General features: G+C 37.7%; 3 protein-coding genes across 3 annotated transcripts; 1 reads left to right on the forward strand and 2 right to left on the reverse strand.

Moving 5' to 3' along the window:
- The first annotated feature begins 243 nt into the window (after nucleotides 1-243).
- Nucleotides 244-55,178, forward strand: KMO (kynurenine 3-monooxygenase). Its single transcript, XM_067729469.1, is given in 16 exon segments — nucleotides 244-552; nucleotides 20,401-20,470; nucleotides 22,014-22,111; nucleotides 23,319-23,408; nucleotides 29,713-29,761; nucleotides 33,477-33,564; nucleotides 34,960-35,125; nucleotides 37,955-38,026; nucleotides 38,950-39,071; nucleotides 40,631-40,778; nucleotides 48,583-48,640; nucleotides 50,843-50,925; nucleotides 52,147-52,248; nucleotides 52,339-52,398; nucleotides 53,903-54,040; nucleotides 54,043-55,178. Coding segments are annotated over 16 exon segments (1,482 nt in total). The 5' UTR covers nucleotides 244-477; the 3' UTR covers nucleotides 54,106-55,178.
- An 878-nt stretch (nucleotides 55,179-56,056) lies between these two features.
- Nucleotides 56,057-114,074, reverse strand: OPN3 (opsin 3). Its single transcript, XM_067711175.1, is given in 5 exon segments — nucleotides 56,057-56,317; nucleotides 57,280-57,534; nucleotides 72,269-72,588; nucleotides 113,427-113,800; nucleotides 113,845-114,074. Coding segments are annotated over 5 exon segments (1,440 nt in total).
- CHML (CHM like Rab escort protein) lies at nucleotides 102,441-109,434 on the reverse strand. Its single transcript, XM_067729454.1, has one exon. It carries the CDS (start codon nucleotides 109,137-109,139, stop codon nucleotides 107,184-107,186), a length of 1,956 nt encoding a protein of 651 aa, XP_067585555.1. The 5' UTR covers nucleotides 109,140-109,434; the 3' UTR covers nucleotides 102,441-107,183.
- Nucleotides 114,075-116,778: the final 2,704 nt, after the last annotated feature.

Consider the following 116,778-nt stretch of genomic DNA (forward strand, 5'->3'; position numbering starts at 1 on the left):
GACCATTTAGCTGAAATTCCTGACCAGTCTTAATAACAAGAATAATCCACAGATCAATTATGAAACCATGCCATCTTCCTAAGAAAAGTGTAAGATGCTCTGGGACATGAGACCAGGGAAGTATCATTCATGGTTAGTCATGGATGAAAATGAAAGTAAGAATACACAGTTTAGAAAAGGAAGAAGAAAAGCTGTAAAACTGTGCTTTAAAAATTCTGTTTTACACATAAGATAGTGAGTAGCTTCACTTGTCTGGATTTTTCAAATTTTGATTACTGCAATGAATTCCCTTTTTTCCTAAAGTTGAGCTGATTGTCCTTTGGGCAACTAACGGGTTAAATGCTACCTTCTAAGTTCAAGGAAAATTAGCCTTGCTCAAATAATGCTGCTGGCTCACAATTGCAGGGCTTTGGGCAAAGACCGGAGGAAATCAGTGTGTAGGAGACAGTCTTCTCCGTGACAAGACCAGCAAAAATTATGGAAACCACTTTGGCAGTGATGGATTCTTCTGATATTCAAAGGAAAAACATAGCTGTCATTGGTGGTGGCTTGGTAAGAATCTCTTTGGATATATTATTCCTGTTAGCAGTATTATATTAATTATCATTACTCTTTTTTATTTGTTTATCAGAGATTAACTTCTTTAATTTTTTTCTTCCAGTTTTATTGAGGTATAATTGACATACAACACTGTATAAGTTTAAAGTGTACAGCATAATGATTTGACTTATATACATCATGAGATGATTGCTGCAATAAGTTTAGTGAACATTATCCCTCATCTCATACAGATACAAAATAAAAGAAAAAGATCTTCTGTGATGAGAACTCTTAGGATTTACTTTCTTAACTTTCATATATAATATATAGCAGTATTAATTACATGTTGTACATTACACCCTTAGTGCTTATTTACATTATAACTGTAAGTTTGTACTTTTTGACCACGTGTTTGTTGTCATACAGAGATACTATATAATTATTGACTATATTCCTCACGATGTACAGTTCATTTATCTTGTAAGTGGAAGTTTGTACCTCTAATCTTCCTTACCTATTTCACGTATTTTAATGATTATTACTAATCATTTGTAAGGATTGTTCACTTTCTTTTGAAACTTTTCTGATATTTAAATACACCTTTTTAAAATGTGGTATTAGTTTAGTTTGCTCTTTTCTAGAAAAGCGATTTTATTTCCATTAAATACAAAAGTGTCTGTTTTCCCCTGCTTTTTCAGTACAGCATTTTTAAAATAGAAAATAAAGCAAATCGAATTTGATTAATCCCCAAATTGGCTACTCTTTAAAAACAGATTATTAGTGTAAATAGTCATTTTAATCAAAACATTTGCCCCACTTTGGTTAATAACTCAGTTTATACTGTCTAATAAGAATAAAAGGGTCAAGAAACATGAAGTTAACGCAAAACTATCATGTTGAATGTTCACTAGTTATCTGAGTACTTGGGAGTAAAACCTGTTTAGTCACCTTATTTGGCTGGCGCAATGGAGCTGGTCCTAGGGTGGTGAAGTTAGGCCTCCTCTCTCACAGAGCCGGTGAGATGAAGGGGCTGAGATGGCCCACATTTAGCAAGATGTAGGAGGGGGCTCTCCTCTGCTCTGTCGTTATTATATGAAAGCTAGCTCTGCTTAATGTGGGGCTGCATCAGCTAAACTGTATTTCCCCTCCCTTAGCAGAACTCCTATTTTGGAGTAAAAATATCCCCATTAGTTAAAGTTTAATCATTTTGGTTTTGCTTTTGGTCTAATGATTTGCAGGCCTTTAGCTCATTCATTCCTTTACTCAACAAAAATTTATTAAGGGCCTAATATGTGCCAGACACTGTTCTGGGTTGTATATAGATCAGTATATTTTATATCGCACATAGAGTTATACAGTTTGTACTAATTCTGACTTTTGTTTTGCCTTCTTTCTTGTGTTTTCCCCAAAGTACGATGATAGTTCTAACTTTTCTGGTTCTAAATTTCAAAATGCTAAGGAAGGCTACCACATGTCTTGTTGGCCAATGCATGTGACATGTGTCATCATTTCTTATTACTTCATACCAGGCTTCAGTCCAGTTTTTTCCTTTCTAAATTTTACATAAAAGGAGAATTCATGTATTCAACAAAATCTTATTGGGTGCCAGCTATGTGCTAACATTGCTTTAGGTACTAGGGATACAGTGGTGAACATTCAGGGAGGAGAAAGACAATGGAGAAGAAAACGAATAAATAAATTCGGTGAGACCTAAGCACTATGAAAGAAATGCAAGCAGGGTAATGCGGTAGTGTCTTAACGGGTGTCCATTTAGAGTGTGCTCAGGGGCAGCCTTTCTGAGGGGGAGGCATATGACCTGAATGATGAGAAGGAAGGAACCATGCGAAGGGCTACAGAAAGAGCATCTTGGGTAGATGAACGACTGTCCGAAGAGAAACACTGAGGCGATAGATAATGGGCTGGGCACTTTCTTGGAGCAGACAGAAAGGCAGAAAGAATGAGAGTGGAGAAGAGTAGCTGCTGAGGCTGGGGAGAATGAAATAGCCAGAGATCCTAGGATCTTAGAGGGCAAGGCAGACAGATTTTATCCTAGACACAATGGAAAACCATTGGAAGATCTTAGGTAGGAAAGCAAGCTGCGATTTTAAGATTCCTTAGGCTGTTATGTAGAGAAGAGTTGGGAAAATTGTAAGAAGACCAGATACACCAGTTAAGAGGCTGTTGTGTTTGTCCAAGACTTGGACTAGGGTGGCAGCAGTGATATATCTTAAAATGTCTTAGAAGTCCAAGGGGAGATAACAAATATGTGATTGGATATACGATTTTGGAAGGCATAAAAATGGGTATCATCCACAGATTTCTCCCCGAATAACACTTGAACTCTTCATCATGTAAACACGTCATTATCTGTGCATGCATACATACATGTGCTAGAAAATAGAAGACATGAATTAATACACGTGTATTAACAAGCAACTAAAATTCCTCTGCAAAGGAATTCTATTTACCTTATTGCTCAGGTCCATGCCTAGGAATCATGTTCTTTTTTTCATTTTATGCAAACCCCATTCCTCTTTCACTCTACCAGTAAGCCTTGGTGGCTCTATATCCAAGATATATTTCAATTCTGGCCATGGCTAACATCCTAGTCCAGGCCATCAACACCCTTCATCCATAGTCCTGATTTCCTCCTAAGTGGTCTCCCAGCTTCTACTCTTATCCACAGGCAGTTACACAGCAGCCACTTTTAAATCATTAGTGTGATAATTATCACTGTTTGCTTAAAACCTTCCAGTGGTTTCCCATTACAAAAAAAATAAAATCCAAACTCCTTACCAAAGGCCCTACAGGAACTGAGCCTGTCTACCTGCCTGGCCTCATCTTTTCCCTGTTTTTTGTTTTTTTGTATTATTTATCAGTATCTGAACTTATACACTTTATTTGTTTTTGGTAAATAAAGGTAAACTCTTTATTAAATATCTACTCCAACTAGGATATAGACTCTTATGGCTGGAACCATACCTAACATTGCTTAATGTCATTATTTAGTTAGTATTTGATGGATGAATGAATGAGAGGAATGAAAAACTCTTCTTAATGATATGAAGGTAAAAGAAATTTCATATTGGATGGAAGTCTGAATATTGAGGAAATTACAAAAAAAAACATTGATTAAATAGAGCAATTCAAGAAGGTTAAATTCAATACATAAAGGACAAAATTATTTTCTTACCCATCTACTTCCTTGCATCTTCACTGTTGTGGCCTCTCCCGTTGCGGAGCACAGGCTCCGGACGCGCAGGCTCAGTGGCCATGGCTCACGGGTCTAGGCGCTCCGCGGCATGTGGGATCTTCCCGGACCAGGGAACGAACCTGTGTCCCCTGCATCGGCAGGCGGACTCTCAACCACTGCTCCACCAGGGAAGCCCCCTTGCATTTTTTCCCCCACCTTTCCCATACTCTTCCTCCCCATGGACTGATCCTAATCCTTTATACTGTCTACTACATTAAAGACTCTCTCTGGGCCCCAGGGGAAAAAATGAAATGGAGCTGAGAACCTTTACTCGAAGTCCAAAGAATATAGTGAACGTATTTTTTTCCCAATGGTGCCTTGTCTAGTGAAAGATTACCCTTAGAATTTGTCTTTGCTCTAGTATAGTGATCATCTGATTCTGTGATTAACCAGTTGATTTCTGTTCTTTGAAGACATGTCAAGTCCAAAAGGTCAGAAGGAGCCAATAGATCAATGAAAGAATCTTACTCAGCAACTAAAGGTGAAAGAAACTGTAAACCATGGTCATAAATTGGTGAAAGTTGAGCTATTGAAGAGTGGAAAAAGATGTTAAAACAGTTTTTCAAGAACGTTAATCTGGATATTTAGCAAAATGACTGTATTGGCTTAGTTATCTTCCTTCTCGTGGGAAACACTGCTCCCAACCCCTTCCCCTGCAATGGTGATTACCTCCCCTTCCCCTGCAACGCACACAGAGCTTTGCTTGCCTTTCTCACAGACTGCATTCTGTGAAAGTTATAGATATGCAGAGTGTATTCCCCATAGAAGGTTTTTAACTTCATGAGTCTAAAGATTTTCTTATCTTTGGGTCCTGCTCCCTTTCCTTTTATGAAGGTTATCCCAGTGCCTTATACTGTCAAACACACTAAAATATTTTGTGTGCATGAGTTTGCTTTCAGAACAAAATGGGGGATCATGCTGTTAGAAGTTATGGGCAATTAAAAGAAAGACAATATTTTTCATCAGAATGGAATCATAAGGAATGCGGTCCTTTGAAGGACTAATTTGAAAAACAATCTCTACTTTTCAGGCTGGAAGGAGTTTTACAGTTTTCCAATTCTAACAAGTTGACCTAGCGGAGAAAACTGCCACACAAGCTGCCTTACTTTGTGTTAGAGTGAGGTGTGTTTTCTTCCCAAAGCGACAAGCCAGAGAAGTCAAAAGAAAGGCCATCTATCCTGCACATGTGTCCTTAAGATATGTAGGTATTCAGATCCTTGGTATTCAGAAATGCTGCTTCTGAGGTGACTATTTTCAATGTTTACAGGTATGATGAAAATGACCAGAGATTTCAGTGACAACTACAGCTACTGAGCCCTCACTTTTTGGCTGAAGTTTAAGAGTTTTAGCTGAAAGGACTCTTAAGCATTCCAGCCTTAGCTGCAGCCTTCTGTTGAAGTATGTGTGCATTGTTCCGGCACACACTTTGAAGATGTATTTTAGGGCAATATTGAAGCATTTCTTTTGTCTCCCCTGCTGACAAGCAACCCCACTCCATTCTCCCTATGTTTGACCCAGCAAAATTCTCCATTAAGAGCTATTTAGAGGGTAAAGTCATTCAAAACATCAGGGTAAGGAGAGTTGTGCATTTTATGACTTACTGTCGTTAATTGTGCCCTCTCCCCTAGTATTCAAGTCATTGCCTTTGAAACTGCTTGACCTTGATTCTATGAGAGGTTGTGTCTCACTTCTATAGATGATAATTCTGTCACAGATTTATAGGCTCAATATAGTCCTGATACCAAATTGGCCCTAGATGGTGCTTTCTGCCCTTTCTCCCTAGGATCTTTCCCCTCAGAGCTCACTCTTCACTCAGCTCAGTTGGACAGAAAGAGCAGAAGACAGTGAAGAGGAGGAGGAGAGGCTGCAACCAGCTGGAAGCCCAAGAAATCTTACCCTCTCTGCATCTCGTTTGCTTCATCATGGGCAAAAACTAGGTCCCTAGATATTTTTTTCTTTTTCTACTTGTTTTATTTTTATTATTTATTTATTTATTAACATCTTTTTTTGGAGTATAATTGCTTTACAATGTTGTGTTAGTTTCTGCCGTATAACAAAGAGAATCAGCTATATGTATACATATATCCCCATATCCCCTCCCTCTTGCATCTCCCTCCCACTCTCCCTATCCCACCCCTCTAGGAGGTCACAAAGCCCCGAGCTGATCCCCCTGTGCTATGCAGCTGCTTCCCACTAGCTATCTATTTTACATTTGGTAGTGTATATAAGTCCATGCCTCTCTCTCACTTCTCTCCAGCTTATACTTACTGCTCCCCGTGTCCTCAAGTCCATTCTCTACGTCTGCGTCTTTATTCCTGTCCTGCCCCTAGGTTCTTCAGGACCAACTTTTTTTTTTTTTAGATTCCATATATATGTGTTAGCATACGGTATTTGTTTTTCTCTTTCTGACTTACTTCACTCTGTATGACAGTCTCTAGATCCATCCACCTCACTACAAATAACTCAGTTTCGTTTCTTTCATGGCTGAGAAATATTCCATTGTATATATGTGCCGGTCCCTAGGTCTTTTAATTCTACCATTATGCTGCTTCTTTTTCATGCTTCCTCACTCACAGATCGCTAGCTTTGTTCTCAATGTAGTCTTCGTAAAAACAGAAATCAAATGTCACCCAGAATTTTTACTTTCTATAAAATAAATATTCTAGACACATATAAACCATCAAATGTTTCATAATCTTTGGTCAAGGTCTATATATAATTCCATATATAGGTCTATATATAGTTGGTTCAAGTGTCTACTTTTTATTTTATGCAAATATTGATGAGACAAACCATGTAAATAACTTAATTACCGTTATTATTATTGTTGTTCTACTAATATTAAAATAAACAAAACTCTATTCACTCCACTCTTATTTTCTGCTCTTCAGGCACTAAAATCTGTGTATGAAAAACCTTTATTACTGCCCTGATATCTAGCAACTTCTACAAACAGAAGTAGAGTGGATTTATTTTGTGACCACAGACATCATCCTGCGGTTGCTCAATGGCTAGGGACAAGTTTTCATTTCACTCTACCAGCTTTCCTCAATCTCTTTTGTAATTTTGCTGTGCTTCATTTCCTCCCACCAAACAAGTTTTCTTTCAGCTATCTTGCTCAAGTATCTATATTTCTCTAACACACCAGACTAACATTTTGAGATTTTTTTTTTGTTTTGCTATCCTGATGGACTTCTAAGTTGCCTCATAAATCCTGTTCTCACCTACATAAAACAGAATTCCTTGCTCAGAGTTTATTTCATTTGCTACCTGATGAGCAGTACCTGGAATGGAACCAGTAACTCTAGACAGATCAAAGTATTATTAACTCCCTGCAAGGAACGTGTTTTGCTTTCCTTTTCATTGGTTCCGAAATACTCTGTTTGTCCATCTGGCCATAAACATCTATCCATCCACCTATTCATCTATCTGTCCACTCAAAGAGAAAAAAGCACTCCTCCACTGTTGATGATAATCTAAATTGGTACTTTTTTCTGGAAGACAATTTGAAAAAATAGATGCTGATTGTCTTAAAAATAGGGGGGAATTGTGGAAAGCAGCATCAGCTCTCTCTCTCGAAGTCAGCCTCAGCAAGGCACTGCATTTAGAGGAACGATCGTCCTTCAACCTGAGGGGAATTAAAAGCATTAGAATCTTTAACGTGGTCCCCCCAAAACACCAAATCTGGAATATGTTCAAACCTGTAACAAAACCTTCTAAAAATCTCACTCACTCTCAATCTCTTTCATGTACTTTGCAGCTATTCCAAAAACAAAACCAAAGAAAATACAGCAAACTCCTCCCACACTCCAGGCAATCAAAATCATCTCCTCCACTTATCTCAGATTTTCTTCTCCCTCCTTTCTTGTTACCCTGTTATATTTATTCCATTCCCCCCTGGTACTAAGGCCTAAGAACCAATGGGGCAGACAGAAAGAGGGTGTAGATCTCAGAAGTTTCTGAGAGTTTGGTCCCTGCCACTAAGACTTGTGCTTTGATGGACCATTTCATTACTGTGATTTTATCAAAAGAACTCAGTGGGCGCCATGCAATCATTTATAATCCTAAAAAATTAAAATAACTCAAATGTACAAATATAAGGGCATTGCATACAATGAAATGTAATGCAACTATCAAGTATTATGATTTAAAATATTTTATGACTTGGAAATATATTCACAGTATACAATTCATTTTTTAAAGGAAATTATGAAATAAAATATATATCCTGCTACCATTTTAAAAAGAAATATCGTTTGCTTTACATACATAGAAAATCTTAACACCGGTTCTCCCTGATGGTAAGATTGTAGGAGATTACATTTTTCTTCATGTTTATCTGTATTTTCTAATGTTTTATTAAAAAATGTTAAGGTTTTTACTAAGTATCAGGTCTGTACCAGAAATAGAAAGATTGATAAAGTACAAGCCATACACCACATATCATTATTCCCTGGGCACTCACAGCCTGGTGGGTAAGTCAGACAGGAATGTAAATAAATAATTTAGTTAATTATGAGAGACGTTAAAACACACATACACACACACACACACACACACACATATATACATCCATGGAATTAAAGAAGAAAAGACAAGTCTTTTGGAGTAGGAGAGATACTGAGAGAAATTGCACAGAGGACATGAGTCTTGAATGAAGGCTAAAGCAGAAAAAAATAGTCCAGGCAAAGGGAACATTAGATTCAAAGGCACATAAGTATAAAAGTGCATGGCATATTCAGGAAATATACAGTGACTTTGGTATACCTCTTACAGATAGTACAAGGGAATAGCAAAAAATGAGCTGGAGAGAGAGGCTGGGTTCCCATGTAAAAGTCTTTTATGCCATGTTGAAAATTTGGGACTTTTTCCTAAGGAGCCATTAAAGGATTTTAAGAAAGAAAATGCATCATTTGATTTCTGTTTTAGAAGATAACTAGCTCTGGTGGAAGTATGGCTTAAATAGGTAGAGACTGGGGGGGAGGGAGAGTTATTAGAAAACTTGTAGTAGTCCCAGTGAAGGGTAATGGCGTTACATACACAATTCTAGCAGATGGAATTGTTACAAAGTATGAAGACCTTTTTTAAAAATATATTTATTCATTATTTATTTATTTAGGCTGTGCCGGGTCTTAGCTGTGGCATGAGAGATCTTCGTTGTGGCACATGGGATGTTTTGTTGCGGCATGTGGGATCTTTAGTTGCGGCACGTGGGATCTTTATTTGCGGCATGTGGGATCTTTTTTAGTTGCAGCATGTGGACTTCTTAGTTGTGGCATGCAAACTCTTAGTTGTGGCATGCATGTGGGATCTAGTTCCCCAACCAGGGATCGAACACAGGTCCCCTGCTTTGGGAGCTCAGAGTCTTACCCACTGGACCACCAGGGAAGTCCCTGAAGACACTTTTATTTGCTTATTTCAGAGTAAGTACAGTTAACAGTCTTGTTCTTCTCATTACATTGCTATGTTCAAAGATCAAATTCTTCAGAGATCAAGCTATAGTTTCATGAGTAGGAGGTAGTAACAGACTTTACTAAAGTCTGTTTGGTGACAGACTCATAAACAAACAAACTCTGTGACTCTTAGGGAGAGTTTTATATGCTTCATTATGTTGACACTATGGGTCAACATAGGTGACACATGTTTAACATTACATTATCAGATTAATTTCAAACACATTATATTAAAAGGCATAAAAGGTATGACATGTTTATAATCATGTTGCCTCTTCCTGTCAAAGTCAGCATTTATAAATTAAAAGGTACAGTTTTCTCATGATCATTGGACACTTGAACAATCATTGCTGAAGAGGTCACATGGGAATCAGCAGAAAGTTAATGAATCCTATTACAAAAAGCCACACCTGCTGAATGCTGAGCTTATCTCACTCACATTTATATAAAAGAAATTTTCAAATTATCTTTTAAATTGGTAAGTTAGGCATCAATATAATGGGCCAGGGTGAGTCAAAGCATATGACCTTTAAAGAAGGAAGTAAGGCAAGAGGAAGTAGAGAAATGGAAGAACAATAAATTGGGTAAATCTATAATTACATAACCCAGGAATCTCATCAGAGCTCTGTCTAAGCAAACAGGCTAGAGCAGTTGTTAATAAAACATTTAATTTACAAATTATTTTATGATCAAAACTGTTTACTATTGTGGACTATTGGTGTTTCAAAAGAAATATAGAGATTTTTCATAATTGTCCATGTCATTAATAGAACTGTCTTAGCTCTGTCCAGGCTTAACTCTAAGAACTGGCATGAAAACTGCTGATTGCTCCCAGGAGTCTAACCCTGCCTAGTTTCTTCTCTCCTCTCACCACCCTCCTCCCCTATTGATTTACAGGAACCAGCTGTGCCTTAACTGAGAGTTTGTGGTGTGCTCAGAATGATGTACACACATTTTCCTTTGCATTTATATCTTTATGTCTTGCTAGCCTTTTTGCCTGTGTAACAACTAAACAAGGCACTTCATTCCTGATTAAGTGCATTTTACACAAAGTAAGAAGGAGAAATAAAGTTAGAGTCTGAAAAGTACTTTATTAGCCATGTTAACTAATCCTTCTAGTTGAATTTATGTAACATCTACCAATATTTTTTCTTTTAATTTTATTCAAACCTTAGTTATACAGAATTGGACACCTTATTATGACTGGTCTTGGAGAAGGCATTTTTGTTTATTCTTTTGTGTGTTTATTAATAATAATAAGCAGCAGTACTTTTGAACTCACCACTCAACCTGGAATTGATACATTGAATGACTTATAACAGCCTCTGTGCTTCTCTCCCACCCATTACATTGGCCTGAATCTCGTGTTTATCATTCTCTTGATTTTATATATATAAAAGTTTTATGTATATATGATATATGCTGATCATATATATACACACATAAATAATATGCTCCTAAAAATATATACTTCTGGTGCTTCCCTGGTGGCACAGTGGTTGAGAGTCCGCCTGCCAATGCAGGGGGGGCGGGTTCGTGCCCCGGTCCGGGAGGATCCCACGTGCCGTGGAGCGGCTGGGCCCGTGGGCCGTGGCCGCTGGGCCTGCGCATCTGGAGCCTGTGCTCTGCAACGGGAGAGGCCACAACATTAAGAGGCCCACGTACTACAAAAAAAAAAAAAAAAAATTCTATAAAATATATACTTCTAAAAATTGTTATATGCATGTATCTGTGGTTTAGTTGTAGTTGTCTTTATTATATGAGCATCACACAGTATGAAGTCATCTGGGACATGTTCTTTTTACTTGTAGTGTTACTAATATATTCATATTGTAGTATTTTATTGTGTAAATATATCATAATTTATTTGTCCATACCTCTGTGATGGCTATTTAGGCTGCTTCCAGTATTTTGTTTATTTTTAGTTATGAAAACTGTGGCTCTGGATATCCTGGCATGTGTCTCCTGGAGTTTCTCTTGGGTATATGCCTTGAAGAGGAATTGCTGATTTGTCAGTTATGTGAATACTCAACTTGAGATCATTGCAAGCAATGCGTAAGAGATCCTATTGGCCCTCATCCTCTCTAGCCCTTGATATTTTCATGAACCAAGATTATATTTAACCCTATTGTGTCCATATCACCTGAGGTTCCTTCTTTTCCTTCTACCTCATGAGGAACCATTTATACACGCTCAATTGGTAAACACAAGAAGTGTTAGAGAGGTAGAGATCAACACTTCCAACCTTAGAAAGGATTGAAGGAGAATCTCCACCTGAGTCAGCTTCATCTCCCAAGATCCTGGAATCAAATTTTGGTCAAAGAAAAGTAACATAACAAACCCATGAAAGTAGACCATTGGCCCACCATTGGCTTGGAACTGAGCCTGTTCTGAACTCAGTCACTGAGACTCTTGTTTGTACGTCATTTGTTACAGCTCATTTACTCTATAATTCAAGTTGAATTCCCAGGAAAGAGATGAATGGATTTCTTGCTTCTGAGTCTCAGTTTCTCCACTTTTCTGTCATTGTCACCAAAGGCAAGTTCGTCTGCCTGACACACAGTGAGGCCAAACAAACCAAAATGTTGGAGTTTGGAGCAGAGGAAGATTTATTGCAGGGCCATGCCAGGAGACGGTGGCTCGTGCCCAGAAAACCCGGAACTCCCTGAAGGGTTTCAGCAAAGCATTTTTAAAGGCCAGGTGAGGGGTGGGTATCGCAGGGTATGTGATCAGCTCATGCACAATTCTCTGGTTCATTGATAGTGAGGTAACAGAGCAGGGTCACAGGGGTTAACATTATCAATCCTTAGGCTTCAGGAGGTGTGGGGGCTATGTGCTCATGGTCACCAAGTAGTTACCTTCCATTTGGTGTGGGGGGGGAGGGGTTCACATCTGTAAAACAACTCAGGAAATGTGCATCAGATACTATTATCTAGGTACTTCAGAGAACAGCTAAAGCAGAGGACATGGCGGAAGGGCATGCCCTGGGAAGGCCCTAAAGGGTCCTGCTCGGTTACACAATTTCCCTATATTAGGTTCACTGACCTTTCATTGTTTAGATCGTGGCTTTTGTATCCTACCGTCTTTCTCCCTGGTCTGTTTTCCCAGTAAGAAAAACTCATTTCTAAATTATTTCCTCTAGCCTCATTCCAACTTTCCTGACCCAGTTGGTCTCCTGATCAATATCCTTCCCCTGTCCTGCTTTCCACAAACATAAAAGAAGCAGTTATGATTATAATACTGTGAAAGAAAGAGGAGTTTCACAAACCTTTCTCTTTTCCTTCAGTGAGACTTATTCTATCTAGCCTTTCTATTTTTTTCCCTAATGCAATAGAGCAATTTAGCCTTTGGAAGAAATTTATTTTATTGTATGAACTTTAGTTAGCTTACAGTTTTTCTTTTCCTTGATACAACTTACTACTATTGCCCTTACTAGATATTCTTTAACACACATGTGAAAGGAAGATAGGCAGGCAACTTTTCGTAAGCTGGAAGAAATCAGGGGAGGAAAAAAGGGAATTAAGAAGATCAAAGGAGGGCTTCCCTGGTGGCGCAGTGGTTGAGAGTCCGCCTACCGATGCAGGGGACACGGGTTCGTGCCCCGGTCCGGGAAGATCCCACATGCCGCGGAGCGGCTGGCCCCGTGAGCCATGGCCGCTGAGCCTGCGCGACTGGAGCCTGTGCTCCGCAACCGGAGAGGCCACAACAGTGAGAGGCCCACGTACCGGAAAAAAAAAAAAAAAAAGATCAAAGGAGCTGTGATTAGTGAAACACAAAAGAGTCCAGGGCCTTGCTGGAGAGGTGTGAAGAAAGGCATGAAAAAGATATTAAGACACACAGTTTTTTATGCCAAGCACCAAGTCATACTGTCAGCTGAGATAGCTTGATCACTGATGAGAAAATGATGACAATACAAGGTGAAGTCACTTCAGACTGAGGGATTAAGAGGGAAGCAATTTGTAATGATCTCTTCAGACACACCAAATGTTAGCAAGTAATGTGTTCTCAATTTAAGTAGTGGCTACACAGGAAAAAAATGGTTTGCTTATTTATTTATTTACTTACTTTTTTTTGTTTGGCTGCACCGGCTCTTCGTTGCTGCGCACGGGCTATCTCCAGTTGCGGCGAGTGAGAGCTACTCTTTGTTGCAGTTCTCGGGCTTCTCATTGTGGTGGCTTCCCTTGTTGTGGAGCACGGGCTCTAGAGCACGCAGGCTTCAGTAGTTGTGGTGCGTGGGCTTAGTTGCCCTGCAGCATGTGGGATCTTCCTGGACCAGGGATCGAACCTGTGTCCCCTGCATTGGCAGGCAGATTCTTCACCACTGGACCACCAGGGAAGTCCTTACTTACTTATTATGACTATATTTTTTAGAACAATTTAAGGTTCACAGCAAAATTAAGGGGAATACAGAGATTTCCCATATACCTCTGGCCCCATTATCAACCACCCCCACCAGAATGGTATATTTGTTGCAGTTGATGAACCTACACTGATACATCGTTATCACTCAAATTTCATAGTTTACCTTGTTCACTCTTGGTGTTGTACATTCTGTGGGTTTGGATAAATGTATAAAATTAGGGTATCATACAGAGTATTTTCAATGTCCTAAAAATCCTCTATGTTCTGCCTACTTACCACCCCTTACCTCTGGTATATTTATTTAACAAAATAATTCAACATGGATTTCTTGGTTGGCCTTTCAGGATATTAAATATGTGAATTGCTTTGCAAAATTAAATTTTTAAACTTTCCACACACTTAATGGTTTAAATAGGGACTGACTACAAAATAACCATCACAGTCTACAGAAATTGAATAACATGAAGAAAGTTAGGTGGCTGCAGTATCCATGGTGAGAGGAGACACAAGCCCTGAACCATCAGATTATTAAGAAAAAGAATATCTAAGTGCTTAGATGCTAAGTTGCCTTGGAGCAGAGGAAAAAAAACTTAGGTGGAGTAAATAGAAGAGGACTCAGGTCCTCCTGTGCCTACAATTGTACTAATAGGGCCCCTAAACACTGCCCAGGTGCAACCCCTCTCCTTAATCCCCACATCCACTGGGGGCTGCTGAGAACACAGCAGCCTCACATCTCAGAGCTCCTCTAGTTAAGTGTGCCCTCGCAGGTGTACCCTCATCCATATCTGTGATTCCTGTCTCCCTGCTGAACTTCTCTTTTCTCCCTTCCCTTCCAAAATCTTCCACAGAGCCCACTGGATCTGTTTTTTGGTAGGCAAAATTTCCAGTATTTTTGCTTTACTTATTGCATTTCCCCTCAGACTCCTGGCCTTAGCTTAAACCTGAGGACAGCAGCTCTCTTGCAGCCTTCTCCCACAGCTCAAGTATCTCAAGATTGGGAGTTGCCATGGTACCCTTACTCTACACCGAAACTTCCAGCCCTGTCTCCATTTTTATGTGCAAATCATTTGAGGTTACTTATACTACTTATATCACCTCTGTCCCCTCACTGTGGTCATCAATCAACCTCTAGGCCACTTCTACCCAATACTGAAGACTTCATAATCTTTTTTCTATACCCCAGCCCTGACATCACACTGAGTGACTATCAAAGTTTACATTGATGACCCAACCAATTCCCTAGCCTGTTAGTTCCTAGAACTCTGTGCTTTCAGTCCCTTCCACCTCCATCATACTTCAGTCTCCAAGTCCCATGACCACATCTTGGACCTCGACCTTGTCATTCCACAGAAGTGCCTCATCTACGATAATAGTGTTGGATTTAGGACTCTCTGTTCAAAGCCTCCTAACTTACTAGCTCTCTCATTCAGTTGCTTCTCCTACATCTATTCTTCACAGGGAACTCCAACTCCCCCCATTTATCAGTCCTCTCTGTTTTCCTTTCATCCCATCCAACTTAATTGTTATTGTTCATCAATCCACATAATACTTCAACTCCTTGCTTTCTATTCCATCCAAATGGATGGATCCCACTCTGCTTGATTCCAGTGGTTTTCTTCCTCTCCATAGAATCCAAGCTGTTCAGTGCTACAATGAAAAAAATATAACAAAACCTCAAATCTTGGGGCCACTCTTAATTCATGGTCTCAATCTTCAACTGTATGCTATTCACCAATACTTCTACTTTATTGATTAAGAGCCTGTGTTCTGGAGACAGATTGGATCCATTTGAATCTTGATACCAACTCCAGCACTCACTAGCTGTGTTACCTTAGGGGAGCCACTTAACTTCTCTGTGCCTCAATTTCCATATCTGTAAAACAAGATAATAAAGTATCTACTTCATATGGCTGCAGAGAAGATTAAATGAGTTAGAGCAATGAATGAATGATACATAACAACTTCTTGTTGGGTTTGTACATTATTATTATTGTTTCTTTAATTGGATTTCTGTTTTATTCTTTCTAGTAGTTATTTTTAACCTTTATCATGTGTTCCTTCTGCTTAGAACCCTCTTCCTCCTGACCCACCCACACTTATTTGGCTGACTCCCACTCAATCTTTCAGTCTCAGGTTAGATTTCATTTTTTTCTGAGAAGTCATACCCTATCTTACTCTGTAACCCTACATTTGGCTTAAGGGTCCTTTCTCCGTACTCTCATAGCTGTACTTCCCCCACCATGCTATTTATCACTGTGTTATAATCGACTGTAATCCCCTTGAGAGATCTAGATATATCTTGCTCTTGGTTGTATCCTTAGCATCTAGCACAGAGCTGGCACATAGGAAAAAATCAATATATATGTGCTAAATAAATATGTGAATAATATTTGAAAAAATGAAGATCCAGCCAAGACTGTGAACTCCCTTGGGGCAGCCATTATGTATTATCTTTGGATCACTTTTAATGCCTAACAAAGATTCTTGTAATACTTAGGAATCAATAAATATTTTCCAAATAATCATTTTTCTATATCTCTTGAAAGTTGTTTTTAAAATTCCAAAGGATTCATACTCTTTATCAATTTGCTTCTTCTCTACATGTCAAAATAGTTTCATTCTTCAACTCAACTGAAACATAGTCTTCTCCAGTAAGCTTTTACCAATCCCTTTGTTCTGGCTATCTATTGCTGTGTAATAAACTACCCCAAAACTTAGTGGCCTAAAACAACAATCTATTATTACGCCTCACAGTTCTGTGGGTGTTCTGCCATGTACCAGGGGCTGCAGTCATCTGAAGGCTTGACTAAGCTGGATGTCCAAGATGGCGCACTCCCATGGCTGGCAGTTTGTGTTGGTTGTTGATGGGTGAAACGCTCAGCTGAGGCTCTTAACTAGAGCAACTGCATGGGTACTGTCCATGTGGCTTGGGTTTCTCACACATAACAGCCTCCAGATAGGTACTCTTCTTATATGATCACTGGCTTCCAAATGGCAGGAAGCAGAAGCTTCCAGGCCAGCTAAGGACAATGCCTGGAAATGGCTCAGGTGTCACTTCTACTGCATTTTATTGATCAAGGCTATCACAGGCCCTCCTGGATTCAAGAAAGTGAAGAAATAAACTCCACTTCTTGCTGAAGGAGTGTTAAGATCAAATAACAGAAGAGGTATTGTTATGACCATCTTTGAAAAATACAATCTGCTAGATCCCTTAAGGCAAAATTAATCCCTTTCTTGTATGTTCTGTAAGATTTCCTTTAGTCCTTTTTTTTCTTTCTTTTAACATTGATTTCCACCTCTGGGCTGAGAATTATTTTGCAGGGAAAGGTATCTCAATCTATATGCACAAAACATTGGGTAAATGGAATAAAATTATATGACTAAAACATATAATTATTTAAAAATTATATATAAATGTTTTATGATTAAATTTATTATATATATATTTTAACCAACCCATATATGAAATCCAGATACTGTGGGGGATCTGCAAAATTTTTATATAAAATCTACTAAACATTGATTAGTTTATATGTTTGTCTCTTCTTGAACTAGATTAAACTAGATTGAACTAGATTGACACCTGAACTAAATTAGGTGTCAGTGGGCCTGAGTACTTAGCTTGACAATCTTTAGATCCCTAAAATCTAGCAGATTAAATCATGCATAACAGATGCTCAATATAATTTGGCTTGGTTTGGTTATAAATTTTATTTAAAAATGTAATCTCTACCATTCATTTATACATTCAACAAATATTGATCAGGTACTGATTATGTTGCAAACACAATGGTTTTGGGCAGGGATAAAATGGTGAGCAAAAACAGTTTGCAGCTTAGTGGGGTAGACAGATATTGATTATAGAATCACCCTAAGGATGTAAACTTTCAATTGTGATAAGCACTTTGTATTAGTTTCCTAGGGCTGCCGTAACAGAATACCACAAACAAGTGGTTTAAAAAATAAATAGTTATTGTTTCACAGTTCTGGAGGCTAGAAGTCTAAAATCAAGGTGTCAGGAGGGTTGGCTCCTTCTGAGGGATGTGAGAGAAAGATCTGTTCTGGGTCTCTCTCCTTGGCTTGTAGATGGACGTCTTCTCCCTGTGTCTCTTCACATCATCTTCCCTCTATGAGTGTTTCAGTATCCAAATCCCCCTTTTTATAAGGACTCCCATCATATTGGATTTGGGGGCACCCTAGTGACCCCATTTTAACTTAATTACTTCTGTAAATACCTTGTCTCCAAATAAGGTCACACTGAGTTACTGGGGTTAAGACTTCATCATATGAATTTGGGGGTGTCACAATTTAACCCTTAACATTTCTCAAAGGAAAAGTCTGTAGCACTATGAGAACTCATAAGAAGGGGTTTGAGGTAGTTAGAGTGGCTGAAGAAGGCTTCCTTAAGGAAGTAAAGCTGAGTGGAGACCTGAGGATGAATGGGCATTTACTAGAAAAAGAGGAAAGAGAAGAAGATTGTTAGCCACAGAAATCTTTTGGTGAGGGAGAGCATGATGAGTACAAGCAGCTGAAAGAAGGCTAGCAAAGCTGGGGCAGAACAGTGATGTGATCTCCATAATGTAAAAATATTATGGAGAAAATCTTAGGCCTACAATGATGTCATTTTTCTCTGAGAAGATTATGTTTGCTTCTGTCAGGTGGCTGTGGTTACCAGCAATCCCAGATGAACATAATCCAATCAGGGCTAGAGATGATTCCTAAGCCTACTTTGGTCCTTTTGATCATTGATTTATTTCCAGTTTACCCTACTTCTAAGATATACCTGTTTAGGGTTCTAACCCAAAGCCTGGGCATTTATTAAACCCTCCTGAACAGGAGGTTGGGGTACGTGTCCTACACTCCAGATTTTGTCCCTCTAACTTCATGAATCTATCAAAAATTCTGTTGAAATTCTTTGCCTCCCCTGTAATCAGTAGATAACCTAGGTGTGGCTCCAAATGCCAAGTTCACCTGCCTGGGCTTTCTTTTTCTCTTAGCAGAAGATTTCGTTCAAATGACCTGTTTCACTATTACACCAAATGGCTGCTTGTGGAGAATCAATGGTCAAGAAGTCAGATGAATGCTGGTAGAATAAAAAGGAAACGACATTAATCGAGCACAATGATTATGATAACTAGCAGCAGAATGGTGAAAATGAAAAGAGATGGATAGATGGAGAAACATTACAGGGTAGAATTGGCAGAACTTGGAATGGATTGGATGTGGAGAATGAGAGAGAGAGAGGTGCCACAGACGACTCTTAGATTTCTAGCTTGAGCAACTGGATGGATGAGATGTCATTCATTGAGACATCCCATCCATCCCATGTGAAGAGAACTGACACAATTTGGGGCAAGGATCACAAGTTTCAATTTGTATCTGTTGATTCTGAGGTGCTTTGAGACATTTAAAAAGGTACATCAATTAAACATCTATATGCATGAGCTCAAAAAAGAGATCTGAGTGGGAGATGTAAGTTTTTGCATCACCATGGATGTGGAAGATAGACCAGGATGGAGGCTTAAGAAGCCCCAACATTTGATTGTCCTTCTTTGCAAGGGTGAAAGACAGAAAGAGGCAATGGCCAGAGGTGTATGGCAAAAAACAGAAAATGAAGGAAATTTAGTGTTTCAAGAAGAAAGGTTAGTTAACAGTATTGAATGCTACTGAAAATTCGAGTGTGATAATTAAATATAGATGGCGTTCTTAAATTTAAGTTGCTAGTGGTGAGGCATTAATCACTGCAACCTATATAAAGCTATTTAGGAGGGCAATGCTATAAAGCTTTGAGAAGACAATATACAAAAACGTTGTTATAATCTCAAAGTAGGGAAGGATTTCTTAAGCAGGACACCAAATGCATTAACAATAATGTAAAAGATTCTTAAATGTGACTACATTAAAATAGATTCTCATCATTAAAGATACTATATAGTTTAAAAAGCAAGCCACAGAATGGAAGAAGATATTTGCAACATTTAAAAATGACAGACCCTGTACTCAGATCTCTGAATAGCTCAAATGATCGATAGAAGAAAAAACAGACAACTCAACCGAAAATGGGCAAGACAGACACTTTACAAGAGAGGAGATGCAAATAGGTAATCAATATATGAAAAAGTGTTCAATCTCTTTATTAATAACTATTTATTTATGTAAATTAAATCTATACTCCTCCTCACCTTACCCAACCACTACTATGTTTAAAAGTTTGAGAACACCAAACGCTGGCAGCAAAGAACGAACTCTCAGAAGCTGCTGGTAATACACAAGTGTGATTCTAATTATCTGATTCAAAAGCAGACAAAATTAAATTACATTGCCTAGGGAGGTATACCTAAGTGGTAAAAATATAAAGAAGCAAAGATTGGTTATCACAAAAGTCAGAACGTTTACCTCTAGGTGAAAGTTTGGGGATTGTAACCGGGGAGGAGTTTGGGGGAGACATAGGAGATTAGCAATGTTCTACTTTTTGATCAGAGTGGCTATATGGGTGTTCGCTTTCTAATTATTCTGTAAACAGTACACATGGTTTATGATTGTTCTGTATGAAAGTTATATCTCATCATACAAAAGTAAAAAAAAAGGAAAAACCAAAACTTCCTTGAAAATTATACCACTTAATGTTGAGTTAATCCCATTATTTTTGCAAATGGTATTTTCCTGTAGTGATTGAGTAAATCAGTGTAATGACTGAGGCTATGACCACACATGATGTTGCATTTAGCCAGAAAAATTCCCTGTATTTGTGGAATCAGATAAAAATTTGAAAAAAATTGCTTTGATTCCTAGGTGGGATCATTAAATGCATGCTTCCTTGCCAAGAGGAATTTCCAAGTTAATGTATATGAAGCTAGAGAAGGTAAGACAATACTGAATAACGTGAGATGTTGTTCTAATTCTTTGACTTCTTCCTCCTTACATTTTTTTCTTTTATTTTTAACATCATTATTGGAGTATAATTGCTTTACAATGGTGTGTTAGTTTCTGCTTTATAACAAACTGAATCAGCTTTACATATACATATATCCCCATATCCCCTCCCTCTTGCATCTCCCTCCCACCCTCCCTATCCCACCCCTCTAGGTGGTCACAAAGCGCTGAGCTGATCTCCCTGTGCTATGCAGCTGCTTCCCACTAGCTATCTATTTTACATTTGGTAGTGTATATATGTCCATGCCACTCTCTCACTTCTTCCCAGCTTACACTTCCCCCTCCCCGTGTCCTCAAGTCCATTCTCTACATCTGCATCTTTATTCCTGTCCTGCCCCTAGGTTCTTCAGAACCATTTTTTTTTAGATTCCATATATATGTGTTTGCATACAGTATTTGTTTTTCTTTCTGACTTACTTCACTCTATATGAGAGTCTCTAGGTCCATCCACCTCACTGCAAATAACTCAACTTCATTTCTTTTTATGGCTGAGTAATATTCCATTGCATACATGTACCACATCTTCTTTATCCATTCATCTGTCAATGGACACTTAGGTTGCTTCCATGTCCTGGCTATTGTAAATAGAGCTATAGTGAACATTGTGGTACATGTCTCTCTCTCTTTTTTTAAATTATTTATTTATTTATTTTATGGCTGGGTTGGGTCTTTGTTTCTGTGCAAGGGCCTTCTCTAGTTGTGGCAAGCGAGGGCCACGCTTCATCGCAGTGCACGGGCCTCTCACTATCGTGGCCTCTCTTGTTGCAGAGCACAGGCTTCAGACGCGCAGGCTCAGTAGTTGTGGCTCACAGGTCCAGTTGCTCCGTGGCATGTGGGATCTTCCCAGACCAGGGCTCAAACCTGTGTCCCCTGCATTGGCAGGTGGACTCCCAACCACTGCGCCACCAGAGAAGCCCCTACATGTCTCTTTTTGAATTATGGTTTTCTCAGTGTATATGCCCAGTAGTGGGATTGCTGGGTCGTATAGTAGTCCTATTTTTAGTTTTTTAAAGAACCTGCATACTGTTTTCCATAGTGGCTATATCAATTTACATTCCTACCAACAGTGCAAGAGGGTTCCCTTTTCTCTACACCCTCTCCAGCATTTACTGTTTATAGATTTTTCGATGAAGGCCATTCTGACCGGTGTGAGGTGATACCTCATTGTAGTTTTGATTTGCATTTCTCTAATGATTAGTGATGTTGAGCATCCTTTCATTTGTTTGTTGGCAACTCCTTAGATTTTAAAAAGAAAAAAAATTTTAAAGATGCACTGTTAGATTTCATTAAAAACCTCAACTATCTAAATTTAATTTAATGCAAATATATTACTATCCGTGTTTTCTTTAAAAGAGTTAACAAGGTCTTTTAATTTGGTCCAGATGGCACCAGTTTTTCAGGTGCTCTATGCTCATCCTGTATTAGGATATAAGAAAGTGTGTGTAACATGGGGTTTACTTCCAATATCTTAGATATCCGAGTGACTAAATTTGCACGTGGAAGAAGCATTAATTTGGCCCTTTCTTATAGAGGACGACAAGCCTTGAAATCCATTGGCCTGGAAGATCAGGTACCTTGTTAATGCATTTTCCTTATAGAAAATAATATCTGCTGTTTTTCAACAACTGCACGGTCTTGATTTCTCCTAGTTCAAAGCACCACTTAACGTCAAAAAAACCTCTGCATGAGAGCTCATTTTACAAAGGTTTTCAAACTTCTATATTTCACAACAGGGTGAACATTTCACACTTGAGGCACCTGGGGGGACCAGAGCAGGTTGTGGGGCAGGCAGATACTGTATCAGATGGGAACTCGATCATCACTTCTGACACTGGGCTCTCAACAGTATCGTGAACCTCTGCCTACAGAAGTGTGATCTGAGATGGCATCCAGGGTGAGAGGAGGCGGGCGAACTCTGTTCTTTTGACTACTTAGGTCCATAATCTCTTATCCACAACTCTGTACTCCAGAAGTTCTGGGACTAGAAAGCTTTTTCATCACCCGCTCAGCAGCAAACTTGACCTGATGTGAGGCTCTTTATAGGCTTTTTAAAAAAAATCTCATTTCGTGTGAATGTGTTTTACTAAAGAAATATTGTGTTAGGGGTGGTGCCCTAGACTCCTCTGTGTGTCATATAATAACCACATATGCACTACATTGCCTATCTAAAATTTGAAAACTTCTGAATTCTGAAACCAATGAGCTCTCAGTGTTTGGATTGTGTGCCTGTTGCAGATTTTCCTTATATGGATTCAATGTTGCCAAACTTCTCACTATCATGTCTCTTGGAAATGTGAAGAGAAATAATATATTTTTATTGATAGCACTTTTGCAACAGTGGTCTTTGAAATGATATATAAGTCAATATAACTGCCATTTGCATTTCCACATTTTTCTTAGGCATGTGTAGGAAAGCACTTTGCACTGGATTTCAGGAATCCTGGGATTTACTCCTCATACATTACTCTCTTTTGTGATCATGAGAAAAATAACTTAATCTCTCTGACAATGAACCATTTCTTCGCTTGTAATATTTGCTTTAGACCAAATAAACTTGATGTCTATTCTAAAATCTAAAGGTTAAAAAAAACCTAAAAAGTAAAATTTGCAGGAACATAGTTTTTATTGATTTTCTACCATACTGTGTTCTCATGGACCTTTACATTTTTTGATTTTTGGAAAATACTTGAATAAGCACATTTTAAAATTGATATTTATCTTATTTGCATGATGCCACATTATGGAAATTGAAATTGATATTTCTGATTTTATTTCAGATTGTATCCCAAGGTATCCCCATGAGAGCAAGAATGATTCACTCTCTTTCAGGAAAAAAGTCTGCAATTCCCTATGGGACAAAGTCACAGGTAGGTTTAACTGGAGATACTTTTCTTGTAAAATGGTAATAACTGAGTCTAATGTCTGGAACCTGCTACTTTCTTGTTGGCCCTGCCTTTCTTCTCTAACCCTATCTTTGACATTGCTTGCCTGTTTAGAATGCAAGAACATATACTAGTTAATTCATATGAGATGCTTAGAAAGGGCCCAGTCTCTAATAACCATTCAATAATGGTTATTATTGTTATTGCTATTAGGCTGTTTTATGCCTCTATGCTTCACTCATACTGGCCTGGGATGCCCTTTCCCTCCCATCTCCTTTCAACTAGATAGAGATTACCATGTATTTATTGTTAAGCATACTATGCAAGAACAACACTATGCAAACTTAAGTTTTATGATGCTATTGCCTCCCCCTGACTCTCTTGCCTCAAATTATTATTATTCTAGTTGTAATAATTATAATGGAATTTATAGAATGAACTAGAAATGCTTTCAGCATTGTATAATTTCTCAAACAGAGGCCAGATGATGATGTAGTGTTTAAGAAAGAAAATCCATTATCCTACTTTGTGTTTTTCTTCTTATCTTTGAAATAGTAATGTACAGAGTTGGGCAAAGTATTTTTATCTGATTACACTTTCTTTCTATGTTTATTTCTTTGAGAGAGAGAATGAATGTACCATAAATCTATCAACCATAGAAAAACCCCAGCTTACTTTATCCAGCAATGCCTCATTTTGCAGAGCCCAAGTGAGGTTCATATTCTTCTGAGTCTCTGATCCTCTGCAGAGCGTCCATTGTAGGTAGATCAGCACTTCTCAGACTCACCTGGGATCTTGTTAAAATACACAGTCTGATTCTGTAGGGCTGGGGTGGAGGCTGAGTTTCTGCAAACCAAATTCACCCAGGTGGTGTCCATGCTGCAGGTCCACAGACCACACTTTGGGTAGCAAGAAATAAAGCACATATGCTCATGGGAGTAAGGTCTTTGTGGATCTTGTGCTGATTAAAGAAGCTGAAGCACCTCATACTCATTAGGGTGGCTACTATCAAAAAATAAGTGTTGGTGAGGGTGTGGAAAAATAGGAACCTTGTACCCTGTGGGTGAGAATGTAAATTGGTGCATCTACTGTGGAAAACAGTGTGGTGGTTCCTCAAAAAATTAAAAATAGAACTACCGTATGATTCAGCAATTCCACTTCTAGGTATATATTCAAAAGAACTGAAAGCAGGGTCTGGCAGAGATATTTGAACACCCATGATCATAGCAGCATTATTCTCAGTAGTCAACAAGTAAAAGCAACCAAAATGTCCATTGATGGATGGATAAACAAAATGTGGTATATACTAATGTGAGATAATAGAAAAAATACATACAGGTCTCTGCACTGGTTCCTGACATAGGGCTCCTAAAACCCTTGTAATCTTCTAAGTGATAAAAACACTAGGAGCATCTTTTGTTCTAATATTTGGTCTTTGGTTCCTTACACAGAGTTTCTAAATCTCTTGGAATTTCCTGGGTGACAGCAGTGTCTTTCCAGGTAACTCTGGATGGACTCCTGGATGGGGGCTGGTCACCAGAAAGACCAACTCATGATTAGAAGCTTGGAACTTTCAGACACAACCCCCATTCTCCAGAGCGGGGAGAGGGGCTGGAAATGGAGTTAATTATCCATCATGCCTACATGATAAAGCCTCCATAAAAATCCCAAAAGTATGGGGTCCAGAGAGCTTCCAGGTTCATGAAGACATGGAGGTACTGGGAGAGTGGCACATCCAGAGATGGCAAATACATACTTTATCCTATGCATCTCTTCCATCTAGATGTTCATCTGTATCCTTTATCATATTCTTTTATAATAAACGGGTAAATGTAAGTAACCTGTTTCCCTGAATTCTGTGAGCCACTCTAGCAAATTGATTGAACTTGAAGAGGGGATCATGGCAACTTCTGATTTATAGCTGATTAGTCAGAAGCACAGGTGACAAACTGCATTTGCAATTGGCGCGTGAAGGAGAGGAATGGTCTTGTAGGGCTGAGCTTTTAACCTGTGGAATCTGACGCCATCTCCAAGTTAGTAGTGTCAGAATAAACTATAGGGTGCCCAGCTGGAGTTGCAGAGAATTGCTGGTTTGAGGAAAACTCCCACATGTATATGGTGTCAGAAGTGTGGTGTGTGTGGTAATAGTATGAGAGTAAAGGAGAGACACATGGAAGAGGTGTAGGTTTTCTATACAACATAAAAAGGAATACCATTCAGCCTTCAAAAAGAAGGAAGTTCTGATATTCTACAACATAGATAAAACTTAGATAAACTAAGCTAAATAAGCCAGTCACAAAATGTTAAGTACTATATAATTCTGCTTATGTAAGGTATCTAGAGTAGTTATATTCATAGAAAGAGAAAGTAGAATGGTGGTTGACAGGGCCTGGAGGAAGGGAGGAATGGGGAGCTATTATTTAATGGGGACAGAGTTTCAGGTTTACAAGATGAAGAGTTCTGTGGATGGATGGTTCTGATAGTAGCGCAACAATGTAAATGTATTTAATGCCATCGAACTGTATATTTAAAAATGGTTAAGATGGTAAATTTTGTGTGCGTTTAAAAAGTAATTGAAGGGCTTCCCTGGTGGCGCAGTGGTTGAGAGTCTGCCTGCCGATACAGGGGACACGGGTTCGTGCCCCCGTCCGGGAAGGTCCCACATGCCGCGGAGTGGCTGGGCCCGTGAGCCATGGCTGCTGAGCCTGCGCGTCCGGAGCCTGTGCTCCGCAACAGGAGAGGCCACAGCAGTGAGAGGCCCGCGTACCGCAAAAAAAAAAAAGTAATTGAAAAGTAAAACATCCCAACGACTAAATGGGAATGAGGGGGTAGTGGGGAAGGACTAAAATTTTCTATTTAATGACTTTTTAGAAATAATAACCTGCTTATTTTGGCATTATGAAAACTTAGGTACAGAATCTTAATACATGAGCCTGGCAGGGGAAGGAAGGGAAAGAAAGTCCACTGACCATCCATAGTCAGATAAATGTCTTCAGATAATTAATATGTCCTGTTTAATTGGCCCCAAATTGAGCTTGGTGCTATAAGAAAGAAAAGAATTGCCTCTTCTTGATAGGCAAGTAAGATTTACACATGCAAGTCAAGTATAAACTATACTAACTAAATGTATCTTTTCTGGAAGCAATAATTGTCGTCCTGTGCTATGCTAGCCATGCCCTGTGCTAGTTGCTGAGCAACAGGAGAGGAGCTTGCAACCTGGGGAGGACAGATAGTTATCAAGTTCTTGTGAAAAGAACTCACCCGAGTGATGGCAGGGGCACTCAGCTATATGGTTCAGAGAGGGAGGAAAGCTTTCATTTTCAGAGAAGAGAAGGTGAGGCTTGAAACAGACATTTTGTTTAAATCTTAGATTGGCAGCGAAATAGCACTGTTCCAATCAAATGACAGTCTATCTATGGAGGGACGTTGGGTGAGACCAAATTTCTAAACAATGTAAATTTTTAAGTGTCATGTGTGTCCAGTGATGAGAAAACTTGCAAAGAATCTCACAGCAATCAGCAGCTTTAGATGCATTGACTCCAACCACCTTGGAGAAAGAAACAGGCTGCATGATCACATGAGGTCAGCAGCAAGGGAGAAACAAGACAGGTTTCCTTACAGAAAACAGCCAGTGAGCATGGTGTAGGAGGCCCTCAGAGGAGTGCTGGTAGTACTGCTGAGTTGCACAGTTTCTTTTTGCTAAAATGAGAGCGACTCGTAATAGTCATCCCACCTTTCTCTTGGATTAACATTGTGCTGAGGAGGTCCAATTCAGCATATCCATCCCTTCCCCAGAGATTGAACCAATAAAGTATGAATAGGTCAAGGAGTAAGATATGGTTCAAAAATAACAGGGAAGCTAGATGAAAAGAGTGACTTGGACTTGAGGCTAAAATTGACTTCCTTACCCTCACAGAGAGAGAAAGAGAGAGAGAGAGAGAGAGAGAGAGAGAGAGAGGAGCAGTTTTATCACCAATGACTCCCCAGGAAGTTGAAAGTGTTGGTGGGAGTTCTCATTTCAGGGCCTTCAATATGGAAGGAGGAAATGATCCTTCCCCATCAATCTTGCCATTTCTCAATTCTTAACAATTGAGTTAATGCTAAATTTATAGCTTTGCATCACTGTCTTTATACTGGAGTCGAACATGGGGTCTCCTTATCTTTTAAGAACTATATAAAATTGCTTTGAATTGGTCGATTCCACAGACTGTGGAAGTGCAAAGCCATCCCCATGACCCCAGGATTCCTTCAAATGCTCAGGGAGCCTACCTACTGTCCTATGGACTTCTTGGTGTCCACTCCCTCTCCTCTAGTATTGGCTGTGTACCATGATGGCCACACATGAAACTCACCATTTTCACCATTTTCCATACAGAAAGCACTCATTCAAAATACACATGAATATGCTGAAGACTTGGGGGTCATGGAAAGTCCACCTTGCACAGGACACAGCAAACAATTTATAAATTTCTAGTGTGTACAGTTTGACCTCTGAAATCCTTTCTATACCCCCTTCTCTGAGCCTCCCTCCCCCAGCTGTTATTTCTCTGCCCTTTCTCCCTTGTGGTGACTGTCTTACTGGTTCCTCCCATTTCCCTCCCCAGTTGCCAAATATCAAAATACTCTCCAATATACAGAGCAGGTCAGAGTTCCTCCAATTCTTCTTGCTAAACTCCTATACCCAAAATATAGAAATGGTGCCCCCTTACTAGAACATTCTCATTTGAAGGCTTTCAGGACTAGAATGTAAACATTTTTTCCTAGCATATTTGAAAAAGTCAGCACTGCAACTATTGTCTTACGAATCTCCAAAGGAGATTATCCTACTTATTTCAGGTTTGGTTACAAGGGCCACTTTATAGCTCTTGACTTGTTTGTTCTTATTCTTACTTATTCTTCAAAAGATAAGCCTTTTAGAATATGTATTGGAGAAGTGAAGCTTGATGTGAGTGACTCTAACTTTTGGTTATAATAAGATACTGCTCAAAGATATGGAGTAGATTAGACCGGGACTCTCCCTGGCCTTCCTGCAGGACCGACATGTCTGTTGGTTCCCAGATTATTAGTTCCCAGATTATCTCAACTAAGCCTGAAAGGAATCAAGTGTAAGGGAAAGAATATTTTCCTCACATTAATAAGCCTTTATAATTTGAATGTTTCCTAATATACTTTGAATAACAAGTGTGGTTTCTATGGAAATGCAATGATTAATAATGTAGAAGACTCGAAAACAACCATGAGGCAGAGAATGAAGACATCCCTGTTAATTTTAATTTATAGCAAAGACACAGGAAGCTCCTCCTCAGTCACTGCTTCTGTATCATGACCAAGTTATTTTTACACCATGTATAGATTTAGCTGTTAATTTTAAATGCCTATATTTGAATGAGGTGAAGATTAATAAATTACCATATTTGTGTTAAATGTTGTAATGTCCCATAATTTGGAAAATTATATGCTTTAAAATTTTAAAGCAATAGACTTGCCCTGAATTGCAAGACTGCATTATGACTTTCATGAGCTCTAGATAGGCACTTTTGCCTTTGTGAGACCCTTTCTCTATAAAACAATAAATATTGAAAATTAGATTGTATGAGTGCATTGATATAAAGATTATATTAATCTTGAATATAATCCAGACTGGATTCATTCTTATATATACTCATTATATTTATTTTTCTTCTGATTTTAAAATAAACTAAAATTAAAATATTTTCATGAATCCCTGAAAATATCATGGGCCCTATGCACTGTTCTGACCGTGTCTCATGGAACAGTTGGCCCTATGAAGTCAGAAACAACCAACACATGTCCCAGCTGGGTTCCACCTACTCCTAGCAACCCTCACCCCACCACAACCACACCACACACACACACAGCCTTTCACACCGAAATGAAGGCTTTCAAAGTAGTTTCTTTGGGAAATAGTACATTTATTCTAGTAGTGCTGTCATTTCTGAAGTTTTTTACACAGCTCGATTTAGAGACCTAAGATGAATATATGAGATTTATGTTTGATTGTTAAAACTATCTTAGTGAAACTAATGTTTTTGCTACCAGAAAAAGGTTTGTTTTTTATAGTATCGAACCTAAGTTTAAACGTGAACATTGTATAACATGTATTTGATTAAAGTGTTTATAGAAAAAAATTACTTAGTTAAATGGTTATAAAACTGAGCTTGCAACCTTCTGCTAAATGATTAATATTTCCTATTGCTGAGTGAATAAAATAGAAGCATATTTGTCCATTCTTCAGAAACAAACAGTATCTATTATATTTTTCTTGCAGTATATTCTTTCTATAAGCAGAGAAAATCTAAACAAGGATCTATTGACTGGTAAGTGCAGTGCTTTATTCACCAGTTGTCACTTTCTGTAAAGCACATGAGACTAATGATTGTCACATGATTTACTGAGATTTGTTTACTATTCCTTTTTGGGGGGGTTATTAAGAGCAAGACTATGTACAATACAAAGTGTTTCTTTAAAAGTAGAGGGCTTCCCTGGTGGCACAGTGGTTGAGAGTCTGCCTGCCGATGGAGGGGACACAGGTTCGTGCCCCGGTCCGCGAAGACCCCACATGCCGCCGAGCGGCTAGGCCCGTTAGCCATGGACGCTGAGCCTGCGCGTCCGGAGCCTGTGCTCTGCAACGGGAGAGGCCACAACAGTGAGAGGCCCGCGTACCGCAAAAAAAAAAAAAAAAAAAAAAGTAGTGGTGATGCATCTTCCAGCATCTCTTTTTCATTTTATCAGTGGTCTAAATAAAAATCATTTGTTCAGTGTGTATTAAATTCCTATTGTTTTCTAGGCACTGGATTGAATGAGTGCTCACTCCTCAGTGAAGAACTCATGGTCTAGTGGAACAACAGATATACAGATGTAACAATTTTCAAAGAGACAATTAGATTTTCTTATCAGAAAGATGAAAAGCAATAGTGTGAAGGCTGATAGAGGGCTGAAGATTTTAGAGTATTATGATAATCCCTGTGTGCAAAAACAAGGCCCTGGACTAAAGCTATAGCCAAGTGGTTGGGGGGAGGTATAGATTCAAGATATTTGTAGGAGACAAAACAGATTCAGGGTTTAGGAGGTTGAGAAAGAGGAAGGGGTGTATAAGCCTGAAGATGCTCATGTAACTAAAAAGACCTACCTATTAATTGAAAAGTCCCTGGATTGCAAATTAAATTTGTAGCTTGGATAATCAATCCAATCACATTCCATGTAGCCCTTTATCATAGTTTTTTCTCTTCTTCAGCATTTGTACTAAACAGATTCATTCCATGCAAAGCATGCCATTAGTATTTCTACTTTCTTTTAAATCAATCAATCCCTCAATGCGTTCCAGCAGCCTTGGATTTTTGGAGAGCAGAGGTTCCAATGATTTATCTGTGTTTCTCCTCAGTCCCCTACCCAGGGTGAGTTTGCAACATATCTGTTGAATTGAATTCAACTGGGAGGAGGAGTGATAGGGAAGGTCACTCTAGTTGATTCACCAGGTACTTAAGATATAGGGCTTAGTATTCTTATTTCTACTTCTTTACTTGTAGTTGTAAGACTGACTTTTGGATGAGTAGATAGGTGGGGGTGGGCTAGGTTGCTTGATATATTCATGTTGATCTTAAGAAAAGAAACTACAAAACAGATTTTTGAAAAAGTAGCATAGTGGACCTAAGATAATCTCTTAAGAGTATCCTATGAATTTATTGATAAAAATAATAGACAATATTCACTGATGCACCAGACACTATGTTAATTGCTTTATATTGCATCAATTTGTATAACCCTCCAAACAACTCTGTGAAGTGGGAATTATTTTTACCTCAGTTTTATAGATGGTAAAGGAGGCTTGGAGAGCTCCACAGAGCAGCAGATTACACTGCTAATAAGTAGTAGAATCTGGATTTGAACTTGAGTTTGTCTATTCCGAAGTCCATGCTTTTAACTATTATGGTCACTGCCTCCAGTATTATATATAATATATGAAACACCTGCTAATAATAAGGAGATCCAATCTTGCATGCTCCCCTGTTTTTCATTAGGGGTGCACTGCACAGCATGCAATTTCATAAATGACATAAATATGTTGATAAAAAGAATGCTGAATCTCTTGACTCCTAAAGTTTGTTTGACATATAAAGTTCTTTTACACAGCTCTTATTCCTTTACATGGCATCAGATGTGTGAGCCACCCATTCCACAGATAAATGCTCATTCCTTCTAATAGAAGAGCCTCACCTCTGAAAGTACTGTAACTAAGTCACTTCCCTGAATCAGCTTTTCATGTAGGATTGTTTCATAGTTTACTATTTGGTGGGCTATTAATAATTGTTAAGTAAAACAAACAGAAAAAGTATATGTGGTCAGGTAAATTTAATAAACCCTGCATCAACTTAGTTTTAAAAGTCTTTTCTTACAGTACTTCTCAGGGCCTTTATTCTACTAGTCTGCAGTGTGGATTTTCTAGAGCAATGCTGTCTAAGATGCGACCACAAATGCCAGCCACATGTATAATTTAAAACTTTATATTAACCACATTAGAAAACCTAAAAAGAAATAGGTGAAATTAATTTTAATAGTATATTTAACCTAATATATCCAAAATATTATCATTTCAATGTACAATCAATGTAAGAAAGCTACTCATGAGACATTTTATTCTTTTTATTTTTTGGTACTAAGTTGTCAAAACCCAGTGGGTACATCACATCTCCATTCAGACCAGCTGCATTTCAAGCACTCTAGAGCAACATATATCTGGGGACCAGGACAGCACAGCCAGGAGGATCAAAGTATGAGCATTTCTCTAATGACTGACCACAGAACAATTATTTTGGGGAGCATATCACAGGACTAGTGTTCCATGGAAAATTCTTTGGGATGTATTACTATACATCTAATTTGAAAATAAAATAAAATTTAATTTACAAAAAGGTTGATTCCACAAACACATTTTGTGTTTGTATTGATAAAAGACACCCATAGTGGTTCAGGTAAACTCTGACTTCTCCAAGTTATTTGTCAAAAGGTTTCTTAAACATAGATCAGTCTTAGGCTTATCTCAGATTTCAATATTCTAAAGCTTCTAATCCCATGTCCAAGAATCTTAAAGTCTTCAGACCCCAAATCAAACTCAAGCAAAGCAGAACAAAAAAAAGACAAAACCTGAGATGAAAAGGAGAGATAAGTACAGAAGTCAGACTTCTGGATTATTTTTCCTAATTTTTTTACTTTGTATGATCTCAGGCAAATTGTCTTTCCCTCCAGGATCTTGGTTATTCCATTTATAAGATGAAGAGTTTTGAAATAAATCATCTCTGAGGTCTATTCCAGCTCTAACACCTGCATTCTGATTTGTAGCTTTAAGAACAATAAATAACCACTAATTATAGATCTCCTGCCCATGAGAACTAATAGGAACAAAAATAAATTTACTACTATGATAAGAACATAATTAATAATTCAGAAAACGAAATACACTATAGATTGTTAGCAGGCAAAGAAAGCACTAAAATAATTTGATTCTACTTATTAAGTTTCAAATCTTCTTACTCATTTTCCCCTAACTGTTGCAGTGTTTGATTACAAAAAGAATTAGTATCAATAATCTATATTTATGACAAATTGAGCTAGAAGTCTAGAGGACTTGCTAAAAAGAAATATAAAGTCAGACATAGTATGAGAAAGGAAGTTTGATTGAATATTTCCGATCACAAATTAAGCCTTAAATTGGGGAAAACTTTTAAAATATGTGATGACAGCTTCTTTCCTAGGGTGCCAACAATTACAGTGATATAAGAATTTGCATAATGGAATTAGTTTTTTTTTTTTTGAGTTGAGGATAGTTGATTTTTATTTATCTCTTTTGCTACCAAATTATCCTGGAACATTTGCCAAATAGTTGTCAAATTACCTTTTAACTAACTCATTTTTACATTGGTAAGAATAAGTATCTCTATCACACTGTTCTCAGAAAATGATTAATATTTCAATTTGATTAAGTGAAATAAGAATTGGAATTTCATTTCTATTAGTTGTCTTTCTTTCTTTCCTCAGCTGTTGAGAAATATCCCAATGCAAAGGTGCACTTTGGCCACAGGCTGTTGAAATGTAATCCTGAGGAAGGAACGATCACAGTGCTTGGGTAATCACCGGTTAGCCTTTTGACTTCAGAGGTGAAGGGTTGACGTGGAGAATTGTACCTGTAAACTTTGTTCTCTGACTCTTTTGAAAGAATTAAATGATAACTAACAGGGTAATTCAAATAGTTTCTAGAATCAAGTAATTTTATATTGAAAATAGGTCTTAGATGCCTTCTGAATACTAGCACCAGTGATTCTTCCTGATTCTACACTAGTACACTAGTAACCATACTCTGCTTCAAACACTCTCCTCCCTTGAAACAGATGACCCTCCGCTGCCCTGTCTCCTCCCCTCTTTCTGAATACTGTTTGTCTGCCTCCCCTTGGCCAACTCCATTTCCTCTAGAGTTCTAAACCTCATATCCCACTCGTGGGATATGTCATGGATTCACAGTTCATTCAACAACTACTTGTAAATTCACATTTCTATGATTAACATCTCCAGGCCAGGCCTTTTTCTTCATTCTCAATCCTTATTTCAATCTTAATCAATATTAATTTCCCATTAAACACCTTCACAACTACTTGCCATAATCTCAAACACATCTAAAACCTTGATCCTCTATTTGTCACCAAGCATCTCCCATTCCTGACTTCCCTAGTACTATTACCCAAATAATTAAAATCATCCTTGATGTAGCCCTTTCCATATTTTCTCCCACTAGACCTATAAACATGCACCAATCATTCATTCTTTCTGTTTGCCTCAGAGCCTATGTCTTCCTTCTTCCTGAGCGCCACAATCCTTGGGCTCTCATCCCCACACATGCAGGCTACTACAGTCATCTTGTCCCCATTTCTTTCCCGTCTGCACTCTGGCTCCACTGCAATGTTTCCACTCCTAAGTAAGTTATCTTAAATTACTACTCTTTATACACCATCTCCCCAATGGAAAAAAATTGTTTTCTCCCATTTGCCAGAATAATGTATTTAAACCTTTTGTCTTAACATTCATTCTCTTCTCCTCCCTTCCCAATTGTATTCTTTTCTTAAATTCATCTTCTGATCCCCTCTGTTCAAGACAAATGTGTTGCTCCTAGAAGATTCTGGTCACATCCCTGTGGTTGTTCATACATTCCCTCCATTTGAAACACTTTGCTTTCTTTTCAAGGTTCTCTTCCTTCATGCAGGGAATTCAACTCTTAGTCATGCTTCTGTGGCCTAGCATGTCTTTGTTAATCAGTATGGTTGTGTGTTATCCTCATTCTCATAAGCAAACCCATGACTGGGACAATTGTTATCTTCATTTTATAGCTATCCACTCAAAGCTCTAAATCAGATAGGTAAAAGTGAGTAGTGGCCCCATTAAGTCACTACTTTTTATACCCAATAGAGGTACTTCATCATTTTCACCACTAGGCTTTTTTTTTTTTTTGATGATTTATTTTATTTTTCAGACATGAGAACGTTGCCAAAGATGTCACCTGTGACCTCATTGTAGGATGTGATGGAGCCTATTCCACTGTCAGAACTCACCTCATGAAGAAACCCCGCTTTGATTACAGTCAACAATACATTCCTCATGGGTTCATGGAATTGACTATTCCACCTAAGAATGGGGATGTAAGTCCTTTCCCTTTCTTTTCTTCTTTCTACAACTCTCCTCCTCCCCCTGCCCCGTATTAGTATAGAAGCATATTCTAGTGCAGTTGTTCTCATAGCATATCTTGATCAAGGCCACAAGTATTTTGTAATTAATAATAAATTGGAATGTACAGGTATCTCTTTAATAATATCACTCTCACTCCCTTACCTTTTGATATGTTTTCTTGAATGGAAGAAAGGAGAGGAATTACAACTACCTTATTGGAAACACACAGGGGATTTGTCTTACACAATAATATCATTTTTCTATTATCTCTTGGGAGAAAAAAATTGGGTTGGGAATCAACTATGTATACTGACAATCCAGAGTTCTTATACTCATGATTAAATGCAAAAGTTATTAAATAAAGTGAACAGCAAGTTGTTTCAAAGAGATTTGCATTGCATGTTTCTCATTCCCTCCTTCCCATGTTAAACCGTATGTGGCCGGAGGGAAATATGTAGTATGTATATTGTGTATTGTCATAAACAAATAAATGTAGGAATTTAATAAGGAAAATTAAAACACCAACAGAAGCAATGAGGATCTTGGCTTATCAGTAATGAAAAGTAAACAGCATTAGTTAAATACTTGATTTGCATATAAAACATATATTTTTAAGGTACTGATTTAATCTATACTATTTGAAATTCAGACATCTATGAAATAGTTTGTCAGTTTGGGATAGTGGTATTATATACCACTTATATACTAAACTATCAGCCAGTCAAATCCATATTTTAACATTTCGTTGTCTTTCTATTTCTTCCTCCTGGTTAAACATGGATTTACTAATTCTTCAATGATATTTTATGGTCTTCAGGTGGGTCATATTCTAATGGCCCAGGATCTGATAATTCTGGATTATAGGATTCTGTTGAAAAATTGTCCCCAGTTTGAGTGGGATCATGCCTACTAGTGTAGATTTAAGATAGCCATTTATTTACAAGGTGTTCCTATTTAATAGTAATGATTGGTGGTTTATAGAAAGTTTTTACTCTTTTAAGAAATGCTGTTTTGACATAGTAATGTGACCAGACATGGGAATATTTTGACATGGCCCAAAAACAATTCTATGAAACTTTTTCTCCACTTCTTTCTTTCTGCCTTCCTTTCTTTTCTTTTTCCTTTTCTTCCTTCCTTTTTTCTTTTTCTAATGTAGCAGACATTTTCACTCCATCTCTGACAGGTGGAGTAGGAGGGAGAGATTGGATGAGTGACAGAGTTGGGTGAATATTAAGGGAGTGCTTTTGGGAATTATGTGGGAGCTTATCTTAAAGCTGTTTTTGCACAGCAAGCAAACTGTCTTGCTTAGACTTTATGTGTGGAGGGACTTGTAGTAAGAAGACCCATGGGAATTATGACAAATCTGACCTTGGGACCGCTGTTGCATAAGGATATCTATTGAGAGCGTGACTTGGAATAAAGAACCTGAAAATTTAAAGAGTTGTTTTCTAGGGTCATGAAATATGTATGAATATCAAAATGTTTTTGGTATCATATTTGCTTTATCAACACCATGCAGAATAGGTCAAAAGATAGCAAGAGGGAAGCAAGGAGGCTCACCTCATCCAGGCTGGTGTCCTATTACCAGTAAGGCACCATGCTCATTTGTTCCCCCTCCACGTTGCTCAGCGTGCTCACCCTCACCAGCAGCCACTGTCCTTCACTGCTATCTAATCTACCAATCCCTTGTTTCAGCCATCCCAGACCCACAATCCTCTTACCCGACCAGTTTTTATTTCCTAAACTTCTACCTAGGCACCAAATCATTTTTTCTCTCTACCACTTGAGTTGTTGTTAAAGAGAAGTTTTTGGGAGCTTTTCATATGTATATATCTTGCCTATTCAACTGCTTTGTGAGATCTTTGGTGTCAAAGTGTTATTCACTTATTCATCTCTTTGTCTGTGTATTGGGTTTTCTTTGGGGCTCTGGGGTTAAAAAAGCCGGGAAGAAGCAGTTTCATCTCCTAAGACACAAATAACTATAAAAAAGTGTGAAAATGTTAGCTAGGAGACTAAGATGTACTTTCTGTCATCTTTTTACTACCATAAGACATATACATGGTAGGTGCTCTCTAAACATTTATAGAAAATAATACAAACTTAAAATAGTTGGGAAATGGATGGCATATTCTTATATATGTAATACCCCTGGGAACCTCAGTGGTTTGGGTCACTTGGGTCTTTGGGTCAATTCATGTGCCCAAGCCATACATACCTACTCAGGTGGCTATTGCCCTGTAGTGGCTTTGCTAAAGAGGGAGCATTTCTCTCTATTATTTATGTTGTAGTAAACAAGCAATAAGAGGCTTGTTTGTAAAATTTTGTTTTGTCCATGAAATTTAAACTTAGGATCTTTCTGTTTATACAAATAAGTACCCAAATAAGGTAAAAAATAAAGTAGAAAAATATTACGCATATATACACACATCCACAGCTTATGTGTGTATATAATATACATTTTATATATGTATGTATACATATTTGTGTATGTGTATATATGTGCGTGTGTCCGAAATAGAGGAGAGAGAGAAAATGAATATCTTACAGCATGTTCTCAAATCTTCAATTATACATGGTATCAAAAACTCACCTAAGCCTGAGTTTATAAAGACAGAACACAAAGTCTTTTCTAAGAAAACTTCTGCTTTACATAGCAATGGATGTGCACATCACCATGCATATGACACTGATTTAAATTGCTGTGGAAACAATTATAACATAAACAGAATCATCGTGTTTAATTTGTTAATGCAGATGTGCTACATTAATGCACTAATTATATATTCCTTTTTTCCCTGCAGTATGCCATGGAACCTAATTATCTACATATTTGGCCTAGAGATACCTTTATGATGATTGCACTTCCTAACATGGTAGTGTAAAATTTCTTATCAACTGTAATTTTGCATATATAATTAATGTTTTTCGTTACTTACTTTTATACTCTGTATGCATGAATGTAATCAACTTCATCATTGTTTAGTCTATTTAGTGATTATATCTGAAACTCTGGGGATACTGAGGAAAAACCTGAAGGAATCCAAACTATTTACTTTGGAGAGGATATTTAACATATATGAATGACTAATGGGGGTTTATGTGTGGTGGTACCTGACTGCCATCTTCCCCAAGACAACACAGGAAGAAATGGTCCCGAAATAAAGCCAAAGAGATTTAGGTTATATATTAGGAAGTATTTTTCATCCTTTAATATCTGTAGGACAACATTGGAAAAATCATTATCTCAAAAGAGCATGGCTGTTCTTTCATTAGAAAGAAACTTTTTTGCTATGTTAATATATAATATATACATATATATAGTTATTATTATCTATATTATCTATATAGATAATATAGACAGATATACCTATTGATATTTCTCTGGTTGGTCTTTTACTTTCTTTTTTTTTTTCTTCACTTATTAACAGTCCTAGGGTCTAATGCCTTAATATCATAACATCTTAAATGGAACAACAATAAAGAAAAAAAGAGGAGAAATCAAATCCAACCAACCTATTAATAATCTAAGAAGTGTAATGTTTGCTTGGTGAAAATATCTTGAGTTTACAGTATAAAATTCTCCTGATAACCAAGAAGCTGGGGAGCACCTTGGGACTTGACGGAGCTTTTCCTTGGGAGTGAGGGAAGAAAGAGAGGCTGCCTTTCCTGTCTGCTTGGACATTCTTCCCAGAGGCCCCTGAGCCACAGCAAGCGGTCTGTGATTTAGGCGTCTGCCTTAGTGCCAGCATTGCCTGGCCCCCTGATCTCTCTCACACTGTTCCTCTTCTTCTCACAGAACAAATCTTTCACGTGTACTTTGTTCATGCCCTTTGAAGAGTTTGAGAAACTGCAAACTAGTAGTGATGTGCTGAATTTCTTCCAGAAGTACTTTCCGGATTCTATCCCTCTAATTGGAAAGTAAGTCTCAAGATGTGCAATTGTGCCTTTTGCCCCACTGGTTTGAGTTATTCAAAGTTCAAATAAAGGCTAATGCACTTATTTCCGTTTTTGTTAAGCATGACTAATCATGCAGTGACCTGGACAGGAAGCCTAGATTACAGCAAAAGTCCAAGAAGATCTTGTGCTGTGAACAGGAATTCTGAAAAAATCCAGGCCAGGCCAGTTTCCCTGGGAAAGACAAATCACCAATGTCCCTGGACCTTCTATGTACCCTGAGCAGGCGCTCAGTCCCCTTAGGGCTTGTCTGTGCTTCCTTCTGCTGGTGGGAACACAAATCTATATCAAGGCAGAAATAGCTGGCAACCTCAAGTCTCAAGTCCACCAGTTGCTAGCTGTATAAGCTTTCCTATGTCTCACGCCCCTCACAGTAAAATGGTGATAATAGTAATACCTGCACCAAAGGGTTTTTGTGAGGAGTAAAGGGGATCATGCCTATAAATCATTCAGCACAGGGCCAGGCACATATAAAGTTCCCCCAAATTGATAGCTAATTGTATTAGCTGTCTGGATTATCAGTCTCAGCTCCTCTAGCCCATATCAACTTCCCCTTCATATGGACCTTGTCATTTGGTCTCACTCAGTGCCTCTCTCCCACTGTCACTCCGTCCTGGAATCCAGCTCACTTTCTATCTCCAGCGATGTCTTCATGGAGGCAGCACAATACTGCAGAAAGAGCAAGATTTTAATACTGCTCTTGTCCCTGACTTCCCTGAGTCTCAGATTTTTCATCATTAAAATAGACATCAGGTTACCTAACTTTTAGGGCTATTTTGAAAATTGAATGAGCTAATTATGTAAAAGGGATAGCCCACTGCCCACCCATAGCAAATCTATTAAAAATTGTCAGTTCTCATCCTTTCCTGCAGAAAAATTCAATTGCCTGTGTTGGCTTCTTCTCTGACTTTGAAGGGAAATCTCTGCACACCAAAATTTAGCCCTTAGCTACTTCAGAACTTGTTCTGTGGCTCTTTCTTGCCTCTCCAACTAGATTTAAGATCCTCTAGTGTATGTACTACTTCTCTACCTATAGCTTCCACAAAACCTCTGTAGATGCTTGAACAGATACTAGCTTGATTACAGTTGTTCATTTCCAAATACACATGGATTCACATTAACTTAATTTTGGTTTGTTGTGTGCTAATCAAATGCACAACTGCATCTCAAGTTTCTCCAAGGAAACCTAAAGCATTCCAACGTAGTTGAAAATTTTGTGATCTGTGTGCTTGATAATAAAATTTTCATGACATATAACACAGATAAATTTCAAGTTATTCAAATGCAGCTAAACTTGTTCTTTTTGGATGTGATTAAAACTGTTGCAAATTAAGAATATAAATAGAACAGTGGAATTTGGGAACTAGAAGAAACTTCAGTTCTCCCTCTCCTGTTTTCTTCCTGGCATTCTCATGTACTTTTCAATGAAATATTATGTTAACAAAGCCAGTAAATCTGAAAGAATTACACAATATTTAATACCCAGCTTAACATTTTTACATTTTTATTCTTTTCCTCTAAAGGCAAACCCTGGCACAAGATTTCTTTCTGTTGCCCGCCCAGCCCATGATATCTGTTAAGTGCTCTTCTTTTCACTTTAAATCACACTGTGTGTTGATGGGAGATGCAGCTCATGCCATAGTGCCCTTTTTTGGGCAGGGAATGAATGCGGTAAGTTCTTTTTCTGTAGGTAAGTCCCTTAAATTTCTCTGGGTCAGTCTCAACTAAAAAGTCTTAAATAAAAAATATGCTTAAAACTATCCTCACATAATCTCTGAGAAAACAGTCAACTCAAAAACCATACCAGCTATTTAACTAGATTGATCTCTAAATATAGTCAACTCTTGGATTACTTGATGCAGTAATTTACTGTATAAAAAAGCATAAGATAGTTTTCTGTTCAGTTAGAAAATGTATTGATGACTTGAAATTTGGAAACTTGACTATCAGCAATTCAAGACTTAACTTTTAAAGTGTATTTTTTCTAGAGATTATAATGTTAGTATCAAAAAAGAAAAATATCCCAAATTATCTTTTTTTTTCCCTCTGCTTTTTCATTCCAAAAGAAAAGAAAACACAATTGATAGAGTTAAATAAAATGATGAAACAGACTAGATGTTGAATACTAGCTGCTTTCATGGAAATTTTACCATTCTGGCTAAAAAATATTTCAGAAAATGAATAGTGTTCAAATATTGAACATTAATTTTAAGGAATTCTAAAATAATTGTCTAGACAAACAATTATTTTATGTGCATGTGTGTTTGATTACTATTAGTTTTATAACCATAGTCTTATATTGTTTTGGTGAATGGGATATAGTCCAAGAATAAAGAGCTTATGAATCTAATCAATTATATTTTGAGCAAAGTAGTCAAAAACATTTTGTTTTACAAAAACATAACAAGAGAGGTGGGATCAAGTTGGCAGAGTGGGAGGACCCTGAGTTCACCTCCTCCCACGAACACATCAAAACTACAGCTACACATAGAGAAACTCACTGTGAACAACCTGAAGACTAGCAGAATAGCTCTTCTACAACCAAGGCTGTAAAGAAAGAACCACATGGAGTCTGGTAGGAGGGGAGGAGAATTGATCTAGTCAAGACACACACCCCTAGTGTGTGACCCAGAAGAGGAAGGGGCTATCACAGATTTGGGGATCCTCCCTGGGGAGCGAGGAGTTTGAGCCACATATTAGACACCCCAGGTCTGGGGTTCAAGGCCAGGAAAATGAGACTCCTTAGCTGTTTTGAAAACCAGTGTGGCTTACTAGGGGGCAGTAAGAAACTGATACTCTGCTCCTGAAGAGCATGTACACAGACTTGCTTGCTCCCAATCCCAGCATGGAGGCAGCAGACTGACAACTGCTGGTTGCTCTGGATGGCCTGCCAGGGCTGCCCCAGTGTACCCCACAACCTGCACTGGGCTCCTGCTCCAGCACCTCCTACTCTGGTGCTGTTCCCCACTAAGGTGGAGGCTGCTATTGCTAATAAGCATGCACACACCAGGGAAGAAATGCAACCAGCTCAGCAGTGTGGCTCCAACCCCTCCAGCCCCCACCCTGCCTCTAACCAAGGTGTGTACACATGGGCAAAAAGCAGAACCAGTTTAGAAGTGTGGCTCCAAGCCCTCAGGAACCTGGCCATGCCCCCAACCAAGGCAGAGATTGTCATCACACTCAGCAGAAACCCACCACCCTTGGGGCTTCTACTCCAGGCCCTGGGAGCCTCAAACCCTACCCCATAGGGCAGTGACTGCCACTGAGTCTAGGAGAAGCCCTGGCTGCAACTGGATCTGGCTCTAGCCCCTCTGAATCCAGCCCTATTTCCCACCAAAGTGGTGGCTGCCAGCATACCCTAGGGGAAAGTGTGGCCCATGCTCACTTCAGATGCAGCTCTCCCACCAAAGCCAGTGGGCATGTGCAGACTGAATAGGACATCATAGGACATGCCTTCAAGACCAGGACAGGTAACTTTCACGTAATTTCATAGAGACAAACATAGAAAGTTAAACAAAATGAGAAAATGGAGGAATATGTTTCAAACAAAAGAACAAAGTAAAACCCTTGAAAAATACCCTAATGAAATAGAGATAAATAATTAACTTAATAAAGGGTTAGAAGCGATGGTCATAAAGATGCTCACCAAACTTGGGAGTAGAGTGAAAGCACTCATTGAAAACTTCAACAGAGATTTAGAAAATATAAGAAAAAACCAATCAGAGCTAAAGAATATAATAACTGAAATGAAAAATACACTAGGGGGATTCAACAGCAGATTAGGTGATATAGAAGAATGCATATGTGATCTGAAAGAAGGAATAGTGGAAATCACAAAATCAGAACAGCAAAAAGAAAAACAAATTCTTAAAAATGAGACCTCTGAGACAATCAAACATACTAACATTCACATTATAGGGGTCTCAGAATAAGAAGAGAGAGAAAGAGGTAGAAAATGTATTTGATGAAATTGTGGCTGAAAACTTACCTAACCTGAAGAAGGAAACAGATATCCAGGTACAGGAAACAAAAAGAGTTCCAAACAAGATGAACCCCAAAATACCCACACCAAGACAATGAAAATGGCAAAATTAAAGAAAGAATTTTAAAGGCAGCAAGAACAAAACAAAGAATCACAAACAAGGGAACGCCCACAGGCAATAATATTAGCTGATTTTTCAGTAGCAGCTTTGCAGGCCAGAAGGGAATGGAATGATATGTTTAAAGTGCTGAAAGGAAAAAACCTACAACTAAGAATACTTTACCCAGCAAGGTTATTGTTCAGAATTGAAGGAGAGATAGTTTCCCAGACAAGCAAAAAGTAAAAGAGTTTATCATTACTAAATCGACCTTACAAGAAATGTTAAAGTGTCTTCTTTAAGTAAAAAGGAAAAGGCTGTAACAAGAAATAAGAAAAATAAGAAGGGAAAAATCCCACTGGTAAAGGCAAATATATGGTAAGAGCTGTGGATCAACCACTTAAATAAGCTAGAACAAAGGTTAAAAGACAAAAACTGTAAAATCAAGTATAATTACAATAAACAGTTAAAGGATAGGCCTGAAAATGTAAAATATGACATAAAAAACACAAACCATGGGGGAGGAGTAAAAAAAGTAGGTCTTTTAGAATGTTTTTGAACTTAAATGTCTATCAGTTTAAAACAAGTAGGTATAGTTTAGGTCAACATATATGAACTCCATGGTAACCACAAATCAAAAACCTAGAATAGATACACAAAAATTAGAGACATAGGAACACAAACATAACACTAAAGAAAATCATCAAACCACAAAGGAAGAGACTAAAAGAAAAAGAACAAAGAAGAACTACCAGAAAAAAAATAATAAAATGGCAATAAGTACATACCTATTAATAACCACATTAAATGTCATTGGATTAAATGCTCCAGTCAAAAGACATAGGGTGGCTGATTGGATTAAAAAATAAGATCCATCTCTCTGCTGCCTACAAGAGACTCACTTCAGAGCTAAAGACACACACACAGATTGAAAGTGAGGGGATGGAAAAAGATATTCCATGCAAATAGAAACAAAAGGAAAGCTGGGTAGCAATACTCATATCAGACAAATTAAATTTTAAAACAAAGTCTATAATAAAAGAAAAAGAAGGACATTATATAATGATAAAGGGGTCAATACAGGAAAAGGATATAAAAACTGTAAACATATATGCATCGAATATAGGAGTACTTAAATATATAAAGTGAATATTGACAGACATAAAGGGAGAAATTGACAGTAATACAATAATAGTAGAGGACTTTAACACTCTATTTGCCTTAATGGATAAATCATCCAGACAGAAAATCTAAAAGGAAACAGTGGCCTTAAATGACACATTAGGCCAGGTGGACTTAATTGTTATTTACAGGATGGCAAAAGCAGTTTTAAAAGGGAAGTTTATAGCATTTCAGGCCTACCTCAAGAAAATAGAAAAGTCTCAAGTAAACAACCTATCTTATCTGAAGAAATTAGAAAAAGAAGAAAAAACAAAGCCCAAAGTCAGCAGAAGGAAGGAAATAATAAAGATCAGAGTGGAAATAAATAAAATAGAGAACCCCCTCAAAAAAAAAAAATAGAAAAGGTCAATGAAATCAAGGGCTGGTTTTTTAAAAAGATAAACAAAAAACAGATAAACCTTTACCCAAGCTCACTAAGAAAAAAAAGAGAGAGGATCCAAATAAACAAAATAATAAATGAAAGAGGAGAAGATATAACCATTATCACAGAAACACAAACAATCATAGGAGAATACTATGAATATGCCAACAAACTGACAACCTGAGAGAAACAGATAGATTTCTAGAAACATACAATCTTCCAAGACTGAATCAGGAGGAAATAGATAATCTGAACTGACTGATTATTAGTACTGAAACTAAGTTAATAATCAAAAACACTCAACAAACAAAACCAGGACTAAGAAATTCCCAGATGAATTCTGCCAAACATTTTCCAAAAATTGAAGAGGAGGGAACACTCCCAAATTCATTCTGAGTTCAGCATTACCCTGATACCAACATATACAAAGACACTACAAAAAATAAAAGAATATTACAGACCAATTTTTCTGATGAATATAGATATAAAAATTCTCAACAAAATATTAGCAAATAAATTTAACAATAAATTAAAAGAATCATAAACTATGATAAACTGGGATTAATCCCTGCAGTACAAGTATGGTTCAATATCTGCAAATCAACCAGTGTGATAAATCACATTATCAAAACAAAAGATAAAAATCACATGACCATCTCAATAGATGTAGAAAAGGCATTTGACAAAATTCAACATCCATTCTGATAAAAACTCTGAACAAAGTTTGTACAGAGGGGACATATCTCAACATAATAAAGGTCATTTATGACAAACCCACAGATAACATCATACTCAGCAGTGAAAAGCTGAAAGCTTTTTCTCTAAGATCAGGAACAAGATAAGGATGTCCACTCTCACCATTTCTATTTAATATAGTACTGGAGGTCCTAGTCATAGCAATCAGACAAGTAAAAGAGGTAAAAGCCATCCAAATTGGAAAGGAAGAAGTAAAACTGTCACTATTTGCTGATGACGTATTATATATAGAAAATCCTAAAGTCTTCACCAAAAAAATATTAGAACTAATAAATGAATTCAGTAAAGTGGCAGGATACAAGATTAATATACAGAAACCTGTTGCTTTTCTATGCACTAATAATGAACTATTAGAAAGTGAAAGCAAGAAAACAATATTAGAATTGCACCAAAAATAATAAAACACATAGAAATAAATTTAACCAAGGAGGTGAAAGACTTATACTCTGAAAACTATAAGACATTGATAAAGATAATTAAAGATGATAAAAATAAATGGAAAGATATCCTGTATTCATAGATTGGAAGGATTAATATTGTTAAAATGTCCATACTACCCAAAGCAATCTACAAACTTAATGCAATTCTTATCAAAATATTCACGACAGTTTTCACAGAACTAGAAAAAAATCCTAAAATTTGTAAGGAACTACAAAAGACCCTCAGTAGACAAAGCAATCTTGAGAAAAGAGAACAAAGCTGGAGGTATCATGGACCCTAAATTCAGACTATGCTACAAAGTTATAATCATCAAAACAGTATGGTAATGACACAAAAACAGACACATAGGTCAATGGAACAGCGAGCCCAGAAATAAACCCATGCAGATATGGTCAGTTAATCTACAGCAAAGGAGGCAAAAATATACAATGGGGAAAAGACAGTCTCTTCAATAAGTGGTGTTGGGAAAACTGGACAGCTACATGTAAAAGAATGAAATTAGAATATTTTCTCCTATTATACCCAAAAATACACTCAAAATGGATTAAAGATTTAAGTGTAGGATATGAAACCATAAAACTATTAGAAGAAAAGAAATGCTTTCACATAGGTCTTAGTAATACTTTTTTGGATCTGTCTCCTCAAGCAAAAGAAACAAAAGCAAAACAAACAAGTGAAACCTAATCAAACTTAAAAGTTTTGCACAGTGTAGGAAACCATCAACAAAAGGAAAAGGCAACCTACTGAATGGGAGATCTTTGCAAATGTAATGTCTGATAAGGGGTTAATATCAAAAATATATAAAAACTCATGGAACTCAATGTCAAGAAAACAAACAACCCAATTTAAAAAATGGGCAGAAGACCTGAATAGGCATTTTTCCAAAGAAGACATACAGATGGCCAACAGGCATATGAAAAGATGCTCAACATCACTAATCATCAAGGAAGTACAAATCAAAACCACCGTGAGATATCATCTCATAGTTGTCAGAATGGCTATCATCAAAAAGACAACAAAGAACAAGTGTTGTCAAGGATGTGGAGAAAAGGGAATTCTAGTAGTGTTGGTGGGAATGTAAATTGGTTCAGCCACTAAGGAAAACAGTATGGAGGTTCCTCAAAAAATTAAAAATAGAACTACCATATGGTCCAGAAATTCCACTCATGGTATGTATCCAAAGAAAATTAAAATGCTAATTTGAAAAGATATATACACCCCATGTTCATATCAGCATTATTTACAATAGCCAAGATATGGAAGCAACCTAACTGTCCATTAACAATGGATGGATAAAGAAGTGCTATGTATATACAACAGAATATTACTCAACCATAAAAAAGAACAAAATTTTGCCATTTGCAACAACGTGGATGGACCTGGATGGTATTATGGTTAGTGAAATAAGTCAGACAAAGAAAGACAAATACTGTACGTTTTCACTTATATGTGGAATCTAAAAAATAAAGCAGATGAACGAATATAACAAAGCAGAAACAGACTCACAGATATAGAGAACAAACTAGTGGTTACCAGTGGGTAGAAGGGTAGGGGGAGGGGCAAGATAGAGGAAGGGGATTAAGAGGTACAAACTATGAGGCATAAAATAAATAAGATGCAAGGATGTAATATACAGCACAGAATATATAGCCTATATTTTATAATACCTTTATATGGACTATAATCTATAAAAATATCAAATCACTATGTTGTATACCTGAAATAAATATAATATGGTAAGTCAACCGTACTTAAATTTTTAAAAAAGTAAGGAAACATCAATTTTAGTATAGTGGATAATTAGAACTCCCTGGTTCAAAGTCTGGCTTCATGATTTATTAGAATATGTTCTCATGCAACTAACTTATTTCTACTTCCTTATCTGTAAAATTCGGATTTTAATATACCTATCTCATAGGAATTCTCCAGGAATAAATGAATTAATTAAATAAAGAATTTAAGAGTGTTATCTCATCTCTATATGGTATCTCTCATTTCTAAATTCCTATAGCATTAACAGCCTATATAATTGACAAATTTATTTGCTTCAGGTATGATATGTATAATTGATATAGAAATATTTTATTTCTTAACCTTTACATATTTTTATATTGTCTTAAAACCATAGTTTGAATTCCTAGGATGCAGGGAAACATAGCTTTTTATTTTCTTCTCCCTACTTCATTTAGCATAGTACCTTACTAATTTTGTAGATTTGTTGATTGAAAATTTGCTTTAATCTTGGCTTATAGAAAGTAAGTTAATATGAAAGTTCTATCCTGTCATTAAATTGCTCTAAATGTGAATCTTAAAGCCCTGAATAGTTTAAATATTATTCTAATGCTCATGGTAGAACAATATAATTATTTTTGCTTCTTGAAGAAGCAAAGGAATTGTCAAAATTACAAGTAATTTAAAACTTTGATCATATTCTAAATTATATATGTATATATATATGAGTAAATCGGGCAAAGATAAAGCCATCAAACATACAGTCAATTGTCTTTTTAATCAGAATTCAATGCTAAGTGTGATTATTTGGCTGTTATGTGCTGGTTGAGAGTAAACATTCTGTGAATTATACTCACCAATGAAAAGTCTATTCAAAATTGCTAAGAAGTATTTATTATTTACAGTTTATTTTTTCTTGTTTTAGGGATTTGAAGACTGCTTGGTATTTGATGAATTAATGGATAAATTCAATAACGACCTTAGTAAGTAAAATTTCTCAACTGGACACGAACTAGCCTTGCTGATTAATTGTACACCTATTTCTGATCCTGGAAGATTACAAACCATGATACATATTTCCTGTTCAGGATTATAATTTTTTCTATTAACAGTCTATGCCACTGTTGTTGCCCATATCAGACAAGGAACACCCAGAGAGGAAAAAATAGTTTCTTTTAAGTTTTACATGGAGGTCTATGCATCGATCAATACAAAGATAAAAGTTCCGAGCACCAAAGTTTGGCAGAGATATACTCCTTTCCCTCCCTCTCAGCCTAGTTAACCTCCATGCCTATAATCCCTACAGCATGCCCTCAGAAACACTTTTAGAAGCTCCAGAATTTTCTTGCTTTTTGCCTTATCAAAGGTTGCATCTGATACTTCCATTTGCCTTTTGATTAAAATTAATTCCAGAAATATATTAATTTTACAAGTATTGAAGTTTTAAACTTTATGTATAATTCTGAAAGTAAGTTAAATTAAACGTACATAATTTTCACCTGTAAAAGAAATTGCAGATAATAGCCTGAGAACTGGATAACTTTTATTGCTTCTCAGCATTACATGTCCTCAAAGGTCACCTCTGAATTTAAACCTGTTTCAGGTAAGGGATAGACTTAGAGAACCAGCTTTGAATCTACACCCAGATTCCAGTCTTGACTTGCTGACTTATTAGCCCTTTGACCTTGAACAAGTCACTTTATCTTTTTAAAGTCTCAGATTTTTTTTCCCATCAATAAAATGGGGATAATACTACTTCAGAGAGTTGTGAAGTTTAAATCAAATGATTTGTGGAAAGCTTTTTTTAAAAAAAGCCTAACCCACGGATTACAAACTAGTGGCTGCCAGTGGGTAAAAGGGTAGGGGGAGGGGCAAGATAGAGGAAGGGGATTAAGAGTTACAAACTATGAGGTATAAAATAAATAAGCTACAAGGATATATTGTACAACACAGGGAATATAGCCAATATTTTATAATAACTATAAATGGAGTATAACCTTTAAAAATTGTGAATTACTATGTTGTACACCCATAACTCATATAATATTGTACATCAACTATACATCAAGAAAAAAAAAGAAAAAAAAAAGCCTGGAACAAAGTAAGTTCACAGTGAAAATTTTTTTTATAGTGTTATAGGGAGTCAGTGAACACTGTGCTGTCTGAATCTGAAAAGATTATAGATTCCAGGGTAAATTTCTTCTGGTTTTCTTCCTTTCTTTCCCAGTTATCTCACTCAGATGCTCAGGATCCAGAAGTATTTTGTTTCCTCCCTTCTTAGCCCTTGTGTGATTGGTTAGCATGTAATGACAATGGTGGAGACAGACGGAGGGCTCATGTAACAGAACATACTGTCAATACTGGTTTTAGTTACAAGAGAATGAAGATAGAACAAAAATTATCACAATAATAACTAACGTCACTGAACATGTAATATGTGTTGGGTATCTTGCTGATTTTTATCACATTATCTCATGAAAAACATGGGGCATAGGTACTATTCTTGTCTCTATTTTACAACTGAGGAAATTTAAGCTTAGAGATGGTTAAGTAACTTGCCCAAAGTCAAGTAGCTAGAAGTAGTGAAGCTGGGACTTGCACCCATGTTCTCTGACTTCAGAAATGGCTTCCTCAGAACTAGAGTTGTTTGGCCCTGTGAAGTTATATTAGTTAGTTATTAATTTATCAAATATTTATTCAGTGTTTACCATATACCAGGTTAAGTTTTCAAACATGAATATAACATGAGTCCTGCCTCTGGGAGATAACAGAATAACAGGGTATGTTTAAGCTAATGAGGTGGCTTAGGTAAAATGAAACAAATGTATATGGGGTAGCAAAGAAGAACAAAAAGGAGAGTAGCAAATTCTAAGGATTTGGGGTCATTTACAGTCATTTATATGAACTGCTTTCCATTTGTGAAATAAAAATAATAATTCACTAATCTAGTATATATTATAACAACTTTATCATAAGTTTTATTAAATCATAGGTAATGGGAAATGCCCCTGTGTTATTGCTCAGTATTCATAGATTGTTGGTCATACAATCTTGTTGTCCAGAGTTTTAAAAGGTTAGTAGAGACCACTGATAGAGAATACACCATTTCATTTGAACTGTGTAGAGTCAAGCACATTGTTTACAGACTGTTTTGGAAAAGATATATTATTTAACTTGGTTTCTAGGTATGTGCCTTCCTGAATTCTCAAGATTAAGAATTCCAGATGACCATGCAATTTCAGACCTATCCATGTACAATTACATAGAGGCAAGTGAGAATGTTTGGTTCTATTCAATGAGATCATGCACTGACATTCTAATAAACATTCTTTGCTTTAATGTTTCTTTGATCCCCGTCTCATGCATGCTGCATAAGAATAGGTGCCAAGAGAAAACATACATACACACACACACACACACACACACACAGAGCATTCCTTACACATAGTTGAACTTTGACTATAAAGACAGTGATAATGACCCACACACATCACCTCCATTTACATTTCAGGGACATTTAGGAGGTAACAAAAAAGACAAAATGTCTGGTTTCAATATCTGATAATTCATAGGCTCAAGGCTTAGACATTTAGTAGAGGTACTAATATGCTATTTTAATGAAAAATTATTTTTGATATGAGTTAACATATTTGGAAAATTTAAGAGACATTAAATAACCTTTCCATTCTTAACATTATAAGCTGCAAACTTAAATTAGCACTGAAATCCTTTGGGGTTTTTTGCACTGAAAGAAATATGTAATACCAAAGAAATTCATAGTCAGTAGGTTACTACTCAGAAGAAAAACACAATTCCATTTTAAGCCAGTCACATGAAAAGCTCACAGTAAATGGTTGTGGTTATAGTTTTTAAATAATCAAATGAAAAAATTTACAAGATAAAAATTTTAAAAAGAGTATAGTTGTTTTCCATCTCTCCTGAAGACAGAAAGAAATAAAATAGACTTCAACTCAAGCAGAATTGTTTCATATGTGGTGAAGGAAGTTCTATAAGATACTGGAAGTCTCACTGATGTATTTTGCCTTGTCTTTGAAAACAAGACAACTACAATGTAATGTTTATCCTGAATATGGAGTATATCAAGACAGGCCTAGTTTTAAACAGATCTCTTCTTGCCATAAATAATGTTCCAGACTGACCAGGAAGTAACAGAAGTTAGTCAAGTCTTTGGGCTCACAGACTACTCACAGATCCATACAAACAGACTCTTACTGAAATAGAGTTGGCCCCCATGCAAAATAGAGTTCTCTAACAGGTTTTCCATAATTGCTCTACCTTTTCAAGTTATTGTTCTCTGACATTGACTGAAAAGGATTGGAAATGACTGAGAAGAATTGAAAATAAGAATTTATTTGACTACCTTCAGTCTGGCTTTGTGGTGAATGGGAATAAAGAGTGATAAAGTTGCAGAAAACAATTAAAGGTACTTTGTTCAAGGTATTCTTTGAGACTCCTTACATTATTGCAGATGCGAGCACACGTCAACTCAAGGTGGTTCCTCTTCCAAAAGAACATAGAGAGATTTCTTCATGCTATTATGCCATCTACCTTTATCCCTCTTTACACCATGGTAAGGTCTGGATTTAAGACTTTTCCTCATTTTAATCTTCTGTTTAGCCGTTAAAGAATACACAAGAATACTTTTTAAACTTTCTTACAGGTCACCTTTTCCAGAATAAGATACCATGAGGCAGTGCTGCGCTGGCATTGGCAAAAAAAGGTTGGAACAGATTACACTTATTTTTAATCTGATGTGTTGAATTTCACAGTGTTATGGTTATGTTTACCTCAGGCAAATATGGAAATAATGTGACAGACACTAGGTGTTTGCCTTTCAAATTAAAAAATGTCCTGGATACACAGGTGGCAGAATGCCTAATGAACAAAATTACAAAAAGAGGCAATCCCTGAGGAGAAGAAATTCAAAAAAGAAATTGATGCTAATATTTCTAAACTTTCTACTTTATTTTATCAATGTGACCTTTTATTTAGCAATTGACTTTTGCTTCATGCAATACTCCTATGGGTTTAATTTACAAAACTGGACAGAAGCAAATCACTTATAAAACACAGTCTAATTCCAGTGTAATGCTATTTCACATTAATTTTGGGCAGTTGACTCACAGATGCCATTAAATGGAGATTCAGATTCCTGATCTTCCACTGCGGAAACTTTACAACTTCACTCACTAAACAAATAGTATGTAAACATTGAGCTGGGCATGGTGATGAACATAAAGCAGCCCCTACTCTTTGCATAGCTCAGAGACTAGTGGGGGAAATGGACACCTGCAGTGAAGAGGCACTGCCCTGGTGGGGAATGGGCATGGGCATAGGGAGGGGGGCGTGGAGGTTGAAGAAACCTCTCACATGTTCAGAATGGGAATGGCAAGTATTTCAGTGGACCTGGAAGAAGCACATATGTGTGAAAATGGCTAGAGGTGGAGCTGGAACAGTAAGTAGGACCTGAAACATCTTGAATATTATTTTGAGGGAAACAGGAAGACAAAGGCAGCTCATAGTCTCAGGTGTGGATTTTAGAAAGATTTAGAGGCTAGATTGGAATGAATCAAGATTTATTCATACAGAGGTGAATAAAATAAGGTCCCTGCCTTCAAGGAACTAAAAGTCCAAAGGGGAAAGAGACAGTGACAGGCAGTTAGAATGCAGGACAATAAGTGCAGTGAAAGAGACCAGGATGATACGAGAATGCACGCAACCCAGACTAGACTGAACCTCAGCTCGTGCGGTTGATAGACTGTAGGTGGTGAAGGTGCATGTTTAAGTCTTTGAATGTGTGTCTTCCAAGTCACAGAGGCCAATGAACCCATCACTCTTCTCAGGGACACTTTGTGCAGGGTCTGAGCAATGACTGAATCATTTGTGGCTTCTTTCAAGACAGAGTTAACAGTTATTTTTTTTTTCAACTGTGAATTTTTTTTATGGCTGGACAAAGGTTAACTGTTAAGAATTCTTTATACAGACACATAGATTCAGGAGTTTCTGGGAAGAGAGAGAGGAGGGAGAAAGGGAGGCAGGAAGTTCCAAGTTCTTGACCTTGCCAGATATTTCAGGACTTCACCTAGTGGTCATGCAATTACGTCACTGTTTCAGTTTAAAGAACAAAGAGGAAATTGTATAAAACGTCATTTAAAAATGAAGTCTACTTGAAAGATTTTAATCACTGCACAAATAAAGTGAAATTTCTTGCTCTTTTTTTACAGGTGATAAACAAAGGACTCTTTTTCTTTGGAACACTGATAGCTGTCAGTGGTACTTACCTACTTATGCGTTCCAAGTCACTGAGACCCCTGGACTACTTGAGAAGACCATGGGACTGGGTCACTTACTTCCAGAATACAGGGCATGTCTCCCTGTAAACTCCCTGGAGTCACTAGAACAAATTCCCAATGTCATTAGAAAGTGATAAAAAGATCCTGAAGTAGCAAATATTAGATTTCTCTGTAACCAAAACAGGATTAAAATCATGTTTCCATCATCATATTTAATTCACTAATAGAAGATATTTATCAGCTTATAAATTCAATGTAGAATTTCTCTGTGAGCTCACTGAAATTATTGAAAAAATAACCCACCACTTTAAGTAAAACTCAGCTTCCCCACAGCACTATGCTTAGGTCAGATCATTCTAAATATAAAAGTGCAGTGACTAAGATCTCTTTCACGTCTCAAAAAGTAAGGCCCTAGAGACCTCAATGAAGTCACTGATCACCCTTTTCTTTAAAGGACATAATAGAAGTCATGATAGGATTGACTTAACATCTGGGACTAAAAGTTGCAATTTGCCTAATATATTAACTGCATTTTTCATTACCTGGATGGAACTTACCTAAGCACAGGGCTCAGATTTTCTTGCTAAAACTAGAAGTGTAAATGAGGGATTGGGGGGCTTTCGAGAGAGTTCAAAATGAATTGATTTTATTTCCCAGTCTTCAAAAGGCAATATTACCTTCTAAGGATTTTTTTAAAAGGCTATTAAAGCCACACTAAGTGAAGGATAGGAAGAGCTTTATTTATAAACTAAATATCTATATACATAAAAGAGTGGAAAGGAAACAAGGGGAGACAATTTTCATAGAAATATGAAGCCATATTTTATTCCATTTCAGAAGCAATTTACTAACATTCTTGAACTATATGCTACAAAACTAGCAACAAACTTGATGTTTAAATGTTCATTTAGTGAAACTTTTTTCTTGCTTCTTCCTTCTTCAATAGGCCAACTGAATCATTTAGAAGTCTTTCAAATGTGATTAATTATGAAGATGCAACACTAGTAGAACAGTCATGTAAGAAATAAAAATTAGGAAATAAAATGATTCACTTTCTTGCCTATATTGTCAAGGAAATTCTTGAGTCCTAATAATCCATGTTTAGACTAAATAATGACTCATGGAAAAATGGTCTCTTCACTAACACTGACCATTATTTATCCAGTGTATTGACTGAAGATCAATAAAGATTTTTATTTAATATTCACATTTTGTGAATACAGTTTTACACTTATTTTCATCCCTCTTCAAATGTAGGTTTGTTTGTTTTTTGCTGGAACTCCTTTTCTAAATCTCTCAATAGAATTCTTGGCAAAATTGTGGGAAATTACTAGAAGGAGGGGCTAAGCCTGCCATGTTCATATTTGAAATGAAATAGATGGAGATACCTATCTGCCATTAACATCAGCTTCACCATGTACATCATCTGCTAATGTATGATTACCAATAAACCTTGACCACCTTGACATTCTATTTTCTTTCCTGTGTTTCTTTTTAATGGTATCTTCTAGAGCTTGCTCAGTAGCATATTGGTCTGAAGCTCCTCTTTATCATATTATACATAGAGCAATAGTCTTTTGTTTCACATAAAGTTAAGGAATTGATTTTCTTTTTCATCCTAAGAATTGTCTCTTTGATAAATTTGATTGAGCAAACATTTGACATGACACTGAATAGGACCCAACACTACAGAAAATTAAAGATTTTCTAGCTATTTCACACAAGTGTATGAGACAAAGTTATTTTAAGAGCTAAGTATTTTTGAGAAATGTGTTATGTGCCTTGGAAAATACAGTCTTTTAAAAATATATATTTGAAGTGAAAACTTCCAATATGTTAGAAGTTGATGGTGCCTGATGCCCACCTTGTGCAAGTCGTTTTTCATTATACAAAGCACCCGTTGAATTAAAAGAATTTGTCTTGCTCAGTTACTCCTTGAGGCCAGAGAGCAATTCAGATTTCCTGTTGGACCACAAAAGTTCTATTGATATTACATAGAATGGGGATTCCAAAACAGTTCTTTTAATGGTAGTCTAAATGTGGTATCTGATTTAAAGCCCCATCTTTCATTACCATTATTCTTTCCTATAAAGGACAAACTTGGATTACATCGACCTATGACCCACTGGTTCTCTCACCGTCAACTGATAGTGATTCATCATTAGTGATGACAAAAATGATGGAAGAAGAGTTAAAAATCAGTTTTTTCTTTGGTCTGTCCCTATCTTTCTGTGGCATCACAATGAGTTGGATTTGCATTTCACTCCCAACTGCTGGTAGATCTTTAGCTGGTCACTGGCATCTCTGCAGTCGGAAACACAGGAGCTGCAAAAGGGCTCTTCGAAACTGGGCAGGGAGAAAATAAAGTTGAATATTAAGTAAAGGTTTGGATTGACATTCAAGAAAATTAGGTAAATTTAATTTGGGTTGTTCTTTTTTATTTGTTAGCTGACGTGGAGTTAGGTGGTAATGCTCAGATCTACTTAAGCCTGGAGTTTAATGTCTTTTATTTATTATAATTCTTATTAACTTTACCACATAGGTCTCTTTCAATACCTTATAATAGCCATAGATTCAAGTTGCATGAATCTTCCAAGCAGGCAGCTAGATGTGTTTCCTTAAGGGATTTTGAACATTAATTCATTCCATAAATATTCAATGAGCCCCTATGAGGTGAGGCAATTTGTGCTACAATCTGGGGATATTATGGGCAGCAGAGACAGACAAGATCCTTCCTGGTAGAGTTTACAGCTTAGTGTACTCACTAATATTCCTTTAATTAGGTTAAGATTTTTTTTTTTTTTGGATCAAGATTACAAATCAGTTGGTGAAAATATACAACAGCAAACCAGGTTCAAATCCAGACACCAACACGTCCTGAAGCAAACAACTTCTTTTACTTCTCTGAACCTGTCTCATAATCCATAAATAAGATACTATTAGTGCCTATTTCATGGAGTTTTGTAAAGATAATTGATACAATCTGCATAGTGCAGTAAGAATTTTAAATAAATTATTAACTTTGATTGTAGTTATTATTACTAAACATAAAATGTTTTCTGATGTATTAAATACTGATTTTAATACAATTTTACCTAACAAGTGCAAACCTCCATTGGTAGGTCTTAGAATTGTTATTATTTCTCTGGGAATATTCTACATTTCTTCTTAAACCCTCTACTTTCCTATAAAATGCTTGATTTAGGTTTTTATCCTTGAAGCTGCTATGAATAATCTCTGTAAAAGTATTATATTTTCCAACAACCGCACCAACATGGTGAAAATGATCAGTTAATTACAAAGCTTACCTTTCTGATCATGAAGATATAGATAACTGGATTATACACAGTGCTTGATTTAGCAAAGAGATATCAAACAGTAGATATTATTGTAGGAGTGAACAGGTGTCCATAACCATTAAACACCAAGAAACAAATCACAATATAAGGCATCCAAAAGATCAGAAAGGCAAATATCATGAAAAAGCACATTTTGGCCAGTTTCTTTTCATATCTTAAAATCTTGAACATTTGAATTGTCTGAAGATCTTCAACAAAACGGAGCTGCAGAAAGAAGAAGGAAAATAAAGGGGTGAAAATGGAAAAATCATTTTTGTTTGTTGTTTTCATAACAAATATGCAGGCACCATTCTTGGCCCCACCTTAATGGAAAGAGAACTGAATAGGACCTTGGGAGGCTGGCATCTGATCCAGGACCTGCAGCTGGGCCCAGCCCTTAAACTCTCTGGGCCTCAGTCTCCTCACCTTAATATAATATATTGAACTAAATAGCCTCTTAGATCCTTCAACGGTTTTTAATGTTTTCTAATTGGCTTAAAGAAGAAGAAAATGAACTCTTTTGCCTAGATCTTCAAGTCGCTAAAAGACAGCCTGAAAGAGCCATGATAGGGACTTCCCTGGTGGTCCAGTGGTTAAGAATCCACCTTCTAATGCAGGGGACGTGAGTTCCATCCCTGATTGGGGAACTCAGATCCTTCATGCCACCGGGCAACTAAGCCCTCACACTGCAACTGCTGAGTCTGTGTGCTGTAGAGCTCAAGCACCACAACTAGAGAGAGGCTGCATACCACAATGAAATATTCTGCATGCTGCAATGAAGATCCCGTGTGCCACAACTAAGACCCAACAAGGCCAAATAAATAAATATATAAAAAGAGTCATGATAAATTGGAAAAAAATTCTCCATAATCCTAGAATCTCTTTTATCCAGAGCATAATCCTCAAATTCTCAAACCAGGCAGCAAATGTGATGTCAGTAGTTCTACATGTTAAAGCCTACAGCTGGTCTTGATGAAAACTTAATTCCTAAATAAATTCTTCCTGGAAACTACTGTGACTTCCACTTTACAGCTAATGACTATAAAGTGGAGTTTTGATGAGCAATTTGCTTGGGTTTCTTTCATCAGTGGCTCAGCTGCAGAGGATAGAGCTCAGTAAAGCCCAGATAGCCCACTTCTCTAAACTTTTTACTCCTAGTTTTACTCCTAGTTTGTCCCCACTAACAGTATTTAGGCATAATGGCCTATAGTCTGAAAGTTCTTTGACTTTCTCAGATAAAAAAACTCTTTAGAAGTATAACAGGGAATAAGAAATCTGACTTCATATTAGACCTGTTTCTTTTACTTTAACCTTTGTATTCTACTGCTTTTGCTACAAGTTAATCACTAAAGGGATGCTGCCAATAGCTGAAAATATACATAATGGTCCATATCCAGAACCCTGCTCCCATGCCTGAATGTTAAACCAAAATACCTTTGTTCTGCTCACAACATCCTGATGCAGCCCACTTGTCAAATGGCTGCAGGAAAGAAGAAATTAACACATCCTTTCCCAGAGTCTGGCTGAAATCAGGAAATAATTGCAACAACTTATGGCCTTTTAACTTTACCTCCTCACCACCCGCCTCTTTGTTCTATAAAATAAACTAGCATCCAGACCCCAGAAACAAGATGGTTCTCTAAGACATTAGTCTGCCATCTTCTCAGACTCCTGGCTTTCCAGATAAAACCATCAATTCCTTGCCCCAAAGCCTTGTCTCCCAATTTATTGGCCTGTCATGTGGCTGGCAGAACAATCTTGGACTTGGTAACAGAAGTTCCTCCTATTATTGTGATAAACGTGTTATTAAGAAGGGGAGAATATTCCTGTGCATCAAAAGTATATTCATTCCCACGTGCCGTGGGTCGGCTGGGCTCATTAGCCATGGCCGCTGAGCCTGCGCGTCTGGAGCCTGTGCTCCGCAACGGGAGAGGCCGCAACAGTGAGAGGCCCGTGTACCGCAAAAAAAAAAAAAAAAAAAAAAAAAAGTGTATTTGTAAATAAAATGGATATTTCTGACATCTTAAGAAGCTAATTTTGCTACAAAAATACAAATGCTTTTAACCTGGGAAATTTATTGCATTTCGACAAACTGTAAGTGTTCCTTTTGTTTCTAGCATTATCATAAAAGTTAAGGAAACATTTTCCGAAGAAATCTGTTAAAACATGTGCTTATAGTATTTAAAAATATATTTGAATTGATATATCTAAATCATTGATGTCATCTAAACTTTATTTAAGAAACTATATTCTTATTAAATTATGTATTCCTATTGACAGAGAATAGAAGAAAACATAGATAATTAAAATGGTTGATTTTTTTTCTAGAGTAGAGGAAATGTGTGTATGGTAGTGAGTATTAAATTTCTGGTACTATTATTATCTGTGTGTGTATTCTATTTTAAAAGAAACTATTTTATTTAAAGTGATAGGATATTATTCTATTTTCAAAACAGGATTTTGGTGGGGGGAGGATTTTTCCCTAGAGATTTTAAGAAGGTTGTGGAGTTCTAGTAAAAACTTTAGATGTGGAATTAAAAGATCTGGGTTCATATTCCAGATTCACCACTTTTGCTCCCTGTGTGATGTTGAGCAATTCAATGACCTTCTCTGAGAGTAATGATTAAAGGAGGTTAAAATGTGTAACTTATTAAACAGAAGTTGAGTCCCAGTTCCACACATACGACTTTGTGGGATTGTTTTTGAGATTATGTATTTATATTTGAAACAACCATACTTATTCATATGCATATGTACTTTTATGATAATACAGGATATTAGGAATCACGATTTATGACTCCTTGGAGTTTCAATTAACTAGTAATATACCACTTGTCAATGATCTGTGCCCCAAGTCCCCACTATCTAGGGCCCAACAATTTTATCTGTACCACTTTCTGGGCAATGTCAGTCCCCATAATTTCTCACCACTTATCAAAGCAGAGAACTCATTTATCATTCTGGAATTACATGCATACTGGAGAAATTAATTGAAGAAAATGTTGGTTTATGCTTCCCCAGTTCCTCTGGTATAAGGAAAAGATCTGACTAAAGTTTCAGATTATTTGGGTTTGTATATGTGACGTTTCCATGATTATTTTTCATTTATCTCTTTTTGGCTTCTTTGTTTCATCATTCTCAATTCCTTTACTCTGCTTATTTTCCAAATAAAGAGCTCTACTTTATGTCTTGCCCCCTTTATCCAATCATTTGAGGATATTTTTCAAAATTGTTATGGATAAAGCAAAAGTATTGATACATACACAAATTTGTCCTAAAGGAGGAACGACTTAAGACAAATCCCCCAGAATTACCTCTAATGGTGTTCTTTGCCTATATAAATGGCAACGCCTAGTGCTTGGTGATTCAGACACCTGTAGGTTTTTCAAAGACTTTACTGTGAGTCCTTCTCAAGGGAGTAGCTATGTCTCTATTGCTATTACAAATAACCTCTCTGGATAAGGAAATAGAAGCAATTCCTTGCACCAAGCTCTGTGTTGAGTTTATAGCACAGTCAGTAGTCAAATCTCTTTGTACTTTCACCACTCCCCTTTCCTAAACCCTCTGTAAATTTTTTCCAAAAATAGTCACTGGTCCCTATTGCATGTAGGTACTGTTCCAGCTATAGGTGAAAAAATAAATAAGAGTGGGTCTCTTCTCTTGAGGAATTCACTATTTGGTGAGGGTGACAGGCACATAAATATACCATTTCCATAGGTGATAACATGCCATGAGGGAGGTGATTGGAGAGGGCTATGGGAATACGCAGTAGGGGTAACAAATTCAGAGGTAGATAAGAGCAAACAGATCCTGATCTCAGCCTTCCGAGGTGAGGAGGAGTTTAGACAAGGAGGAGAGACAGAATGTTCCAGGGTTAAGGCAAAGAGGTAAAAGAACATGTCAATTTCTGGGGACAAGAAATACTGTAGTTGACTGAAGCTTGAGGTGGCAAGAGGGAGGGAATGTAAAAAAATGAGACTGGACAGGCAGATGAGAGATGGCCATACAGGACCTCTTAGTCAGCTCAGGGGCCTTACTTTTAATCATGAAGGCAATGGAACCCTTAAAGGATTTTAGGCTGGGTAGTGACATAAGAAAATTTTCATTTGAGGACAATTAATCTGGTGGCAGTATGAAGAGAATGGATTAGAGGAAGGCAAGAATAAAGAAAGGAAAACTAAGATCCCTTGAGTCTGGCAGGCAAAAAAATTGAGAGGACAAAATAGATATATGGAAATATATTTGAGGTTCGATAGATAAAAATTGATAATTGTTTGGGTGTGAGGGAGACATGGATGAAGAATAGTCAAAGATTACCCCTTAGTTTCTGGCTTAGGTAGATAGGAGTGATGACCATTCACTAAGAAAGGGAATGGAGGAGTAGAGACTTGGGGGGAAAGATGACCAATTCATCTTCACACATGTTGAATTTGACAAGTCTGTGGACTATCCACATGGAGGTATTCAATAGGCAATTGACTATGAGGATCTGATAGAGGTCATAAGAACAACCTGGATCAGAAGTAGAATTTCAAAGTCACCATGCTATTGTTAGAAGGAAAATACTGCCAATATATGAGATTGCCCATGTCTATTGCGTAGTATTGAGACAGGCTGGGACCTGGGACCCGGGACCCTTTGCTGCAGTGCTTGCACCTGGACACACGTCTCCTCAAGCAACAAAATACAAAGGAACTATAAGGGACTAAAATTAACTGCATGCATGTGCAGTTGGGGCAAATTATGGACAATGAGATACAAAGAGACCAAAAACCCAACTGCTACTTCTGAAGAGCCGGGAGCAAAAGCAGGGTGTCAAGAGCAAAAGCATGCCCCCTGCACACAACACCACCAAAGGGGTGGGCAAACCACCTAAGCCACCCCTTTAGCCCATCTCTGGGCCCACTCCTACCCTCACCCCATATAAAGAACCAGCTGGCCCCGCCTCAGGAAGCGAACAAGGGAACTTGTTACTTGTTTTTCTCCTCTCTGCTGTAGCAGGGACCCCAATAAAGCCTTGCCTGAATTTCTTATCTGTCCTCTCATCAATTTCTATTGATTAAGGAAGGCCAAGAACCCTGGTCAGTGACAGAATGAGATGAGAGCTAAGCATAGAATGCTGGGGAGGCCCAAGGAAAAGAAGCCTTTGAAGGAGACATGAGACGATGGGGCCCAGAGAGTCAGCAACAAAGATAAAAGAGAATGGGGTCCTAGAAACACTGAGAGCAGAAACTCACAATTAAGTAGGAGCTGTCAACAATGCCACAAGTCTCAATGCCACAGATGCCAGAAAAAAAAGAGATTGAAATGTGTCCAATGGCTCTAACATTTGGGAGACCATCAATGACCTTAATAAGGCTGTTTCTGTGAGAGTGTGGTAGAAGAAGGAATCACCAATTTGCAATGGGTTGAGGAATAAATATGTGAATTTACTAAACTACAGACTCTGAGGCAGTGGCTATATCTTATTCACTGTGTATCCTTAGAGATTAGTAATTGCCTTTGCTTGGACTTCCATAACAAAATACTGAGTGGCTTAAACAATAGAAATTTATTTCTCACAGACTTGGAGACTGGGACGTCTAAGATCAAGGTACCAGTAAGGTAGGTTTCATTGTGAGGCCTCTTTTCTTGGCTTGTAGATAGCCAAATTCTCTCTATGTTCTCCTATCAGTGGAGAGAGAGAGTGAGAGCTCTGCTCTCTCTTTCTTTTCTTATAAGGGTACTAATCCCATCATGAGGGCCCTACCCTCGTGATCCCATTCTCATATATCCCTAATTACCTACCAAAGGCCCCATCTCCTATACCATCACATTGAATGCTGGGGAGACAACAAATATTCAGCCCATAACAGTAAATAATTGGTACATTTTAGATGCTCAATAAATATTGGTCAAATGAATGCTTATTGAGTGATGATGTAGCACCAAAAGCCACCAATGGTTCTTTGAGTTAGCAGTGATGTGGAGAGAAATAAACTGATAACTAGAGGGAGTTGAGAGTATATTTTGCTTTTGAATTAAATTATCATGGTTGTATGCTACAGATAAAGAGCCAGTACTGAGGGAGAGATTGAATATATGAGTAAAAGAGAAAATTATTACTTGAGAGAGGTCCCTGAGGCAGAGATTGGGGTGAGGAAGAAAACAAGAATCTAGGATCAGTTTGGTCCTGAGAGACCTCTCCCATTCCCTTGCAACTGAAGAGAGGGATATAAGAATGAGTGGGGGCATTTGGCACCACTGGGACTCCTGTGATCCAAGCAGTCATACCACCTCTGTGCCTGGTCCTCACAGGGATAGACCCAAGGGCTCCAAGGCAGCCTCAGGACCAGACTCCTGTTGGTGGACCACACACAGAGGTGGGGATAAAACCAAAGCTGGATGGGGTGACTAAGGAAGAAGATCAAAAATCTTTCCATCAGCTGTGCAAGCTGCAAATTAAATACCCGTGATCATCTAGGTAGACCCTGCATCTATGGAATATCTGAGTAGACAGTGAGTGTTCCCACAAGTGAAAACGGTCTAGCTCTCGCAGCTGTGGACTTTTGGGGTAAGCACATGCAAGAATTGGACCAGATCAGAGCCTGAGTAGTCCCCACAGGGCCCACAGCACATCCAGAGACCAGCCCAGAGGCACAGGAGAGCCTCTTCGGGAGGTGGAGGTGGGTTGTGGCTCATGGCATGTGCAAGGACACAGCGGAGACCCCAGGGAAACATAATTATTACTATTAATTTTATTATGTTTCAATTTGTTCTGTTGTTGGTTCCAGCTTTTTTTTTTTTGGTTTTTCTTTGTTTGTTTATTTGGTGGTGGAGTTTTTGTTGTTTTTCTTTTTTTAATTTAGTCTCTTGGGATCTCCATGTTTCATAACATATTTTTAAAATTTTCTTTATACATCCTATTTTTACTTTGCTTTTCTGTGGTTCTGTGTTCTTTTCCCTTATTTTTTCTTTTTTCTTCAGTATATATATGTATATATATATTTTAAATATTTCCATTTCTTCTTTGCTTTTCTGTTGTCCTGTGATTTTTCCCTTTTTATTTCATTTTATTATTTTTTTAAAAATAATTTTTATTGGTTTGTTCTGTTTCCTTGCTTCATTCTTCAGTTGGCACACTGCTTTGGTTTTGTTTTTAGGTTATGTGTTTCTGTTAGCTTTAATCCTAATTGTTTGATTTCATTTTTGAGCTCTTCTATTTGTCTGGTTGTTCTCTTGCTTTCTGTTTTATTTGGCTCTGTGTTTGTTTCTTTTACATGTGTGCGTTTCCTTGTCTCTGTTTTTGTTTATTTGATTTTGTTTTTACCATTTCTCGGGGGTTTTGTTTGTCTTTTTTTTTTCTTTAATTTTGCATTTTATTTTTTTTTTTATATTTCTGTTTCTACATTGCCTTTCTGTTGTTCTGTCTTCTTTCCCCTTTTTCTTTTCTTTTTATTTTTTAATCATTTTTGTTGGTTTGTTTTGTTTCTTTGCTTCATTCTTCACTTGGCACTCTGCTTTGCTTTTGTGTTTTGGTTTTGTGTTTTTGTCAGCTTTCTTCTTAACCGCTCCATTTTGTGCTTGGGTTCTTTTGTTTGTCTGCTTGTTCTCTTGCTTTTTGTTTTGTTTGGTTCTGTTTTTGTTTCTTTTGTGTGTGTGCGTGTTTCCTTGTTTCTGTTTCTGTTTGTTTTATTTTACTTTTCACCATTTGTCTGGGGTTTTGTTAGTCTTTTAAATTACCTTTATTGTCAGGACGAGTGACTTGTGGGGTCTTGGCCCCTTGACCAGATGTCGGGCCTGAGGCTCTAGGGTGGGAGCACCGAGTCCAGGATGCTGGACCACTAGAGAATTCCCTGTCCCAGGGAAGATTAATTACCAAGAGCTCTCACAGAGACCTCTATCTGAATCCAAGACTCAGCTCCAACCAACTGCCAGCAGCTTCCAGCAATGGACGTCTCACACCAAACAACAAACAAGACAGGAACACAAGGCCACCCATCGTCACACAGACTACCTAAAGTCATACTAAGCTCATAGACACACCAAAAACACATCACCTGACATGGCCCTGCTCATCAGAGGAAAAAGACTCAACTCCACCCATCAGAACATAGGCACCAATCCCTCCCATCAGGAAGCCTACACAAGACAATGGACCAACCCACTACCGAGGGCAGAGAACTGAAGCAAGAGGAACTACTTACAACCCTGCAGTCTGGGGAAAGGAGACCTTAAATACTGTAAATTAAACAAAATGAGAAGACAGAGAAATTTCTTACAGGTAAAGGAGCACGATAAAAACCCACAAGACCAAATGAATGAAGAGGAAATAGGCAAACTACCTGAAAAAGAATTCAGAGTGATGATAGTAAAGATGATCCAAAATCTCAGAAATAGAATAGAGAAAATACAAGAAACGTTTAAAAAGGAACTAGAAGAACTAAAGAGCAAACAAACAGTAATGAACAACACAATAACTATAATTTAAAATACTCTAGAACGAATCAATGGCAGAATAACTGAGGCAGAAGAACAGATAAGTGAGATGGAAGATAAAATGGTGGAAATAACTGCCACAGAGCAGAATAAAGAAAAAAGAATGAAAAGAATGGAGGACAGTCTCAGAGACCTCTAGGACAGCATTAAGTGTGCCAACATTATAGGTGTCCCAGAAGAAGAAGAAAAAAGGAAAGGGTCTGAGAAAATATTCGAAGAGATTAGAGTTGAAAACTTCCCCAACATGGGAAAGGAAATAGTTAATCAAGTCCAGGAAGCACAGAGAGTCCCATACAGGATAAATCCAAGGAGAAACATGCTGAGACACATATTAATCAAACTAACAAAAATTAAACACAAGAAAAAATATTAAAAGCAGCAAGGGAAAAGCAACAAATAACATAGAAAGGTATCCCCATAAGGTTAACAGCTGATCTTTCAGAAGAAATTCAACAGGCCAGAAGGGAGTGGCAAGATATATTTAAAGTGGTGAAAGGGAAAAACCTACAACCAAGATTACTTTACCCAGCAAGAATCTCATTCAGATTACTCAGCCATAGAAAGGAATGAAATTGGGTCATTTGTAGAGACGTGGATGGATCTAGAGATTGTAATACAGAGTGATGTAAGTCAGAAAGAGAAAAACAAATATTGTATATTAATGCATATATGTGGAACCTAGAAAATGTTACAGATGAACCAGTGTGCAGGGCAGAAATAGACACAGATGTAGAGAACAAATGTATAGACACCAAGCGGGGAAAGTGGTGGGGGTGGGGGGGTGGTAGGATGAACTGGGAGATAGGGATTGACATATATACACTAATATGTATAAAATAGATAACAAATAAGAACCTGATGTATAATAAGTAAATAAAATAAAATTCAAAATAAAATGGATCTCAGATTCTACAGAGAAATCAAAAGCTTTAAGGAAAAGCAAAAGTTCAGAGAATTCAGCACCACCAAACCAGCTGTACAACAAATGCTAAAGGAACTTCTCTAGGCAGGAAACACAAGAGAACGAAAAGACTTACAAAAACAAACCCCAAACAATTAAGAAAATGGTAATCAGAACATACATATCAATAATTACCTTAAATGTAAATGGATTAAATGCCCCAACCAAAAGACACAGACTGGCTGAATGGATACAAAAACAGGACTTGTATATAGGCTGTCTACAAGAAACCCACTTCAGACCTAGGGACACATACAGTCTGAAAGTGAGGGATGGAAAAAGACATTCCATGCAAATGCAAATCAAAAGAAAGCTGAAGGGCTTCCCTGGTGGCGCAGTGGTTGAGAGTCTGCCTGCTGATGCAGGCGACATGGGTTTGTGCCCCGGCCTGGGAAGATCCCACATGCTGTGGAATGGCTGGGCCCATGAACCATGGCCGCTGGGCCTGCATGTCCGGAGCCTGTGCTTTGCAACGGGAGAGGCCACAATAGTGAGAGGCCCACATACAGCCAAAAAAAAAAAAAAAAAAAAGAAAGCTGAAGTATCAAGACTTGTATCAGACAAAATAGACTTTAAAATAAAGATTATTACAAGAGACAAGGAAAGACACTATATAATGATCAAAGGATCAATCAATGAAGAAGATATAACAATTGTAAATATCTATGCATCCAACATAGGAGCACCTCAATACATAAGGCAAATGCTAACAGCCATAAAAGGAAAAATCAACAGTAACACAATAATACTAGGCAGCTTTAACATCCCACCTATACCAATGGACATATCATCCAAACACAAAATAAATAAGGAAACACAAGCTTTAAATGACACGGTAGACCAGATGGACTTAATTGATTTTTATAGGACATTCCATCTAAAAATAACAGAATACAATTCTACTCAAGTGCACATGGAACATTCTCCAGGAGACATCATATCTTGGGTCAAAAATGAAGCCTCAGTAAATTTAAGAAAATTGAAATCATATCAAGCATCTTTTCCAACCGCAGTACTGTGAGACTAGATATCTATTACAGGAAAAAAAAAACCTGTAAAAAATACAAGCACATGGAGGTTAAACAATATGCTACTAAATAACCAAGAGATGACTGAGGGAATCAAAATATACCTAGAAACAAATGACAATGAAAACATGATGACCCAAACCCTATAGGATGCAGCAAAAGCAGTTCTAAGAGGGAAGTTTATAGCAATACAATGCTACCTCAAGAAACAAGAAAAATCTCAAACAAAAAACCTTACCTTACACCTAAAGGAATTAGAGAAAGAAGAACAAAACAAAACAAAAAACCAAAATTAGCAAAAGGAAAGAAATCATAAAGATCAGATCAAAATTAAATGAAAAAGAAATGAAGGAAACAATAGTAAATCTGGTTCTTTGAGAAGATAAACAAAATTGATAAACCATTAGCCAGACTCAACACGAAAAAAAGGGAGAAGACTCAAATCAACAGAATTAGAAGTGAAAAAGGAAAAGTAATGACTGACACCACAGAAATACAAAGGATCATGAGAGACTACTACAACTAACTATATGCCAAAAAAATGGACAACCTGGAAGAAATGGATAAATTCTTAGAAATGTACAACCTCCCAAGACTGAACCAGGAAGAAATAGAAAATATGTGTATAACAATCACAAGTACTGAAATTGAAACTGTAATTAAAAATTTTCCATCAAACAAAAGCCCAGGACCAGATGGCTTCACAGGTGAATTCTATCAAGTATTTAGAGAACAGCTAACACCTATCCTTCTCAAACTCTTCCAAAATATAGCAGAGAGAGGAACACTCCCAAATTCATTTTATGAGGCCACCTTCACTCTGATACCAAAACCAGACAAAGATGTCACAAAGAAAGAAAATTACAGGCTAATAACACTGATGAACATAGTTGCAAAAATCCTCAATAAAATACTAGCAAACAAAATCCAACAGCACATTAAAGGGATCATGCACCATGATCAAATGGGGTTTATCCCAGGAATGCAAGCATTCTTCAATATATGCAAAGCAATCAATGTGATACACTATATTAACAAACTGAAGGATAAAAAACTTATGATAATCTCAATAGATGCAGAAAAAGGTTTTGACAAAATTCACCACCGATTTATGATAAAAACTTTCCAGAAAGTGGGCATAGAGGGAACCTACCTCAATATAATAAAAGCTATATATGACAAACCCACAGCCAACATCAGTCTCAGTGGTGAAAAACTGAAAAGTTTTCCTCTAAGGTCAGGAATAAGACAAGGGTGCCCACTCTCACCACTGTTACTCAACAGAGTTTTCAAAGTTTTAGCCATGGCAATCAGAGAAGAAAAAGAAATAAGAGGAATACAAATTGGAAAAGAAGTAAAACTGTCACTGTTTGCAGATGACATGATACTATAAATAGAGAATCCTAAAGATGCCACCAGAAAACTGCTAGAGCTAATCAATGAATTTGGTAAAGTTGCAGCATACAAAATTAATGCACACACATCTCTTTCATTCCTATACACTAATAATGAAAGACCAGAAAGACAAATTAAACACTCCCATTTACCACTGCAACAAAAAGAATAAAATACCTAGGAATAAACCTACCTAAGGAGGTAAAAGACCTGTACTCAGAAAACTATAAGAAACAGATGAAAGAAACCAAAGATGACACAGATGGAGAGATATACCATATTCTTGGATTGGAAGAATCAATATTGTGCAAATAACTAAACTACCCAAAGCAATCTACAGATTCAATGCAATCTCTATCAAATTACCAATGGCATTTTTTACAGAACTAGAACAAAAATCTTAAAATTTGCATGGAGACACAAAAGACCCCAAATAGCCAAAGCAATATTGAGGGGAAAAAAAAATGGAGCTGGAGGAATCAGAGTCCCTGACTTCAGACTATATGACAAAGCTACAGCAATCAAGACAATATGGTACTGACACAAAAACAGAAATATATAGATCAATGGAACAGGATAGAAAGCCCAGCGATAAATCTATGCATGTATGGTCACCTTATCTTTGACAAAGGAGGCAAGAATATACAATGGAGAAAAGACAGGCTGTTCAACACGTGGGGCTGGGAAAACTGGACAGCTACGTGTAAAAGAATGAAATTAGAACACTTCTTAATACCATACAAAAATAAACTCAAAGTGGATTAAAGACCTAAATGTAAGACCAGACACTATAAAACTCTTAGAGGAAAACATAGGCACAATACTCTATGACATGAATCATAGCAAGATCTTTTTGACCTACCTCTTAGAGTAATGGAAATAAAATAAAAAATAAACAAATGAGACCTAATGAAACTTAAAAGCTTTTGCACAGCAAAGGAAACTATAAACGATGAAAAGACAACCCTCAGAATGGGAGAAAATATTTGCAAATTAAGCAACCGACAAGGGATTAATCTCCAAAATCCACAAGCACCTCATTCAGCTCAATATCAAAAAAACAAACAACCCAATCCAAAAACGGGTGGAAAACCTAAATAGACGTTTCTCCAAAGAAGACATACAGATTGCTAACAAACACATGAAAAGATGCTCAACATCACTCATCATTAGAGAAATGCAAATCAAAACCACAATGAGGTAACACCTCACACTGGTCAGAATAGTCATCATCAAAAAATCTACAAACAATAAATGCTGGAGAGGATGTGGAGAAAAGGGAACCCTCCTGTACTGTTGGTGAGGTTGTAAGTTGGTGCAGCCACTATGGAGGACAGTATGGCGGTTCCTTAAAAAACTAAAAATAGAACTACCATATGACTCAGCAATCCCACTACTGGGCATATACCCTGAGAAAACCATAATTCAAAGAGTCATGTACCACAGTGTTTATTGCAGCACTATTTACAATAACCAGGACATGGAAGCAGCCTAAATGTCCATTGACAGATGATTGGATAAAGAAGATGTGGCACAGACAATGGAATATTACTCAGCCATAAAAAGGAACAAAATTGAGTTTTTTGTAATGCGGTGGATGGACATAGAGTCTGTCATACAGAGTGAAGTAAGTCAGAAAGAGAAAAACAAACACTGTATGCTAATGCACATACATGGAATCTAAAAAATTGGTACTGATGAACCTAGTGGCAGGGCAGGAATAAAGATGCAGATATAGAGAATGGACTTGAGGACACAGCAGGGAAGGGGAAGCTGGGACGAAGTGAGAGAGTAGCATGGACATATATACACTACCAAATGTACAATGGATAGCTAGTGGGAAGCTGCTGCATAGCACAAGGAGATCAGCTCAGTGCTTTGTGACCACCTAGAGGGGTGGAATAACGAGAGGGGGAGGGAGGTGCAAGAGGGTGGGGATATGGGGATATATGTATATGTATAGCTGATTCACCTTGTTTGTTGTACAGCGGAAACTAACACAACATTGTAAAGCAATTATACTCCAATAAAGATATTAAAAAAAAAAAAAAGAATGAGTAGGTACCTAGAAGTTTGTATAAAGGGAGGCAGAGAGTTAAGGAATTTCTTGGTAATTGCTTTATTTTGCCAAACAAACAAGAAGCATGACGGTTTGATAAGAATAAGGAGGGGAGGATAGTAGGGCAAGAGAGTAAAATGAGAATTGAGGATTTGTAATAGCAACTGCATAGAGAGTGGACCATCTAGGGATCCAAAGTTTGCTAGACACTGCTAAGAGGACATCTCACTGCTTGCTGAATGTGGGTGCTGGGAATCCAATGTGGTTTTTCTTCAACTTATTGTAGTTTGGCTACAGTCATGCAGAAAACAAAGAGTTGGATTGAACAAGGGATTTGATTTTTTTCAAAATGAATGTGCATAAAAAATGTTGGAACATGAAAGTTAAGGATAATGGGGCATGATTTAAAATAATGCATGTGGCTAAGTGATTTAAAAGAGGTGAAAGCTAGAGGGGGTTGGCAGAGTGAGCAAGAGACTGGAGAATTTGGTGAGAGAAAAGAGTAGGAAGAAGCAGTGAGTAAGGAAAACGTACATGGTTGAAGTTAGAAACTGGAATATGAAGTGTGCCCCAGTCTGTTACTTCAGACGCCTTCTTGCTAGCACCTAACAGGAAACCTGCTGTGGTCAGTTCTTGTCCTTTATGACTCAAAACTGATTTCCAGACAAAATATCTGTACCATTCTCTAGTAGGTTTATGTGACTATTGGATGAATAAAGTTATGGGAAGGGTGGAATTCCCTTTATTAGAGTTCTTAAATTCTAAGAATGCTTGAAGATGTAGGGTTTTTTTTGGTTGTTATTGATTTTGTCTGCCCAGAACGCCTTTCCTTCCTTTTTCTAGTTTAAAGAGTGACGAAGGGAGAGTAAATGCCATTCCTCATTGATCTTTTCAGAGAGTGACTCACAGTGCAAAATTTTATCAAGTGGGACGTCCCCTAGAGCTCTATCAGCTGTGGGGAAGAGCATGATTTTCTTTCACAGAAAATTTTCTACCCTGCACAATTTGGAGGAGAGGCATTCATATTCTTCAACTCACCTTTCGAATGGAATATAAAATATGGCCATAGCAATGAGCAATGACACCCACAGGTACCACCATGCAGTCAAGAAGTAAGAAAAGCACAAAGGGAGAGTCGCTGGTGTCCTTGGATTTCCAATCCACAGCACAGCCTAGTACATGCACATCCAGGATATACCTGTGCCAGCCCAGGAGAGGTGACCCTGACCTCACCAGTGAGTATAGCCAGATGTACGTAATGGCCCTCCAGGCCCAGGAAAAACTGATCACTCTGTTATGGATCATGCCAATATAACGTTCACAGGCCAGTGTAGTTAGGGTGATAATGGAAAAAATACCTGCAAGAAGAGAAAGTGGGACAGCATAGCACGGCACTGTGGGGTTGTGGGAGAAGACAGGCAGAACAGAGCAATACATTCTCTGCTGGCAATACCTTACAGAGTATCTGGAACCAACAAGGTGCTCTAAAAGCCAAAATACCTTAATAGAGATAACGCCTCACAGTCCCCAGGAAACTCAGTTGGAAACATGTTTACTCATAAAGAAAATGTGGAATGGAAAATGGCATGTGAGTTATAGCAGGACAAAAATAAAAGCTCTAAAATCAGCTCTAGCCCAGTGGTACAGCTGTTGTGTTAAATTTTCTGCCAAAGAGAAACTCTGGAGCATTTCAAGAAGAGTCACTAAAAAAAAAGTCTCTTTTGGTTTTGACTTCTCTCAGGCATCTGACTCGGCTATAGAGATAAAGTCAAAGTGGGTTCCACAAATGTGAACTGACCAAAGTGATGGTAAAATTACACAAGAGCTGTCCTAACCTACCTACTAGCAGCGTCAGCCTATGAACTTTCACATGCAAGACTGCTGACAGAGATGGAAGTCTTCTGTGCTCCTGTGTCTTCATCTATACTTTTATTTTGCAACAAATAGGCTTTAACAAGATTATTCATTTATTTCTCTGCCTCTCCCGAGAGAGCAATTTATTCACTCAATAATTTATATATTTCATATATTAATTTGCTTATTCATTAACTGCATGTGTCAATAACGGTGCTAGAAAATTGACGTGAAGTGGTGAGTGAAACAAGGTTTTGTGGAACATATTACAGTCCAGTGGGTAAAAGAGAAGAGATAATAACAAACCAAAAAGCAAAACAAGTAAATTAGTGAAGTGCTATGAAGGAACGAGACGGTGCAGAGATAGAGAATAATGTGAGGTGAGGCAGGAGAGGGCATAAAGGGAAATGTGGACAGGGTGTCAGGAAAAACCTCATTGTGCTCAGAGCTGAAATCGGGAGCCAACATTGTGATGTAAGAACACAGGAGTTTACTGAATTTTCCTTTCTTATTATTTAGTTCAAAGCAATAAGAAATTTAAAAAATATAATATAGTTTTTGACCATAACTGTGTCTTAGCAAGCACAATGGGCTTCAAGTCCTGAATTCAGTTGCTATTATTCAGTACCATGACCAGTTAGTACAGACCTAGAGAGAGCAAGCCTTGCATTCCTCAGGCCCTCCCAACAGCACGGGTATATATAAGTAGCAGGCTTAGTCACACTGACTTAGTCTTGGATGGTGACCCATTTGAACTGACCTAAACTACATCTCTTTGTTGCAAAATATATGTCAGCCTCTTTTTTTTTTACTAGCGAATTTCAATCCTGAGTCCAAATTACTTTCTATATTCTAATTGATTCCCAGATCACACCTCAGGAGGATGAAAATGCACGGATAATCTTACAACAATGTTACATGTACTTTTTAACTGATGTTAAGCCTAATTCTCTATTCCAGGTGACACTATGGGCAGGAAAGGGGAAGGTGACTGTTGCAAACTGGGCATCAGTTATGAGTCAAGCCCCATGGTAATCACTCTATATATACTATTCCTTTGTTTTGGAAAAAGAGGTCCATGGCTCCAGAGGGTAAGAGATGGTGGAGACAATTTTGAGAACCCAGGACTGACTTCAAAACTTGATTTTGTTGTTACACAGCCTATTGTACTACAGGGCAACTTCTATTACCCTACAACTTCTATAGGGCTAGTGTGATGTCCCTGCTCCCCCTATAAAGCTGTGAATTGATCATGTATGTATTAAGTGCCTCTTACTCTGCTGAGTAGGTCTTGTAGGAGAAATCAGAGACATGTGGTCCCTACCTTCAAGGGGACTACAATATGCTTATAAAGCCAAGACTAACTCATATGCAACATTTAAGGGCAATGTAAGATGGGCAATGTAAGATGATACGTAATCATATGTTAAGTTTATTGTGCAACAACAAACCAGAAAAATGAAATCCCACTAGATTGTTCTTTGGGGATGGCTTCATGAAGAGGTAAAAGTTAAGTTGGATCTGAAAAGATGGACTAGGTGTTAAGAAACAAAAAGTATCAGGGAGGGCATTTCTGACTGGAAGGAGAACTTCTACAAAGGCAAAGCAATCCTCTTTGAATTCGTGTAAGAACCTCTAAGACTCCAGACATGTGGAGAGGTAGAAATGTTAGTCATTACCAGGCTTGTACACATCTGACCATGCCTTCTGTCACTGTCTGTGGTCCACAATAGGGGTCTTCAATCTTTTTTCTAGTGTTTTTCCTAATAGAATTTTGAGAAACTATGTATACTCTCACATTTTTAAAGAGATATATTTAAATTCTTTTTACCTTAAGTTTAAAGACTCATGCAATGTAAATATAATTTTAATAGAGAAGAATGTTTTGTATTCTATTACAAGTTAATCACTAAAGGGATATTGCCTATAAGCTTAAACAGTACATAATGACCCATCTCTGGGAACACTGACTTCCAGGTAATGAGCATTAAACTAAAATAACTTTGTTTAGCTCACAGGAAACATCCTGACTAGGCCTACCTGTGAATGACTGCAGGAAGGAAGAAATTAACACATCCCCTCCAGAGGCTGACTGGAACCAGGAAAGGTTTGACTTTACTCCCTCCCCTTTTGGTATAAAAGAAGCCTGAATTCTAACTCAGACAAGATGGTTCTTTGGGACACAAGTTCACCATCTTCTCAGTCTGCTGGCTTTCAAATAAAGTCACTATTTCTTGTCCCAAAAACTCATCTCTCAATTTATTGGTCTGTTGTGCGGTGAGCACTATGAGCTTGGACTCAGTAACATAAACATTGAAAAATATATTACTTTACTCTTTAAATATATCCAATGATTCATAAATGTTAGTAATTCCATAAACATATTTGTATCTATATTTGCATATATATATACTTACATGTCTATACACAAAAACCCACACATGTAGATGATTAATCATTTAAACTCATACTTCCCTTCTGCTTTTCCCTTAAAATTTTTTTATAACAGTTTATTTATTTTAATTTTATCTTTTTATACAGCAGGTTCTTACTAGTTATCTATTTTGTACATGTTAGAGTGTATATGTCAATCCCAATATGCCAATTCACCCCACCACCACCACTCCCCACCCCACTTTCCCCCTTGGTGTCCTTATATTTGTTCTCTACATCTGTGTCTCTATTTCTGCCTTGCAAACAGGTTCATCTGTACTATTTTTCCAGATTTCACATATATGCATTAATATACCATATTAGTTTTTCTCTTTCTGACTTATTTCACTCTGTATGACAGTCTCTAGGCCCATCCACGTCTCTACAAGTGACCCATTTTCAATTATTTTTATGGCTGAGTAATATTCCATTGCAAATATGTACCACATATTCTTTATCCATTAATCTGTCAGTGGGCATTTAGGTTGCTTCCATGACCTGTCTATTGTAAATGGTGCTGCAATGAACATTGGGGTGCATGTGTCTTTTTGAATTATGGTTTTCACTGGGTATATGCACAGCAGTGGGATTATTGGGTCATATGGTAATTCTATTTTTAGTTTTTTAAGGGACGTCCATACTGTTCTCCATAGTGGCTGTATCAATTTACATTCCCACCAACAGTGCAAGAGGGTTCCTTTTTCTCCACACCCTCTCCAGCATTTGTTGTTTGTAGATTTTCTGATGATGCCCATTCTAACCAGTGTGAGGTGATACCCCATTGTAGTTTTGATTTGCATTTCTCTAATAATTAGTGATGTTGAGCATCTTCTCATGTGCCTCATGGCCATCTGTATGTACTCTTTGGAGAAATGTCTATTTAGGTCTTTTGCCCATTTTTTGATTGGGTTGTTTGTTTTTTTGATATTGAGCTGCATGAGCTGTTTATATATTTTGGAGATTAATCCTTTGTCCATTTATTCATTTGCAAATATTTTCTCCCATTCTGAGGGTTGTCTTTTCATCTTGTTTATAGTTTCCTTTGCTGTGCAAAAGCTTTTAAGTTTCATTAGGTCCAAATTTTTATTTTTGTTTTTATTTCCATTACTTTAGGAGGTGGGTCAAAAATGATCTTGCTGGGATTTATGCCAAAGAGCGTTCTTCCTATGTTTTCCTCTAAGAGTTTAATAGTGTCTGGTCTTACATTTAGGTCTTTAATCCATTTTGAGTTTATTTTTGTGTATGGTGTTAGGGAGTGTTCTAATTTCATTCTTTTACATGTAGCTGTCCATTTTACGCATCACCACTTATTGAAGAGCCTGTCTTTTCTCCATTGTATATCCTTGCCTCCTTTGTTATAGATTAGTTGACCATAGGGGCGTGGGTTTATCTCTGGGCTTTCTATCCTGTTCCATTGATCTATATTTCTGTTTTTGTGCCAGTACCACATTGTCTTGATTATTGTAGCTTTGTAGTATAGTCTGAAGTCAGGGACTCTGATTCCTCCAGCTTCGATTATTTCCCTCAAGATTGCTGTGGTTATTCGGGGTCTTTTGTATCTCCATACACATTTTAAGATTTTTTTGTTCTAGTTCTGTAAAAAATGCCATTAGTAATTTGATAGGGATTGCACTGAATCTGCAGATTGCTTTGGGTAGTATAGTCATTTTCACAATACTGATTCCTCCAATCCAAGAACATGGTATATCTCTCCATCTGTTTATGTCATCTTTGATTTCTTTAATCAGTGTCTTATAGTTTTCTGAGTACAGGTCTTTTGCCTCCTTAGGTAGGTTTATTCCAAGGTATTTTATTCTTTTTGTTGCAATGGTGAATGGGATTGTTCCCTTAATTTGTCTTTCTGATCTTTCATTATTAGTGTATAGGAATGAAAGAGATTTATGTGCATTAATTTTGTATGCTGCAACTTTACCAAATTCATTGAGTAGCTCTAGCAGTTTTCTAGTAGCACCTTTTGGATTCTCTATGTATAGTATCATGTCATCTGCAAACAGTGAAAGTTATACTTTTTCTTTTCCAATTTGTATTCTTTTATTTCTTTTTCTTCTCTGATTGCTGTGGCTAAAACTTCCAAAACTATGCTGAATAATAGTGGCAAGAGTGGACATCCTTGTCTTCTTCCTCATTTTAGAGGAAATGCTTTCAGTTTTTCACCACTGAGAATGACTTTTGCTGTGGGTTTGTCATATATGGCCTTTATTATGTTGAGGTGTGTTGCCTCTATGCCCACTTTCTGGAGAATTTTTATCATAAATGGGTGTTGAATTTTATCAAAAGCCTTTTCTGCATCTACTGAGATGATCATATGGTTTTTATTCTTCAGTTTGTTAATATGGTGTATCACATTGATTGATTTGTGTATATTGAAGAATCCTTGCATACCTGGCTAAATCCCACTGATCATGGTGTATGAGCCTTTTAATGTGTTGTTGGATTCTGTTTGCTAGTATTTTGTTGAGGATTTTTGCATCTATATTCATCAGTGATATTGGTCTCTAATTTTCTTTTTTGTAATATCTTTGTTAGGTTTTGGTATCAGGGTGATGGTGGTCTCGCAGAATGAGTTTGGGAGCATTCCTTCCTCTGCAATTTTTTGGAAGAGTTTGAGAAAGATGTGTGTTAGCTCTTCTCTAAATGTTTGATAGAATTCACCTGTGAAGTCATGTGGTCCTGGACTTTTGTTTGTTGGAAGATTTTTAATCCCAGTTTCAATTTCATTACTTGCGATTGGTCTGTTCATATTGTCTATTTTTTCCTGTTCAGTCTTGGAAGGTTATACCTCTCTAAGAGTTTGTCCATTTCTTCCTGGTTGTCCATTTTACTGACATAAAGTTGCTGGTAGTAGTCTCTTATGATGCTTTGTATTTCTGTGGTGTCCATAGTAACTTCTCCTTTTTCATTTCTAGTTTTATTGATTTGAGTTCTCTCCCTCTTTTTCTTGATGAGTCTGGCTAAAGGTTTACCAATTTTGTTTACCTTCTCAAAGAACCAACCTTTGGTTTTATTGATCTTTGCTATTGTTTTATTTATTTCTATTTCATTATTTCTGCTCTGATCTTCATGGTTTCTTTCCTTCTACTAACTTTGGGTTTTCTTTGTTCTTCTTTCTCTAGTTCCTTTAGGTGTAAGGTTAGATTGTTTATTTGAGATTTTTCTTATTTCTTGTGGTAAGATTGTATTGCTATAAACTTCCCTCTTGGAACTGCTTTTGCTGCATCCCATAAGTTTTGGATCATCGTGTTTTCATTGTCATTTGTTTCTAGGTATTGTTTGATTTTCTCTTTGATTTCTTCAGTGATATTTTGGTTATTTAGTGACATATTGCTTAGCCTCCATGTGTTTGTGTTTTTTATATTTTTTTCCTGTAATTGATATCTAGTCTCATAGTGTTGCAGTCATAAAAGATGCTTGATACGATTTTAATTTTCTTAAATTTCCTGATGCTTGATTTGTGACCCAAGATGTGATCTATCCTGGAGAATGTTCTGTGTGCACCTGAGAAGAAAGTGTAATCTGCTGTTTTCGGATGGAATGTCCTATAAATATCAATTAAATCTATCTGGTCTATTGTGTCATTTAAAGCTTGTGTTTCCTTATTAATTTTCTGTTTGGATGATCTGTCCATTGGTGTAAGTGAGGTGTTAAAGTTCCCCACTCTAATTGTGTTACTGTCGATTTCCTCTTTTATAGCTGTTAGCAGTTACCTTATGTATTGTGGTGCTCCTATGTTGGATGCATACATATTTATAATTGTTATATCTCCTTGGATTGATTCCTTTATCATTATGTAGGGTCCTTCCTTGTCTCTTGTAACATTATTTATTTTAAAGTCTATTTTATCTGATATGAGTATTGCTACTCCAGCTTTCTTTTGATTTCCATTTGCATGGAATATCTTTTCCCATCCCCTCACTTTCAGTCTGTATGTGTCCCTAGGTCTGAAGTGGGTCTTTTGTAAGCAGCATATATATGGGTCGTATTTTTGTATCCACTCAGCAAGCCCCTGTCTTTTGGTTGGAGCATCTAATACACTCACATTTAAGGTATTTATTGATATGTATGTTCCTATTACTATTTTCTTAATTGTTCTGTGTTTGTTATTGTAGGTCTTTTCCTTCTCTTGTGTTTTCCACTTAGAGAAGTTCCTTTAGCATTTGTTGTAGAGCTGCTTTTGTGGTGCTGAATTCTCTTGGCTTTTGCTTGTCTGTAAAGTTTTTAATTTCTCCGTGGAAACTGAATGAGATTCTTGCTGTGTAGAGTCATCTTGGTTGTAGGTTCTTCCCTTTCATTTCTTTAAATATGTCATTCCTCTCCCTTCTGGCTTGTAGAGTTTCTGCTGAGAAGTCAGCTGTTAACCTTATGGGTGTTCCCTTGTATGTTATTTGTCATTTTTCCCTTGTTGCTTTTAATAATTTTTCTTTGTCTTTAATGTTTATCAATTTTGATTGCTACGTGTCTCGGCATGTTTCTCCTTGGGTTTATCCTGCCTGGTACTCTCTGCACTTCCTGGACTTTGGTGGATATTTCCTTTCCCATGTTTGGGATGTTTTCGACTATAATCTCTTCAAATATTTACTCTGGTCCTTTCTCTGTCTCTTCTCCTTCTGCGACCCCTATAATGTGAATGTTGGTGCATTTAATGTTACACCAGAGGTCTCTTAGTCTGTCTTCATTTCTTTTCATTCTTTATTCTGTTCTGCAGCATTGATTTTCCTCCATTCTGTTTTCCAGGTCACTTATCCATTCTTCTGCCTCAGCTGTTCTCCTGTTGATTCCTTCTAGTGTATTTTTCATTTCAGTTATTGTATTGTTCATCTCTGTTTGTTTGTTCGTTAATTCTTCTAGGTCTTTGTTAAACATTTCTTGCATCTTCTTGATATTTGCCTCCATTCTTTTTCCAAGTTCCTGGATCATCTTCACTATCATTATTATGAATTCTTTTTCTGGAAGGTTGCCTGCCTCCATTTCATTTAGCCGTTTTTCTGGGGTTTTATCTTATCGCTTCAACTGGTACATCGTCCTCTGCCTTTTCATTTTGTCTATCTTTCTGTGAATGTGGCTTTCGTTCCACAGGCTGCAGGATTGCAGTTTTTCTTGCTTCTGCTGTCTGCCCTCTGGTGGATGAGGCTATCTAAGAGGCTTGTGCAAGCTTCCTGATGGGAGGGATTGGTGGTGGGTCGAGCTGTTTGTTGCTCTGGTGGACAGAGCTCAGTAAAACTTTAATCCACTTGCCTGCTGATGGGTGAGGCTGAGTTCCCTTCCTGTTGGTTGTTTGGCCTGAGGCAACTCAGCACTGGAGCCTACAGGCTCTTTGGTGGACTAATGATCGACTCTGGGAGGGTTCATGGCAAGGAGTATTTCCCAGAACTTCTGCTGCCAGTGTCCTTGTCCCGGCAGTGAGCCACAACCACCCCCCACCTCTACAGGATACCCTCCAACACTAGCTGGTAGGTCTGGCTCAGTCTTCTATGGGGTCACTGCTCCTTCCCCCTGGGTCCTGATGCACACACTACTTTGTGTGTGCCCTCCAAGAGTGGAGTCTCTGTTTCCCCCCATCCTGTCAAAGTCCTGCAATCAAATCCCACTAGCCTTCAAAGTCTGATTTTCTGGGAATTCCTCCTCCTGTTGCAGATGCTTAGTTTGGGACTTCTGACTTGGGGCTCAGAACCTTCACTCCAGTGGGTGGACTTCTGTGGTATAACTGTTCTCCAGTTTGTGAGTCACCCACCTATTGCTTATGGCATTTGATTTTATTGTGATTGTACCCCTCCTACCATCTCACTGCAGCTTCTCCTTTGAAACTTTGGATGTGGGTATCTTTTTTTGGTGAGTTCCAGTGTCTTCCAGTTGATAATTGTTCAGCAGTTCTGATATTCTTCTCTCCTAAAATTTTTATCCCAGTGTAATATATTCATATGGTGAAAGATTTTAAATTATTTCCCTTATTCTTTTCTTCAACAAAAATATATTTGGAAATTGATTTTAAAATTTTCTGGATAGTAAGCCTCTAAGTGTTAAGAAAATCTGTCTTATAGATTATGTTTTCACTACAATTTATATCAGCATACAATTGATCAAAATATTTTGTTAAATATTAAAAAGAAAAAATTACAAATACATATATCAAAATGATAAATACAGCTGTCCCTCACTGCAAAGAATATATCTATCCATGGTTATTATTACCCATGCCAAAATAATGTAAGGTAAATTCTCCTCCTATTTTTCTTCTTTCTGAAGTTAAAGAGAGATTTCTTGATCATATATAAATCCAGATGGTAATGGAAGTTTTATTACAGTCAATTTTTATTAATTTTAAGAATATGTTTCTATATTGAATTACTTAAACTCTTCTGAATTTATGTGCCAAAAATCAGTGTTTATTTTCAAAAGTTATTTTTAGTTATTTACCAACTACCATTCAATTTTATTAAAACAAATAATTGGAAACAACCTGAGTGTCATTCACTTCATCAAGATCTTCATCAATATTTTAAATTGTCCCTTTGCCATCCTGAATTTTCCTCCCACACCCCCCACTGGTAATACTCCACAGTTAAAGTTTATCTGAGAAAGGTTAGGAGCTTGCCTTTCTGTGTAAAGCGGGAGAAAGCTGATTGAAAAAGGGAGTGCCTGGATAGTAAGTATGATTTCTAGGAAGAATACAAATGGAAGCTGAGAACTTAGAAACTGATTCTCATAAACCTATCCTTGCAGAGCCATTGGAAAGAGTTTATATTCCTCTAGCAGTATGCATACTCCAATTTGAAGACAACAGACTATAAAATCTAATCTCATTGTCATATTATCAAGACTGCTTACTACTGTGAGGTATCACCTCACACCAGGCAGAATGGCCGTCATCAAAAATTCTACAAATAATAAATGCTGGAGAGCATGTAGAGGAAAAAACCTCTCCTACACTGTTGGTGGGAATGTAAGTTGGTGCAGCCACTATGGAGAACAGTATGAAGGTTCCTTAAAAAACTAAAAACAGAACTGACATATGATCCAGCAATCCCACTCCTGGGCATATATCTGGAGAAAAACATAATTTGCAAAGATACATGCACCCCAAAGTTCATAGCAGCACTATTTACAATCTCCAAGATAAGGAAGCAACCTAAATGTCCATCGACAGATGAATGTATAAAGAAGATATGGTATTTACTCAGCACTATTTACAATCTCCAAGATAAGGAAGCAACCTAAATGCCCATCGACAGATGAATGTATAAAGAAGATGTGGTATTTACTCAGATATTTACTCAGCCATAAAAAATAATGAAATAATGCCATTTACAGCAACATGGATGGACCTAGAAATTATCATACTAAGTGAAGTAAGCCAGACAGAGGACAAATATCATATGATATCACTTATATGTGGAATCTAACAAAAATGATACAAATGAAATTATATACAAAACAGAAATAGACCCACAGACATAGAAAAGAAACTTATGGTTACCAAAGGGGAAAGGGGGAGAGGGATAAATTCTGAGTTTGGTATTAATATATATATACTACTATATATAAAATAAATAACCAACAAGGACCTACTGAATAGCACAGGGAACTATGCTCAATACTTTGTAATAACCTATAAGGGAAAAAAATCTGAAAAAATAATATATGTATAACCGAATCACTTTGCTGTATACCTGATACCAACACAACACTATAAATCAACTATATTTCATTAAAAATTAAAAAAAACCCAAAACCAAACCAAAACAAAACAAAAACTGGCCTCTTTGATATTGCTGTTCCCTCTGCCTGCAATTCTGACAAAGATCTCATAGTCTGAAGGAGAAGACAGACATGTAACCAAATAATTATAAGAATGTGATCAGTGCTAAAACTGAGCTGTATTTGGGGAGCTGGAGAATGCAATGAAGGAAGTACTTATCTCTTTGCCAGAGGAAATACTGGGGAAGATTTTAAGAGAAAACAATATTTGAATTGATGCATGGGAGGGAGTTTATCAAGCTGACAAGGGTGAGGATATTTCAAGGCCAAGGATATAGTGTATACAAAAGCATGGACATGAAAAGAGGTATTCAAATGTTAACTCCATGCATCAGTTTGGGTCCAGTAAAGTTCTTTGTGATATAACTTGATTATGCATTATTTACAACATTTATCAACAAACATACATCATGCACACACAATATACCAGGAACTGTGCTAGGTAATGGAAAAACAAAGACAAATTATAAACAGAGGAATAAATAATTATGAAACAATTTGATAAATTCTATGATATAGGAATGTTTTTGAGGCCAAAGTCCTGGATTCAATTCCAATTTCTATACATAAATACCATGACTCTGGGAAAATTAATTAACATTTCTGAACCTCAATTTGCTCACCAGTAAAATAGGAATAATTTTACCAAAACGCTGTCTCATTGTGTGTGTTTGTGTGTGCGCGTGTGTGTATTAAATGAGAATATAAATGTAGTTAGTAAAGTGGTAGCATATAAAGTATTATTATTTAATAGCTGAGTATCTGGGAGCAAAATTGCTTTAAGTGGTAGAAAATTGTCAGAAGGCACAGGAGTGTGTAGAACTCTGGAGCTTAAATACGAGTTTATTAATAATATGTACAAAAGCTGAGAACCAAATCATTTTCCCTCTTTGGCCACTAGAGGTCCACATTGAACAGCTTCAATGGCCTAGACTCTGGGTAAGCAAGTTTACACTAAATAGAATAAGTGTTTAGAACAGGTATTGTTTAATCATGCCCCAGATCTGTTAATTCCTATGTGGTAGATAAAGTTAATATGACACAGTTCATGCATTCAAGGAGCTCATGCTCCTTGAAGGTGGTATAAGAAGAAACTCCAAGTGTGACAGTAGGAGAAGGAATATACATACAATTCAGGAGACTTTTCTCTGGGAAGCAGGCACGATCTGAATCTTGAATATGAATACCTTTTAACCAGGCAAAAAAGGAGGGGGTGGGGGAAAGGACTGTCAATTGTATTCCAGGAAGAGGGAACAGTTTATGTAAACACATGGAGACCTGACAGAACTTACATTATTTGGGTTCCTACAAATAATTCAATATGGTAGAAAAAGAGAGAGAAGTGAAATAAGAGAGAAGTGAAAGAGCAGGGACTCTCCCAGGAAGACCCTTAAACATCAGGCGAGGAGTTTGAAATGTATCCTGAGGGCTCTGAGGAGGCTTTAAAATGTTGTTGTTCTCTTCTACCACTGTACAAGTCTAGAGAATTTTGTTTTATTTTCTTTTGGTTTTGCTTTTGCTGATTTCCCTTATGGAAAGTTCTTTCTGACTGCATTATGGAAAAAGGCTTAGGGTGAGAGACAAGTCTGGTAATTGAGAAACCTACTGGAGCAATACAATCATAGTGATGGGGGACGGAACTAATGCAGTGACACTGAGGAAGAAGAGATGAGAAGTGTCCATAAGCTTTATGGGTGTGAATCTTTGTTGATGTGGGAATGAATGAAGAAGAATCAAATGATGGATAGTTGATCTGGAGAGGAAATTGGAGAGAGATAGATTTGGGAGAGAAGATGATTAGGGGATAAAGCACTTCATCATGGATTCTCTGGTGATTTTTGAACAAATCACTCAGTGGTCTGTGTTTCAAATTCTCTACCTATAAATTGGGGCAAACTTTAAAAACCTGACTTGTGGCAGATAAAATCTTACAGATCATATGGTAAAAATCTTTCAAACTAAGTGGGTATACATTTTTTCCAAGCAATAAAAATTCCAGTTTTGTTCATTCAAAAACATTTATTGATTTGCAAAAGTTTCAAAAGATGTAGTTTATTTCAGTCCACATAAAGCTATTTGAAGTTGCTTAATAAAAATGCTTCTTTATTACGTAACTGGTGGTTTCTACTCATACTTGAACAACATTAGAGGAAAACAGTGCATTTAATATGCTTGAAAAAGTTTGCACTCTTAGGAGAGTAACCAATTCTTCTTTGAAATCTTGTTTATGTTGCTTATTTGTTGAATAAGATTTCCCACCCCTTTTAATTTAATTAGCAATGATAATTTCAGCCACTAACACAGAGTGCTTACTATGTGTCAGGCACTGTTCTAAGCAATTTACCTTTGTTATTTTATTTAATCCTCACAACTCTGTGAGACACGAAGAAATTATCATCCCCATTTTGCAGATGGTGAAACTGAGGCAAAAATAACTTACCATGGTCACAAGTTAATAAATAACAGAGCTGAGATTCAAATCAGTCTGCTTCCAAAGTCCATGCTATGCTATACTCATCTTCTAATTTCCTTTTAAAAATTATAAAACAATTTTATACTATTGAAGTAGGCTTTGCAGAAAGCATATTTAATCCATCTGTTATCTACTACATATGTCTACTTTTGATATCAGAAGAGGTAATTTTTAAAACTCAACTTTTTTTTTTAGTTGAAGAATTTTAAAGGAAAATAGAGATGACCATTGTATAATGTTTCCCAGCCATTGGAATGAGCAATTCCATTTGATCGATAAAAGCAGTCCTCTGAAACACCAAAATGATGGTTGGTTTTTAGAATACATATTTTAGGCATTTATCCGATGTCTATATTAAGAAGAAAGAAATTAACGTTAGTTAATGATTCTTTCTTTATAACTGCTTCCTTCCCTTTATGGAATGCCATTTTCCAACTATTTGTTCCAAAAACAAATTTATTATTCTTCATGTTTAGTATTCAAAGACCCAGTTCCATAAGAAACCCAGCACAGCATAAAACTCTTTCCATGGGTTAACAAAATTATGATTTCATGGGCTTCCCTGGTGGTGCAGTGGTTGAGAGTCTGCCTATCGATGCAGGGGACACGGGTTCATGCCCCAGTCTGGGAAGATCCCACATGCCATGGAGCGGCTGGGCCTGTGAGCCATGGCCGCTGAGCCTGCGCGTCCGGAGCCTGTGCTCCGCAACGGGAGAGGCCACAACAATGAGATGCGCGTGGTCTGTGGACTAGCTTCTCACTGTTTAAATGTCTGTATTATTGTCTCAGTTGTCCTCACTCATGCAACACTTCACTGTGTTGGGGTTCAGGGAGGGCCACCCCAAAGTGTGCCTCAATGGCACATTGATTATTTTGAACTAAAGTTACTTAAGAAATGGCCAACACAAGAGGAACACTAACCATCTCCTCTGTCTTCCTGAAAGCAGGACATAAATCTCTCATGTGAAAGGTGTGCTCTCTGCATCTAGAGGGAGAAGGATACCTTGTCACCAGAGATAGGGAATTCAGGCCAAGAAGACTGTGTAAACAAACCTTGTTACTTCTTCCATTTACTACCCCCAGCCCAAACTGTGTTTAGATTTTTCACTTTATTGGGCACCCCAAAACTTTGTCCTCTCAATTTCTCTCAAATTTATTGTTTCTTTGTCTAAAAAAGCATAAAAGCTGCCTGCTTGGGTCACTCCTTGGTCTCATTTCTATGAGACCTCTATGTAAATGATTAATATTTTTTCTTTTTCTTCTGTTAATTCATTTTGTGTCAACCTTATTGTTAGTCCAGCGACAAAAACTGGGTAGAGGAGGGAAATTCCCCCTTTCATGACTAGTGGTATTTCGTATATATTGAAAAAGGGAGTGCATTTCTTTCCCCATTAAATCTAGTGATTTTTTTTAATAGGGGAGGCAGGGGGAAGTAGTCGTTGACGCAGGTGGTAAAACACAGCGGACTGTCTGTGTGTGTGTCCTCCTCCTGGGCTACCTTGGGCATCTGCATAGTAGCCTGGAAATCATTCCAGGCTCATCTCCGCCCTGCAGTCTTTGATTCATTCAATATCATCACTTCTCGGCCTCTGACTTCTCTGGCTTCAAACTTGGCTCCTTGATATCCTACAGCCCCATTTGGACAGATAACCCAATTTTAGACTGTTTCCTTTGCCTGTTATTTGAATTTAAGGTTTGTTTTTTTCTCCCCCCTGGTAATTGTTTAACTCCATGCACCATAACCAAAGGAAAGGAGTGCCCTATCTTTGGATAGGGCATCATTAGAACTTACTCCATGCTTATGTTCCTGCTTGTCAGGGGAGGACATAGAATAAGATAGCTCACAATGGGGGAAATGGGATAATTACTACACTAAGGGACTCAACAAATGTCCATTGTGACCAGTCTACAAGTCCAGTGAAAAAGGACAGTTTGAATATATAGTAACTTCTCTGTCATATTACTTAAGATTCAGAAGAGTGACAAACACAAGCAACAGTGGGACAAAGGTCTGGAAAACAGTCAGATGGAAACACTGATATATTCTGATATCTCAGTTGTACATTTAATCCTAATTCAACTGCACTTGTAGAATGGGTATGGTACCACAGGTAAAATGGGAGGCATACACTTAGTTTTAATCACTCAATCAAAATTACTCCTTGAACACAGCATTCTAGATCTTATGATAATTCACCACAATGTACTCAAGAAAACTGTAACAGAGAATGTTCTGCTCACAGGACCTTGACTCTGACCCACTTTAGGAACATGTTTACTTGCTTAATTTTCACTCTTGTATTTCCCCTATCTCATATTTTCACTTAACACCAACAGAAGGCTTTTCTTCTGAAATATATTCATCTCTGTGCTTCATACCACTCCCATTATTCTAGTGCAGGCTCACATCCCACAGGTGATCGTTCTGACCGATTTCCTCATTGATTTTTTTTTCTTTACCTGACCTCTATCATCCTCTCGTGCACCAAATACCAGTTTGAGACTGGACTCAGTTTATGTGCCATCCTACATCTCCTTGACCCAGCTCACAAGCCCCTCTCTTAGCCATGGGCCTTGAACATTTGCCTTGCTTTAAAGCAATGGTGGTTCCATGACTACAGTCACCAAGCTACAGCTCCTACTGCTGTAACAACCATAGACCTACTTGCAGTACCAACCTGTACCTTTGCCCTCACTGGACTGGACCCACAGAGACTCTGTCTTCCCTAGCTGCTGCCTGGACGCAGCTGACCCAACCCAGAAGCAAGGGGACATTAACACATAATGGAGCAGACATGGATGAATATGAGTCAGGAGACAGGAAGGACTGAAGTTAAATTGCTTGCACCCTCCTCTAACTCCATGGGTTTCATACAGCCTCTCCAAAGTTGTCCTGCAAGATGAAGCAATCAGCTCTTTTTGTGAAGCTGTGGCCAGCTTGGCATTGTATCTTTTCATATTTGACTGCCTTTCTTCCATGTCTCTTCCTCTATTCTCTCATTCTTGAGACCCTGGGAATATATCCCCAATAAATCATTAGTCCTTATGCTTTGCCTTAGGCATTATTTTGGGAAACTTGTGCTAAGATAATCATCTTAAGGTTCTCTGTAGCATAATGATCTGCAAAGCTCCCTTTGCTTAACATTCTGCTTTCAAGGAACTCTGCATATTGCTTCCACTATCTGGTCAACTTTCTCTTTCACCGTTTCTAATTTCCTTAGTGCATGCTACACTCTGCTCATACACAACACAAACAGACTATACCTTCATGGCTGCTGTTTATTACCTACTATATTTTGGTATAATTCAATGTATACCCAAGTCTGCAATCAAGTTATCAACACCCTTAGGTGTTGATAGGTAGGGACCATGTCTTTTGTATCCTGACATCTTCCTTGGCACCTGGAATAGTTACCAAGGTATTATCATATATTTATTGATGATAAAAGTTAAGTATACCATGTTTCTTCTCAAATAATAAAAATCCTGGAGCAAACATGGTCACCCTTGTAAAATAAACAAACACTAAGGTTGTCACCTATGCTTAGAAATAGTCACAGTCCAATTTCAATGAAAAGGGAAAATGTTCCTAATGGAAAGTAGCAACATATAAGTTAGGAGAAATAAAACAAGCCAACTTCCTGCACTTTTCCCTAAGGGATTCCCTTTTTTTTTTCTTTGCGGTACGCGGGCCTCTCACTGTTGTGGCCTCTCCCGTTGCGGAGCAACAGGCTCCGGACACGCAGGCTCAACGGCCATGGCTCACGGGTCCAGCCGCTCCGCGGCATGTGGGATCTTCCCGGACCGTGTCCCCTGCATCGGCAGGTGGACTCTCAACCACTGCGCCACCAGGGAAGCCCGGGATTCCCTTTTCAGCTTGAAACACTATTTGACACTTAGCACAATTTAATTTTTGACTATTAAAAAGACCCTGTAAAATATTCATTTTTATGGATGATGGGAAGTCAAATGGTATTCTCATTAGATTTGTCATCTCTTGTTCTCCAAACACAATAATAAATTGTTACACCTTATTTCATATGGTATTTTACATTTTTCAAAGTACATTGCATGTATTTTTCTCATCATATCTTCATAGACATGTGAAGCAGAAAAGGCTCATTATCACCACTGAATAAGAGTGTGGGGAAAAGGGGCTGAGATTAGTGACTAGCCTAAGGTCACAAGATTAGTAAAGTTTTGCTTGGAGGAGAACCCAGGTCTTCTGACTGCTAGTCCAGAGCTCTATTTGGATTCTCCCTGGAAAGATCTGATGAAGTGAGTTGGTTGTGATGAAGAGAAGCTTGAGGTCTTTTTAACTCTATGAAAAAAATTCAACTCATGAATACATTATGGGATAGCCATGTGACCGCATGTCTGCAATGACGATTCTAATTTCTAAGTGTTCCTTCCTGGCTTACTAACCTGGCACGAAGTGAAGAAAATCTGAGATAACTTGGAAGAGCAAATTAACAATATGAGGACATCTCAGAGGTACAAAATTAAATCTTAGTCATTTATAATTTACAAAGCTCTCAAAGGAGCTCAGAGTTTAGGTTTTAGAGCAGGTGGTAACACACTGGTTCCCTTTTAAGTCAAGTGGAGAGTATTAAAATACAACCAGTGTCCCTTTTCTCTCAAGAATGAATATAGCACACTATTATAATTATGTATGTGTGTGTGAGTTTGTGTGTGTGTGTGCGTGTTTGTCTGTGTGTGTGCAAGTAACTAGTCGACTAAATAATGTGATATGAGATACCACAGGACCATAAAAGGAGAATGGGAAAAGAAGATAGGAAGCTTGTCAGAATGTGTTGAGGAAAAACATAATTGCTATATCCTGGGCAGTACAGTGCTGGGACACAATGCTTGAAGTTTAAAATACACATTTGTGAGGTGGTAGCATGTACAGTAAAGCCCATCTTGAGCTTGACTAGTGTGGGACAATTTGGAAAGACAAGAAAATATCATGAAAGTCTTAGTTATCCTGAGCTGAGAATGTCAAACGAAGAAGAGCTAAAGAAAAATTGGAGGTGGGAAAGGCAAGCTTTACAAATATGAAGTATTTTGCCTAAGGCCACAAAGCAAAGCTAGTGGGTGTTAGAGCAGGGCTGATTCCCAGGTCCATTCTGATTCTACTGCTTCAAGCTTCTCCCCCACATTGTCAAATTGGGGTCACATGGATTTAACTCCCCCTTGATGTTCAATTTAAAACCCTCTAGATCTGAGCAGCAAGTCTCTCTCCCTTGGTAGGAATAGTGATTCCAAATGCCAGCTTTTGAAATAGCTACAAATGAATTTCCTGGAGAGATTATTTAAAATGCCAATTCTGAGGCTCTGCCCTTGAAGATTCTGCTTTAGTAGGTCTGGGACAGAACCTAAGAATTTGCATGTTTAAGAGACTGCCCTGATGATTCCGACTTCAGGAATGGTTGATCTAGATTAAAATCAAATCTCCTTTAATATACTCCCTATCTGGCTATTAGCTCATTTTCCAGGTTTTCCTCCATAGGCTCAATGACCAATGGAGAAACACCAGAAACCACTGTGGAAGTCTCTGACTTCTCCAATTTCAGTCCCATACCAAGAGATGCAGTGCAGAGCTCTTTCGATTGCATCATCTGCACCCACGTCAGTCAGCATGGAGGGATGGCCTTCTTATCTCTTTGACACCGACCCTGCAGGCTACCCATTTCTCCTTCAGCCCCTGAAGTCTTCCCATCATGACCTCCCTCCTTTGCGTCAGAGAAACAGCATCACCATCTGTCTCTTTGTCCGGTCAATAGCAAAGGATTGGAAATATATCCACAGACTTTAGTGTTCTATGGAACGATTCTCTTCAATGAGAAGATTTTCACATGTATCATATGGTTTCAGCAGTTTAAAGTTTTCTTCTTTTTTTTTTTTTAACATCTTTATTGGAGTATAATTGCTTTACAATGGTATGTTAGTTTCTGCTTTATAACAAAGTGAATCAGCTATACATATACATATATCCCCATATCTCTTCCCTCTTGCATCTCCCTCCCTCCCACCCTCCCTATCCCACCCTTCTAGGTGGTCACAAGGCACCGAGCTGATCTCCCTGTGCTATGTGGCTGCTTCCCACTAGTTATCGGTTTTACATTTGGTAGTGTGTATATGTACATGCCACTCTCTCACTTTGTCCCAGCTTACCCTTCCCCCTCCCTGTGTCCTCAAGTCCATTCTCTAGTAGGTCTGCATCTTTATTCCCGTCCTGCCCCTAGGTTCTTCATGACCATTTTTTTTTTTTTTTAGATTCCATATATATGTGTTAGCATACGGTATTTGTTTTTCTCTTTCTGACTTACTTCACTCTGTATGACAATCTCTAGGTCCATCCACCTCACTACAAATAACTCAATTCCATTTCTTTTTATGGCTGAGTAATATTCCATTATATATATGTGCCACATCTTCTTTATCCATTCATCTATCAGACACTTAGGTTGCTTCCATGTCCTGGCTATTGTAAATAGAGCTGCAACGAACATTGTGGTACATGACTCTTTTTGAATTATGGTTTTCTCAGGGTATATGCCCAGTAGTGGGATTGCTGGGTCGCATGCTAGTTCTATTTTTAGTTTTTTAGGGAACCTCCAAACTGTTCTCCGTATCAATCAATCTCCGTGGCTGTATCAATTTACATTCCCACCAACAGTTCAAGAGGATTCCCTTTTCTCCACACTCTCTCCAGCATTCTTCTTTTCTTATGTTATATTTTTTTGCTTATCTGTCTTTTGATTCATTTCCTATTATTATTATTATCAGGTATATTTCATCCTAAGAATTCTTCTACATCTTTAAGAAAGAGAATAATGAGATATGGCTCATGCCCACAGCAGAGAGACCAGTATAATGTATGCTTTTTCAGATATAACTGAGGATCACCCCAGGCAGGGAAATAGCACATACCCTTCAACTGCTGTTATCATGCCTTTTATGTTTGCAGTCTCTTATTCTTTAGCTATCTTTCTACATCAACACTCCCACATCCCTTAGCTTCCCAGTAGTGTCCTTCTGGGCTCTAAAATTTGCTTGCCTTTATTCCTGTCTGGTGCTCAGGGCAATTTGTAAATTGCCCCCACCTAAGAGAAACTGAACATAACTATTCCTTTGAATTAACACTTCACAAAACAGTATTCCACAGGGACACCAAAGGCTATGTCATGCACAAAGCTCCAGCTCTGAGGAAGGGGAACCTTGTCAAGTTTATATCGACAGATCTAATATTCATATTTTACTCATTTCTAGTTTTATTCTTCTCTACCTATTCCCTTGACTTTTGCAATTCTGCTGCTTCCTATATTCCAATTAGCTATCGTAATGCCATGTTTTATTGAACCAGATGTAGCATGTCAGAAAATGTCTGAAGGTGGTGTCATTTGAATAGGGAGCTTTATTGGCCTTGTACATGTGAGGTTCTCCCTGGCCTAGTTATCCAAACTCCAGAACCCACTAGTAAGTGAGGAGCTTGTTGGGGAGATATCAGCAGTTTCATCAGCCTGAAGACTAATGTTACTTCCTAAGGAATTTTCTCATATTATGGAGAGCAAAGTGAAGCCTGGATGCACAAGAGACTTAAGGCATATTCTAGGTAAATAAGATAAAACTGATCCAGGACAAATCACAACTTAAAGTAGACCATGACAGGACTCTCTAAACCTTCCTGAAGTATTTAAGTGGCTCTAACATGTAGGGCCCTGAGCTTAGTGCTGGGGAAGCAAAGTCCCAAGATACAGGGACCCCAGATGTAAAAGGGAAAAGGCAACATAAAAAGACAAACCAAAATACAAAATTTGTATTTGAACTATCAAATGAGACATACAAACCTAAGTGCTGTAGGAGCTCAGAGAGAGCAAAGATCACCAAGACTGGGGGAAATGGAAGGGCTTTATATAAAGGAGTGAGACTGAGGATACTGAAAAAATCAATCTGAAAAATTATCCAGCATTTACCAGGCCCAAGAATTCTAGGTTTACTTATATACTCTAGAATAGTACTGTTCAGTAGAAATGTAATGTGAGCCATATGTTATTTAAATTTTTCTAGTAGACACACTTTAAAAGGTAAAAAGAAACAGATTAATTTTAATAATATATTTTATTTAACCTAACACCTTTAAAATATTATTTCAACTTATAATAAACATAAAATTATGAGTGAAATATTTTATATAATTTTTTGATACTAAGTCTTTAAAATACAGTGTGCATTTTACATCTCAGTGTAGACTAGTTACACATCTAGTGCCCAAGAGGCATGTGGCTGGTTGTTACCATATTGGACAGCACAGCCCTAGAGAAACTCTTGTACATTGGATAGGAAGAGATATATACGAGGATATACTTTGAGGCATTGTTTATCATATTATAGGAACTAACCCAACATCCATCAAAAGGGGGAAATGGGTAAATATATCATGAGCAAAAGTGTCGAAGCATTGCTTGGATTCACATTAAATTCATGTCTGCAGTGACCTCTGGAAGGGAAGAGGTAGAATGGACTAGAGAGAGGAAATACATAGATGTGAATTTTATCTGTAATATTTCAATTCTTTAAAGATAGATTAAAATAAAGAAATATTAACCTCTGCTCACTTTGGGTGGTACATAGACATGTATTATATTATCCTTTGCACTTTTCTATATTTAAAAGCTTTTAAATAATTTACAAAACAAAAAATTTCATTGGGGATATGGAGGTAGCAAGTAGCAGACATTCAGAAGATAGGCTCTTTAAACAAAGAATAGAAAGGGACAACCATGAGTCAAGGGACAACTGGAGGTAGTGGCTAGACTGTAAACTGATGTGAATTATCCAGGAGGGAGAAAGAAGACTGCAAATGAGACAGGCAAGAGCCATATAAGCTCTATATGCCCTGCACATCTTGTGATAGCATGAGTTCAAGTTTGTGACCTCACTGTGGGGTGAGTGTTGATGGAGCAAAGAGTTTTACAGGAAAAGTAGGGAGTAATGCTTTGGAAGCAGCAGTGATACTCAATGGGGCATTTACTCAACTATGTGGTTCTGGGGTATATGCAGTGTATTGAGAGGTTAGCTAAGCTACTCCATGGTATTACTGCCTCAACATCTATTTTATTTGGTCAAGAGGCCTGGAGGACTTTAAACTAACACTAACCCCTCATTCAAGCACATGCCCCTGATAGCAGCCCGCAGAGTCACAAGCAAACATAAGTTCCTGATGTGACTCCCCAACAGCCCTGACTATCACCTGCTTCCCAGGGCCTTCCTGCTATGTACCCCTTAGATAAGCCCCTGTGGAACTTAACAAAACCCTGTTATTTTTGGCTTGAATTGACCAATCCATCTTTAGTCCACCAACACCAAAGCACTCAACCCATGGACCATAATGCATCCCAGGTCCTGCCTCTTTTTTTCTGCACTCTGCCTTTACCTCCCTGTGTGACCCCTTGAAGTGTGCCATGTCCTTCCTCCAGGACTGTGAGTGCTAAACTCTATTTCAGTTTCTCTCATGGTCTGTTGTCGAAACTTCAGCTCACCATCTGAAAAAAAACAGCTTCTGCCTGGAGGTGGGAAATCAGAGTCCTTGGGGGCAGCCAGGGTTAAGGGAAAGAAAGGAGGTAGAGAAAATGTTGAGAAGATGTTGAAGATATAGGAGAGTTTACTGCTTGTGAGAGGAGGCTCTGAGCACACATGGTGGGAGCTCAGGACTGCACCATATCAAGAAATAATAATAATTTATCAAGAAATAAATAATATGGTGCAGCTCAGGACTGCACCATATCAAGAGAGTGCAGTCATGGCCGATGAAGAGCTTTCCCTTTTGGCAAAGACTGACCTCAGCAGGGATGTGAGGTATGACAGGATTTGTTCTGATCATCTTTTGGTGGGTCAGGAGGAGGTAAAGCATGTTTCCAGCGTCTGGGTCCTGAATGGTTTGCTCAGTGGTATGTTGATTTCTGGAACATGTGCTCCCTCAGATGTCACACAGGATCTTTGGATTATTTGCAATTTTTCACTCTTCTAACAGTGCTATGAAGAGAGACACTAAGTATAACATAGGGCGCTAAGTTCAGGTTCCATATCCTCCACTTTTATGTGACCTTGAAAAAGTTAATCTACTGGTGCATTAATTTATTTAACTGTAAAATGGGGTAATAGTATATTATCTAACTACCTTGCAGAGTCGGGGTGAAGATTGAGTTAATTAATATGCATAAAGCAGTTATAACAGTACCTGGAATATTGTACACATTTAATAATAAGTGTTAGCCATGGATATTACAATCCATTAGCTATATATTTACAAACATCCATGATTACCTCCTTAGGATAAATTCTTGGCAATAAAATTGTTAAGTGAGAAGTTGTATAAAATTTTAACGCTTTCAGTACAACTCTCTAAAATACCCACCAGAAGATAAACTAAATACCAACTACCATACCGTCAAATACTTGCTTTATTACTTCTTGCTTATGACATGATGCATGACAACCCACCACCCATGCAACAATCAAATGCAATTGCCCTCTGTATACCCCCTGACCCAGAATGCAGGAGTGGGACCTGGTAATCTGTACTTTAAAGACATTCCCATTGGAATCATAAGAACTCTTCAGTTTAAAACCATTGCTCTATAATTTTATCAATTGATAAATCAATCAATTGCGAAAACATTTCCAATATCAACAGTTTAGAACAGGCTCTTTTTGAAATTCCCCTTGGTTTCTATAACCCCTCTCCTACCTCATGTCCTATTTCTATGCCAGTTTTGTATTTCCAGTAGAAATATAATGTGAGCCACATAAGTTAGGGACCTGAAATATGTCATCAGGGCTGTGTCTCTCTCCTCCCATCACTGGTTTGGTTGCTCTCTATTCGGTCTAAGTTTCAGACAGACTCTCTGGTAAATAAGGTACTGGCAACCTCTGATTTATATCCTTGAGGCTTAACAACTCCAGGAGGAAAAAAAGAGTGTATAACTAGGAATCCTAGAAGGAAATTTTCCTAATCCAGGACAATCCAGGGGGTCAGTTACTGCATCAAAACGGGCAGGGTACCATATTTGCATTCATAACAGGTCTCTATCTGCTAGCTCTTTCTCTGTTGTTTCCTGATTTCTCTTCCTTTCTTTTGGCACTCACATTCAATCAATCACTAACTCAGCTGATTTAATCTCCTCAGTAGTTCTCAAATCTTTCCTTTGTCCTAAGTACTATTGTCCCAATTCAGACCCTCATCATTTCTTGACAAACCATTTTAAAAGCCTTCTGTCTGGTCTCCTTTCTACATTCTTGCCTCTCTTGGATTTGTCCTCCACACAGACACCAGGGTTATATATCCAAATACAACCCATTTCCTTGTTGAATACATTAAGTGGGGCTACACTAGGACAAAGTCAAAACTCTTTAGCATACAACCCTCTGAGACCTTCCAGAACCATCTCCTGATCACCCTGTATAACCAGAACCAAACCCATTTGCTTTTCTTCAAAACCTGTTCCCAATCTTGGTTAAAACCTATTACACTCATTCAAGTACCTAAGGTGAAGTTTTAATCATTTTCAATTCCTTTCTCTACCTTATCCATAACATCCAGTCACTTTCTAGGTTTCTATCTCCAAATTTTTCTCTGCCTGTTTCATTTCCATCTCCCAGCCCACCCAAGCCTTATTATATTTTTTCTCATTACCACTCATTTTCTCATTATCATTCTCATTTGCATCCAGTCTCTGCACCTTCTTTCCGGCCTCCCTCCTCACTACACCAGACTAACCTTTTTAAACATAAGCCTGATCTAGAAAAACCTTCAACAGCTCCTCACTATACACTGAATAGAAGTCTCATGGTCTTTCTGACACTGATACCCTGGACACTTTCTCACATGTCCCACCTCTCCACTCTAGTTCAGTGCACTCTATGATCTAGCCATCAGAGAGTTGTCCTGGATGACACCATACCTCTGTTCCTGCTGTTGTCCGTATATGGAATGTTGTTCTTCATATCAGTCTGTAGAAATTCATTTCAACCGTCAGGGCCCAGGCCTTTTCTTTCATGAAGCCTTCCCAGATTTCCCTAGCCAGACTTAAAGTAACTTCTCTGTGCATCCATTAAAGTTTATTTATACCTATATCACAAAAATGTTCATAGCCTGGTTAATATAGTGGCTAATTGTGTATCAATGTCAGCTCCAATGGATTGGGAGTTCTACTACTTACCAATTTTATAACTTTGGGAAAGTTACTGAGTCTTATTTCTTATCTACCCATGGAAACATTAATACTACCTCACAGGGTTATTTTAAAAATTGAGATCATATATATATATATATATATATATATATATATATATGTAAAGAAATCAGGACAGTTGCTGGCACATAAGTAATTACTTGTTCCTGGAATTAATATGACGTCTCTCTGAAGAAACTACACCACACTGCAATCAGAGCACGTGGGTTATATAGTCAGACTGCCTGGGTTTGAAGCCTGGTTCTACCACATACCAGCTGTGTTATCTTGGTCAAGTTTTTCTTTGCAGTTTCCCCATCTGCAAAATGGGCATAAAAGTGCACCTACCCAATTGGGCTGTTATGAGGATTAAATAAGGTAAGTACAGCAAGCACTCAGAACAGTGTTTGGCATACAGTAAATGCTCAGTGTTACATACAATTATTCTCTGTATTCCCAGACTCTAGCACAGAAACTGAGGCACAGTGCTCAATAAATGTTGCATTGTATCGAATCCTATGTTTCACTTTGCGAGTAATCTACTTAAGATTCTTATCTACATGAAGAATACTGACTCATTCCCTTACTCATTCCATTTTATAGGTATTTTCTAGTTAACCCCCATCTATAAAATGTCAAGCTACTGCACTATTTCATTGCTTGGTGAACAATTAGTGAGTGTAAATGTGAATATAATTCAATTATGGATGGTTTATTTAGTCTTGTATTGGCTTCTCTGAAACTCATAGGATATTGTCATATACATGTAATTTGATTAATTTGCCCATAGCTTGTCAAGTAAATAATACCCCTCCAAAAAAAAGTATGTCAAAATATTTTTACATTGATTTTGAGGTAGTTGTTTGCAGTGTATAGAAAGATACCTAAAAAGATAATGAGAACATGACAAAAAAACACTAAAACAAAACAATAGAAAAATATCATAGTTTCATTTCTATAACTGCTTTGTAGAGTTATTCTATTTCTGAATGAGATGCATGTTTTTTTTAAAACCCCACAAAATCTCAGGCTGTACCTGACAATTGGGGCAGGATGAGAAATATTCCCTAAATCTCTGAATTTTGTTTTGAAGTTTATCATAAACCTTCAGAAGGAAGCCATTGCTAATTTGTGAGGGAAAGGAGAAAAAGGAGTGGGGAGGTGTTATGTAAGGAAGCAGCAGACAGCAGTTTCTACCAAGAGTGACCCTGTTGAAGAAGCATTGAGGGAGTCAGAAGATGTTGAGGAAGAAAGGTAAAAGTGCGGAGCATAAAAGAAAGCAGATTCATTATAAATATTCATAACTTTTACTCTAATGCAGCTTCTCCAACTTGGCACTATGGACATTTTGGGCTGGATAATTCCTTCTTGTGGGGAGGCTGTCTTGCGCATCATAGGATGTTTAGCAGAACTCCTGCCCTCTACCCACTAGATGCCAGCAGCAGCCCATTCCCAGTTTTAACAACCAAAAATGTCTCCAGACATCGTCAAATGTCCCCTGAAGGGCAAAATCACCCTGGTTTGAGAACCACTGCCTTGATGGGAGAAAATTGGTAAAATGATTAGATGAAACATTTCATAGATTTAAATGTTCCTTTTAAGTAGTTTCATTCACTCACATAGGTTTATCCTAAAACTAATTACCTGTACTAATAATACAAAGACCCAGCACTATAATTTTGATACATTTTCCCAGATTGTTCTTCCGTACTCTGTTCGTCGGTTGGAACCTAGAAGGAAGAAAAAGGGTGTTGGAAACTGCTAGTTCGTCTGCCATTTAGCAAATCTTTTTCTGGATGCCTATGAAGTGCAAGACACTGTAGGGAATACAGAGGTACAGCACACACAGACTTTGTTTTAAAGGAGATTACAATCTCATGAAAAACTATTTCCAGTGCAGTTCTCGTCTTTTGCTTTTTCCTTTTAGTAAACACCTGGTTGGTATTTATGTTTCAACAACAGAGGGCACTACAAATAATGTTATATGCAGTCATAAAATGGAACTGTTAAAGGAACAGAAGGACATACAGCTCATTTCTCTTTAATAATTCACTTAAATCATTTAGGAACTTAACTGTTAATTGCCTAAAAACAAGATTCCCTGCTCTTCCTCAGCAGTCCATTCCCCCAAATTTCTTCTTTACAATGGGCAATAAGAATACTGAAATTGGTACAAAAACTTTAACTATAAATTACACATATAAATGAAATTAACTTATGATGAACTAAAATTATCTTACCCATACTGATTCATAATATTTGTTATTTTTAAATATGAGGTGAATAAATGAACAAATAAAAGTCTCAAACAGGAACTGGGTGCTCAAGGGCTTTAATTATATGACCTATAATCAAGAGTTGGCCTTAATCCTACTGCACTGGTATCCCCTAGGATTCCCTTTTCTTTAAAACTTATAAAATGCCTAAATATGTTTTCCTTCTGATTGAACTACAAAAAGGTATTTATCTTCCTACTACACTTTGTCAACCCTGCACCTCCAAATCCAAAGTCATTCCTTTTCCTCTGATGATGTCTATACCTTTATTCATGCTGTTCAGAGCATATTAAGGGTTAAATATATATTTAGCAACAAGCAAATGTTAAAATTATAGGATATCAAAAGGAACTAATAAAAATACTGTATTATAGAAATGAAGCTCTTGACATAAAAACCAGGAGAAAGTTTGATTTCAGGTGTGAGCAATTTGCACAATTCTAGTCAGCCCACTTGAACTATACAAATTTTAATTTATAGGATGATTTATTTATTGAAAAAAAAAGTACTCTCAAATTCTAGAAGCAACCACTTTTAAAATAGTGATTTATGTGCTGTGCACTCTTACATGCAATAAATAATCATCTTGAGATGAAGGTAAGGCAGAAGTTACATTTTAATTCTAATTAATGAATCTGAATACTTACTAGGAGAGAGTCCAGGCAAATCACTTAATTTCTCCAAGTCTTATCTGTAAAATGGATATAAATACCTGCCCTTTCTTACCTTATGTAGTTGTCTTGAGGTTCATATAAAAAAAATGTAGTTGTCAGGAGAAAAAATCCTACAAATGCTGTAGCAGAACTGCTGTCAAAATATTCATGTTAGAGTCAAATTCTTTCAGTTGAATCACTCAGCATCTTTGTTCATGGCTTACATACAGCTGGAGGTATTGTGTCCCCTGCTTTAGAAATGTGAATATCTTTGGTTGTTGGTTAAAAGGGTAAGAACTATACTGGAAACAATGCCTCTTTATGAGTAAAAATACTGAAATAAAAATGTATAAATCTTCAAAGAGGAAGCAACTACCTCAACGCAATAAAAGCATGACTTCTATCTGTCCTGCCAAGACAAAGGTAGGTAAACCTAATCTAATCCTAATTAGAATTTTTTGTTTTGAATCTTTATGATCTGCTTCTCTCATTTTGATTTCTTTATACTTCTATTCTCTGAGCTCTCAACGCTTTGGGCTTCTGGGACCCAATCTCTTGTACCTTCTCTTCAGTCCTTCCCACAGGCAAGACAGAAAGCTTCTGATTGTCAGAAACTTCTTAATTAACAGAATGTTAGCTGAAATAGATTTCAGAAAGTATTAACTGATCTACCGTTTAACTTTTATTAAGCTACTTGTTTGCAACTGCATAATAAAAGGTCTTGGTATTCCTTTAAAGGAATGTCATGCACCACAAATCAGATTTCTCTTTTTTCTTTTCTTTGTTTTGGTGCGGGGGGAGTGCAGGTGAAAGGAGGTGGTTATGATGGGGAATATGATGGATAGAAAACACCTTAAGTTCCCATAAAGATAAAACAAAACATACATCCTCTAGAGGATCTGTCATTTATATTTCTATTTCTAATCCCTAGAATAATTCAAATTCATAACCCACATTTGATGTTCAACTGATGTTTGTTGAATTAAATCACCTTGATTTGGATGTCTCAGACTAACAAGAAAGGGTCTGCCAGCATCCTCAGTCCCCTGAGATCTGTCCTTAACACCGGTCTCCCTGAAAGCACTCCTCAGACCCAGGCTTGGCCACTTCTACCAATCCAAACCCAACCTTCATTTCCCTGGCCTCCAAGACTCCAAAATGAAGTATGTTCTTGGATTAGGGGCCATACTTTAGTATATAATGTCTTCATGCTGATGTCCTGGAATGCATTAGTATCATTTCTATTATTTCTACCTCTGGCTCTGAGATTCCCATTTAAAAAATTATCTATCTATCTATCTACCTAGCATCACAATATACCTTATTTCTTAATGTTGGGCAACTGAGAAAGATGCAAAATCCATCTTGACCAAGAATTCCTTCCCACCAAGAGTCGGAAAACTTTCTGTCCATGTTTTTGGAGATTATCTTTTGACACTAACACTTGTATTTTTTAATTTAAAGGAGAAATTTAGAAGTTTAGAAATCAATAATTTTCTCACCAATTCAGTAAACCATTTTACCAATTAATCTTTTATTTTTTATTTCACACATCAGTATTTTATAGAAAAAAGAACCTCTTAATGTTAAACTAATTACAATGTTCTCTTCGGATTCTTTCCAATGTATAGATCTAAATTTTTACACAATCAGTAAATAATTTATGTTTTAGCACTTTCAAGTCTCATTTAAACATTTTCCCATATGGTTTTACATATATCAATACTATTTAATGGCTATATAACAGTCTATGATAGCAATAGCAATACATGAAAATTTACTTATCCAGTTCCCAATTACTGGGCTTTTTTTAAAACTCAAATGAATGCAATCACTAGAAATATCTTTATACAAATAGACTTTTTTTTCTTTTAAAATATTTTCCTGGGCATATGCTACTCAGAGTGAGTTAGAGCTATCAAAAGACAAATTGGTTATAGAGTTCTTATATTCTTCTAAATAGTTCTTCAAAAAAACTACATTAATATAATAATGCTACTGGTATGAGGATACATACAATTAAAATTTTTTTTGCTAATATAATTGCATGAACTAAGTCAAAGTTGCTCTAGTTTGCATTTTTAATATTAGTAAATCTGAATACCATTTTATTTCTATCTTCTTGTTTCAACTCAATTCTTTCATAAACTTGCCTAGTAAAGAGCACAAAGTCCTATGGATTTGCACTTACCTTTTAAAAAATATTGAGTACTTTATCCTTGTGTAATGCAAGTGGCTTATACCCCATTTCTTGTCTTCTTCCTATTTAGTATACATTTTTCATTTTTCTTAGTTGATCTCATCTACCTTGTCACTATTTTTCTTTGCCATAAAGTTTCCTTTGCAAAATTATTGGGATGAGAATTGTAGTCTTTTTATTTTTACCTTTATACTGAAGATCTTAATCTGGAACAAACTGTTATGTGTGAAGTGGATTTAATTTCTTTTTTTATACTTACATCCAGCTAATCTTTCCACAAGCAGTTATTATATATTTCTTTCCAATTGGTTTATTAGTCTTAAACTTTCTACTCAATACCATAGTGTACTTAGAAAAGATGCTTAACAGCATGTTTTAACGATCTGAAGTGCAAAACTCCCTTTTTTCCCAAGTTAAAAAGACATATCCTTGCTTATTTTCCTAAATTATTTATCACAATTCTGTCAAATTATATAAAGCATCCAGTTGGAACGTTAAGTGGAAATGTAGTATATCTACATACTAACTTCACCCTATTGCCAGTCCTTTGGACATAATTTCTTTTACATTAATTTAATCCTCATAATAATTCTGCAAAGCATTATTTCTATTTTATAGATGGTGAAATGGAAAGTAGGCATGATTTTCCCAAGATTACACAACTTGTAAGTAGTAAAGTGAGGACTCTAATTTTGGTTTTCAGATTTCCTATTTACTTCCTTTTCATTATACTAGGATGCAGTTCCTGTAACCTGCTTCTATATAAGCATCTTTCTTACCTCAATATAGTTGTATAACTTTCTTTAAATGGCTTGTATATGTTAATACCCAAACACTTTAAGTTGTAGTTTGTCACTGTTTGAATCTAGAAATAAGATTAAATTTATTTATTTATTGCAGTACGCGGGCCTCTCACTGTCGTGGCCTTTCCCACTGCGGTGCACAGGCTCCAGACGCGCAGGCCCAGCATCCATGGCTCACGGGCCCAGCCGCTCCGCGGCACGTGGGATCCTCCCAGACAGGGGCACGAACCCGCGTCCCCTACATCGGCAGGCGCACTCCTAACCACTGCTCCACCAGGGAAGCCCAAGAAATAAGAATAATTTTAAAGTTAAACACCCTGCAACTTCCTGAATTAGTCTTTTATTGTCAGCATGTTTATGATACTACAGGTTTCACCAGTTTAAAAGTCATGTCAATAGAAAATATTTGTGCTTTCTTTCCTTATCTTTCTCATTTATGAATGCTTATTAATGATTTATTACAATGACAAGCTTTTTCAACCATATATAAATAAAAGTAGTGCCAAGATTATTTAATTTTTGCTTGAGAAATGTTTCCTATGTTTTCCTAATAGGAATGATGTTAGTTCTTTTAGTAATTATCACAATGAGAAACCAAAAAAATCATTACCAGAGATAATTAAATAAAAAATGATGAATTTTATTAATATTTTTAAAGTTACCTGTAGTTAGTACTTTGCATTTTTACTATTTTGTTCTGTTGATATTGATTTAATGGTTATTCTGTTGAACACCAACCTTATAATCCTGAGTCACAGTAAATAATTATTTTTATGTTGTGTATCATTTGCTAATATTCTGCATTTGTTCAGAATGAGACCCTTTTCAAAATGCTTGACTCCTAGCATTGAGGCAATATTAACCTCAAACTGCAAATATTATATCATCTTTTGATACACAGATATTATTTATATTTTGAACATTTGAAAAAGTTCCCCAATAAGCCCATAAGGGTAAAATTCCAACTTGTCAGAAAATTATACTAGGTTATAATATCCTCTAATTTTCAAAATGCTTTTTATTGGTAATAACTTTTTTCATTTCCAATTTATTTGCATTCAAGTAGGAAACCAATATATTCATTTTCTTAGTTTTTAAAACCCTTATTTTATCTAATCTAACATTTTCCTGTTTCCATTATCTTTGGTTCTATCATTTTTTGCAGCTTCTCGTTGCCCTTCTCAAATTCTTATGAATAAAAATATTCATGATACAGAAATTAAAATTTTTCAATAGGTCTGGATTACCTTCACCTCCATTTCACTTAACATCTTAAATTCTTTTACATTTTAATAACTAATTTTTAGGTCTATTTCAGTTGTTTTGATAAGTTTAAGCCTTAGAATCCACCCAATAATAGATCTGCTAGATTCAAAACATATTAATACCAATTAATGACTTCTCTACTTCAGTAGGCTGAAAATTACTTAAATCTTTCTTGTTTCATTTTCCTCACATATAGAAGAACAACAAAAGACTATTCAAAGCATATTTTGGCCTAGTAACATTACTTTTTATAACACAATAATCAAAAGATACATTAAAAAGTATGATTTTGTTAAACCTTTAGACAAATTCTGCTTCAATGAGATCCATAGCTCTAAGCCATATTTATTTTTAATTAATCTTTATTTTCATATTTCTCTGACTCAATAAACCAAGAGATGTCTGCCTACTTTGATTAACTAGCAACGCTAGACTGGTTTTCATGAGCATCTTTTCCTTCTCCTACAGTACCTACACTCTTCTAACAGTTAACATCAGTTGAAAGATTTTGAAATCATGAAAGCCTGGATTCCAATGTTGGCTCTTCCACAAACCAGACTCAGAGAGAATTATTAAGTCTTTATTTTCTCTTTGAAAATGTATTCAATAATATCTGCCTCACAGGGTTGTTGAGAAACTATAATTAGAGAGCACAATAAGTGCCTAGCATATAGCAAATGCTCTGTTCCAGGACAAAAACTGTATTAAAAGGGCTTCCTATATCCTTTCCTATCCCTTCCTAAATCCTTCCTATAGGATTATCATTCTCTGTCTGAGGAATGGAAACAGTGACCTAAAGAGAAGGAAGTTTATTTCTTCTGACAGCTCCACAAGCTTCTGCTGCTAGAGTATAACCAGTTTTATGACTTCTGGTAGTTCTGGAAAAAAATGTTTTCTGTCCTCTAGATAACAGCTAAGAGGCAGGAGTTGATTACGAAGGCATTTACCTCATTATTTGTGGGGTGGGACACAACCAAAGGGACATGGCAACCCTCCTTTGATTCACTCCTATCAATTGTAGTGTTACTAATTAAAGTGGTGGAGTCAACAAGATGGTGTGCTTCACTTTCACTGAGAAACCTTGGGAAATCTATTTACAGATGGATTTTAAAAACCATCTGTAATCCCAGGTTAAAAATGCTTCACTCAGTTTCTCCTTAGCAATTTCAGAACAAGCATTCTGTAATATCTTTCCCTGGAGCAATTTATTTTTTCTTTAGCCTGAGTTACTTAGAAGTTCTTTTCTTTTAGGTGCCAGAGTAGTGCTCTTCAGAAATTTTCTGAAATATTAAACCAGAACTAATCTTTTCCCCTAGATTTTCTTTGGACTGAACCTCCCAAGAATGAGCTCTTCAACTACTAAATGAACTCTGACTCTTTTTGCAATGTATAAGACTGTGGTGGCATCACTGCCTCATTGGTTACAAGGCTCAAGTAGGAGAATTAAACTGCAAGATGTATTGTAGGCATCACCTTCACAAATAAAGGATCATACTTAATGTATTATCTTTATATTATAAAGAAAAGACCCACATAATTTCCTCTGTGTGTGTTTCACTATTCAGAGGTGGTAGCAACTGTACTAGCTACAAAAGTAATTAAAATATTCCTTAGATGTTATTGTTCTGTAGACAATAATAAAATCTGAAGATCAGCAGATACAATACCATCTTCCTTTAAGCACCATGGCTAATATGGAACCCTCACATATATACCCAGTACTAAAATAAAGCTAATCCTGTTTAAGATTCTGGCTCATGAAACCCATTCTGAAACAAAAAGAAGTCCAATAACTAATAAATCAATTATTGATAGGTTAACAAATACATCCAATAACTGAAAGTCACAAAGAGAATTATAGACAACATCTGCATGCCATTCATCAAATAACCATTTCTAATTACTCATATAGGAAACTGTCCTTTAAATGAGAATATTCTGATACTGGATGAAGGCCCAAAGTAGCATTTCCAGTTTGCTTTTTTTCTAATTTTGAAGGTGCTTCTCTGAGCTTTCTAGGTTTTTGCTTCCCTCAGAGGATTCTAGTTGGGCTATTATTATAGTATTGGCTCCAAGAGGCTCTGGTTGCTTATCATCACCATCAAAGAAAACGTCTTCTGGATTTGGAGGTGGGGGGCAGAATTCTTCACTTGGAAAGATCTCCTTGAAGAGTGTTTCAGCTTGCTTGACTGCGTGTTCATTTCCTAGTCCACAGTCAGGCCCAGTGCAGACATAAACATTGGAAGGTAAGCCATTATATGAGCTTCTGCTGACTCCTGAGGAATCTCTCATGTTAAAATAAAGAGCCCACAAGAGTCTTGGCTTTGCAAGTTCTTCCTTGTCTATTTCTGTTTCAGCATATGGGGTGAATAATTTCTTCACCACTGATTCTAAGTCTTCTCTTGCTGTTTTGGAAGATGAACAGGTCAGATGTACCAGACAGGTGTCTTTCATGCACGTCATGGTTGAAGAACACAATTCAGTGACTCGAACAGCACATGCTCCTGGTTCCACTGGAGGTACTATCAAAATGGAAATCTGCTGATCTGAATCTGTCTTTAGTATAGACTGATCCGTAATGAGCACTGCCCTGGATATCTGTTCGTACTGCACATTTGAGCATGTTTCCTCAGAAAGGTAACTATCCTCCACAATGAAATATTTAGCATTTATTCTTTGACCCAGGTGATCTATAATTGCTTTACATCTTCCAGATTCTTTGTCAACTACAAGGCATTGTACTTTATGGCGAAGACAATATATTCCACCAAAAACTGCACACATCCTGCAGAAACACTGGGGAATTTCTCCTTGGCCGTACAAGGGAAATAAAAAGGGAGTGTTGCCAAACTTTCCAAGACACTGAAGAAAGTTTTTTGTTGCTTTAAGGCCTTCTATTGTTGTGCAAGATGACTCTGACATCATTGCAATTGAGTGTAGTACAAAATGTTGGAGGCTGGGGGTTAATTTTTTGGTTTTTAAGTACTCTGAAAATGAGCATTGCGTGAAAGCTTGGTATTCATCAGGATGTTGTTCGTAGTCTAAACAAAATGTAAGAAATTTCATTAGCATCCTCTTTTCAACCATAGTGAGCTCTTTGCTATTAAAGACATCTGCTCTGGAGCAAGGCACCTGCTCTACTTTTCCTTCTCGAAATGCAAGAATCCTAGTGACATTTTTAAATTCTGCATAACGACTAACATTTGATTTGATTAAAAGATCAATTAACAGTCCTTGGGAATAAAGCAGCTTTGATACCAAATCAATATTAAACCTCCTGCCTTCTTCAACTATTTGAGAGTAAGTAATCCTGTTTCTCTTTGGTGGATCACTGTTGTCTTCCAATATAGGTTTGATTTCGTCTTTAGCACCATCTGAAACTCTGTGTTTATAAGTTTTATATCCACAATATTCTTCTTTCACCAAGGTTTCTGCTATATCAGTTACTTCTCCATTGTTTTCTGGAGTCCCTTTTGCAGGCACTTCATTGCTAGAAACATATAACGAGTGCATTTCTTCAGACAAGCATGCAGAATCCAGAGGTTTAATGAGGGTACTAGATGCTACCCAGGAAGGATTTTTCTGCAGATCATCAGTCTCTTCAATATTGCCATCCATATCCTGACTGGCATAACAAAAAACTTCTGTGTGTTGAATGGTTTCATCCTTCTTGCGAAGAGTGATGCCTTCTTCTGTTTCATGGATCATGTCTTGCCATGCAGCAGTACTTTCTTCCCCAATGTCACTGTTTTGCTGATATTCCTTTAACCAGGAGAGCAATCCTGAAAAGCTGAAACTAGCCCAGTTTCCTCCATAGTAACTTCTTGAATCAAGATGCAGAACCCTCTGACCACTTCTGGAACATGCAGCTGCAAGGATGGATTCAGGCAAACCTGTCCCTATTACAACCACATCAAACTCTGTTGGGAGCCTGTTGTCCATCCTGGGAGGTAAAGCGTCTGGTGACAACTTCTAATGAAGGAAATGTGTATGAACATAGGCTGAGGGCTCAGATAAGGTGTGAATATGCTGTAATAAAATCTCTCCTTGTGATATTCCAGATCATCCCAGACGTACTGAAGTTGCAGGTCCTAGGTGTTTAACTGCTACCCTTTTTTAGTATTTTTTTCTTATAGGTCAGTAGCATAAAAACATGATAAAGTACATCTAATCATATCTGAGAATACTAGAATGAGTGTGTCGTGTTCACTTCTGCATTTCATCTTAGCAGTGAATGTCAAAATGTATCACATGTGCATTTGTGACTGGAACTCTTCTCTGAAAGAAGAAAATTCAAGAAAGAATACAATTGTAAACAATATTAAGAGAAAAGTAATTTCATGCAACAGCAATTACAATCCAATGGAGCCCAACTTATTTTTAGGACATAAGCCTCTACTAAAGCAAGTCATTAAATGCTTTCTCACATCTTTTCTAATTTCCTGAAAATGAACAAAAGATACAGACTCCTCCAAATCATGTAATTCAACAATGAAGAATGGATAAAATAACATCCCACAAAAATAAAGAAGAATTAACATAATACACTTCTATAATTTTTGCTTTTAAATATCTGAATAAATGATATACAACTGTGAGATTAAATTGCAAGTAACATGTGGCTCCACTGTGTTTATGGAAACAGACTATATACAATGTGCACACTGTCATGATTATGCATACTTCTGTGTCAATACAGTCTGTGCATGCTTCTAGGACAGATGAATAGAAGATTTTTCCATGTCCCACCTACCACTTGAATCTTATGGGAGCAGCATGAGACTATTTCAACTGAATTAGCCATTCAGATTATTAAAAAAGGATTAATTCAATAATACAACTAGCATTTTAAAATATTTAGGTATATGAAAGAATTGGTCTACTGAAGGGAAAATATTTTTATAAGAAATCCTTATATGAATGTACATACGCACAGGTGTGTTTTTTAGGTATAAGTTAAAAAGGAAAAGTCCTGGGTCCATATGTTAAAATATCTTAACATAAAATAACACCTATTTCTAAAACCCAAGTCAACATAAGGTGACTTGCATTTTGCGAGACTCTAGCTCTGAGACCCTGAATCTCTGTCTTCCAAGATAAAGGGCTGTCCAAACACCCTCTGCCAAGATTAACATGTTTTTTGTTGTTCTTGTTTTTGAAGGGGTAGGAGGTGGTAGTGAAGAAAGTCTCTCCTGTCCAGCATCATCCTGATTATACTCCATGTGCAGAACACCTGTGTAGTGGTAGGTATGGCCAGAGGTGCAACAGCCAAAGGGTTGAAAGGCATACTCACCTGGAAGTCTTTAGGCTAAAGCATTACACACACATGCTAGGTGGCCTTTCTGTCATTCATCATTGCACAGTAAGAGTGAGTTTCTTGAGCTCTGATTTTTCCTACCACTATACTTACTGATCAGTGCATATTGGGTCCGCCTAGGCTAAGATGACTAATTATCCTAGACATCTGTAAAACAAGCTGTTCAACTGGAACTTAGATTAAATTGACTAATTCACTGAACTGACTGCTCAGTTTGAGATGGCAATCTTAATAGTCCTGTCTAGTCAAAGCCTCTGCCTCAAGAATATCAGGGATTCACTTGCTTTCAACATTCCCTCAGAAACAAGAAACTGAGCACAGAATGAAGTGGCTGCCAGGCCTACTCACATAAGTATGTGAGTATGTTTGAGTTACTTATTCTGCTTTCTTCCAGCAGGGTGTGCAGAGGAAGACAGAACCCATGAGGGTATGTGAAGAAGTGTAACCATAGTATGTACTTATTCTCAGTTTAGAAGGGGATACAGCTGAGGGCTGGGAGTAAGGGAGGGGATATAAGCTATAAGTGCTAAAACCAGGCACCTTCTAACCTATAGGTATCAAAGGAGTCCTCGTAATACAAAGCAGGACAGGACAACCTTAACACATTTAGCTCAACTACCCTGTAAAAAAGATGAGAAAACTGATGGCTGGAGAAATTAAGTGACTGGGAAAGTCCACACGATGGGTAGCCACAGGATCAAGAGTGGGACCCACTCTCACACCATCAGACCAGTGGTCTTTCCACTTGATGAAGCAGCCTCTCCAGAAGCCTCTGGAGCAAGCAGCCACTTTTGGTATTTTAAAATGTTCTGCCCCTTCAGTATACTCCATGGTTGGTTAGTTCTTCCTCAGGGATAACAATGAGGGAAGCATCCTCCCTCTTTTCATCTTTAACTCTTACCTAGAAGCACAGTCTTTTGAATTTACCCCAGGCAAAGAAATTCTTAATCTTTGCTAAGAATTTTTTCAGCTCCACCATAACCCACTATTGACTTGTCTCCCAGGGCTTAAACAAGACTCAGAACCTCTTGCCCCAGAGTTTCCACCTCTAACTTAGAAACAGGTTAAAGTCATTTTTGAAAGCACTAAAGAAATGCCCAGAGAAAGAGCAGTAGTCAGGCAAAATACTGTGTGGTGAACATTTCTAGCAGTCTTAGAAAATCCCTTCTGATTGGGGTGAGACCTAAGCAGGGATGATGAGGGAGGAAAAAGGATGGAAGAGACAAGGAGACACAGCAGGGTGGGGCCACAAGATAGAAGGGATGAGGAAGAAGGGGAATGCTGGTACTAATAAAAAAACTCAATATACCCCTGTTTTCAAATTCCCAGGCACCGAGTCAGGATAGAAGCTGAATTTCCCAGCACAGAAAAAACACTTTTTAAAGATAAGAACTTTAATGTCTGTGACCCAATTTCTGCTACTGATGACACTTTAGGGCTTGGCTTGAATTGCCCTCTTTAAAGCTTAGCCCTGCCTGAAACATTGCCTGTTAGGTATTTTAAATTAATACAAAGAGTGTAATCTATAGTGTGATCTATATCACCACCTTTACACACCTACAAACCCCTCCCAAGTTTCAAATCTTTGTATAAATGAAGTTCTCAGATAAGGGGTTATTGGGGAAGGGGTAGGTAGTATTAGAATATTATAATCATTGAGACAATCAAATAAATAAAATTATGATCTCTATTGCATTTTCTTGTTTCCCTCAAAATATAAAAGAAGAATCATAACAAATATAATATTTGGATTTGTCACCACATAGAAGGTTGGTGAATAAGAAAATACTTTTGATAACACTACAAAGATTTTATTCTCATAAACCTGCCAAGATAAAGGCAGTAATAAATTATCAATGGATTTCAGGATTCTTTTTTTTTAAAAGGAAATTTAAGACCTGAGAAATATATATTTCTATTTCAAATCTTTGTACAAATGAATTCTGGAGCACACACAAAAGAATACTTTCCTAATCTTAGAAAAATCACATCTTCAATGACACACTGGGTGGTTCATCCTTCAAAATGTCAAGTCTCAGTGAGACTTAAATCTTCCATATGGGTTAAGAGTATTGTATTCACAATCAAGTTCTACTTTAATGAAATCTACTGGCTGCACAGCTAATTATTTGTTCATCTGAGTTGGGATTCTCTGGGCCATCTGCAAACTCACCTTAGATTTTGGTGTGCTGGAAACTATAAGGGGTATAGTAAAATAGCTAATAGTAAAAATAGCTAATAGGGCACATGCCAATTTGCATTCTGAGGACCTGAATAAAACGATCTCACTTCCTAGGAAGCAGTCAAAGGTTTACAACTGCTAATGGGCAAATTTTTCAAAGAATTTACACATTACTACTACGTTAGGTTTCTACCTCTCACTTTAGGGAAGTAATATAGGAAATAGATCTTTCCTCATCACCCTCTCCAACTTTCACAAATCAAACACTTTCTTCCTTGAATCTCTTAACTCCACAGCCCCTCATTTCTTTCCTCAAAGTGTAAAAGCCATTGTCTCGTGCCCTGTCGAATTAAATTAGGAGATGAAAGCAGAGAAGCGAGATGAGCTGCACAGCGGCCAGAAAGGGGTATGGAGAAGGTGGGCACAGGGGAGATGGGGCTGCAGACAGGCTGGGGTTTGGGTTGGCGTGAGGCCTGGTGAGCACAGGGAAGGAGGGAGATCAGCGAGTGCTGGAGGAGAAGAGGTCGGCGGGGAAGATGCAGAGGTGGGGGGAAGCGGGTGAGATCAGGGGGAAGGCGAGGTCACAAGGGAGGAGGTGAGATCAGAAGAATAGAGGTAGGGGGAGGTGAAGTCAGGGGAGCACCGCCGCGAGGTTGGGGTCCAGGAGCGGGAGGGGGCGGGGCCGGGGGCAGGAGGCCGCAGGAGCGGGAGGTCTACCCCGGCCACTCACCCCACAGGCTGTTGCTGAAGCCGTCCCACACGCAGTTCGTGGCGCCCCCCACCACGCCGCCCCGCGGGCGGAACGCGAAAGCTAGCGCGGCCCGGAGGACGGAAGGTAGCAGGTTGCCGAGGCCGATGTGAAGCAGGAAGAGGCGGGCGGGGCTGCGGAGCCGCGGGAACTTGAGGTAGAGGACGAGCACCAGCAGGCTGTTGCCGACGCCCAGCAGTCCCACGGAGCCGAGCAGAAGCACCAGGAGCTCGTAGGCGCCCTGGCTGACAGGCTGCGTAAGCCTCGGCTGCCCAGGCCACAGCCCCTCGCCGCCCTCCCAGCCGGCTCCGCCGCCGCCGCAGTGCCTTGCCGCGTGCAAGCCGGGCGCCGGCGCGCTAGGTTATGGGTGGGGCGCAGAGCGCTCTGAGGTATCCGTCACCCACTCCGGCCAATGCGCGGGCAGCTAGATGCCGCTCGGGGCCCCTTCCCCGCCCCCGGCGCGCCTCGTAACCCCGCCCCTTCCCGCCATTGTAGTCCCGCCGCGACGCGCCTTGTAGCCCCGCCCCTTCTCGCAGGCAGCGGAGTCCCTGCTTTCCAGGTTCCTCTTCCCTCGCCCCCTTCCGGTACCCCGGCCCCACCCGCCCAGTCAGTGAGAGACGGGAGGCACATCAACCACCGTGATTCCTCACTCCGCAGCTTCCCCCACCCAGCTGGAAGCCCTCTTGGCGTTCACCACCCACCGACTCATTCAGGAACATTTATGGGCTCCTGGCCCACCACGTGCTCATGAGGGGTTTACACCGTCCTTGGCTTCTCCCTCCCCAGGAAGCTGTTACGACCCGCTGCCAAACGGAGTCGCACACTTAATGCAAACCCAGGCCACACCCCAGGCCTGACCATATTGTCCTTCATGTCCTCCCTGAAGTAGCAGTGGATACACCCTGTCGCTAAGGCCCTCACTGTGGCGACCCCCCAGGCTGCGCCCTCAAGCTCCAGACCATATCTAGCAGGTGCAGAGGTGGTGCTATACTTGAAGCAGCACATTTCCTCTGGCCTTTTACACAGTGAAAACAGAGGGCAAGTCAAGCACAGGTCCGTGAACTGATCAGTCTTTGCAGGGCTGCGCTGCTGCCTCTGCACAGGCCCCAAAAGGGCCCGAGGGGATGCAGTCCCTAGCCAGACCTGCAGCCTTTCCTGGGCACTGCTGGCTAGCACAGGGTCTGTGCAAGGGCAAAGTAATGGCCCTCCACGAAGGTGTGTGCCTCCTCCCATCTCCGTTCAAAAGATCGGTAGAGAATGACTAGCCTCAGTGAACCATTACAAGTTCCTTGGGGGGTAAAATCTGATCGTCAGGGTGCATTGAGCAATAGCTGAGGGGCAGTGTGCTCCGTCCTTAAAATCTTGATTTGTCACTAAGGCTTCCAGTCTGGATTTGTCTGTGAGACTGACTTACCCACTTCTTTAAAAAACTCATTTAATTTTGTGTTTTAGATTTATGCAACCATTTAACAAGTTCTGTTTGTTTAATGTCTATGGCATTTACTGACTAGTCCACAGTAAGGTCTCAATAAATATTAGTTGAATGAATGAAGGAGGACTCATATTCTTTCCTAAAGCATTCATTCATTCATTCATTGGTGCTGAGTCCCTGCTCTCACAAAGCTTACATCCTGGTGGTATTAGGAGAACAGATGATTATCAAATAAGTACATATGTAGTGTTGTGAAATGTGACATAAAGAAAAGTAAAGCAGAGAAAGGGTATTTCGGAGGGAGGGGAGAGGTTGTTATTTTGTACAGTGTGGTTACAGATAGCCTCACTGAGTACTGCAGGTACAGGGTAGATGTAATGGGGTGGGACTGTGCTTGGCATATTGGAGGAAAAACAAAGAAACCAATGTGGCTGGAGTGGAATGAGAATTATGAAATAAGGGCAGAGAAGTAGGTGAGCAGTGATTGGCCAGATAATGCAGGTTCTTGGCTATTTTAGTAAAAGGACTTTGGCTTTAGAGTAAAGTCCAGGGCAATGCCTAAGCAAGAGGAATAATATCAATGAAGGAGAAAAAAGGGAATAAGAGGCTTCTGGCAAATGTTTAAGAATTTTGATAGATTTATTTTTATAATACAATGAACTGTTAAGGTTATTTATTATACTCGACAGAAACGGGTAATGATACTACAAATATTATTCACTTTGTCAGTAATGATATATGTTTCTATTCATTTTCAGAATTATGTAATCGTAGGATAATGCCAAAAATACTACAACTTAAAAAGCAAGTGCAGTACTGGCATAAGGACAGACTATGTAATGAATAGAGATTTCAACAAGGATGCCAAGACTACTCAGTGGGGAAAGGACATTTCAATAAATGGTGCTGGGAAAACTGGATATCCACATGCAAAAAATGAAGTTAGAACCTTACCTTATACCAGATACATAAATTGACTCAAAGAGCTAAACTTAAACGCTATAACTATAGAATTCTTAGAAGAAACAAAACATCTTCATGACATTAGGTTCAGCAATGATTTCTTGGATATGACACCAAAGGCATAGGCAGCAAAAGAAAAAATAAATTGTACTTTTGTTCATCAAAATGAAAAACGTTTGTACACTATCAAGAGAGTAAAAAGACAACACACAAAATAGGAGAAAATATTTTCAAATAATATATCTGATAAGGGATTAATATCCAGAACACATAACTCATACAACACAACAACAAAAAGCCAAACATCCCCAATTCAAAAATCGTCAAAGGACTTGAATAGATATTTCTACAAAGATACACATACAAACGGCTGATAAGCACTTGAACAGATGATCTTTAGTTATTAGGGAAATGCAAATCAAAACCACACACCCACTAGGATGACTATTATCAAAAAATAAAAACAACAACAACAAAGAAACTAAAAAGTGTTGACAAGGATGTGGAGAAGTTAGAACACTGCTGTGCCGCTGGTGAGAATGTAAAATGGTGCAGCCACTGTGGAAACAGCTCGGTGTTCCTCAAAATGTTAAACACAGATTTTTTCATATGATCCAGCAATTCTGCTCCTAGACGTATAGCCAAAAGAATTGAAAACAGGGACAGAAACATGTATTTGTACACCAGTGTTCATAGCAGTAGTATTCACAATAACCAAAAGGTGGAACTAGACCAAATGTCCATCAACAGATAAATGGATAAACAAAATGTGTTATGTACATACAATGGAATATTATTCAGTCATAGAAATAAATGAAATTCTAATACATGCTACATCATAGATGAACCTTGAAAACATTATGCTAAGTGAAATAAGCTAGACACAAAATGACAAATATTACAGATTCCTCTTATACGGGGTACCTAGAATAGGCAAAT

Source organism: Pseudorca crassidens, chromosome 2, assembly GCF_039906515.1.
Source record: "Pseudorca crassidens isolate mPseCra1 chromosome 2, mPseCra1.hap1, whole genome shotgun sequence".
Classification (NCBI taxonomy): Eukaryota; Metazoa; Chordata; class Mammalia; order Artiodactyla; family Delphinidae; genus Pseudorca; species Pseudorca crassidens.

Bases quoted from the DNA above. Each gene is read 5' to 3' on its own strand.
- CHML (XM_067729454.1), bottom strand. From the start codon at position 109,139: ATGGACAACAGGCTCCCAACAGAGTTTGATGTGGTTGTAATAGGGACA.